The 121,829-nt window shown below is 44.9% G+C and overlaps 6 protein-coding genes across 9 annotated transcripts; 2 read left to right on the top strand and 4 right to left on the bottom strand.

Moving 5' to 3' along the window:
- Nucleotides 1-2,975: 2,975 nt before the first annotated feature.
- LOC139393221 (transmembrane and coiled-coil domain protein 3-like) lies at nucleotides 2,976-41,001 on the bottom strand. 2 transcript variants are annotated; one of them, XM_071141665.1, is made up of 6 exons: nucleotides 27,030-27,242; nucleotides 7,058-7,207; nucleotides 6,857-6,964; nucleotides 6,022-6,698; nucleotides 5,233-5,368; nucleotides 2,976-5,092 (listed from the first exon to the last, which is right to left on the bottom strand). In XM_071141665.1, the coding sequence occupies exons 1-6, from the start codon at nucleotides 27,099-27,101 to the stop codon at nucleotides 4,790-4,792; spliced, it is 1,446 nt and encodes a 481-aa protein (XP_070997766.1). In that variant the 5' UTR covers nucleotides 27,102-27,242; the 3' UTR covers nucleotides 2,976-4,789. The 2 variants fall into 2 exon arrangements, with proteins under 2 accessions (XP_070997766.1, XP_070997767.1); XM_071141666.1 differs by lacking the exon at nucleotides 27,030-27,242 and adding an exon at nucleotides 40,905-41,001 and having other exon boundaries at nucleotides 4,592-5,092.
- A 3,963-nt stretch (nucleotides 41,002-44,964) lies between these two features.
- LOC139393035 (NADH dehydrogenase [ubiquinone] 1 alpha subcomplex subunit 12-like) lies at nucleotides 44,965-46,372 on the bottom strand. Its single transcript, XM_071141358.1, has 4 exons — nucleotides 46,213-46,372; nucleotides 45,826-45,908; nucleotides 45,513-45,600; nucleotides 44,965-45,263 (listed from the first exon to the last, which is right to left on the bottom strand). Exons 1-4 carry the CDS (start codon nucleotides 46,299-46,301, stop codon nucleotides 45,089-45,091), a joined length of 435 nt encoding a protein of 144 aa, XP_070997459.1. The 5' UTR covers nucleotides 46,302-46,372; the 3' UTR covers nucleotides 44,965-45,088.
- A 2,441-nt stretch (nucleotides 46,373-48,813) lies between these two features.
- LOC139392610 (FYVE, RhoGEF and PH domain containing 6) lies at nucleotides 48,814-78,470 on the bottom strand. The gene is made up of 20 exons (XM_071140700.1): nucleotides 78,041-78,470; nucleotides 70,213-72,526; nucleotides 67,684-67,801; nucleotides 63,943-64,010; nucleotides 63,771-63,801; nucleotides 60,277-60,428; nucleotides 59,968-60,124; nucleotides 59,672-59,759; nucleotides 53,101-53,151; nucleotides 52,938-52,996; nucleotides 52,774-52,845; nucleotides 52,612-52,680; nucleotides 52,338-52,421; nucleotides 52,172-52,251; nucleotides 51,916-52,018; nucleotides 51,545-51,688; nucleotides 51,328-51,430; nucleotides 50,938-51,164; nucleotides 50,644-50,792; nucleotides 48,814-50,461 (listed from the first exon to the last, which is right to left on the bottom strand). The coding sequence occupies exons 1-20, from the start codon at nucleotides 78,048-78,050 to the stop codon at nucleotides 50,425-50,427; spliced, it is 4,116 nt and encodes a 1,371-aa protein (XP_070996801.1). The 5' UTR covers nucleotides 78,051-78,470; the 3' UTR covers nucleotides 48,814-50,424.
- Nucleotides 78,454-90,253, top strand: LOC139392611 (vezatin-like). Of its 3 annotated transcripts, XM_071140704.1 has the most exons (13): nucleotides 78,454-78,597; nucleotides 80,212-80,349; nucleotides 83,626-83,715; nucleotides 83,856-84,040; nucleotides 84,181-84,465; nucleotides 84,964-85,116; nucleotides 85,338-85,485; nucleotides 85,740-86,089; nucleotides 86,750-86,943; nucleotides 87,388-87,488; nucleotides 87,625-87,832; nucleotides 87,941-88,170; nucleotides 88,282-88,722. In XM_071140704.1, the coding sequence occupies exons 1-13, from the start codon at nucleotides 78,562-78,564 to the stop codon at nucleotides 88,489-88,491; spliced, it is 2,328 nt and encodes a 775-aa protein (XP_070996805.1). In that variant the 5' UTR covers nucleotides 78,454-78,561; the 3' UTR covers nucleotides 88,492-88,722. The 3 variants fall into 3 exon arrangements, with proteins under 3 accessions (XP_070996805.1, XP_070996804.1, XP_070996802.1); XM_071140703.1 differs by having other exon boundaries at nucleotides 84,976-85,116; nucleotides 87,941-90,253; XM_071140701.1 differs by having other exon boundaries at nucleotides 87,941-90,253.
- Nucleotides 90,254-91,481: 1,228 nt separating this feature from the next.
- Nucleotides 91,482-97,671, top strand: LOC139392511 (methionine aminopeptidase 2-like). The gene is made up of 11 exons (XM_071140525.1): nucleotides 91,482-91,770; nucleotides 92,840-92,941; nucleotides 93,264-93,326; nucleotides 93,647-93,749; nucleotides 94,694-94,855; nucleotides 95,049-95,230; nucleotides 95,360-95,454; nucleotides 95,555-95,651; nucleotides 95,771-95,874; nucleotides 96,317-96,432; nucleotides 96,514-97,671. Exons 1-11 carry the CDS (start codon nucleotides 91,482-91,484, stop codon nucleotides 96,764-96,766), a joined length of 1,566 nt encoding a protein of 521 aa, XP_070996626.1. The 3' UTR covers nucleotides 96,767-97,671.
- Nucleotides 97,672-98,127: 456 nt separating this feature from the next.
- On the bottom strand, nucleotides 98,128-118,201 carry LOC139392510 (ubiquitin carboxyl-terminal hydrolase 44-like). The gene is made up of 6 exons (XM_071140524.1): nucleotides 118,073-118,201; nucleotides 114,650-116,353; nucleotides 102,549-102,747; nucleotides 100,434-100,542; nucleotides 100,013-100,254; nucleotides 98,128-99,866 (listed from the first exon to the last, which is right to left on the bottom strand). The coding sequence occupies exons 2-6, from the start codon at nucleotides 116,216-116,218 to the stop codon at nucleotides 99,742-99,744; spliced, it is 2,244 nt and encodes a 747-aa protein (XP_070996625.1). The 5' UTR covers nucleotides 116,219-116,353; nucleotides 118,073-118,201; the 3' UTR covers nucleotides 98,128-99,741.
- Between the last annotated feature and the right edge of the window lie 3,628 nt (nucleotides 118,202-121,829).

Raw genomic sequence — 121,829 nt, 5'->3', positions numbered from 1 at the left:
GTTTTAATAAAACGTTAATCAAATACAACCACCTACTGTTTCCTCATTGCAATTGCTCTAAAAGGTCAACTCAGCATGTCCCTGTGCCAATTGAATCTCAATGAGGTTGCATTTGATTAACGTTGCATTAAAAAGTATGGAATTCAGCAAACAAAAAATAATGTACTTTAGCGACTGGAGGAGTCAGGTTCATTTGAAAAACTATAATCTGCGTCTGCGTCTACACCTGACTATGCTCACTAACAGGGTCGTAAACAAATTTGTGCACAAAACTTGAGAAATAAGCTTTTGGTGCGGTAAATACCTGGGATATTTTATTTTAGCTCATTAAACATGGTACCAACACTTTACATGTTGCCTTTATATTTTTGTTGAGTATAATTATGCAGGTCTGAGTTAAAGTGGGGAAAGGTACAGCTTGTGGATCCAGCGACGATCAAAGTGTTAACATCCCCCTAGGGTTGTGTTGTTGAATTGCACCATAATTCTGCTGCATTACTGTAGACTCACCACTAAGTGGTAGCACATACACACTGAGCCGCAGTGGCACAGCGCAGATGGTTTAAAGGGCCAATGCAGCTATATTTATCTCAATATCAAATCGTTTGTGTAACAACTACCTCACTGATTTTTATTTAAAACAATGGTCAAAAAGAAAGCTTCTTTGTAAAGAGACGTTTCTCAAGCAATAATTTTGCAAGGATTGTCTGGGAGTGGTCCGATTGGAGAGGTAAAAATGTCAAATTAGCTGTAATTGGCAGTGAGGTTTGGAACTATTTCTTATTGCTCTATTAACCAATTGTCAAAACTCCATCCCACCAAAACAGGCAGAAATGTCAGGCAGTCTTTTCAAACAGCTCTTACACTAAATGTGCATTATCATTGCAGTTTTATCCCAACCTCAGTGTAGAAATATTTAAAACACAGAAAAATCTCATTTGTGGCTGCACTGGGCCTTTAATGAAGCTCCCAGTTCCCAGACCTTGGGAGCTGCTGCCAGCTAGTTGATGGGAGTTGGCAGAAACAGGGTACTTCAAAACGCACTGGAGTACAAGCTAAATAATGAAGTTTGCCCAGGGGGAATTAGATAAAACATGAATGATGCCCAATATCGTTTGAACACCCTCACTGTATGCAAAACATGTTCACATTATTAATGTCACTAGATTTAAGCTAAACAAATGCCACTGGTCACTGCTTCTTCACAATAACATTCAGACTAGTGGTTTGTTGCAAAATGGTGTACAGTGCTATTTGGTTCATAAGATAGAGAGGAGTGCTGAGGGTAAGTATTCAGACCCCTTGACTTTCCACATTGTTACATTACTGCCTTATTCTAAAATTGATTAAATTGCCCCCCCCCCCCCCCCCAATCCACACACACACTACCCAATAATGACAAAGCAAAAACAGGTTTTTAGAAATGTTAGCAAATTTATAAAAAATAAACACTGATATATCACATTTATGTAAGTAGTCAGACCCTTTAAGTACTTTGCTGAAGGACCTTTGGCAGATTACAGCCATGTCTTATTGGGTATGACGCTACAAGCTTGGCACACCTCTATTTGGGGAGTTTTTTCCATTCTACTCTGCAGATCCTCTCAAGCTCGGTCAGGTTGGATAGGGAGCGTTGCTGCACAGCCATTGTAAGGTCTCTCCAGAGATGTTCGATCGGGTTCAAGTCCGGGCCACTCAAGGACATTCAGAGACTTATCCTGAAGCCACACCTGCGTTATCTTGGCTGTGTGCTTAGGGGCATTGTCCTGTTGGAAGGTGAACCGTCACCCCAGTCTGAGGTCCTAAGCAGGTTTTCATGAAGGATCTCTGTACTTTGCTCTGTTCATCTTTACCCTCAATCCTGACTAGTCTCCCAGTCCCTGCCTCTGAAAAACATCCCTACAGCATGATGCTGCCACCACCATGCTTCACCGTAGGGATGGCGCCAGGTTTCCTCCAGACGTGACGCTTGGTATTCAGGCCAGAGTTCAATCTTGGTTTCATCAGACCAGATAATCTTGTTTCTCATGGTCTGAGAGTCTTTAGGTGCTTTTTGGCAAACTCCAAGTGGGCTGTCATGTGCCGTTTACTGAGGAGTGGCTTCCATCTGGTCACTCTACCACAAAGTCCTGATTGGTGGAGTGCTGCAGAGATGGGAGAACCTTCCAGAAGGACAACCATCTTCACAGAGGAACTCTGGAGCTCTGTCAGAGTGACCATCAGGTTCTTGGTCACTTCCAAGACCAAGACACTTCTCCCCCGATTGCTTGATTTGATCTGACATGCACTGTCAACTGTGGGACCTTATATAGACAGGTGTGTGCCTTTCAAAATCATGTCCAATCATTTGAATTTACCACAGGTGGACTCCAATGAAGTTGAAGAAACATCTCAAGGATGATCAATGGAAACAGGATGCACCCGAGCTCAATTTCTAGTCTCATAGGAAAGGGTCTGTACACTTAAGTAAATAAGATTTTTTATTTTTATTTTGAATACATTTGAAAACCTATTTTCTCTTTGTCATTATGGGGTATTGTGTGTAGCTTGAGACAAATTTGACAATTTAATCTATTTTTAAAAAAGGCTGTAACGTAACAAAATGTGGGAAAAGTCAAAGGGTCTGAATACTTTGAATGCACTGTGTGTGTGTGTGTGTAATCTAAAATGTGTCATTTATTACTCCTGTCGACAGCACTGTACGAGCACAGAAAAATACTTCCCCACCCCTGTCGACAGCATCCCCAACCTAAAACATCTCCCCACAGCCATGAATCTACACAGAACATATTGACAAACAGATTAAAAGGTTAATAACGTCACCTTCTGTGCAGAGCCCTCACTCCTTGCATCATCATCTCTGGTAGATAAAGTATAATTGATGACCGGATCAAGAGATCAGTTCAGGGCAGAAATACTCTGATGAATCTTCAGAGGATACGATGAGAAGAGCTCTATGATAAAAGACTCAATGCTTCTAGAAAAAGAGGATTTATTTTTGTTCTCGTTTTTAAAAGTGTTTTGGAAAACCACAACCGGATTAAACCTAACAGCGTGCAATGCTACTCCGAGGGGATAACATAACGGATTCTAGACACTGGAATCATAGGCCCTGGGCTGTGAATCTGGGATATGGCTCTCTCTCCAGACACAGGGAATAGATTCAGGAATTGGGATAGAGCCAGAACTCTTGAGTAAACAATGGACAGTGTAAATATCAATGGTTCAGGACATGACATATTACACAAGGTGCCAGCCAGCCACATAGACCCAAATTTGGCTTTTTAAAGAGACAGAGACCAAAGCACAGAAAATATCAGGTTTAACACAGAAGCTGCATTGAAAAGGCATCAGGCCTGGCCACTATCATCATCATAATCATCACAGTGATAAGTAGCTTACAGAGTGGGTGGGGCCAGAGCTGCATCGCTCACTTCCCACCTACCCCTCCCATCTCTGTCCAATCAGACGATAGCATCAAAGGCATTTAGAATGTTCATTTTGTTCGGTTCGCATTGTAAAAAGGCAAAAAATATTAAACATTTCAGAGAAAACGCATAAAACGTAGTGTTCAAATCTTTCTGAAACATTTGGTATAAGTCAATTCCTTTGTTCAGCCCATTCTGAACAGCGCTTAATTCCTATTTCACAAAAATGACATTATCATCAATATTAAAGGATGAATCACAAATGAGGTCTGTGTGTATCACGTCTGAGGTTACTTCCCCCCAGGTCCATCAGACTGCCAGATGAGATCACTCGCAATTAGCATGTTAGCGGCTAAAGGGTCAGTCTATGTATTTCCTATGGGAGAGAGAACACATAACTCTTGGGGTGAATTCACCCCTTATAGACTAGACCCGTGGCAGTTCCACTGCATCTGTTAATAGACTATATAAAGTACATAAGACACCATTTATCCACAAACCCGTATACCAATACACATTCCTTTGTAAAAAAAAAAATTAACCACCCTTCACAGGCACACACACACACACACACGAGAGAACAATTAATAAAATATTACACTTAAAAAATAAAATTGTCCTGTCTTTTTTTCCCAATTATAAAACATTTCATCACTTGACAGTACAGGTACACACAGACAAAACGCTCTCACATGGAGAACACCCCCACCCCCTGTACATACACAGACACACAAGTCACATTCCTCTCAGTGTGTGTGTGGATGAATGTGTATCATGGGGGGTGGGAGTGAGAGTGTGTGTGGATCAGAACCAGAGGTCTTCTGGGAGAATTAGTTTTTAATACTGTCAGTGTGTTAGTGTAATAAAGGTGACGCAAGTATGACTCCGCAAAAGACGAGGAACCAATCGGCGGACCCCTTGTTTTTCTTAAAGGTTATACAAAAGCAAGACCTGCATAGTCCAGTTCAATGTCCTATTGAGATTGACAACCACACAAAGATCAGTGTCCGCAATAATACTGTATGTGCCTGGTCCTGCTTCCTCTGTAGCCACCATCTGATTGGTCAGTCCCAGATGTCTTGCTTTCCTGTAATTTGTACTTGTAGTGGCACACTGGCATCGTTTGGAAGCAATTTCCCTCAAGGAGTTCTGTCCAAACTCCAAAAGACAGAGAGGAGGAGAGACACGAGGGTGTTTGGGTGTAAGGCTACATTGTAAACACCGCCCCATTTAATCTATCTCTATGACAACATCACAGAGTTCCAAAGTTCCAAACTCAGTGTGGGAGGCGCCAAACCCACATTGTGAGGGGGACAAACTCAGACTGGGTGGAGCCTAGCTTAACATGGGAGGAGTCTAGCTCAGTGTGGGAGGAGCATGCGTTCCAGGGCACACTGCAGGTGCTCCCAGTTCTTCCAGATGACCACCAGTAGGGACAAACCCATGCAGGTGAAAGCCAGGTGCACGCGGCTCCGCAGGAGGGGCGCGGTGAACTTGGCCGCAGTGGAAACGCACACCAGGATCACCGTGACGATGGCCAGCATGATGTTGATGCATTTCCCCAGCAGCACCTTGGCGTCTGTGTTCTCCACCTGTACCGTCTGCTGCTGCTGCTGCTGGAGCTCCAGCTTAGAGACACGCGTCTGACACGACTCCAGAGCCTCCTGTAAACACAGAAAAACACATACATTCAGTTAACATTTGACACTCAGGCTTAAAGTTACTGACCATATCCAGCTTAGATAGATGTGTAAGGGGCATGTTTGTAGAGGGCATGTTTGTAGATGTGTGTGTGTGTACATACCTGGATGTCCCTAGCTCTCTCGTAGGCCTGGTAAGCCACCTTCTCCTCGATGCTGGCCAGCTCTTGCTTCAGGTTACTGGTCTCATGCTGGTGCAACTCTGTCAGGTCATTTAACTGGTCCTCTAACCGCTCAAACCTATTAGGTAGAGACAGAGAAGGGGAGAGAGAATGACGAGTCTTAATATTGAATGCACAGCTTCAATTCCAAAGCAAACCTGTGTGTCCATCTCTTCCTTCACCAATGTGTGTGTGTGTTCTCTGTTTGTGGTGTGTGAAGCATTTTCTACATAGGCGTGTTGATACATCAGCCCTAAGTTGACAGTATCAACAGCCAACAATATTAAAAACAAGATTATGGTTCAAGGTGGGAAATAGTGAAGCAGGTCTAGATTATCATAAAGTGAAACCGCTAGAACGATGGTGGAGGATGTTGTTGGTGCGTCTGCATGGAGGATGTTGTTGGTGCGTCTGCATGGAGGATGTTGTTGGTGCGTCTGCATGGAGGATGTTGTTGGTGCGTCTGCATGGAGGATGTTGTTGGTGCGTCTGCATGGAGGATGTTGTTGGTGCGTCTGCATGGAGGATGTTGTTGGTGCGTCTGCATGAGGATGTTGTTGGTGCGTCTGCATGGAGGATGTTGTTGGTGCGTCTGCAAGGATGTCTGAAAGATTAGGTTCTTTAGGTTCTTTTATACCCAGAAATGAGGGTGTGTTTTTGCTTGCTGTATTGATTTGTGCGTGTGTGTGCGTGTGTGTGTGTGTGTGTGTATGCCATTGTGTCTGCACCAACCTATATCTCTCCTCCTGCAGTGTCTGTGTGATGAAGCTGTAGTCGCTCTTGAACTGTCTTTTCAGTGACTCCATGTCCTCGGCCAGCTGTGCCTGGGCCTCCCTAATCTCCCTGACCTCCTCCAGCACCTCCCCCAGCCTCCCCTGAGAGTCTGACCTCCCCGGCCCACTCCCCGACCCCAACCCCGACCCCCCCGCCGGGTTCCCGTTGGAGTCTGCCGACACAGAGGTCCCTATGGAACATTCGTCGTCGCTGGGGTACTTGGCCTTGGCAATTGTGGTGGCACTGCCGCTCAGCGCCCGGGCCCCGCCTTCCGCCTGGAGCCCCGCCCCCGTCTCCATGGAGCTCTTCATGTGGGCGATGTTGTCGGCGCTGCCGAACTTGTTGCGGATGAGGTTGGCGAACTCCCGTGACTTGTTGAAGAAGAAGGGGGGCGAGAGGGAGACCCCGGGGCCGATGGTCTTGACCTTGTCCATTGCCGGGTTGCGCGCGCTGGCCGAGCTGACGTCCCGCAGGCTGCCGTCCTTTTGGACCTCCTTGCCCCCCTCCCCCCGGGCATCCCTGGGCGGGTGCTTGGCCCCGTTGGCCTCCTCCTTCATACGACGGTGGTACTGCTCCAGCTTCCTCTGCAGCTGGGCGATGCTGTGGGCAGACTTCTGGTTCTTCTTCTCAAACACCTGGCAGACCCACAGGAGAGGCAAAGGGTCAAATTAAAGATCCTGCTATAATTGCTGCATTTTCTTTAAAAAGAGGCTTGTAAACATTCAGCGCACTTGGCAGATGCAGTTATGTAGCATCATAAAAGGAGAAATCAGTGGGATGTAACTGGACTGACCTGGCGTATGCGTGCCACCTGCTGCTTGTCAGCGTTGTTGACCAGTTTGAGGTACTCTGCCACATTCTGGTCCCTGGCTGTCTGTTCCACCTTGATCTGCTCTGTCACCTTGGGGGAGGTCAACGAGTCAACACAGTGACTAACACACAGATGGGCCAATGCTCTCGCTCTCTCACACACACGCGCAACACACACACTCACCTTGAGTATCTTCTGCTGCAGGCTGTCGATGGCCAGACGGCCCTTAGTGAAGTCCAGGCCCACGCCAGACACCAGGTTGGACTCTGAGCCCCCCCGCCGCATCGGTACCGGGAGGCTGAGGATATTGTTCCCATCGCTGCCGCGCTCCGCCTGGACACACACAGAGAGAAACATGTAAGTAATTGAGAATGTCACTTCAAAGAGAATGTTTTCAATTAAATTTACACTACAGTAAATGACTCATGTACGTATGATAGGACAGTATGAGCTCAGCCAAGTTCATGGTGAATCTCATAGCAACGTATAGTTAGTAAGATAGATATTGATCATTTTATTGAGTGGTAATTGTTTTATCACACGGTAATACACTGTCATCATAATCTCATCCCTTGTAATGTAAACACAAGCTCCATTTCTAGGACTGTCTGTGTGTGTGTGTCTTCATGCGCACATTCTTGCGTAGCCGTGCGCCTGTGTGCACGTGTGAGTCTGTGCGCCCTCTAACCCATTCCGGCATTGAGAAAAATAACTGGATAGGAGGAGAGGACAAAAGACGCATGAAAGAGAGCTCCAAGTCTCCTCTCTCTGCAGACTTTAATGGCTCTACTGAGTGGCTAGGGCAGTTGGTAGCCTCTGGGTTTAGAGGCACAGCCTCTGATGCAGAAGCGGCTTTGACTGTTAACTACAGGGACAGAGGATGATTACGTAATAAACCAACCTGAGATGCCTGCAGTACAACTGGACTGTATGTAACCCGACTATATAACTACACGGTTACCTTGGCAGCCAGCAAACACACACACATATATAAGGCATAGCCAGCTTGTCCTCATCTATAATTTACAGGGCAGAGTCAGGGCCCCTTCTCATGTCCGACAGTAACTGATGAAATTAATAAAGCAGGCAACAGCAGCTTTAGCCTACTGGTTCACACATCACACATGTCGCACCACTCTCACACACACACACACACACACACACACACACACACACACACACACACACACACACACACAGCCTGTCTCCCTCTCTCTCCTCTCCATCCCCAGATTCCCCACCCCTCTCTCCTCTCCATCCTCAGATTCCCCACCCCTCTCTCCTCTCCTCTTCATCCTCAGATTTCCCTCTCCTCTCCATCCTCAGATTCCCCACTCCCTCTCTCTCCTCTCCATCCTCAGATTCCCCTCTCCTCTTCATCCTCAGATTCCCCACCCCTCCTTCTCTCTCCTCAGATTCCCCTCTCCCTCTCTCCTCTTCATCCTCAGATTCCCCACCCCTCCTTCTCTCTCCTCAGATTCCCCTCTCCCTCTCTCCTCAGATTCCCCTCTCCCTCTCTCCTCTTCATCCTCAGATTCCCCACCCCTCCTTCTCTCTCCTCAGATTCCCTTCTTCCTCGCTCCTCTCCATCCTCAGATTCCCCACCCCTCTCTCCTCTCCCTCCACAGATTCCCCTCTCCCTCTCTCCATCATCAGATTCCCCACCCCTCTCTCCTCTCCATCCTCAGATTCCCCACCCCTCTCTCCTCTCCATCCTCAGATTCCCCACCCCTCTCTCCTCTCCATCCTCAGATTCCCCACCCCTCTCTCCTCTCCATCATCAGATTCCCCACCCCTCTCTCCTCTCCATCCTCAGATTCCCCACCCCTCTCTCCTCTCCATCCTCAGATTCCCCACCCCTCCTTCTCTCTCTCTCTCCTCAGATTCCCCACCCCTCTCTCCTCTCCATCCTCAGATTCCCCTCTCCCTCTCTCCTCTTCATCCTCAGATTCCCCTCTCCCCTCTTCATCCTCAGATTCCCCTCTCCCTCTCTCCATCCTCAGATTCCCCACCCCTCTCTCCTCTCCATCCTCAGATTCCCCACCCCTCTCTCTCTCGTGGTGTAAGCTCAGCTCAATTCCCACTCTCTCTGAGTGCCAGTTAACTAGGTCTCCAACCCCAGACAAACACTATCCTGGACCACTCAGGCCCAGCACACAGATGGCCCCACCAGTCAGTAAACAGGCTATTCTGCCTGGGTCAGAACCTACACGCACAAACACATTATCGAGTCAGCATGGCCAGAGAATTAGCTGACCCTTACATGACCCCCAACAAGCCCGAGGGATGAGGAACAGCAAGCACTGACATGTTGTCTGTCCCATCTATCACACACAGACACAGTACACACCACATCCTGCCCACCTCATCTAATCTGGAAGATGGGGGGATTCAAGTATGGTAACTAACATTTTTTTGGAGTCTCATAGTCAGTATTCCAAACACATACAGTCTGAGAAAGAGAACAGACACAGACACCACATAACACAACCATATGCCACAAATGTACATATGGGATGTGTTGACTGTCCCCGGGTCAATGCTAAACTCAGGTCAGTATTTATCCTCTAAACCGGGCTGGTATTAAAGCCAGTCAGACTACAATTTCAAGTGATGAGGCAGGCAGACACAGTGCAACACAACAACCCATGATGAGGCAGACACACACACTGTAACACAACAACCCATGATGAGGCAGACACACTGCAACACAACAACCCATGATGAGGCAGACACACTGCAACACAACAACCCATGATGAGGCAGACACACTGTAACACAACAACCCATGATGAGGCAGACACACTGTAACAACAACCCATGATGAGGCAGACACACTGCAACAACAACCCATGATGGGGCAGACACACTGCAACAACAACCCATGATGGGGCAGACACACTGCAACACAACAACCCATGATGAGGCAGACACACTGTAACAACAACCCATGATGAGGCAGACACACTGTAACAACAACCCACGATGAGGCAAACACACTGTAACAACAACCCATGATGAGGCAGACACACTGTAACAACAACCTATGATGAGGCAGACACACTGCAACAACAACCCATGATGAGGCAGACACACTGCAACACAACAACCCATGATGAGGCAGACACACTACAACCCATGATGAGGCAGACACACTGCAACACAACAACCCATGATGAGGCAGACACACTGTAAGAACAACCCATGATGAGGCAGACACACTGTAACAACAACCCATGATGAGGCAGACACACTGCAACACAACAACCCATGATGAGGCAGACACACTGCAACACAACAACCCATGATGAGGCAGACACACTGCAACACAACAACCCATGATGAGGCAGACACACTGTAACAACAACCCATGATGAGGCAGACACACTGCAACACAACAACCCATGATGAGGCAGACACACTGCAACACAACAACCCATGATGAGGCAGACACACTGCAACACAACCCATGATGAGGCAGACACACTGTAACAACAACCCATGATGAGGCAGACACACTGTAACAACAACCCATGATGAGGCAGACACACTGTAACAACAACCCATGATGAGGCAGACACACTGCAACAACAACCCATGATGAGGCAGACACACTGCAACACAACAACCCATGATGAGGCAGACACACTGTAACAACAACCCATGATGAGGCAGACACACTGCCTGGGGAGAGATATTTGTTAGTTGTAGTGTTGTGTGTTCTATGTAGGCTAGAGCTGCTCAGCTCAGCGTGTTTCCCCACAGTCACACACACACACACCTGAACAACGTCTCAGTACAGGAAATCACAGTATGACCTCAGCTGAGCATCAATGTACTGGATTTTGTCATAAAAACGTACAAATCAGAACAGAAGAAAAGCCAGAAACAAAGTAATTGTCTGGAGATGAACAGTTCTAAAAGAGGCTTCAGTTGGTGTGAAATTCATGACCAAGAGGTGGTAATAGGACGTAGGCTGTCAAACCCATTTGATAAGCCCTAGCTAGCATGGATCTGTCCTATCAGTAGAAGGGCGATTCCACGCCAGCAGAGTATTTTGTGTAGGTCGTTGACAAACAAAATGACAATTAAATCTATTTTTATCTCAACTTGTAACACAACAAAATGTGTGTCTGAATGAGCTGATGATTGAATAAAAGTAGAGATGGATGGAGAGTTGCAAAGAAAGACAGGGTGAGAGTCAGTGGATGAGAGGAGGGGCCATCTTGACCTGTTTGTATTATGTGGGTTACAGCCTATAGCCTGTCTGATCTAACCCAGATAGGACTTTCAACATCAAATCATACATCAACCATTCTGCATTCAAATCTATTTTGTTCCCATAGAAATGAATATTCACACACCACTCTAAGATGAATAGGCTATCCATTCTGACCCACATCAGACTGGGCTACCCTACACTGTGTGTGTGTGTGTGTGTGTGTGTGTGTGTGAGAGAAATAAAGTCACAATGAGATTGGTGGGATTCAAATAAACAGATTTGGTAAAGATATGAGAAGTTAAAAACTACCCCCGAGCCGTCGCTCACAGGAACTGACCTCACAGTGGACCCGTCATGACCCCGCCAGCCATTCTACTACAGCATTACCCGACAGCCTAATCACTACGATCTACGACATCACAGGTACTCTGAGTTAAGTAACTGTCACGACTTCCGCCGGAGTCGGTCCCTCTCCTTGTTCGAGCGGTGTTCGGCGGTCGACGTCATCGGCCTTCTAGCCATCACCGATCCACTTTTCATTTTCCATTTGTTTTGTCTTTGTTTTTTTACAAACCTGGTTTCAATTCCCCCATTAAATGCTTATTATTCAACCCTCTGGTTTCCCCCATGTTTGTGTTTGTTTTATTGTAAGGCTGTATCTGACGGCTGGGATTATTACTGCCGGGTTTTGTTATTAAGCCCGTTTATTTCATGGTACCGGTATTTTTCCAGCACCATAGTATTGTGTTTATACTGGTGTTTTCTTGAATTTAATACCTTGTCCACGCATCTCAGCTCTCCTGCACCTGCCTCCTTTCACCAGTTACCCACAGCCTTGACAGTAACACTGTTGCGGTACCACACCTCTGGTTCATACACAACCAGCCCACCAGCCACCTACAGTATCCATACTTGAATCTGACACTGAGAAATCCACATAGCAGATCAGAGGGCAAGGTGGAGATATTACCATATTGCTTACTGTAGTGTATAGCAGAACTTCCCAACTCTTTCCAATCTACATGAAGTGCTAATGGACTACTATGGTTATAGGGGTTGTCTGTGGACTGCAGGGCCAGACAGGGTTTATACCCTCCACAGTGTTGAGCGTTTATAGCACAGCCTCCTAAAACACTGGAGAGGCCAGGCTCACTGCATCATTCTGTCAACCCATGGCCTTGCAAATCAAAGCACAGAATAAATGTGTTGCATACCTACTCACCCTGTATAACAATATATCAACCATTCAGCAGTTAAGTTCAGAACACTGCTCCCTCCATCTGCTACAGCGCTACCACAAAGACCTGAAAAATAGGACTTTTAAATGTTTTGATGTCCGAGACTGTCTGTCTGGTGATTGTTCTGGTTGGGTGTATATATAAATCATTGATTCCTGTCGTGTATTTATCCCCCTCTGGGCTACTAGTCTTCCTCTCCTCTGCTCCCACTTCCCACCCACGCCTGTTCTAACTCCACTGTCTACTAGCCTACTGTTTGTCTGGTGATTGTTTTGAACGGTTCTGCCTGCTGTGCTGCCTCTTAGCCTGGCTAGCATTGTGAATGAAAAGAGCGATGCTCGACTTGGACAGGAGCTCAGCGGAGCTAAGTACCGCTACTTTAAAATGTTTTACTGCTTGAGCTCGTGTTCCTCTTATAGAATATTAGTGAAAAAGTACTATGGAGCTCCTGCGCCTAAATATAAACAAAATTAGCATCGGAAGCTATTTCAGTCCAAGTCAAGCAATGCCACAGACTCGCTTGGTATGATTAAATAACAATTTAGGGACGGGAAATATTCAGTTGGTTGCTGGTCTGAGTTTGTAACCACGCCCCCGAGCGTCTATCTGAATAGAATAATCCAGTTTAGTGTGAAGTTGATGAGTTGATTTGAGCAGAACCGGTTTTGACCAGATCCCAGACCCAAACAAACTGATTCGCTCTGCGGTCTGCAAATCAGCACACACTTCAGGGAGAAACACTCTCTCTCTCTCTCGCTCACTCTATGTGTGTGTGTGTGTGTGTGTGTGTGTCCTGCACGGCACCATAGAAAACGCCCAGAGTCCTGCTCTTATCAGACTTCAGGCAAATGTCAAAGACAAAGGAATTCTGATTACATTCATGGTCCTGCAGCAACTTTACCTTTGGTTTTACACTCAACGAGCACTCACTCACACGTACTAGTAAATCAGGTCAACCCCTGGGCTGGGCTCCAGTAGTTAAACATACCTGGGTTACTGCTACATGCCCTGACCTGCAGTGTATACACTAAACACACATAGTGAATGCAGGTAACACAGGACAGGATATCCACAGACTGTACCATATGATGGAAGAGTGTTTATGGTATTTATGCTACACTGAGCTGCGCTTCTCTTGCCCACTTCCCTGTGTATGAGTGGAGAGAATCACCACTTGTATTTCCATATAACCGGCTAAACACTGACGTGACAGAGGGTTAGGACGTGTGTGTGACCGTGTGTCAGGGAGTCATCCCTCCTGGGAAGCACACTTTCTTTGACAATGTTCCAGCAGAAAGAATGAGGAAGAAAACAAGAAACAAAACAAAAAAGAGAACCAGAAAGAAAACAAGAAAAGAAACAAGACAACATGAAAAAAACTAAACATGAAAGAGAACGAGAGACCGTGAGAAATAGAGATCAAAGTATGAAAGCCAATTTCTAAGCTAGAGATAACAAACTCCTCCAGTTTCTCTGTCTTGTTAAGTGTACAGATAAATGATGAGCCTTTAGCAGGCCTGCAGTGGAGCACATCAGCCCCAGAGGTCTCAATAGCACCAACTTGGACGCATCCCGGAGAGGAGTGTGTGTCTCTAATTAATTTAGGGTGGTTTACCAGGCCCCAAGCAAGTAGAGCACAGCCCTCAATATCTCACTGCTAAGGGCCAAGTACATTAACACACACTCGTATAGAGACGTAAAGAGGGTAGAGTCCCCAAAGCCATGCCAAGGACTGTGTCAGCACTCAGATGGAGGGAGATGGAGAGAATGTCATGTAACAGAGAGAGAGAGAGTACGCGAGAGAGGAGGTGAAAAAAAGAGAGATCCATCCTAGAAAAATCAATAGACTGTTAAGGGCCCAGTGCGGTCAAAAACTAGATTTTCCTATTTTATATTTATTTCCAAACTATGAGGTTGGAATAATACTGTGAAAATGATAATTCCCTTTTAGTGTAAGAGCTGTTTAAAAATATATATTTCAACCTGTTTTGGTGGGATGGAGTTTTGGCCTGACTGGTGACATCACTAAGCTCTAATTAGTTAATAAACTAATAAGAAAGAGAATTCCAAACCTCTCTGCCAATAAAAGCTAGTTTTCCCCTCCCCACAAATTATTTGGGGGCAATTTTAATTGAAAACAATCACAGTAAGGTATTTAATTGTTACCCAGAAATGAGTTGATTGATATTGAGAAGGACCTTTAACATCAATTTACAAAATGGAGAGCTCTACTATGACTAGACAGTCACCCAGAGAACAATATACACACGCACTAATTAAAACTCTGGCGGATAAATAAGGCTACACAGTCCACAGACATCGGGGAGGGGGGGGGGGCAGGAACTCTTCACCAGAAAAGCCTGAAAAGATGTAATCCTCTCCTTTCTGTCATCTGACATTTAATCTCTTTTTTTTCCAGAACCAAGATTACCCAGCAGCCACCACCCTCAAAAAACACACTCTTTTAGATGGAGAGAGAAGAGGATAGAAAGAAAAAGATGAGCACATAGAGATGGAGAGGGAGGTGGGTGAGGATAAAGAGATGGAGAGAGGTGAGAGAGGGATGGCTATAAAAAGAGAAAGAAGTGAAGGGTGGATAGAGTAGGAGAAGAGTTGAACAAGTGTAACCATGTAATCGTATTGATTTAGGCCTAAAGAAAGAGAGAAGAGGGATAGATAGAAAGAGAGTAGGAGAAGAGTTGAAGTGTAACAGTGAATCCTGTTGTAATGTAGCTTCCTTAAATAGTACCCGCAAAACACCAGTCTCAACGTCAACAGTGAAGAGGCGACTCCGGGATGCTGGCCTTCTAGGCAGAGTTCCTCTGTGTCCAGTGTCTGTGTTCTTTTGCCCATCTAATCTTTTATTTTTATTGGCCAGTCTGAGATATGGCTTTTTCTTTGCAGCTCTGCCTAGAAGGCCAGCATCTTTCTTGACAATTTCTCACCTTCATTTCTCAGAACAAGAATAGAATGACGAGTTTCAGAAGAAAGGTCTTTGTTTCCGGCCATTTTGAGACTGCAATCGAACCCACAAATGTAATCGAACCCACAAATGCTGATGCTCCAGATACTCAACTAGTCTAAAGAAGGCCAGTTTTATTGCTTCTTTAATCAGGACAACAGTTTCAGCTGTGCTAACATAATTGCAAAAGGGTTTTCTAATGATCAATTAGCCTTTTAAAATGATAAACTTGGATTAGCTAACACAACGTGCCATTGGAACACAGGAGTGATGGTTGCTGATAATGGGCCTCTGTACGCCTGAAAGATTAGTGGAATCTGTGTGAGTAGCTGGACAGGTAGGATGACTGGCAGTGAAGGTGAACGGGTGGTCACGGGTCAGGTGACAGAGGAATGGACTGAGGCAGGAAATCCTTTAACCATAAAGTGGTATATTTACTGGGTAGTCTGTGGTGCATCACAAAGGAAATAAATAACATGTATCCAATCAAATTCATAATCAAATCATAACAATCATTCATTCATTATTAACATAATTAGTTGATTCAGCAATTCAGTTCATTAAGAGGTCAATAGGAATCATCCTTGAGTCATAATATTCATCATAATCATGTGAAGAATAATACAAATAATTAAATCAGTGATTGGTTATTCAATCTATTATCCCCATCAGTTTGATATCAGAATTGATCAGTTCAGCAAACAATGACGTTTCATATTTAACCCTTTCAAGTTTGTCTTCATATGTCCATGTAATTTCATTACATATTAACCGTATATCGATGGCATGATTGACCTGTGATGATCTGTAGGGCCGTGATCATTGACCATTTACATTACACAATAGGTCTGAAGCGTGCGCTCCAAACCGCGCGCTCTGCAGTAATAACTATAAACAATAACTGATGGCCCACTCTCCCGATCGCAACAGATAGTTCAGATGAAAAGGTCACAGATGAAAAGGTCACAGGTTCGGTGGATTTACGTGGATTCATGGACGCACTCACACAACACAGACTGTCCATCTTTGGATGACGAACACATCGTACTGCGCAGCACATGGCAGGCACAGGACACACACACACACACACACACACACACGTGTCAGAGCTCTTAGGAAAGCAGTTTACCGACTTGGCGTCCACATGTGCAAATGTGTCAGTGTAACCAATGGGCAGATAATTGATCTAGCTTGCTCTCGTTAACACACACACACACCACTCCCCTGTGTGTTACGTAATCTACACTGATCTAGTCAACTCAATCTGTGAGCTTTGCTGTGTGTATGTGTATGGTACAGTAACTGAATAGCACTGAATGTGTTTGTAGGTATAGTAGATTTCACACTAATCTAGTGGAAGTAGCTCGCTGATATGAACCAGCTGTATTCCTGTGAGTGTAAATCACAGGGGGGGATGGGGGGGGGGGCAGCTGAGGGGAGGACAGCTCCTAATAATGTCTGGAATGGAGTGTAATGGATGGAAACCATGTTTTTGATACCATTCCATTGACTCCATTCCAGCCATTATTAGGAGCCGTCCTCCCCTCAGCAGCCTCCACTGGTGTGAATAGGCTGTGTGCACGCACACGCATGCAGTCAGCAGACTAGAGTGTTTAATGCCTTATAACGTGACAGCTGGGCTGTATGGCCATTACTTGAGTCGATATTATGGCCGGCAACAATTTGCATCATCACATAAGCTTCTACAGGTAGAGATTGGTTTTATAATCACTGATTAAAAAGATCCAGTCAGCTCTGAGCCTGTGTTATAATATGTAAAGACAGTTCGGTGATACAGAAAATCCTTTTGATGAGTGAGTGCGTATGTGTGTGTTAATCCGAGGCTGTGTTACTCACTATACCCGGCATCTCTGTTGGTTTGTTAGTGCCTGTCTGTCCACTGTAGGCTTAGCTCACGCTCAATCACTAATCTAACAACACACACACATAGAGACCCACAGAGAAGGGAAGATAGAGGGATAGAGAGAAATACCTAAAAAGATTCTGCCAACCTGGTCCAGATATGTACAGCTTCAGCCAAGTCTAGCTAGTAGCTACTTTAGTGTATTAAATCAAACCCCTGTTGTTTGCTCTGACTAGATTCCCTCTTCATCTCTTCTTCCTCCAACACGCCACTCTGCCTGAGGACTCTCGCTCTCTCGTCGATGGCTATAACTCTGTCCTCATTCCCAGAGTTCCTAGCCCAAACACCATGGATAACCCATATCCTACCCACCAACTCACACAACTCAGGGCGAGTCCATGAATACGGTACACAGACAGACAGAGACAGACAGACAGACAGACAGACACAGACAGAACAGTTGATGTCACAGAGACAGGACAAAGAGAGAGGGAGAGAGAGAGAGACAGAACAATTGATCTTGCAGAGACAGGATAAAGAGAGAGGGAGAGAGGCAGAACAGTTGATCTTGCAGAGACAGGATAAAGAGAGAGGGAGAGAGACAGAACAGTTGATGTCACAGAGACAGGATAAAGAGAGAGGGAGAGAGACAGAACAGTTGATCTTGCAGAGACAGGATAAAGAGAGGGAGAGAGAAGCTTTAGAGCAACACCCCCAAAGTGAATAAATGCCTTTGAGCATCATTCATGCACAGAGACATCAGAGAGAGAGGAGAGAAGGGAAGAGGGAGAGAATGGGGAGCATAGAAAGAGATATCAGCGGCAAAGGGTGAGACTCCTGTGGTTGCCCTGACAACAGAAGGGAATGACAGCTGCTAGGCTACCCCTCACCATAATAGCCAATGGAGCATCTCAGAGACTAGGCACCCATAATTCAATACATTGAGGCCTTTCCTCACCCTCCCACCCTCTCTCTCTCTACCCCTCTCCCTCCTTCGCCCTTCCTTTCTCTCACAGAGGTAAGACCAAGCTAATTTCAGTGATGTGGTGATTGGTGATTGGACAGTAGTATGAGGTATGTGCGCTCTCTGATTGAGGTGGTCAGATAAGGCAGGCTCATTGTAGACATTAATACTGTATGCATCCAGACTGAAACAGTGTCTGTGTAGCATGATGCCCTGGGAAACAACTGCAACATTAAATGAGAACTCAAGCGCTTGTTCCCTTAAGGCTGGCTCATTTAATCACCTATTGTAGAACTATTGCCCTGATTGTTTTTTTATTTGGTCTGAGAGGACAGTTTTTTGTTTTTTTTAATCACATTTTATTTTTCTTTAAAACAACAATACTAACGTGGGCGTTCTGGTTAGTGGTTGCGCTCGCCCCCACCCGCCCTGAGATGCCGGCAAGGCCCCGCTCATAACCACCAGGAACAACACACACCTCTCACAGCATGAAACCAAAACACAAAACATAAATAGTGAAACACAAAACATCCAATAATCCCATCCCCACCCCTGATTGGAAGACCTTTTATACTGTACATTTGTGTATAAAAATTATTCCAATCAATTCCACCTTCAGACAGCCACAGATCAACCCATCTCTCCCAGTAAATCACCATTCTACCATTTCCTCTTCTAATGCATCCCTCCATTCTCCCATGGTGTCTCACTAGGAACCTCCCCATCATTCTCCCATGTTGTCTCACTAGGAACCTCTCCATCATTCTCCCATGGTCTCTCACTAGGAACCTCTCCATCATTCTCCCATGTTGTCTCACTAGGAACCTCTCCATCATTCTCCCATGGTCTCTCACTAGGAACCTCTCCATCATTCTCCCATGTTGTCTCACTAGGAACCTCTCCATCATTCTCCCATGGTCTCTCACTAGGAACCTCTCCATCATTCTCCCATGGTGTCTCACTAGGAACCTCTCCATCATTCTCCCATGTTGTCTCACTAGGAACCTCCCCATCATTCTCCCATGGTGTCTCACTAGGAACCTCCCCATCATTCTCCCATGGTGTCTCACTAGGAACCTCCCCATCATTCTCCCATGGTGTCTCACTAGGAACCTCCCCATCATTCTCCCATGTTGTCTCACTAGGAACCTCCCCATCATTCTCCCATGGTGTCTCACTAGGGACTTGAACCTCCCCATCATTCTCCCATGTTGTCTCACTAGGAACCTCCCCATCATTCTCCCACTGTCTCTCACTAGAAACCTCCCCATCATTCTACCATGGTGACTGACTAGGAACCTCCCCATCATTCTCCCATGGTGTCTCACTTGGAACCTCCCCATCATTCTCCCATGGTGTCTCACTGGGAACCTCCCCATCATTCTCCCATGGTGTCTCACTAGGAACCTCCCCATCATTCTCCCATGGTGTCTCACTAGGAACCTCCCCATCATTCTCCCATGGTGTCTCACTAGGAACCTCCCCATCATTCTACCATGGTGTCTCACTAGGAACCTCCCCATCGTTCTCCCATGTTGTCTCACTAGGAACCTCCCCATCGTTCTCCCATGTTGTCTCACTAGGAACCTCCCCATCATTCTACCATGTTGTCTCACCAGGGACCTCCCCATCATTCTCCCATGTTGTCTCACTAGGAACCTCCCCATCATTCTCCCATGGTGTCTCACTAGGAACCTCCCCATCATTCTCCCATGTTGTCTCACTAGGAACCTCCCCATCATTCTCCCATGGTGTCTCACTAGGGACTTGAACCTCCCCATCATTCTCCCATGTTGTCTCACTAGGAACCTCCCCATCATTCTCCCACTGTCTCTCACTAGAAACCTCCCCATCATTCTACCATGGTGACTGACTAGGAACCTCCCCATCATTCTCCCATGGTGTCTCACTTGGAACCTCCCCTCATCATTCTCCCATGGTGTCCCCATCATTCTGGGAACCTCCCCATCATTCTCCCATGGTGTCTCACTAGGAACCTCCCCATCATTCTCCCATGGTGTCTCACTAGGAACCTCCCCATCATTCTCCCATGGTGTCTCACTAGGAACCTCCCCATCATTCTCCCATGGTGTCTCACTAGGAACCTCCCCATCGTTCTCCCCTCCCCATGTTGTCTCACTAGGAACCTCCCCATCGTTCTCCCATGTTGTCTCACTAGGAACCTCCCCATCATTCTACCATGTTGTCTCACCAGGGACCTCCCCATCATTCTCCCATGTTGTCTCACTAGGAACCTGCCCATCATTCTCCCATGTTGTCTCACTAGGAACCTGCCCATCATTCTCCCATGTTGTCTCACCAGGGACCTCCCCATCATTCTCCCATGGTGTCTCACTAGGAACCTCCCCATCATTCTCCCATGTTGTCTCACTAGGAATCTCCCCATCATTCTACCATGGTGTCTCACTAGGAATCTCCCCATCATTCTCCCATGGTGTCTCACTAGGAACCTCCCCATCATTCTCCCATGTTGTGTCACTAGGAATCTCCCCATCATTCTACCATGGTGTCTCACTAGGAATCTCCCCATCATTCTACCCTGGTGTCTCACTAGGAACCTCCCCATCATTCTACCATGGTGTCTCACTAGGAACCTCCCCATCATTCTACCATGGTGTCTCACTAGGAACCTCCCCATCATTATCCCATGGTGTCTCACTAGGAACCTCCCCATCATTCTCCCATGTTGTCTCACTAGGAACCTCCCCATCATTCTCCCATGTTGTCTCACTAGGAATCTCCCCATCATTCTACCATGGTGTCTCACTAGGAATCTCCCCATCATTCTCCCATGTTGTCTCACTAGGAACCTCCCCATCATTCTCCCATGTTGTCTCACTAGGAACCTCCCCATCATTCTACCATGGTGTCTCACTAGGAACCTCCCCATCATTCTACCATGGTGTCTCACTAGGAACCTCCCCATCATTCTACCATGGTGTCTCACTAGGAATCTCTCCATCATTCTACCATGGTGTCTCACTAGGAATCTCCCCATCATTATCCCATGTTGTCTCACTAGGAATCTCCCCATCATTCTCCCATGTTGTCTCACTAGGAATCTCCCCATCATTCTCCCATGTTGTCTCACTAGGAATCTCCCCATCATTCTACCATGGTGTCTCACTAGGAATCTCCCCATCATTCTACCATGGTGTCTCACTAGGAATCTCCCCATCATTCTCCCATGTTGTCTCACTAGGAACCTCCCCATCATTCTACCATGGTGTCTCACTAGGAACCTCCCCATCATTCTCCCATGGTGTCTCACTAGGAACCTCCCCATCATTATCACATGGTGTCTCACTAGGAACCTCCCCATCATTATCCCATGGTGTCTCACTAGGGACTTGAATCTCTCCATCATTCTCCCATGATGTCTCACTAGAGACTTGAACCTCCCCACCTGCAACCTTTCTGCTGAAATTGCCCCATAAATGTACATTTTACCACATTTTACATTTGACAGCAGCACCCTGACATTATGGCATAACAACTATTCCTGGACCCGACTACAAAAACAAGCCAACGATGGACAGTACCAAGAGAGATGCTCTACTAATTCTGTTTCCGCATGGCAGATTCTGCACCGGTCTGACTGTTGAATACCCCATATACTGAGCATTCTGTTTGTAGCGAGAATTTAATATAATAGCTTAAACTGAAAAGAACTATCAGTTCATAATCCCGATGCCATGGTATTGGGACATCGGAAATCTGTTCCCAACTATCTTGAATTTTATGCGGCATAGTTGTCAAACCTCTTGACTGTGAAACTGATACATTTCACGATATATATTAGTATTCTTAAGCCATTTAGGATTTTTTTTATTAGTGGCAGACAAATTATACTGAACAAAAATATGAACGTAACATGTAAAGTGTTGGTCCCATGTTTCATGAGTAGAAGTTAAAGATCCCAGAAAATGGCCATACGCACAAAAAGCTAATTTCTTTCAAATGTTGTGCACAAATTTGTTTACATCCCTGTTAGTGTGCATTTCTCCACAACACAATGCCACAGATGTCTCAAGTTGAGGGAGAATGCAATTGGCATGCTGACTGTAGGAATGTCCATCAGAGCTGTTGCCAGAGAATTGAATGTTAATTTCTCTAACATAAGCCGCCTCCCAATGGCATTTTAGAGAAATTGGCAGTACGTCCAACCGGCCTCACAACAGCAGACCACGTGTAACCACACCAGCCCAGGACCTCCACATCCAGCTTCTTCACCTGCGGGATCGTCTGAGACCAGCCACCTCGACAGCTGATGAAACTGAGGAGTATTTCTGTCTGTAAAAAAAAAAAATTGTGGGGAAAAACTCATTATGATTGGCTGGGCCTGGCTCCCTGGTGGGTGGGCCTGGCTCCCAAGTGGATGGGCCTATCTTCCCTGGCCCACTCATGGCTGCACCCCTGCCCAGTCATGTAAAATCCATACATTTGGGCCAAATTTGTTTATTTAAATTGACTTATTTCCTTATATGAACTGTAACTCAGTAAAAATTGTAGAAATTGTTGGATTTATATTTGTGTTCAGTATAATTCATTCCTTTCTCTTTTAAGTAATTTCCTCTTCCATTTTGTGTGGCAGAGCTGTGATGAGTTGGTTATAATTTGGTATTGAGCAGACATCTCCATTCACCCGGATTCATTTGTTGTATGACATAATTCGACCGTCGTTGTTCACAATGTCATTCATAAACAGGGTACCTTCCTTAAACATTCTCTCCAAGAAAATTGGTTCATCCTCCATCAGTACATTGGAGTTTAGCCATATTATTTGCTGTAATATATATTCTGCCTCTTCTGGAGGATAAAATTAGAATTGTAGCCAACTCTGTATAACTTCATTTAAAAATAAAAGATACTTTAAACACGGTTCCATTGTCAATCCATCGGAAATTGAGTTTTAATCTGTATAACAGCACAGAGACCCCTTTTAAACATTGGATGTGCCTCTTTTAGCAGCTTACTGGAAAACCCTGTTTGGATTTAGATATTGTTTCCGTATAATAAAATCTTTAAGAGAGAAGTTTAATGCCTTGATATTTAATCATTGTAGCCATCCAAACTCATATTCATTATATAAATATACCGGTTTAACCTTAACTTGTTTTTCCATTCTAAATTAAATGAAATGTTTTTCTCATATAACTTGAAAAAGCATTATCCTGGAGTTGGTAGAGCCATGAATAGCTATATCAACTGTGATATCACTAGAGAATTAATCAGTGTAATTTCCCATAGACTGACAGGTGTTTCCCTTTCCATGGTTTCAAGGTCCTATCTGTTTTCTATCAAAATTGACAGTTGCAAGATCATTAAACTTTCCTGTAATGTATACCCCAAGCACATCAACAGCACCATCAAGTAATTGGGAGACCACATCGCAATTTAAAGTTTGTGACTTTTAGAGACCCAATCCGTAATATAGTACACTTAGTAGTTGGGTTTTAAATCAGATAAACTGGATACATTATCCAGGTCCTCAATAAGACTGTTCAGGGTTGAAGATTGTGGACTCAAAAAAAAAAAAAAAAAAAACTTGAATCATCAGCATATATTGATACCTTTGTTTCTAATCCATTAATTTTTAACCCCTTACTTTTATCATTGGATCTGATTTTTATCATTAACAATTCAATGGCCATAGCAAACAAGTATGGTGAAAGAGGGCAACCCTGTTTTACACCTCCTGACAACAAAAACATTTTCAGAGAAATAACCATTTGTTATAATGTTACATAAAGGAATGTTATACATTACTTTTACCCATTTTACAAGAGATTCTCTAAAGTTGAAATAATCCAGGCTCTTATAAATAAATTCAAGCCGTACTTTTATTGAAGGCTTTCTCAAAATCTGCTATAAAGATTATGCCTGGTTTCCCTGCATTCTGATAGTTTAAGTATTTCTAATAGCTGGCTGTTATCTCCAATATATCCTCAATCCATCCTTTTCTCACTTTTGGCACCATAGAAAAGGATACCAGAAAGTAGTCAATCCGACTAGCTTGATATTCCCTCTTTTCTGATGACCAAGCGGCCATTAACGCCTTTGGAATGTGCCATCAGCCACTTCTCTCTCCGATGCACTGGCCCCGGGGCCACAGTAAATTGCGCTCACAACACACTATTTAATGGCCTGTTACTACACTGCCAAAAACAGCTCAGCAACACACACACACAAACAAACACGCAAACTCGCACATACACTCGCTCACTCACACACATACATGCATACCACACACACACAACCCATCCGTACATTATTTTTATTCCTGTGTCTCGTTGGAATAAGACCTCAGGCAGTAAAAGTCCAGTCTGTACTTGAGTAGAGCAGGCTGGGAAAAACACAGCCTTAAGAAACTTACTCTGCCCAAGGGCAGACTTCCAGGGAGTTGTGAAAGGAAAAGACAACCCATCCCTTCTTTGCTCTTTCTACGAGTCTCCCTCTCTTTCTCAGCAAGGCAGGAAAACCTTCTCTAGTTAAACAGAGGAGAAAGGACAGAAACAGCATATTCTCCCCATAAACTTGATAGATTAGGCACACATGCGGCACTATACTACATATACATATATATATACATATACATACATACATACATATATATATATATATATATATATATATATATATATATATATATATATATATATATATATATATATATATATATATATATATATATATATATATATATATATATATATATATATATATATACACACACACACACACACACATATATATATATATATATATATATACTACATACATATACACACACACACTATGCAACACTTCACCATACACACACACTATGCAACACTTCACCATACACACACACTATGCGACACTACACCACACACACACACACTATGCGACACTACACCACACACACACACACTATGCGACACTACACCATACACACACACACACACACACACACACAGGGTGGAGCTGACCTTTGTGTATTCAGTACTTAAGATGGAAAGACTAGCAAGGCACTAATGAATAAATAGCGAGGCACTAATGAATAAATAACATTCAACCTTAATAACACCCTCCATCGATCACAATGTCTGCATGTCTGTCTCTCTGTCCGTCTGCCTGTTTGTCAGATTACAATTCTAGCATCTCTGTTGATGTAAAGGGTTTGAAAGCTTTCGCTCTCTGAAATCAATTTTTATTCAGTGAAATGTGCCAGCTTCAGTCAGTGTGTGTAGTTAAATATAAATGAGTGGGGATGGTGGCAGGGCAGAGAGGAGAGGGGCACCGTTTTTATATGACAGATGCCAAATGGACACACACTGACGAGTGATGCTGGCTACAGCGTGTGTGTGTGTGTGTGTCATCAGCACCAGTGATAACAACAACATATGGATTTGTCTTCCATAATGTAAATGCTAGATGCGGATGTTAAATCTAGGCCACTTTCCTTCAAACTGCAAAACAACTATCCTGTAATGAAAATATGGGGCATGTGTAGTAGAAAAGAGTATGTTCTGTCTCTCAGCATCTCCTCTCCCTGCTCCGTAGTCTGTTCCAGCCAGGGTTATCCCGTCCCGGTTGACTCACGGACAAGCCGCCACTCTCCAGCCACGCAAATTAACGTATGGATGGCTGGCGAGAGCCCCCAAACGCTCCTTTCCACTCCAGTGACCGTTACCGACCAAGGGTTTCCATAGAATATGTGGAATATGCCAGTGCCATCCCCCTGCCTTCCCCTTGACTCTCCATCACAAAAGCTGCACCCTTTCCCCTATGCCTACCCTCTATAAGGGATATATAGCTGAATACCAGCTAGACCCCTGACTACATATACTTCTTTACATTTTCACACATTAATTGGGGGGTGGTTTGTCGTATACTAGGATAAATAGCTCGATTTAGTTTTGCATAGCCTATCCCCTAAATGGGTCATGGTATGGGGATCAGCTATCAGTGTTCTTTGTTCTATAAGTATAACTCGTCACTGTATCTCACCCACGACATTACAGTTAAGAATGAACACAAACACCAGGGACAAAACAACTATACCGTGGCAAACTACAGAGTGGGAATGACCGTATAAAGCAATGCGTTTAGGGGCCACGTCCACCACAAACATCTGGCTGCACATTTGCTCCAGACAAAACCGTTAAGGTAAAGGAACCGAATGAAGAGAATCTACTTCGTAAATTTGTTCAACAGTTGTGTTTCATGGACGAGCACTTGACAGAGGTCGCACGCAAAGTTGTGTTTTGTGAAAAGAGCTGCTGTTGCCGTCAATGAAACACCTGCCCAGCAGTACAAATCCTTGACTAACCGGTTTATACCTGGCTGTCAAAACAACAGATACAAACACTGAGTGTATAAATAACAAATTCAGTTAGACATGTGTTGGCTAGATACAAAAAAAATCTAAAGCAATAAATGACCACAATTTACAAAAAGCCTGTCTAACTATGGAATGATCTGAAATTATTCCTAAAGTAGATTCCTAAACATGTCCTGTTGCAATTAACTACAACGTCTCACATGATGTAATGGATACGGTGCACATAATTTCCAAATCAAGTCGCCCCAACACTTGGGACTGCGCTGCACGATGGAACGGTTCCGAACTCGACTCACGGATAAACTATAGCCCAAATACTTTGTTAGCTACGGTTAGTTGGGATAATTCGCATAGAGACAACTGGTTGTTGCTACTCTCGCTAACAACATAGATGATACATATTACCGATATTGTACACTACAACCGCCACGAAGAAGTGCTAGTATACTACCGAATATCAAACGTGACAAATGTTGGCTAGCTCTACAGACGCAGTCAGATACGTTACAGCAAGTCACTGTCATTCCGCAGACGATGTGACCAGGAAGGCATATTTACCATTTCGCCGCAGATGTTATATCTCTCTACTTCTGATAAACTTTTATCCACAACGGTATCGGCACTGGGCATAGTCCCGTAGTTTGGTCCGTGAATGTGGACTTGACGTTCCCCTACAAAAGCAAAGTTACAAACTGTCCATCGTGCTCACGTCGTCCCCGTCCGAGAGCTGTCAATCACAACGGTTGTCGGGTGACCAGTGTCTCCGGAGGTAATCTGCTTCCGAAGCACAGGACAGAGTGCGAAGCCACTAGACTCCTCCCACTACTCCAGGGGGGGTAAATTCATTTATATATTTAACCGACAAAAATTATGATTAGCCAGAGTTGAGCTAGGTGAGAGTGTGTTGCCTATGTTGAAATGAACAACCATCCATGATTAGAAATATGAATATATAGTAAATAGCCTAGAAATGGAGAGAAGGCATCAAATGTCAGTCTCCCCATACATATGTTGCTGCCCATGGGACGACATAACATTTTACTAATGGCAAGTCGAATGAATATAGCACTAGATACGATGAAGTTCGGGGTCATTTTCCACCGAGTGCGAAATGTCTATTTAGCACAGTCCAAGACACCGTGGCCGCGCCTCATGACCTCCTTGATAACTGATATCGTCAGCGCGCTGCACCTGGCTGTGACTGGCACATCTTTGTTTTTAGAGTATTGGTTCCGAAGTAATATCCTATTGGCGAGCCAACTGGTAAATGCAGAGGGTATTTTTTCTTAGTTTTAAGGAATTCTTATCACTTTACAAGGTCCCTGTAACACCTAAAGATTTTGAAATTGTTTTAGATGCCATTTATTATTCATTATTATTCAGGAACGCGTCAAGACCTGACCCTCAGAACCTACCTCCCATTAACCCTGTTGACCTGTTGACTTTGTTTCTCTTCTGGTCCATTCAGCAACAGAGCGATACGAACCTTGTTTCAGCAGGATGTTGTATTATGTCATGCCTTATTGGAACGGTTTTATTGATAATATCTGTGGGGGAAAAGGTTGGATGTTGCCACACACATACCTACTTGTTAACAAAATTAAGGACAATTATTCATAAATATTATCCTGCCAACTACTATATGAAGAAGTTTAAGGAAAACATCAACTCAAATTGTACCTTTTGTAATGACCACCCAGAAACGGTGTTGCAGCTTTTTTTGGCAATGTATTCAGGTAAGTCATGTAAAACTGTGGCAAGACATCAGTAGATGTATAATTAAACATATTTATGAAGATTTTATACTATTGTGGATAGATGTACTGCTTGGATTCTTTACCTACGATAGAAATAAGTTGAACAATTTTATGTAATTAATTTAATTATTCTTTTTGCCAAATTTCATAGTCACAAATGTAAATTTACAAACAAAACACCACATTTCTTACCTTGAAAAATTAATTGAACTGTATTTTATGACAATGAAATACTCTACTAACAAAAAAGCTGTTAGAATTATAAGTGTATGTATGTTTCTTAAGGTCCTTGTGTAATGTGATATTGTACCCCCTAGCCCCACCCCCTAGCCCAAATGTCCTTTGTATATTATTTATATATACTTGTGTTCCGCCATGTAAAAAAATGTAAATAACAAGACTGCCACATCTTTCCACAGAAGCCTCAACAGCGCCCCATGTAGGTGCTTCACTGCATGCATGTGTGCTACGGAGATCGGCTTGGTAAAACAGCTAATAAAAATAGAGCACTTCTACAGCGAGGTAGCCTTGGACTAAGCATGTCACCCTTTGGAAGAGGTAGTGGATATCCCACCCTTGTCTCCAAGGATAAAGGTCCACATAAATAATTCAATAAGGATATCTCTTTTATTGTGTCATCCATTTTTAAAGACACAGTTGGCAGCCCACAGTACTGCTGGCTAGCAGATGAGTCCAGTAGCTGTGTCACGTGACCCAGGCCCAGGAGGTTGTTGTTATTTTACTGTCCATAAACGGAACAGGACATTTAATCCTCAGCTTATTCATATGCAGTCTCCCACCTTTCAGACCCCCACGTCGCCTTCACAAGGTAAACCAGCTATAACATACCTGATCAGTAAACAAACACACACATACAGTTGAAGTCGGAAGTTTACATACACTTTCGCCAAATACATTTAAACTCAGTTTTTCACAATTCCTAATCATAGTAAAAATTCCCTGTCTTAGGTAAGTTAGGATCACCACTTTATTTTAAGAATGTGAAATGTCAGAATAATAGTAGAGAGAATTATTTGTTTCAGCTTTTATTTCTTTCATCACATTCCCAGAGTCAGAAGTTTACATACACTCAATTAGTATTTGCTAACATTGCCTTTAAATTGTTTAAGTTTAGTCAAACGTTTCGGGTAGCCTTCCACAAGCTTCCCACAATAAGTTGGGTTAATTTTGGCCCATTTCTCCTGACATAGCTGGTGTAACTGAGTCAGGTTTGTGTGCCTCCTTGCTAGCACATGCTTTTTCAGTTCTACCCACACATTTTCTATAGGATTGAGGTCAGGGCTTTGTGATGGCCACTCCAATACCTTGACTTTGTTGTCCTTAAGCTATTTTTCCACAACTTTGGAAGTATGCTTGGGGTCATTGTCCATTTGGAAGACCCATTTGCAACCAAGCTTTAACTTCCTGACTGATGTCTTGAGATGTTGCTTCACTATATCCACATCATTTTCCTTCCTCGTGATGCCATCTATTTTGTGAAGTGCACCAGTCCCTTCTGCAGCAAAGCTCCTCTGGTGGCCAATAGAAAGAGAGAGTCACACAGCCGTTAATGGCCATAACGACCGGGCCGGTGACAGGTAGACGTTCCAAGACTGAATGAATCAGCTTGGAGGGAGAGAACATCACCTGGCGCAGAGGGCACGGAGAGCGGCACAGAGGGCACGGTGGGCGGCACAGAGGGCACGGTGGGCGGCACAGAGGGCACGGTGGGCGGCACAGAGGGCACGGTGGGCGGCACAGAGGGCACCGTGAGCGGCACAGAGAGGGTTGGCATGAGTGTCAAGATGGAATCAGATTGAATCTGGCTCTGGAGTAATTCATCCATTAGATACGGAGTCAATTGGAGAAGGGAGAATATGTTGATACATTTGGTGGGGGTGAATCATTAATAAGTTATTTACATGTTGCGTGTCAGAAATACTGCAGCCAGAGACAGTACAATTCCATCAGGAGAGAAGTCATCATGTCTTCTTTACCTTCTCACTCTCAACACAGGCTGAAAACAGCTCCTAGCCTGGCCCCACCTAGCCCCTTCACTGTTGGCAGATCTGAAGAAACCAGGTAAGCAACAAGTCCTCAAATGGGTTTATGGGAGCTTCAACCATATTGCTTCCATCTTTTTCCGTACTATAAACACAAAATAGACTTCTTGAGGCGGCAGGTATCCTAGCGACTAGTTAGAATCCGAGAGCCGACGAGGTAAAAAATCTGTCGATGTGTCCTTGAGCAAGGCACTTAACCCTAATTGCTCCAGGGTCACTAGCAGACCCTGGCCATGACCCCACTCTCCGAGGGTTTCCCAGGGGGAGTTAGGATATGCAAAAAACACATTTCCAATTCACACACACGTATAATAAACACTTGTACATGAAATAGGACAAATATAAGCCCCCACCAAATTATTATTATTAGTAGTATTATAAATCAGGTCAGAGAGGTAGAGGGTACAGGGATTGGGGACAGATCTCGCTGCTTTGCTCAGACCATTTAACTAATCCACTTCTAGTCCATTATCACCTATGTAGGCCTGTTGATTAGTTCAAATGTGTTTGATTTATAATGAGGAATGGAATGTTCATTTGGTCTAAATTGGTGTTTGGCTGCATTGATTTGGCTTGGAGCACCATGTGTGCCCAGGGGAAATAGCTTTAGAACAAACACGGATGCACGCATGCACCGATGCATGCTGCATGCTGCACACACACACACACGCACGCAAACACACACAGTCTGCTCATATAACTCACAATGATCAGAGCACTAATCAGAAGTTCTCCAGACATGGAACTCTAATACAGCTTTTACACTGGTCTCAACTGCAAAACCAAGTCACCGTTTAGTTCCTTGCGCCGCTCTCTCTCTCCCGCTCCTTTTCTGCTGCTTTCTTAATTAATCAGACAGACGTCTCATCCCTCTGAGAGCTGAACTACCTGCAGTGTGTTCGCTCTTTATAAATACACACTCTCTCCTTTGCCGCAACATCTTATCTAAATGGCACTAGTGGTCTCGCTTGATAGTCCATTTCTTTTGAGTTGATAATCCAATTACTCTGAAAGATAAGATTGTCCAGTTTGTTAATATTGACTTTGCATAGAGAGACCGTGGGCTATAGTTCATCTGGTGTGTGCGCGTACGAGAGGTGTTTATCGCAAAGACTGCCATTGTTCCATTTCCCTCTGACGTTGTGTTCGTTCTACACTTCCTGTGCCACTTCCTGTCTCTGTCCCAGACGTCACCCCAATCTGACCTCTACCTTCCCACATGGTTCCGGAACAGAAAATGTAGGTAGAGTTATGGAATGTTGATGTAGAGATCTGGAATGTTTTAATGGGATCCTAATGAAGCCTCTACAAGAGTCATACTGGCTCGTAACTGACCTCAAAGCTGCCCTCTGTGTTTGTGCGTGGGTGATTGTGTGATAATCGTACGAAGAACAAGGAAATCGAAACGAACAGACGATTCCCCCTGGTAAGGCATTGGAACAGACTGCTCTGAGGAACTCTGGCCCTTCTCCTTCCTGTGTGACTCAGAGAGACGCCAGGGCCAGATTAGGTCACACACTGTCTGGGTCTCTGTTACACACACATTGCCTGGGTCTCAGTCACACACACACACACCACACACAGTGCATTGCTGCTCCTCTAGCAGTGTTAAGGCCTATCTGTCCAGACTGGTGATGTGCTGAGCGTAATCGGATTAGGAGAACAGATGCACATATGGGAACACAAATTGTGAATCTGTATTCTCTGTTTCAGTCCTGTTTTTACCCGTGTGTGTATGGAGCATGTGTGACAGACAGTCTGTGTGACATCTTCCCTAATCTCGACGCAGCAACGCGGGTACTCTGAAAAGATTCAGTATACTGAGACAGAGTGAACACACACACACGCTCAGGCACACGCACACACACACACACACACACACACACACACACACACACACACACACACACACACACACACGGTCCTTGTCTCTATGTAATTGGGATAGTGTGGTTGAACTAGTTTGTGGTGACCAAATCCTACACCCTACTAGTTCTGTCCAGAAGAAAAACAACCTCATCTCTCTCAAACCATTATGCGTCATTCTGCATACCCCTTAAATCACTCTCTTCTCCCTCCAAAGCTCGCTCTCCCTCTCCTCTCTCTCTCTCTCTCTCTCTCTCTCTCTCTCTCTCTCTCTCTCTCTCTCTCTCTCTCTCTCTCTCTCTCTCTCTCTCTCTCTCTCTCTCTCTCTCTCTCTCTCTCTCTCTCTCTCTCTCTCTCTCTCTCTCTCTCTCTCTCTCTCTCTCTCTCTCTCTCTCTCTCTGGAAGTGAAGCTGTGTGTCAGTGAATGTAGTCATCACATCACATCTCCTTCTCTCTCTATCTTTTAAAGGCTGACAATCTCCCACCCAGTCCTTTTCAGCTAATGGCCTTTACACAGTCTCTCTCTCTCCCCCGCTCTCTCTCGCGCTCTCTCTCTCTCTGTCTCTCTCTCACATTCTCAATTCAATTCAATTTAATTTAACGGCTATATCGGCATGGGAAACATATGTTTATGTTTAGATAATAAACAAAAGTGAAATAAACAATACAAAAATGAACTGTAAACATTACACTCTGTCTCTCTCTTTCATACTGCTTCCTTTCCACTGCTATCTGATACGACCTGCTGATTTTAGACTACTTTCTGACTGCCAGACATTATTAAACGCACTCAGAGGGCAGGCTGGGAACGAATCAACACTGGGTTGCTAAAATGACATAAGTCATAACAGAACTGTACTAAACTTGAATGGCAGGCGGGGACCAGCATGGAGAGGCTGTAGAGAGGAGAAGGCAGGGAGTGGAATAGACAGCAACTACCTCCTCTCTCTCCTTCTTACCCTTCTCTTGTCCTCTCTCTCTCTCTCTCCCTCCTTTCCCCTTGGACCCCCTCCCCCAAACAGCTTTCCTTTTCAGCCAGACTTCACACTATTGAGAAAGACTTACTGCCCCCCTCTTGCCCCCAACAAAACACCCCTCCTTGCCCCCTGTCCTCCTCCTCCCCTCCTCCTACTATTCTGTTCTATTCAGACCAAGAGTGAAATGGTGGACCAAGAGACCTATCCACAAGCCACTAATCCCTCCCACCTCCACGGTCTCTTTTGTCCCAGCACAGCTGGCAGAAAATGGGGCATATGAATACAGGGCTGGGGGGAGTGACTGGTAGAGGTGGGTGGTGGTAGGAGGGGGACGGTAATATTCAACCTCAGCTGTAAATCTGACTGGACTGTGTGGCAGAATATCATTAAAGAGAGAAAAAGGGTCTTACCAGCGTATATACAGTGCCTTGCGAAAGTATTCGGCCCCCTTGAACTTTGCGCCTTTTTGCCACATTTCAGGCTTCAAACATAAAGATATAAAACTGTATTTTTTTGTGAAGAATCAACAACAAGTGGGACACAATCATGAAGTGGAACGACATTTATTGGATATTTCAAACTTTTTTAACAAATCAAAAACTGAAAAATTGGGCGTGCAAAATTATTCAGCCCCTTTACTTTCAGTGCAGCAAACTCTCTCCAGAAGTTCAGTGAGGATCTCTGAATGATCCAATGTTGACCTAAATGACTAATGATGATAAATACAATCCACCTGTGTGTAATCAAGTCTCCGTATAAATGCACCTGCACTGTGATAGTCTCAGAGGTCCCTTAAAAGCGCAGAGAGCATCATGAAGAACAAGGAACACACCAGGCAGGTCCGAGATACTGTTGTGAAGAAGTTTAAAGCCGGATTTGGATACAAAAAGATTTCCCAAGCTTTAAACATCCCAAGGAGCACTGTGCAAGCGATAATATTGAAATGGAAGGAGTATCAGACCACTGCAAATCTACCAAGACCTGGCCGTCCCTCTAAACTTTCAGCTCATACAAGGAGAAGACTGATCAGAGATGCAGCCAAGAGGCCCATGATCACTCTGGATGAACTGCAGAGATCTACAGCTGAGGTGGGAGACTCTGTCCATAGGACAACAATCAGTCGTATATTGCACAAATCTGGCCTTTATGGAAGAGTGGCAAGAAGAAAGCCATTTCTTAAAGATATCCATAAAAAGTGTAGTTTAAAGTTTGCCACAAGCCACCTGGGAGACACACCAAACATGTGGAAGAAGGTGCTCTGGTCAGATGAAACCAAAATTAAACTTTTTGGCAACAATGCAAAACGTTATGTTTGGCGTAAAAGCAACACAGCTCATCACACTGAACACACCATCCCCACTGTCAAACATGGTGGTGGCAGCATCATGGTTTGGGCCTGCTTTTCTTCAGCAGGGACAGGGAAGATGGTTAAAATTGATGGGAAGATGGATGGAGCCAAATACAGGACCATTCTGGAAGAAAACCTGATGGAGTCTGCAAAAGACCTGAGACTGGGACAGAGATTTGTCTTCCAACAAGACAATGATCCAAAACATAAAGCAAAATCTACAATGGAATGGTTCAAAAATAAACATATCCAGGTGTTAGAATGGCCAAGTCAAAGTCCAGACCTGAATCCAATCGAGAATCTGTGGAAAGAACTGAAAACTGCTGTTCACAAATGCTCTCCATCCAACCTCACTGAGCTCGAGCTGTTTTGCAAGGAGGAATGGGAAAAAATGTCAGTCTCTCGATGTGCAAAACTGATAGAGACATACCCCAAGCGACTTACAGCTGTAATCGCAGCAAAAGGTGGCGCTACAAAGTATTAACTTAAGGGGGCTGAATAATTTTACACGCCCAATTTTTCAGTTTTTGATTTGTTAAAAAAGTTTGAAATATCCAATAAATGTCGTTCCACTTCATGATTGTGTCCCACTTGTTGTTGATTCATCACAAAAAAATAAAGTTTTATATCTTTATGTTTGAAGCCTGAAATGTGGCAAAAGGTCGCAAAGTTCAAGGGGGCCGAATACTTTCGCAAGGCACTGTACTTGATTATACACAGATACAACCGCCAGATAAAGAGAGAGAATAATACCAATTGTTTGTATATTTATTTAACTTTTATTTAACTAGGCGAGTCAGTTAAGAACAATCATGGCCGGTTGTGATACAGCCTGGAATCGAACCAGGGTGTCTGCAGTGATGCCTCTAGCACTGAGATGCAGTGCCTTAGACTGCTACAGATACAAGGCAGAGAGAGAGAGGAGAGTAAGGAGAGAGAGGGGGAGAGACAGAGACAGAGATAAAGAGAGAGACATAGAGAGAGAGAGACAGAAAGAGAGAAAGAAAGGGGGAGAGAGACACAGAGAGAGAAACAGAGAGAGACAGAGAGAGACAGACACAGAGAGAGACAGAGAGAGAGAGGGGGGAGACAGAGAGGGGGGGAGACAGAGAGAGAGGAAGAGAGAGCGAGGGGGAGAGAGGAAGAGAGAGCGGGGAGAGAGAGAGAGAGAGAGAGAGAGAGAGAGAGAGAGAGAGAGAGAGGGGGGGAGACAGAGAGAGAGAGAAGAGAGAGAGACAGAGACAGAGAGAGAAAGAGCCGTTAATTTCTACAACCACCTAAAAGGAAGTGATTCACAAACCTTCCATAACAAAGCCATCACCTACAGAGAGATGAACCTGGAGAAGAGTCCCCTAAGCAAGCTGGTCCTGGGGCTCTGTTCACAAACACAAACACACCCTACAGAGCCCCAGGACAACAGCACAATTAGACCCAACCAAATCATGAGAAAACAAAAAGATAATTACTTGACACATTGGAAAGAATTAACAAAAAAACAGAGCAAACTAGAATGCTATTTGGCCCTAAACAGAGAGTACACAGCGGCAGAATACCTGACCACTGTGACTGACCCAAAATTAAGGAAAGCTTTGACTATGTACAGACTCAGTGAGCATAGCCTTGCTATTGAGAAAGGCCGCCGTAGGCAGACATGGCTCTCAAGAGAAGACAGGCTATGTGCTCACTGCCCACAAAATGAGGTGGAAACTGAGCTGCACTTCCTAACCTCCTGCCCAATGTATGACCATATTAGAGAGACATATTTCCCTCAGATTACACAGATCCACAAAGAATTCGAAAACAAATCCAAATTTGAAAAACTCCCATATCTACTGGGTGAAATTCCACAGTGTGCCATCACAGCAGCAAGATTTGTGACCTGTTGCCACGAGAAAAGGGCAACCAGTGAAGAACAAACACCATTGTAAATACAACCCATATTTATGCTTATTTATTTTATCTTGTGTCCTTTAACCATTTGTACATTGTTAAAACACTGTGTATATATATATAATATGACATTTGTAATGTCTTTACTGTTTTGAAACCTCTGTATGTGTAATGTTTACTGTTAATTTTTGTTGTTTTTCACTTTATATATTAACTTTGTATGTTGTCTACCTCACTTGCTTTGGCAATGTTAACACATGTTTCCCATGACAATAAAGCCCTTGAATTGAATTGAATTGAATTGAGAGAGAGACAGAGACAGAGAGGGGGGAGAGACAGAGAGAGGAAGAGAGAGAGGGGGGAGAGAGGAAGAGAGAGGGGGGAGAGAGAGAGAGCGAGACAGAGAGAGAGACAGAGAGAGAGAGACAGAGAGAGGAAGAGAGAGAGGGGGGGAGAGAGGAAAAGAGAGAGGTGAGAGAGAGAGAGTGAGGAAGAGACAACAGAGACAGAGACAGAGAGAGAGAGAGAGGGGGGGATAGAGAGAGAGAGACAGAGAGAGAGAGACAGAGAGAGAGAGACAGAGAGAGAGACAGAGAGAGAGGAAGAGAGAGAGGAAGAGAGAGAGGTGAGAGAGAGGAAGAGAGAGAGGTGAGAGAGAGAGAGAGAGAGAGAGAGAGAGAGAGAGAGAGAGAGAGACAGAGATAGCGAGGAAGAGACAACAGAGACAGAGAGAGACAGAGAGAGAGGGGGGGATAGAGACAGCGAGGAAGAGAGAGGATAAGAGTGAAAACAACATAGTAGAGTTCATAGAAAGACAGGGCAATTGACCGTTACCATTAAGAACGCAAACACTCAACCTAATTGTGTTAACTATGGTGACCTCTGATCTATGGTTTCCTATAGGCCACTGAGGCTCCAGCAGCTTCTAGGAAGAGATTTGATATGTCATTCCCTTAGTGGGGGTCCAAAGTGATGCAGGGCACACCCTTTCATGTATACCTATGAGTAGAAAACACACACACGCTCTAACACACACACACATATAACTCTCCCACACACTCACGTCTAAACCCAAATATCAAGCCGGTGGCATTCTGACCTAACTAGTCTTTTTTAGTGTTAGAAGGTCTATTCTGAGTGTGTTTATTGACCGATGGGGAACTGTGAGAGGATAAAGAGTTGGCAGACAGGGCTGTGGTGTTAGAGAGAGCGAGAGAGAGAGAGGAGAGAGAGAGGAGAGAGAGAGAGGAGAGAGAGAGCGAGAGAGGAGATAGAGTGATAGAGAGAGAGAGATAGAGGGGCAGGAGAGAGAGAAAAAGAGAGATAGAGAGAGAGTTGAGAAAGAGAGAGAGGGAGAGAGAGAGAGAGAGAGAGAGAGCAGAGCCACTGTCAGATGGAGATGGATTGATAATAACAGACTGATGCATCCTGCCTGTCAGCGAGCGAAAGCACCCAGCTGTGAATAACACGCGGAATCACACCAGATAAAAGAGAGAGAGGGAGAGATTAAGGGCGAGGGAAAGAAAGGATGCACTTTTTTAGTTTCATTTTCACTCCATTCACACAAATGATGAGTCTGTTCTTCTCTCTCTCTCTCTCTTCCCCTCTCTCTCTTCCCCTCTCTCTCTCTCTCTCTCTCTCTCTCCTCTCTCTCTCTCTCTCTCTCTCTCCTCTCTCTCTCTCTCTCTCTCCCCTCTCTCTCTCTCTCTCTCCTCTCTCTCTCTTCCCCTCTCTCTCTCTCCTCTCTCTCTCTCTCTCTCTCTCTCTCTCTCTCTCTCTCTCTCTCTCTCTCTCTCTCTCTCTCTCTCTCTCTCTCTCTCTCTCTCTCTCTCTCCTCCTCTCTCTCTCTCCTCTCTCTCTCTCTTCCCCTCTCTCTCTCTCTCTCCTCTCTCTCTCTGTCTCTTACACCACAGCCCTGTCTGCCAACTCTTTATCCTGGTTATTAGAGTCTTCTTTGATTTGGCACTAAAACAGACCTCCCGCAGGAATATGAGAGGTTGTTCCAAATACAACTCTCTTTTCTGTTGACATAATGGGAGGAGGAGGGGGATTAATGGGTGGAAAGTATCACCCTGAGACAATTAAATGAAAGTAGCTAATGTTGTTGCCTATTTGCAGTGTTTGTTTTGTACTTTGAATTGCAAGATTAGAGGAGGTTTATTGGGATGAAGTGTTTTCATTCAGTTTCACGTAATTAGTTTCATAAATTTGTAAATTCGCTTTATACACTCACCACACACAGCCAATTTCAACACAATTAGGCTGTCAGCCAGCATGCCTCCACATGCACGCACGCACACACACCCGAGTGTGTACTGTGATGAGACTGTCTGTCTGTCTGTCTGTCTGTCTGTCTGTCTGTCAGCCCACCTGATGGCCAAATTGCTGTGAAATCAAAGTATGTTTACTGGAAGAAGAAGAAAAAAAGTGTTCCCATGGCAACACATCCTGACGGACAGGTCAGAGAGTGTTTTCATCAACTGAGCATTAGGGGGTGTGGGGGTGATGACTGATGTGTATGACGGGGATGGGCTGAGATAGTGCGGTGAGAGATAATTATCACTAATGTACTGGTTTTGAAGTCTTGTGGTTGTTTTCTAATGAGGAGCACAACCAGAGAGGGTGACTGGTATTCTCCCCAGATGAACCTCACACAGCATCGGTCCAGAAGTGAGGATCAGCTGCTGGTGGGGGGGGGTTACAGCAGACTGGCTGGGTTGTGTAATGGAGTACCCCCCCCCCCCAGTGTGTGTGTGAGTGTGAGCCCTGGGTGGAACGAGCACTAAATGTTTACACAACACCTTCATTCACACAAACTCACACAATCGCACGCACACACACACACACACACACACACACACCACTAACAAGCTAAAACAATAAGACCATGTTGACACTACATCAGAGATGTGTCCCCGAGTCACCCACCACCTACTATGTGATAAACAACATGAAAGAGATCAGCAAAACTGACCGAGGCCTCCAAGCTCCTCGTATCTAAGGCAACGAGTTACTAAGGCGTTACCATGGTATCTAATATTTATTAAGGTAAGAGTTTAAGGACTTCTATTATTAGAGTTTCTGTACAAACACTTAGACAGGTTGGGTATGGAAAGATTTAAACATTAGTCTAACACACACACACACGCACATGCATGCACACACACACACACACGCACGCGCACACACATGCATGCACACACACACACAAACACGCACGAGCACACACACTGGTTTTGGAGTCTTGTGGTTGTTTTCTAATGAGGAGCACAACCAGAGAGGTAACTCAATGCACACACGGTAACCCAATGCACACACAGTAACCCAATGCACACACGGTAACCCAATGCACACACAGTAACCCAATGCACACACGGTAACCCAATGCACACACAGTAACCCAATGCACACACGGTAACCCAATGCACACACAGTAACCCAATGCACACACAGTAACCCAATGCACACACAATAACCCAATGCAGCCCTAATGGTATAAAGATAATGGTATATCTCCATGGTACAGGGAGACAGCATCAAGATAGCCAGGGTCAGCATTACCAGAGAGCTACTGACAAACCTTATGCCTACATCTCCACCATACCTCTTCTTTCTCTCCCTCTCTGTCTCTTTTTTCTCATTAGTGGTCTGTGGCAAGACTGACTAGAAGAGAGTCATTATCCACACACACACACAAAAAAAAAAAAAAACCACACTCACGACTCAGCAAAATCACAACAACTACGACTACTATAGGCCAGTAAGGAGGCACTCACTGGTAAAGAGAAGAGAAAGAGGGGGGGGGCATTAAAGATAGGGAAGGGGTGATTAGAGAGAGATGGAGGGAGAGAGAGAGAGAGAGAGAGAGAGAGAGAGAGAGAGAGAGAGAAAGGTATTAAAGGTAGGGAAGGGGTGATGAGAGAGATGGAGAGAGAGAGAAAGAGAAAGGTAATAAAGGTAGGGAAGGGGTGATGAGAGAGAGAGAAACAGGTAGGGCAGAGAGAGAGATTAATGATGTGGTCTGGATAACTAAAATCAGATCAGCCATCTATGACTGACTGGTTTTAAAGACATCCCTCTGGCATTAGGCAAGCAGAATAGTTTAACTATACATGCACGTGGGCACACACACACACACACACACACACACACACACACACACACACACACGCACACACACACACACACACACACACACACACACACAGGGGCAGGACACAACACGTCTGACACAACATCAAACTGTCAAACACAACCTCTCCCTGCTTGGCTCTTTTTCTGTAACTCTACCATCCGTTTACCTGGTGTTTACATTTATCCAAATGCCCCCCCCCCCACACACACACACACACACACACACACACACACACAGCTCCTCACGTGGTGCTTGTCAAAGTCTGCCTATGAACTGCCGTCAGTATAAACGCACAGCTGACAGCATGTGACTACTGTTCTGACTACGTTTAGACTGGAAACAGCTTGAAGACTGTAGTACCTTGAGACATATAGTCTCAGCCACACACACACCCTACCTCTGTGACGTGGATGAGTGGGATGGTCGTGAAGTGCTTCTTCATCTCTCCTCGTCCTCAGGGTTAAGGGCCAGAGTGTGTGAAGTCAAAGTTCATTCCTACGAGTTCCAGAAGACGCTCAGTGATCATCAAAGAGCTGGCAGCCTTTTAGAGGAACAGCCACTGTGGGAGGAGTGTGTGTGTGTGTGTGTGTGTGTGGTTTCCCTCTGGCTCTGGTGAAAGCCCTTCCTTCCTGTCAGTGGAGATAAAGATGTGCCGTCACAAGGCCCGGCTCGGACTTCCCCAACCAACACCCTAAAAATACAAAGATACACTCCTACACACACACACACACTTCTACGCCCTTATAAGGCAGTAACCATCCCCCACCCCCCCGCCTGAGGTCTCTGATTCTTATCCACCTCCCTCCTTTGCCAGGCACACTTCAACACGGCTTTCATTTATTACCTCTGAGGCCAATCAGGAGTCAGCAGCCAGAACAACAGGCTGAGAGGTAGTAGGGATGTCTGACAGGTTAGGAGAGGGAGGGAATACAGGTCCTCCGTATACTGCTGTTGGGATAGAGCTGGTTAAGTTAGTGAAGTAGTCTCTCCCCCCTCCCTGTCTCAGTGGTGAATACATTCAGACAGAGCCATTAATCTGCACAGACAGACAGACAGGTTCTCAGAGACATATGGGCTTAGCCTTAGTGAATTATAGTTGGGGGGTATATTTGATTATTTGTGGGAGTGGGAGCAGAGCCCAGTTGCATTGAGACACTCTCACACACACACACACACACACACACACACACACACACACACACACACACACACACACACACACACACACACAGAGACAGACAGACAGACAGACAGACAGACAGACAGACAGACAGACAGTCTGTGTGCGTGTCTCTCAATGCAACTGTCTGTCTGTCTGTCTGTCTGTCTGTCTGTCTGTCTGTCTGTGAGTGTCTCAATGCAACTGGGCTCTGCTCCCACTCCCACAAATAATCAAATATATCCCCCAACTATAATTCACTAAGGCTAAGCCCATATGTCTCTGAGAACCATTCAGTGTGTCTTTTTCACTCTCTTTCTCTTTCTGTCTCTCTCAGAGCCCATTAAGAGCTGAGACACACAGGGGAGGTGAACAGAACATGGCCAGGGGTATTTTACAGCACTATGCTCAAGAGGAAGTGTAAAGGCATGAAAACCTTACAAATAAGATACTTGGCGCATCGCCCCCTCTGACCCATTAAACATCTACAGAGTCGGGAGGCTTGTCTTCCTATCCAGGAAATACTACAGACTCATCATATATCATCTCCAGAGGAATACAGAAATGAATACGATATGGACAGAAGGAAGAACAGAAGAGACAAAATGAGGAGTTGGGTAGGAAGGAGAGTATACGGGTAGCAGAAAGGAAAGAGAACGTAGCAGAAACAGGAAGAGGGAGGGAGGGAAAAGAAAATAGGGAGTTTGCTCAGAAAGTATATAATGGGGACAGACAGGTGGTGAGATGAGGGGAGAGGGTACCAGGGGGGAGAGGGATGAGTGTACCAGGGGGCAGAGGGGAGAAGGATGAGGGTACCAGGGGGCAGAGGGGAGAGGGATGCACCTGCTCTAAAATGAGTCCTTACATTCCCTCTGGTACCCAGCTGGCATCACCACCAACACAGCTGCCACCTCATTATATATACATTACATTATATACAAATGGAGAGGAATAGAGAGATGGGAAGAGAGAGAGAAGAGAGTTGCAGAGAGAAAATGGAGAGTGAGATGAGAGATGTGTTGAGTGTTCACTGACCTTATAATTAGCCACAAGGAAGTATCGCCATGGCAGTACAAGTCCTCTCACTTAAATCAGACGCCATTTTACTCCATTTACACAAATGACTCAGAGACAGTAGCTGAAACACCAGCGACACAGCTCTGATATCCTACACACACTAAACCTAACCAACTAAACATGGCAGACTTGTGTTCCTTTACAGCAGGTTCCGATAAACCCTAAGCCCTTTATGCTAATCCCTTAGACCTTAAGCACCAGGAGCTTCAACCCACTGAGAGACAGTGAAGTTGGAAACACATTTAAATGCTCCAGTTAGTTCAAGCACCTTCCAGTCAAGGCGATAAAGCTCAGCCGCAAGGCGCCAAAAGATTACTCAGGATCTTTATGAGATTGTCCCCCGGTCCCCGTCCTGGTGCCTATGTGACTGGCTTCCAAATGAAAGCCGGTCGCATTCTAGTCAGAGGTAGCTGGATATATTGCAACACCTGGAACTGCTGACTTGTGGCAATGTTATTCCACATCAACAAAGAGCTTCTCAATTTACATGCTCAAAAGCAAAGTGCTCATGAATTGTGTTTGATTTAATTATGATATAGCTGAGGTGTGAGTTGAATGCCGACTTTATCAGGGGACACAGTGACCCCAGGTGGATGGATCAGTCATTACAGGTCTTCCTGACAGACAGAAAGTGGAAAGGAGAAAATGATGTGGCCCCTTTCCAATAAATCTTTAAAGGCCCAGTGCAGTCAAAAACGTGACTTTTCTGTGTTTTATATACATTTCCACACCATGAGGTTGGAATAATACTGTGAAATTGTGAAAATGATTATAATTTTAGCTGTTTGAAAAGGCCACCTTAAATTTCAGCCTGCTTTGGTGGGATGCAGTTTTGGTCTGCCTGGTGACATCTCCAGTTGGTAAATTAGTTAATAGACCAATAAGAACGATAGTTCCAAACCTCTCTGCCAATAACAGCTAGTTTAAATTGTTCTCCTCCCAACTCAAACCACTCCTAGAGTGTCCAAGCAAAATTCTAATTTGAGAAATTGTTCTTTGCTAAGAAGCTATTTTTCATGTTTCTGGTCACTGGTTCAGGAATGGCTGAAAAATCACAACAGCAAAAAAAGAAGAAAAAAACAGTATACAACATATTTTTTTAAATCTAAGAAAATCAGCTATTTTGGTTTCTTTTTGAACATTTTAATTGAAAAGAATCACAGTATGGTACTTCATTGTTACCCAGAAATGATGTTATATTGAGATTTAAAAAGAAGGCTGCATTGGACCTTAAACATGCATCCTTCCTTCCTCTCTCCCTTGAAGTAACTACTATAGTAACACATTTGGGATGTAGGATATTTATGAGGGTTTCGCCTATCCAGCCATGTCATTTCATTTCAGTGAGGGGGCATTTCAAATTGATTCAAACAGCCATATAAAGGGATAGAGAGACTGACCTCATTCTCTGCCTCCTCACTGACCCCACGGCCAAATAGCGTTGACAGCGTAAACCTTCTCATCTAACAGCCAAGACCACTGGAAGCAAAGGCAGGGTTAGAATACCGGTAAACCCTGAGTAACCAAGCTGCTTCTGAAAATATGAATGTCCTTACTATGGTACAGACTACAGTAGAATAGCTATTATGATGCCTACAAGTAGATAAACTCTGCAATTTTTCCAGTGCATAAAAATATCTACTTCCAACGCCATATGAAAATATTCACTACGGACTAATACAGTATACAGTATTTATTTTCTGCACCACCAAAGAGTCAAACTATGGTCTTAACTAGACATTGACATCAGAAAATTGTCTGCCAACTCAGACTGGTACTGGAGTCAACTCACCTCTCATAGCACAGCAGTCCCCGAGAGGACAGAGGGACTGGAGCTGGGAGTGTGAGTGTCTGTCTGCCTGTGTGAATGTGACAACACCCTGCCCACAATATCACCCTGATATGATGGTCATCTGATCAGACATGCTCCTATTACCCCCATGTGAAATACTGCAGCCTTTTCTCAGCTCAGCAATATCCTGCTGTCTGCAACACACACACACAAATCAGACCATCTAACACCCTCAGAGAAACATTACCTCATCATCTGCCCCTCAACAATGGGCCAGTCTCAGTCAGTCTTAAAAAACATCTCAAACAAACTCATGTTGCTAACATTTTTATGTCATACTTGTGGAGAGCTGGTCATTAGTCAGCCAACAAGTCACTAGTGACATAACAGCCCACAGTTTCACACATAAGGACTGAGTCATCACCAGTGTCCATATAGATTAGATTTTATTTAGAAGCAAAGATGTGGTGGTGAACGCACACACAGGAAATCACACTCATCATTTACAGAACAAGGTCACGGGTCAGAGGTCGAAGGTCAGGTCTAAGCAGGGTCACTGAGCCTTTGGGGGCACCCACTCGTGGATCTTCTTGCGGGTGGTGGAGTAGGGCACGTACGCCTGGGCCGAACCACTCACGTTGAACTGGTGGACCTCCGCCAGGAACTTCTTGGGCGTAGGAGGGTGTGTGGTGGGGGGGTTGTCTGTCATACAGTGGAGCCAGCGATGCCTGAGGTGATTTAAGATTGGGAGTTAGCATCAGGTACTCATTTCATCAATAGAAGGTTCTTAGACGGTAAAAACACAATTAAGACACCAGTACATCAACTCAATGAGTACCACCCAGATCTATGACAATTCCATACTCAGAACTTTGTCAGCAATTTTACTATGAAGGCCAGTATCTCCAACATGGCAATGGCCCAGTCACTGAGATCAGGCAACTCCACCTGTGTCAAACCAAGTAAGATGTATTTACCATTCAGCGGGCACCATGCTGCCATCCACCTCCCACATGGTGTTCTTTCCATTCATCTCCGTCGTGTAGATCACCCAGCGGTGACGACCTGACAAGGAGAGGTGTTACTCTGAGTACACTACAGGTCTTTGAACAGCCCTCTCTACCACACCTCTACTACTTGATTTCCCCACACTCTGACCAATCAACTCCATATGGAAAATATTATATGTGCCGACTACATTCAGAGATAATATGATGATTGTCACTGCAGGACATAGCCGAAGGCCATCACTGGTAATGTGAGCTGAGGTTTCGGTCTGTTCAACCTTACCAAAAAAGTAGCGTGTGTCCTCAAAGTACTTGTTTCCATACTTGTCCACGCCAATCAGCGCTCCCGTTTTCACATCATTTGCCCTGTAACAAAATAACAGTCACTCCAAGTTAGATAAATTGCTGGCTAGTCCATTAGCACTATGTCTAATTTGTCAGACCGGATACAGGTCAGAGATCACACAATCAAGTAGCCTTAAAACAGATTTTTTTTAAAGCAGTGAATCCGTTTGTTTACCAATTCTAGCCAGCTACAGTAGTTAACGATAGCAAGTTAGCTAGCAGATTGCCTGTCGACCGGGGACACTTATTTATCTCGAGTAAATGCATTGAAAGTGACAACCACCTCTATAGATTACAAAGCACATTATATCGCTCTTCAACTGACCTGAATAACTGAACAAATAGGCCTTTCACACCACCGTGACCTCCTAACTGTCCCAAAGCCCTTCGAACGACATGTATATACTCCGCCATTTTTAGACGGGACTGATTTGGGTAACGGACACTGTTGTACTTTCCGTATGAAACGCTTCTCGGTCCACAACAGTTCCGTCCATTGTTTCAAGTCTAACAGTGGTTAGTCTACGAACAGCATTTCAAGCCGTTTCAAGCCCTGTTTCTCTTCTGTTCTGTGATGACAGTAAACGAGTAAAGTAAACCGTAGTAAGAAAATGCTACCACCTAACTGTCCATTTTGAAGTGTCTCAATACTAGAAACAATTTGATGACAATTTGATGGTAACCTATTGTAAAAATAATAATAATGTAACCATGCTAACAGTCTTGTCTCAAGTGTATCTTAACGTTACTTGGGAGCAAAATGTGTTGACTAATATAGAAGTATAATTTAGAAGCTAAATGTAATTAGTTATAATAAAATACATTTAAAAAATACTTTCATACAGTGTCTTCAGAAACTATTCACAACCCTCGACTTTTTCCACATTTGGTTGTTTTACAGATGTTGTGTCACTGGCCTACACGCAATACACCACAATGTCAATGTGGAATTCTGTTTTTAGACATTTTTACAAATTGAAATGTCTTGAGTCAATAAGTATTCAACCCCTTTGTTATGCCAAGCCTGAGTTCAGGAGTAAAATTGTGTTTAACAAGTCACATAATAAGATGCATGGACTCAATCTGTGTGCAATAATAGTGTTTAACATGATTTCTGAATGACTACCTCATCTCTGTACCCCACACATACAATTATCTGTAAGGTCCCTCAGTCTAGCAGTGCATTTCAAACACAAATTTAACCACAAAGACCAAGGAGGTTTTCCAATGCCTCGCAAAGAAGGGCACATATTGGTAGATGGGTAAAAAAAACAACAGACATTGAATATCCATTTGAACGTTACACTTTGGATGGTTTATCAATTCACCCAGTCACTAAAAAGATACAGGCGTCCTTACTAACTCAGTTGCCGGAGAGGAAGGATACTGCTCAGGGATTTCATCAAAAGGCCGATGGTGACTTTTAAACAGCTAAAGAGTTTAATGGATGTGATAGGAGAAAACTGAGCAAGGATCAACACCATCGTAGTTACTCCACAATACTAATCTAAATGAAAGAGTGAAAAGCAGGAAGCCTGTACAGAATAAAAATATTACAAAACCTGTTTGCAACAAGTCACTAAAGTAAAACTGCAAAAAATGTGGCAAATAAATTAACTTTATGTCCTGAATACGAAGCCTTATGCTTGGGGAAAATCCAACACAACACATCACTGAGTACCACTCTTCATAGTTTAAAGCATGATGGTGGCTAGAACATGTTATGAGTATACTTGTCATCGGCAAGGACTAGGAAGTTTTTTTTAGGATAAAAATAAATAGAATAGAGCTAAGCACATGCAAAATCCTAGAGGAAAACCTGGTTCAGTCTGTTTTCCAACAGAAACTGAGAAACAAATTCACCTTTCAGCAGGACAATAACCTAAAAGACAAGTTGCTTACCAATATGACATTGAATGTTCCTGGGTGGCTGAGTCACAGTTTTGACTTAAACCGTCTTGAAAATCTATGCCAAGACTTGAAAATGGCTGTGTTGCGATGACCAACTTGACAGAGCTTGTAGAATTTTTAAAAGAATAATGTGCAAATAATGTACAATCTAGGTGTGCAAAGCTCTTAAGAGACTTACCCAGAAAGACTCACAGCTGTAATTTCTGCCAAAGGTGATTCTAATATGTATTGACTCAGGGGTGTGAATCCACATGTAAATGAGATATTTCTGTATTTAATTTTCAATACCCTGCCCCCCCAAAAAATCTATTTAATCTATTTTGAATTCAGGCTGCAACACAACAAAATGTGGAATAAGTCAGGGGTATGAATACTCTCTGGAGGCACTGTACATATGCAGAGCAATCTTATTCAAAGGAAGAATAAGTGCAGAGTAAACCCACAGAGTGAGCGTTGGAGTAAATATGAGTCATATTTTGAAATACTCTTATCTTCCTCAACACAGCGCTTTGATCACTGGGCTCAAAGCAGAAATAAGACAGCCGAGGAAGACTTCTTTATCAGTGTCAAACTTAAACACATGCAAAGATCCACACCCACAAAGACATGCCTGCACCTACACATCAATCAGTAGTATGTAATAAAATAACTCAGTGACAGTAATCTAAGGTGGGAAGATTTACTAACTCCCTCATCCCTTGATGTCTCAAAGCATGAAATTGAGTCATGATGCAAAGTCACTTTCAGAGGTTTCATTAAAAAGTGGTGCCTGACAGTTCTGCAGAAATATTATTTACAGATGAGACACGATGGCTCTCTAGTGATTGTGTATAAGGGTGGAGGGACATTTAGTCTCTATAAAATATTATCTGTTTTGAATTATCCCTAATGTTTCTGTGTTATAAACTTCATTTCCCATAAGGCCACCTGCCACAATGGTGTAGTAGTGCAACCTGATTAGTACATTTGAAGTACTAAATGTAAACTCAAAAAAAAAATCAATTTAAATACATAATGGATATTTACACTGTTTAATGTCAGATGTGCCGGCCAAAGTAGTCACTGTGATAATAGAATATCCTAATTCAAATGAATAATTAACAATGCACCAGATAATTAAATACAGTTTTCTGTATCTATATCATTACAAAATAATTGCGCATATTTAAGGCACTGTCTGGATGTTGCTTTATTGCTAGTGAGCAATTCCTAAGGGATACATTTCATTCTCCATTCCATGTCTACCTCAAAAGACAAACATTATTTTCTAATCTGTTCACTTTAAATTATTCAATAAAAAAAAAATTATACAAATGAGGCCTGGATTAAAAGATTCCTCCTAATGAATCCAACAAGTCTGTTGTGGCAGTTTAAAACAAACTAGTGAGGCATTGTTACAACACGTGCTTTTACAACCATCATGGCATACAATACAAAAGGTAGCTACTACTTATTACAAAAGTGACAAAGATAGTATCCGTTATCAAATAAATCATATTTCTAAAATCACATAATTATGGACATTGAGAAATGTACAGTTCTATATAAATATTAGCTCTCGACTTTTACACACAAAAAAAGTACATTTTACTCTCCCAATTCTACATATTACCCAACCACCGCTTCTGAGTCTAACAAATACGCTTTAAAAATGCATTTGTTCTATAGGTTGTGTAGTAAAATATTGACACTTATGCCATTTCCAGTTTTATCCAGTATACTGCATTATACATGTGGTAGATGTACTGAGTTAAGCCTAACAGAGAATAACAATATAAACCGACCCCTGTAATTTTGCTATATGTCTAAGGAGCAAAATGCTCATCTCCTGTGTCTCTGTGGCACCCTGTTTTTTCACAGTTGAATCCAACCACTGGCAGTGCACTAGAGAAGCTTCCCTACTCAGAGAGAACGCACTGCGTCTCACCCTTCTTTGTAACTGGTATCCATCCCATCATGCAAGGTTCATACTCTAATCGCCATTCCAATTTCCATAATTCATCAATATTTGAGTTGATACTTTTCTTACAATATGTTACATTTCCCAAAGAAAAAAACAAAATCCTTTAACTTTTCAGGGATAATGTAAATCAATAGCAATTTACATCAAATCATTTTCAATGACTTTCAAGGCTTTTTGTGGACTGTGGGAACCCCTGTATAAGGTAGCAGGCTGTCCACAGACAACAATTCTGTTAACACTTCCACACGCACACGCTTCAGGACATGACCTTTGACCCACAGCTGTGACACCTAACGATTCCATCTAAGATCCAGAACAGATAGATATGCAGCCTATGAGGCTCAACACGCCCATAACCTCAGAACTCCACTGGAAGCATGGTGGTATGACCAAGGGCACATTTTCAACAGATCCCAACATTTACAATGAATGTAATATAGAGCTGACACAAAGTCCATATTTCCACCAGAAAGACAATGATGTCTGCTCTTCACACCACTGGGACTCTGGGGTCTCCTGGTGAGCAGCCAGACCGGTTCATCAGGGCTCGGGTGTGGGGAGTGCTTCCTGAGCTGCTGACCCCTGACGTGTCTAGAGGACAAGGATCAAAAGGTGTCCTTCAACTGGCTCCAGGGGAAGGACATGAGCTGACTGGTTTAGGTGTTAAAGAATCATGGCCTCCTGGAAAGCCTCTATCCACCTGAGAGAAAATTGAGAAACACAACAAACTTTATTATATTGGCACCTGGGAAAAAACAAACTCATCAATAAACATTATATTGATAAAATAACTATATGAATGCTTTCACCCTCCCACGCTCCGGAGTTATCTGTTACAGCGTGGTCCCCTCCTGATTGATGAATACTCTAATACTCCATTACCTCTGTGCAGTGGGGATGTCGTCAGCCTTGAAGATATAGAACAAGGTGTTTTTGTGGTACAGTTTAAACTGCAGCTTCTGGAAAGGGCCACACTTCTCCTCCCGCAGGAAGAAGCCTAGCAGAGGCTGGCTCTCTAGAGCAGCTACGTCCTGGAGAGAGGGAGAGAGGTACACATGTCACACACACACACACACACACACACACACACACACACACACACACACACACACACACACACACACACACACACAATGCACAAATATGTGTTTGTGACTAGAGTGGCGTAGGTGTTACCTCGCTGGCGGCGTAGGTGTACAGGACTTTGTTCTTGATGACGAACCATAGCCTCTTCCATTGCTTCTTGTTGCCCTTTGACCTCTGTAGGTAGCCACTCATGGAGGAGTTCTCTGTGTTTGCAGACACCTCTTTGAGAGCAGCTGGGATCTTCTTCTGTTTCCTGGAGAAAGAGAATCCCCCAGATCTGCCAGTAGGAGACAGTGCCCCAGAAGCAACACGGTCACCTAGGAAACACACGAACACAAAGCACCCTCTGACATACATACTGAATTCACAATAACAAACAACACAGGGTTTAAATCATGACTTCAATTCATTCCATTTTTAATATTTGAAATAGTCAAAACACTTTAATATTTCATATGTATTCATGTAAAAGACGCATACTGTTCTCCTGTAGCTTGACGAAGCAGTGGTCACACACACGAGCCGGCTGGTTCTTCAAGTACTCTAGATAGAACTTACTGGACGAGCACGTCTGACACACCACCTGCAATACACACAGTGAGTGAGAAAACCACTACACACACGCGCACACACAAACACACACATATGGAGTATAGTAGTGAAACATTGTAAACTAGGGCCCTTGTCCTAAACTTACCTTCCCGCAGGCTCGGCAGTGGTGGCGTCTCCAGGTGAGGGTGAACTCACAGGTACAGACCATACACATGGTGGCCCTCAAGTCTGGGATCCAGATAGGGGCCTTAGAACCCAGTGGGGCCCCACTGTCACACACGCCATCAGCCTACACAGAGAGAGACGGTTATAGCCATAACAAGTGGATTGTAGCAAAATTATACTGACGATGGTAACAGTGGGATCTGAGTGTTCCCATATTCAGTCAGTCGAATGAGCTGGAACTATACATGCTACAAGCACGTGCATGCTCACTCACGAAACACACACACACTGCCTCACCTCCTCCTGACACACACACTGCCTCACCTCCTCCTGACACACACACTGCCTCACCTCCTCCTGACTCCGGCTGGAGATGAAGGTGATCTTCTTCCTGGTGTGGTCGTCTATCGCCGTGGCGATGGCCGCCAGCCACTCATCTCTCTCTGTGGCCGAGCTGCCAGGCAGAAACAACAACAGAAACTTCTGTAACCAATCAAAAGCCATTGGAACTGTACCCACAACCAATTAGAAGGGTAACTAATCAGAATGTCCATAATGTTAGGCGCCACCTTCAGGTGTTCAGGTGTGTCAGTGAGCAGGTACTCACCTGGCAGACAGGATGAAGGAGCGCTCCACACTCTCAATGTTCAGTTCATTCTGATACGCCTCCTGACTGGGCTTACTCACCTGAACACAATAAACACATGTTTTCGATGAGGCTTTAGAAGATTTTTGTCAAGGGTAAATGTGTGTTCAGCCCTGCCTGTACTCACCTTCATGCCCGCCAGAGAGAGCATGCTGTTGAGTTTATACTGACCAGACTGAACTGGAGTGGTGTACAGAAGAGTGTCATTGAACTAGAGAGAGAGACAGATAGATACACACGCCACATCAACATACAGATACTTGGGGGGTAATGTTCTGGTCTACAGACAGTGCTGGAAGTGAACTAAGCCAGACTCTAAATAAACTGCAGAACTGTAACAGTAACGGGTCAGGTATCACAATGAGACCTCCACTACCCCGGAGGCATCAGTCAGTACTCACCAGGAAGAACATCCGTGGCTGCATGACCTTCCTGGACAGCTTCATCAGAGTGCCCTCCTTAAGAAACACCTGGGGACAAGAAGTGATCACAACAGATGAGATCACAGGTGTGTGTGTGTGTGTGTGTGTGTGTGTGCGCGTGTCATAGTGCTGGACACTCACCCTGCCTGGCTGAACAATCTCATGCTGTCCGTTCAGACTGTACTGAATGTGCATCAGCTTCTGAAAGTTATCCTGAAAGATAAAGACAGACCGGGGTCAGAGGAAATGCAATGGGATGCCTTTGGCCGAATTCTCATGAGGATGGACATGGTGTGACGTCTCACCCCTTGTTTCATGATGTCGTTGGCATGGTTGGCCACCTCCTTCACTATGCCCAGAGCAGCTGTAAGGTCAACATGATTAACTCTTAGTAAGAGTGTCTGTGAGAGAGAATGGCATCACACCGGACATTGTCACACACAGCCTGATCAACATTGTTCCACTCACCCTGCGTGTCTTTGTAGTCAGACGAGTCCTCAGGAAGGTTCTTCAGATAATCTGTAGAAGAGCAGGGAGTTACATCAGTCCCAGATCACACTAAATCATGCTATATACAGTATGTTTTACATAATCAGTTTATACATGTGGAGAACTGTGTCTGCTGTTACACTCTGTGTCCACTAGATGGCAGAGTGCTGTCGATGCACTAAATAGTGCAAGTAGTCCACTGTGTCCACTAGGTGGCAGAGTGCTGCCGATGCATTAAATAGTGCAAGTAGTGCACAGTGTCCATTAGGTGGCGATGCACTAAATAGTGCGGGCTCCATGGGATGCAACAGCACCATAGCCGCGGAAAGTGAGGGTGCTGCAACACCCCTGAAAATAAAATACAAATAAATACAAAAGTAGTGCACTGGGCCTCAACTAGTATTAGCGGACACATATAGACCTCTGTAGCACGTGCAAAAAAAACTCTGCTTTGGGAAAAACTTGTATAATTTGATTTGATTAAGAACAGTATATTGCAAGATTCAATAGTTGGAATTGCAAGAGTTGTTGCCCTGTCCCTTTCTCTGCTATAGTCATTCTAAGGGAATCCAGAAAGAACAAAACCCTGTCCCTTTCTCTGCTATAGTCATTCTAAAGGAATCCAGAAAGAACAAAACCCTGTCCCTTTCTCTGCGATAGTCATTCTAAGGGAATACAGAAAGAACAAAACCCTGTCCCTTTCTCTGCGATAGTCATTCTAAGGGAATTCAGAAATAACAAAACCCTGTCCCTTTCTCTGCGATAGTCATTCTAAGGGAATCAAGAAAGAACAAAACCCTGTCCCTTTCTCTGCGATAGTCATTCTAAGGGAATCCAGAAAGAACAAAACCCTGTCCCTTTCTCTGCTATAGTCATTCTAAAGGAATCCAGAAAGAACAAAACCTTGTCCCTTTCTCTGCTATAGTCATTCTAAGGGAATCCAGAAAGAACAAAACCCTGTCCCTTTCTCTGCTATAGTCATTCTAAAGGAATCCAGAAAGAACAAAACCCTGTCCCTTTCTCTGCTATAGTCATTCTAAGGGAATCCAGAAAGAACAAAACCCTGTCCCTTTCTCTGCGATAGTCATTCTAAGGGAATCCAGAAAGAACAAAACCCTGTCCCTTTCTCTGCTATAGTCATTCTAAGGAAATCCAGAAAGAACAAAACCCTGTCCTCAAACACTTCCATCTAAAGGTGCAAAGTCATGAGTAAAGACACAAAACCTCCACATCAAATCAAATGTTATTTGTCACATACACATGGTTAGCAGATGTTAATGCAAGTGTAGCGTAATGCTTGTGCTCCTAGTTCCGACCATGCAGTAATATCTAACAAGTAATCTAACCTAACAATTTCACAACTACCTTATACACACACAAGTGTAAAGGAATGAATAAGAATATGTACATAAAAATATATGAAAGAGCGACGGCTGAACGGCATAGGCAAGATGCAGTAGATGGTACAGAGTACAGTATATACATATGAGATGAGTAATGTAGGGTATGTAAACATTATATAAAGTAGCATTGTTTAAAGTGGCTAGTGATACATTAATTACATACATTTTTTCATTATTACAGTGGCTAGAGATGATTCTGTATGTTGGCAGCAGCTACTCAATGTTAGTGATGGCTGTTTAACAGTCTGATGGCCTTGAGATAGAAGCTGTTTTTCAGTCTCTCGGTCCCCGCTTTGATGAACCTGTACTGACCTTGCCTTCTGGATGATAGCGGGGCGGACAGGCAGTGGCTCGGGTGGTTGTTGTCCTTGATGATCTTTATGGCCTTCCTGTGACATCGGGTGGTGTAGGTGTCCTGGTGGGCAGGTAGTTTGCCCCCGGTGATGCGTTGTGCAGACCTCACTACCCTGTGGAGAGCCTTACGGTTATGGGTGGAGCAGTTGCCATACCAGGCGGTGATACAGCCCGACGGGATGCTCTCGATTGTGCATCTGTAAAAGTTTGTGAGTGTTTTAGGTAACAAGCTGAATTTCTTCAGCCTCCTGAGGTTGAAGAGGCGCTGCTGCGCCTTCTTCACCACGCTGTCTGTGTGGGTGGACCATTTCAGTTTGTCCGTGATACGTACGCCGAGGAACTTAAAACTTTCCACCTTCTCCACTACTGTCCCGTTGATGTGGATAGGGGGCTGCTGCCTCTGCTGTTCCCTGAAGTCCACGATCATCTCCTTTGTTTTGTTGACATTGACTGTGAGGTTATTGTCCTGACATCACACTCCGAGGTCCCTCACCTCCTCCCTGTAGGCCGTCTCGTCGTTGTTGGTAATCAAGCCTACCACTGTAGTGTCGTCTGCAAACTTGATGATTGAGTTTGAGGCGTGCATGGCCACACAGTCATGGGTGAAGAGGGAGTACAGGAGAGGGCTGAGAACGCACCCTTGTGGGGCCCCAGTGTTGAGGATCAGCAGGGTGGAGATGTTACCTACCCTCAACACCTGGGGGTGGCCCGTCAGGAAGTCCAGGACCCAGTTGCACAGGGTGGGGTCGAGACCCAGGGTCTGAGTTTGGAGGGTACTATGGAGTTAAATGCTGAGCTGTAGTCGATGAACAGCATTCTTACATAGGTATTCCACTTGTCCAGATGGGTTAGGGCAGTGTGTAGTGTGGTTGCAATTGCGTTGTCTGTGGACCTATTGGGGCGGTAAGCAAATTGGAGTGGGTCTAGGGTGTCAGTTAGGGTGGAGGTGATATGGTCCTTGACTAGTCTCTCAAAGCACTTCATGATGACGGAAGTGAGTGCTACGGGGCGATAATCATTTAGCTCAGTTACCTTCGCTTTCTTGGGAACAGGAACAATGGTGGCCCTCTTGAAGCATGTGGGAACAGCAGACTGGGATAAGGATTGATTAAATATGTCCGTAAACACACCAGCCAGCTGGTCTTCGCCTGCTCTGAGGACGCAGCCGGGTATGCCGTCTGGGCCGGCAGCCGTGCGAGGGTTAACACGTTTAAACACGTTTAAATGTTTTACTCACGTTGGCTGCAGTGAAGGAGAGCCCGCAGGTTTTGGTAGCGGGCCATGTCAGTGGCAATGTGTTGTCGTCAAAGCGAGCCAAGAAATTGTTTTGTTTGCCTGGGAGAAAGACACCGTGGTCCGCGACGGGGCTGGTTTTCCTTTTGTAGTCTGTGATTGACTGTAGGCCCTTCCACATACCTCTCGTGTCTGAGCCGTTGAATTGCGACTCTACAGTCGTGGCCAAAAGTTTTGAGAATGACACAAATATAAATTTTCACAAAATCTGCTGCCACAGTTTGTATGATGGCAATTTGCATATACTCAAGAATGTTATGAAGAGTGATCAGATGAATTGCAGTTAATTGCAAAGTCCCTCCTTGCCATGCAAATGAACTGAATCCCCCCAAAAACATTTCCACTGAATTTCAGCCCTGCCACAAAAGGACCAGCTGGCAGCATGTCAGTGATTCTCTTGTTAACACAGGTGTGGGTGTTGACGAGGACAAGGTTGGAGATCACTCTGTCATGCTGATTGAGTTTGAATAACAGACTGGAAGCTTCAAAAGGAGGCTGGTGCTTGGAATAATTTTTCTTCCTCTGTCAACCATGGTTACCTGCAAGGAAACACGTGCCGTCATCATTGCTTTGCACAAAAAGGGCTTAACAGGCAAGGATATTGCTGCCAGTAAGATTGCACCTAAATAAACGATTTATCGGATCATCAAGAACTTCAAGGAGAGCGGTTCAATTGTTGTGAAGAAGGCTTCAGGGCGCCCAAGAAAGTCCACCAAGCGCAAGGACCATCTCCTTAAGTTGATTCAGCTGCGGGATCGGGGCACCACCAGTACAGAGCTTGCTCAGGAATGGCAGCAGGCAGGTGTGAGTGCATCTGCATGCACAGTGAGGCGAAGACTTTTGGAGGATGACCTGGTGTCAAGAAGTGCAGCAAAGAAGCCACTGAATAACATCAGGGACAGACTTATATTCTGCAAAATGTACAGGGATTGGACTGCTGAGGACTGGGGTAAAGTCATTTTCTCTGATGAATCCCCTTTCCGATTGTTTGGGGAACCCGGAAAAAAGCTTGTCCAGAGAAGACAAGGTGAGCGCTACCATCAGTCCTATGTCATGCCAACAGTAAAGCATCCTGAGATCATTCATGTGTGGGGTTGCTTCTCAGCCAAAGGAGTGGGCTCACTCACAATTTTGCCTAAGAACACAGCCATGAATAAAGAATGGCACCAACACATCCTCCGAGAGAGAATCCCCCAGATCTTCTCCCAACCATCCAGGAACAGTTTGGTGACGAACAATGCCTTTTCCAGCATGATGGAGCACCTTGCCATAAGGCAAAAGTGATAACTAAGTGGCTCGGGGAACAAAACATCGATATTTTGGGTCCATGGCCAGGAAACTCCCCAGACCTTAATCCCATTGAGAACTTGTGATCAATCCTCAAGAGGCGGGTGGACAAACAAAAACCCACAAATTCTGACAAACTCTATATTTTGGGTCCATGTCCAGGAAACTCCCCAAATATTGACTCTTTGCATCAACTTCATGTAATTGTCAATAAAAGCCTTTGACACTTATGAAATGCTTGCAATTATACTTCAGTATTCCACAGTAACATCTGACAAAACAATCTAAAGACACTGAGCAGCAAACTTTGTGGAAATTAATATTTGCGTCATTCTCGAAAGCTTTTGGCCACGACTGTACCTTGTCTCTATACTGACACTTAGCTTGTTTGATTGCCTTGCGGAGGGAATAGCTACATTGTTTGTATTCGGTCGTGTTTTCCGATCACCTTTCCCTGATTAAAAGCAGTGGTTAACACGTTCAGTTTTGCGCGAATGCTGCCATCAATCCAAGGTTTCTGGTTGGGGAATGTTTTAATAGTAGACGCTGTTGGTACAACATCACCAATGCACTTGCTAATAAACTCGCTCACCGAATCAGCTTATTCATCAATGTTATTGTCCAACGCTATGTGGAACATATCCCAGTCCACGTGATCGTAGCAATCTTGAAGCGTGGAATCCGTTTGGTCGGACCAGCGTTGAACAGACCTGAGACTTTCTGCTTTTGTTTCTGTCTATAGGCGGGGAGCAACAAAATGGAGTCGTGGTCAGATTTTCCGAAAAGAGTGCGGGGGAGGGCTTTATATGCGTCGCGGAAGTTAGAATAACAATGATCCAGGGTTTTACCAGCCCGGGTCGCACATTCAATATGCTGATAACATTTAGGGAGTCTTGTTTTCAGATTAGCCTTGTTAAAATCCCCAGCTACAATAAATGCAGCCTCAGGATATGTGGTTTCCAGTTTACATAGAGTCAAATTAAGTTCTTTCAGGGCCGTCGATGTGTCTGCCTGGGGTGGGATAAACACGACTGTGATTATGACCGAAGAGAATTCTCTTGGTAGATAATGCGGTCGGCATTTGATTGTGAGGAATTGTAGGTGAGGTGAACAAAAGGACTTCCGAGTTCCTGTATGTTGTTATGATCACACCACATCTCGTTAATCATAAGGCATACACCCCCGCCCTTCTTCTCCCCAGAGAGATGTTTGTTTCTGTCGGTGCGATGCGTGAAGAAGCCAGGTGGCTGTACCGACTCTGATAACGTATCCCGAGTGAGCCAAGTTTCAGTGAAACAAAGAACGTTACAATCTCTGATGTCTCCCTGGAAGGCAACCCTTGCTCGAATTTTGTCTACCTTGTTGTCAAGAGACTGGACATTGGCGAGTAGTATACTAGGGAGCGGTGCGCGATGTGCCCGTCTACCATTCTGCGGCGCCGTTGTTTTGGGTCGCCGGCTGGGATCCGATCCATTGTCCTGGGTGGTGGACCAAACAGAGGATCCGCTTCGGGAAAGTCGTATTCCTGGTCGTAATGTTGGTGAGTTGACGTTTTCTTGATCAAATAATATGGAAAACAACCACTTTCTATGCAGTATTAATTTACCATCCTTACAAACCACTTAATCTAAATGTACATGACTGTATTGTACATAGGCTGGTCATCTAGGTTTGTACCTATAGACTTTCTATCAGCATGAAGAAAAACAATGGACAATACAGTAATTGAGTACATTGAGACATCAAGTGGTTTGTGATGAGGTGATGATGTGGCTCAGTTTGTAGAGCAAGGCACTTACATTGCAAGGATTGCGTGTTCGATTGAAAATGTATGAGCTCACTACTGTAAGTTGCTCTGGATAAGAACGTCTACTAAAATAGAAAAGGAATGAATCGACCATTTCAGTTTTCACATAGAAATAAGTTGCATTTGCAAAGTATTTTAAAAAACTGGAAAACGTATATCAGGCAAGTATTTTTATATTCCAGAAGTATTATCATTATTATACTAACTGTTTTGTACAGATAATTATCAGACTCAAGTTACAAATGTTGGTAAACAGTCAAATACATAAAGTAAAAAAAATTAAATCACAGTGCACTGGGCCTTTCCTAGTCCTGTATTAGCAGACCGATATAGACTCTTCAGTACAGCACCCCCTCCCTGCATATCCAGTAAACCCCCCCCCCCATCTGTGTGTATGTGTGTGTACCTGTGAGCAGAAGCTGATACTGGGGGATTCTCTGTACAGGTTTCAGCAGGTAGTGTTTCAGAGCCAGGCTGGCACATCTAGGACTCATCTGGGACAGAGTACAGGAGAATTGTCACACACATATGCATACAGTATTAGCAGTATACATACTCAAATCTAGCTCCACGTCCTTGGCGCCAGTGTAGTCTTCAGACTATGTCTGGCTTGTTACATCTAAACACCCACGTATTTTACCACTCTATCATCAACTATGCGGATAGGATCTTCCTATGACACACACACACACAGCTGTTTACCTCAAACTCCCGGACCACAGCGGCGAAGCCAGGGTTTTTCCTACACTGTTCATCCAGCATAGCCACGTTGTTGTCAAACTGACGGATGTAGGTGGAGTACATCTTCAGGTACGGCCCCTTCTGAACAAAGATGTCTGCCAGCCTCTGGTGGTCCCCCCTACACAGCAGAGAGAGAGGTGAGAGGGGCAGGGAGAAGAGAGGCGGAGGGAGGGAGATGGTCATTGTGGTCTGAGTTCAGCAGTCCACAGCTTGGCATGGTCAGTTGAGGTTTGTATCTCTGGTGCTGATAATGATGGTGAGGGTGCGTACCAGTGGGCCACTCTCTCCTCTAGCTCCCGGAGCAGGTCTCGGTTGAGCTGGTATAGTTGAGGCAGGTAGTAGAGGATCTGGGTTAGAATACGCTCTTCAACCACCGGCTTGCCGTTCTGACGCGTCGCCTTGGCAACTGCGTCCCGGAAATCCTGCAGGGAGCGAGGGGGTTAATGTCGACAGACGAATGAAGGGAACTGACACAGCGACAACAGAGTGGTGGGAGACTAATTAACACAAACACACAGCTGCAGGGCAGAGAGACGTTACACAGTACAGCACAGGAACACCTGGTTATCACCTCATAAACATGCGTCCCTCTGCATCATACACACACACAACTGAGTCAGCACTCTCACACTGCCCAGTGAGCCAACACACACATCCAGGTGGAAGGAAGTGGTGAGACAACCAGGGCATGGTCCCAATGTCCTGGTGAACACTGTCACACAACCACAGCCCCACACCCACAATAAAACACACACAGCTGCAGTGTGAAGGACCGAAACATGTAGAGTTGAAGTCGGAAGTGTACATACAGTTAGGTTGGAGTCATTAAAACTTGTTTTTCAACCACACAACAAATTTCTTGTTAACAAATTATAGTTTTGTCAAGTCGGTTAGGACATCTACTTTGTGCATGACAAGTAATTTTTCCAACAATTGTTTACAGACAGATTATTTCACTTATAATTCACTGCATCACAATTCCAGTGGGTCAGAAGTTTACATACACTAAGTTGACTGTGCCTTTAAACAGCTTGGTTAATACCAGAAAATAATGTCATGGCTTTAGAAGATTCTGATAGGCTAATTGACATCATTTGAGTCAATTGGAGGTGTACCTGTGGATGTATTTCAAGGCCTACCTTCAAACTCAGTGCCTCTTTGCTTGACATCATGGGAAAATCAAAAGAAATCAGCCAAGACCTTAGAAAAAAATGTGTAAACCTCCACAAGTCTGGTTCATCCTTGGGAGCAATTTCCAAACGCCTGAAGGTACCACGTTCATCTGTACAAACACCAAGGGACTAAGCAGCCGTCATACCGCTCAGGAAGGAAACTAGTTCCATCTCCTAGAGATGAACGTACTTTGGTGCGAAAAGTGCAAATCAAACCCAGAACAACAGCAAAGGACCTTGTGAAGATTCTGGAGGAAACCGGTACAAAAGTATCTATATCCACAATACAACGAGTCCTATATTGACATAACCTGAAAGGCTGCTCAGCAAGTAAGAAGCCACTGCTCCAAAACGCCATAAAAAAGACGACTACGGTTTGCAACTGCACATGGGGACAAAGATCGTAATTTTGGGAGAAATGTCCTCTGGTCTGATGAAACAAAAATATAAATGTTTGGCCATACTGACCATCATTATGTTTGGAGGAAAAAGGGGAAGGCTTGCAAGCTGAAGAACCCCATCCCAACTGTGAAGCCCGGGGATGGCAGCATCATGTTGTGGGGGTGCTTTGCTGCTGGAGGGACTGGTGCACTTCATAAACTGGATGGCATCATGAGGTTGGAAAATGATGTGGTTACATTGAAGCAACATCTCAAGACTTCAGTCAGGAAGTTAAAGCTTGGTCGCAAATAGGTCTTCCAAATGGACAATGACCCCAAGCATACTTCCAAAGTTGTGGCAAAATGGCTTAAGGACAACAAAGTCAAAGTATCGGAGTGGCCATCACAAAGCCCTGACCTCAATCCTATAGAAAATTTGTGGGCGGAACTGGAAAAACGTGCAAGGAGGCCTACAAAACTGACTCAGTTACACCAGCTCTGTCAGGAGGAATGGGCCAAAATTCACCCAACTTATTGTGGGAAGCTTGTGGAAGGCTACCCGAAACGTTTGACTAAAGTTAAACAATTTAAAGGCAATGCTACCAAATACTAACTGAGTGTATGTAAACTTCTGACCCACTGGGAATGTGATGAAAGAAATAAAAGCTGAAACAAATCATTATCTCTACTATTATTCTGACATTTCACATTCTTAAAATAAAGTGGTGAGACTAACTGACCTAAGACAGGGAATTTTTACTAGGATTAAATGTCAGGAATTGTGAAAAACTGAGTTTAACTGTATTTGGCTAAGGTGTATGTAAACTTCCGACTTCAACTGTATCTCTAGAAAACATGTCAAAAGTCAAGTCAAAATATAATGCAACACATTATTGTACACAACATATCAAATGAGAACCATCCTATAGGGTATAAGGGAGGTCTTAAGTGTGAAACCAAAACACACACACACACACACACACACACACACACACACACACACAGGATTAGCCGAGGCATTTCTATGTCTGGGGGTCTTCCACCCACTCACTCACTGCAGGAAGCAGCTGTTCTGTGGCCAGGGGCAGCCATGGAGACTGAAGAATGTGATTTGACCTCTTTCTTTAAGTCTCCCTCTCCCCCTCTTTCATCTCTCTTTCCATCTCCGTCTCTCTCATGCCCCATATTCAAAATTAGTCCCATAGTGGGTCCTGTTTAAGGCAGTGTGTGTGTGTGTGTGTGTGTGTGTGTGTGTGTGTGTGTGTGTGTGTGTGTACCTGCAATTCCCCTTTCGGGCAGTCTGAAAGCCACTCCCAAGAGGAAATCTAATGTCGACCCTGTGGCCGTCTTAGACAAATTGTGGGTTTAGAGAGATTTTAGAGACAAGGCTATGCGAGACAAATGTTTATTTTTTTATTTGACCTTTATTTAACTAGGCAAGTCAGTTAAGGAACAAATGCTTATTTTCAATGACGGCCTAGGAACAGTGGGTTAACTGCCTTGTTCTGGATTAAAGCATTTAAAGCATTTTTCCTTTAAATAAATAAAATATTGAAATCCAACACACAGTCAATTCTCCGCTGCAAAATCAAATTCTTTTTAAGAGCCCAGGACAGTTTGACCTGGCTGGTACAGTTGACCACCTCAGCCTGACATAGCCCAGCCCTGCCCAGTAGACCAGACCAGTACAGTAATCACCACAACACTACCACCGTGAGTTAACAACACTCATCAGAGATCCCACACACACCTGTCACCTCCCCCTGAGACCAACATCAAAGCACCCAGCTCTGTCGTCACGGTTACATGCTCCACTTTTCACCCAAACAGGCACAGAGCATGGACGTTATTCCACCCACCAGGCAGGAGCAGTGAGCTAGCTAGCCGGTAGTTAAATATAATGAAACAACTCTAGCCTATGTTTCCACTCTATAAAGCCACCACTTGAAAGTTGAAACTAGCAACACATGCTTGACTCCTTAGCTTCCTTTATGATTTAGAAAATGTGAGTCTAAGTGTTTATCACTGATCCTGCTAAGTGTAACAGGAACAACAACAACAACAGTTCTACCAGAGACAACTGCCTCAGGGGCTGGGGAGAAAGGCAACACGGCTCAGCTAGTCGAAGGCTTGCTGAGTAACACCATTGAACACACAGATAACATGCAGATATGGTGCTCATCAAAAGCCCAGAGGCTTAAGTGATACTTACTATGTGAAGAAGCTTCAGGACGTCCACAAACCTGAAGGGAGAGGAGATGGGTGTAAAACATTATATATGACAAAAAAAGACAGCCAGCGCAAAAAAAAAGGAAAGATTCTGTGGTATATTCTCATGATAAAGTCATTGATTGCGTGTGTGTGTGTGTGTCTCGGGTACTCACACTTTCTCAGAGCTCATGATCTCCTGGGCGATATGCACCACCTTTTTCCTCTTCACCTCATCCTCCTGCTGGAACGACAGACAGAAAGACAGACAGACAGACAGACAGAGAAAAGCACAGCATTCAGTCCATGTAGTGTAAAAAGCTAGCTAACCATATTCTAAACGGAACAGACATACGTTCACTTACAAGGTCACTGCAGCCCACCATCTGACTGTCCTGCTATAGTATGCATAGGCACAATAATCTGTCCACTCAACAAAGATTATGTCCGAAAGCAGAGGTGCCGTTTCACACGTCTCTTTCCCTCACTACTCTCTATCCACGTCAGCTTTCTTCTCTCCCCTCTGCACTCTCCCTCCCTCACTCTCTCTCCCCCTTTCAGTCTGATAGTGAGTGGCCTGGGCTGGAAATGGGGTGGTCTTAATTTGGACAGTGGCCTTGCCCTTGCGTGACTGAAGGGGCCTCCTGCTCCTAATTGTGTGTGTGTGTGTGTGTGTGTGTGTGTGTGTGTGTGTGTGTGCTCGTGTTTTTGTCTGTTACAAACACAGGATTTTAGAGCAGGGGTTCTTAAACTTTTTCAGCCTGGGACCCAGTGTTTTCCTGGGACCCAAGCTTAGGAAAATATGCAACTATACGTAAATATCGGTACATTTCATTGCCCTTATGCCAAAGAAAAATGCAATATAGACCATAACAAATAACAATACCCATAAATATTTTCATGTTTATTTTTCCCCATTAAAAACACTCTTACATATCTGTCTAGGTTGGAACTATTGTGGTTAAAATACAATAAATTATTGGATTCTGAACTGGAATAAACAGATTGATCACATCACACAGATGTATAACAGAACACACACACACAGGCTTTTTGATCGTGCAAACCTCCGCAACAGTACAGATTTTTTTTAAAATCAAGCCTACTGTACATCTTACTGTATAAATTATTGTTGATAGAGAGTCTAGGTTGAAACTGCTGCTGTTAAAAATGCATATATTTTTATTCTGAACTGGAATAAACTGATTGATCACATCACACAGATGTAGACCAGAAAATACACTCACACAGTCCTAATGAGAGGTGTGTGGCTGGTTGAAGTTTTCAACAAGCAGGTCTATTCTGGACTCTGCTTTAGACAGTGCAACACTGAAGTCATGCTCAGCATTAACACTGTGTCTGTACTTGAGAACCCTGACTTGCATAGGTATGTAGTGCCAAACTGGGTCTGAACATCTACTGCTTTCTCAGTCAGGCAGGAGACCGCTTCCTGCTGCAGATGAGCAACCCAGAACTGTGAGTGTTTGCCCCCCAAAAATAATCTTTCTTCAAACAGTTTATTCCAGTTCAGAATACAAAGTATTACTTGTAACAGCAACAGTTCCAACCTAGACTTGTTTTCAACAATCATTTCTACAGTAAAATGTACAGTAGGCCTGCATTTTTCATCTTCATCTGTACTGTTTCTTAGGGTTGCACTCTCAGTAGCTAGTTAGCAGGCTTTGGCTAACATTAGCTACTAGCTGGTTAACGTTACAAGGCCAGGGGATTGTTTGAAAGATAAATTCACATATACTACTATGAGAGATAGTACTCCCTTATTTCTGCTTATTATCACCTGTTATTAAATGACAACAATGCCTTGTTAGTTGACTTGCTTTTCCACTGTCGAAGCACTGTTTCCTGAAGCATTCTGCTCTGTTCTGAAAGAACTCCCTGGGTTTACCGTCATACTGTGGATGTTTGGTCAGGACGTGTCATTTGATTCATTTGTGAGTTTTGTGAGGCTCATTACTAAACACTTCCCCACACAAAACACAGTGTGCGTGCTCCTCGTTATTTCTTAAAGTTTGTATGAAAGAGACAAAGTCATCGCTGTATATGCGTTTCATGACGATTGAGCTCAGTCAGAACATGTGGCTAGCATGAGTCCATTTCATGACGATTGAGCTCAGTCAGAACATGTGGCTAGCATGAGTCCATTTCATGACGATTGAGCTCAGTCAGAACATGTGGCTAGCATGAGTCCAGTTCATGACGATTGAGCTCAGTCAGAACATGTGGCTAGCATGAGTCCATTTCATGACGATTGAGCTCAGTCAGAACATGTGGCTAGCATGAGTCCATTTCATGACGATTGAGCTCAGTCAGAACATGTGGCTAGCATGAGTCCATTTCATGACGATTGAGCTCAGTCAGAACATGTGGCTAGCATGAGTCCATTTCATGACGATTGAGCTCAGTCAGAACATGTGGCTAGCATGAGTCCATTTCAGGACGATTGAGCTCAGTCAGAACATGTGGCTAGCATGAGTCCATTTCATGACGATTGAGCTCAGTCAGAACATGTGGCTAGCATGAGTCCATTTCATGACGATTGAGCTCAGTCAGAACATGTGGCTAGCATGAGTCCATTTCATGACGATTGAGCTCAGTCAGAACATGTGGCTAGCATGAGTCCATTTCATGACGATTGAGCTCAGTCAGAACATGTGGCTAGCATGAGTCCAGTTCATGACGATTGAGCTCAGTCAGAACATGTGGCTAGCATGAGTCCATTTCATGACGATTGAGCTCAGTCAGAACATGTGGCTAGCATGAGTCCATTTCATGACGATTGAGCTCAGTCAGAACATGTGGCTAGCATGAGTCCAGTTCATGACGATTGAGCTCAGTCAGAACATGTGGCTAGCATGAGTCCATTTCATGACGATTGAGCTCAGTCAGAACATGTGGCTAGCATGAGTCCAGTTCATGACGATTGAGCTCAGTCAGAACATGTGGCTAGCATGAGTCCATTTCAGGACGATTGAGCTCAGTCAGAACATGTGGCTAGCATGAGTCCATTTCATGACGATTGAGCTCAGTCAGAACATGTGGCTAGCATGAGTCCATTTCATGACGATTGCGCTCAGTCAGAACATGTGGCTAGCATGAGTCCATTTCATGACGATTGAGCTCAGTCAGAACATGTGGCTAGCATGAGTCCATTTCATGACGATTGAGCTCAGTCAGAACATGTGGCTTCAAGAAAACTGCAGAAAAAAGATCCGGTAAACTGCAAAGTACACGGGCATCCCCCTCTACCTCTCCCACTCGCGCAGCTGCCAAACTGAGCAGAGAGCGCACTGAACCGAGAGAGCAGTTGAACATGGCCAAATCAATTCCAGTAATTAATGCAATAGGTCGCGACCCACAATTGACAGGTACGCGACCCCATACTTTAAGAAACGCTGCTTCAGAGTATCATGCATAGGGTCAGACAGGAGTTTCAGAGTTATTCCTGCCCGATAAACCCTCTATGTCTGACCCCCGAGACCCCAGTTCCATCACACGCAGGCAGTGTGATATCCCCGCCTGCCTTTCTTTCCTTCATAGAGCCCTGTGCCCAGCACCCATTTTGGCTCCATGACGCCTGTCCGATGGTGTCCTTATCACTCGTGTTATGCCTGCCAATATCCTTCCTGTTATACCACCTGTCATCACTGTCATTACTCTGGCTCAGTAAGATCCCCTCTGTTATCACTCACGCCTCACTGCATGGCCATAGGACCTACCAGAGCAAACACATCTAAAGAGCCCTACCGTAACCTTATTGACAAGGCCGCCACATCCACTGTCTATCTGGGTGTGTGTGCGTACCAGCGTGTCCTCCTGAGCCAGTGTTGCAGATTGTGTGACCATCCCCAGTTAATAACAACCCCATAAGGATGTGTGTGTGTATTAAAGATAGCTACCTGTCTGTCTTCTTCTGATAGCTCCAGGTGCTCCTTGCTGGAGGTGGAGCTGTTGTCATCCTCGTCAGAGCTGTGGACTTCCTCCTCAGAGTGAGCATCGTCCAATCCATGCCAGCCTCTGCAGGCAAAACAGGAAGGTCACCGTATTATCCTCATGGTTATCAGCCAGAGTGTGTGTGCACTTACACATACAGTATATCCATGCAAGCATACCACGTACACACACTTCTGAATGGCCTTTTGAACGTTTTATGGAAACAGTAATGGGCACAATGTCTCTATAGCCATGGGACTCAGATGATCACCAGCCTGAAACACGGATGTCAATACTTTGTCCACAGCTGTACTCAGGTAAACATAGTTTCCATGAAGACTCCACAGACAGCCTGTCTGCTGGCAGCAGGGCACCAGTCTGCTCTTCAGTCAGCTGATACAGGTCTGTCTGCTGAGTGGCACAAGTAGCAACATGTGTTTGTGCCACTAATGTTTTCATCTTGGCTTCACAGCCTTTCCAGGAGATATTATCACCGCTGGATTTCGAACCAAACAAACCCAAAGTACTATCTACTTTCTAATCTGGAGGACTCATAAGATACTGTCACTCTCTTTATTTTGACTACTTTATTTTGACTACTTCTTTCCCCCTCCTCTTGTCTCTCCTTTTTCCCTCTATACCCTGTTTCTCTTCCCTACCCCCCATCTTTCTCTCTTTTCTCCCATTCTTTCACTCTCTCTTTCTCTTCCTCTCTCCCTCCATAGACAGGACTTCCTGCACACTGGGTCAGGCACAGAGTGCTTCTTGTTTACTGCCTGAGGCTAGTTACATAAACGGAACAGGCTCAGATGCTTGGGAAACACTACAGATTCACGACACACATACACACATGCATGCAAGCACGCACGCACACACACACACACAAGCACGCACAAATGCAAGCATCTTTCAAACGATGAAACACATAAAATCACACAGTGAACGATAAACACTAATATTATCCAACTGGAGTACCAGATCTGGGCAGCTAGATATATGTGGAACTGTTGCATACTGCTCTTTACTGCTGAACTCTTTTGAGTCTAATATTTCCCTTCACCTGCCCGTCTTTCTACCTGTCCTGTAATCTGACTGACCGCCTTTATCTCATGGCCTCAGAGTGGCTTAGCAAAATACTGGTCTGAGCATGCACGTGCACTGCACACACACAACTGCACCCACACAACTGCCTTTTGATATATGAGGTAAACACACACACACACACACACACACACACACACACACACACACACACACACACACAAGAACACTTGAATGAGGATGTGATTACAGTGAGTTTCGGAGGCCTGACTCTTGTTAGCAAGGACCGTGTCCAGTCCATTCACCCATCCACACACGCAAATATTTTTGTGTCCAATACAGTAGCAAAATATTAAATTACGCTGAGTCAATCGAAAAGCGGTTTACTGGGAATAGGAGAGAGAGCGAGAAACTGAAAGAGAGATGGGAGAGAGATGGCAGAGACAGAGGGAACGGGAGAGATATGGGAGAGGAACAAGAAGAGATGAGAAAGCGAGAGCCAGAGAGTGGGAGGGAGGGAGAAGGAGAGAGAGAGGCTGGTGGTTGCTAGAAGTTTGTTTTCCCTGTTCAGAGTGCAGTGTGGCATTTCTGCGATTTTCAGACATTTCCTGCCCTGGCCACTGAAAATAACCCACAGGAAAACGGCCCAACCTGTTGCGCATCAATGCTCTATTCACAGCCTGGAGGGCTAACACTGAAGCTAACTCTCACACTCGTACAAGCACAGCCTGCTAATGCTAACTCTCACACAAACACAGCATGTTGGTCTACATTGTAAGTACTATGTAATAATGGGTATAGTACACACAATGTACCTGACATGGTCTTACCACCATTTAAATGCATAGTTTAGCACCAAAGTGGGACCAAGACTGCAAAGTGAAAACTAACTCTCACACACAAGCACAACCGGTGCTAAAAACACTGGCCTAAATACTAAAATACTTTCTGTCTCACTGTGACACAGTACACACACACACACACACACACACAATAGAAACCACTAAACACAGTACACACACCCATGGCATTGTTCTAGGCTCAAAATCAAAACATTTACTGTAAATTGCTCGAGTCTCTCTTTCCAGGATATCGAATTCATGAAGCATTAAAGCTCATTAAAAGTGACACATCTATGACTGTCGTGGTACATTAACACTACGGTAACAATAATTAGCATGGTGTAATAACCAAGTTATTTACTGTAGGCAACTAATGATCAAAGGATTACGATCAGCTCTGTAACTCTGGATTCGTTGAAACCTAAGTCGCCCATGACACACGAGAGGCACGATGCAATCAGACAACAAAATGACACACACTCTGTTGAAACCTGACCCAGACCCTTTGTGTGTGTAGACAGAGGAAGAAAGAATTCACACTCACACGCACAGTCGCACACACACACCACACACACGCGCACAAACACACACACTGTGACACACATGCTGTACCTCTCATAGTCAATGGAATGGGGTCGCTTAAAGTCGCAGTGGCTCTCGTATGGATCCTGCACCTCATAGACGTCTGAGTCACTGTGTCTGTGTGTGCTTGGGTCCAGACTGTGTGTGAGTGGCCAGCCCAGCCGTGCGCTGAGGAAAGGCAGGTTCATGTACTCCGGTATCTCCTCATACAGAGGAACGTTCTCATACTCTACCGACCCCTCTCCATCCCTGCCAGACACCCCCACGTTGCCGTCGGACTGGTCCACCGTCCCCGTCCCCCCGCCCGGCTCCACGCTGGTACAATCCAGAGACTGTCCGCTTCTGGCCAGTAACCGTGGCAACATCCTGACAGACAACCGCAGCTCCAGAAGCTTCCGGAAGGAAAGGCTCCTCTTGGTGCCGTCGGCGCGGGCCAGCAGGTCAGCCGAGGAGAAGGACTGTGCCCTCTGTTTTCCCCCCAGCAGAGCTGCTTTCCCCAGGGGGGGCCCTCGGCTGCTGCCGCCGCTGCTGTGTCTGGAAGAACTCTGCCTGCTGAAGAAGGGCCTTGGGAAGCGCCAAGCTGGTTTCTCCTGTGGGGTGGCAGGCAGCTCCCTCATGGGGGTGTTGGCGTGGTGCGGAGGGGGTGGAGGGGGGGTGATGGACGGGGGGGCACCCGCTGGCATGCTGTGTCTCTGGGGCTTCCTGGGTGGGGCCCTGGGTGACCCCCCCTCTTCCGCCGAGCTGGCCTTCATTGTCATGCCGACGGGGAGCGGGCGGCAGCTGAGCTTGATCTGTTTGGGCAGGCTCCGGGTGATGGGGTAGCGCTCAAAGTCTCCGTACCCGTCCTCAACTTCCTCTTCCTTCTTTTCCTCTTCATCCACTCCTCCTCTTCTCTCTGAGGTTAGTGTGTTAAGTTCAGGCTGAGAGAGCAAGTCCAGAGAGTGGGAGGTGTTTCGGTTGAGGGGACAGTGGATGGCTCTGTGGAGGCGGGGGGAGAGGGACTTCTGTCTAGGTGGAGGCACAGGGTGAGGCTCCTCTTCAACTTCAGGGTCCTGGGGGGGTGAGGGACTGTCATACACTCCCTGGGTGTGTTCTTCCTTCTCTGAGGTGAGACATCTACCCCCACTCCCCTCAGTCTCCCCCACCTCTCCCCCCTGTGAGCGGTTCTTTGTCTCTCCCTCCTGGGTGCTGGCCTCCAGGCCGTCCTGCCTTACCAGGGCTAGCTTACGGGGCTTGCGTGGCAGCGGCACGGGCAGGGGCTTACTGGGGGCAGCAGGGACTGAGAGGTCAGTGGGTAACCTGGGTATTCTGGAACACTGTGTACTGCTTTCTGCGTGGGAGGGGGTGCTGTCAGGCTCACTGTCCATCTGGGTGGGGGAGAGGGTGGTAGGTAAAACTTGTGGGGGGCTGCGGGTGGATGGAACAGTCTGAGAGGGGGTGCAGATGGGGGGGGTTGTCTGTGGGGGGGTGCGAATGGGGGAGACTTCTAGTGGGAGGATGAGGGGAGTGGGAATAGTGTTGCTCTCATTGCAGTCTACATTACAGCTGTCAGTGTATGTCTGTTCTGCATTACAAGCTTTAGTCTCAGTCTGTGTAAGTGTCTCTGCCACCTCAATAACATTACATGACTGGTCCCCTGACCCAGTCTGATACTGCTGACCCTCCTGTCCTTTCTGGTTCCTCTGTCTCTCCTCTTTGTTCCCCTGCAGCTTCTCCTCATCCCTGCTCCCCTCTCCAGCCCTCTGCCCCTCCTGTCTCTGAGGTTTGTCCTTGAGTCTGAGATGGAAGGTGTTGGTCACTCCTCCGCTCTTCTCACTGTCTCCGTTCTCTGTTTTACACGGCCGATTGGCTACCAAGGTTCCAGTGCTTTCCGTGGCATTCCCGTTTTGCCAGGAGCCGAGCGTATCGCTCCCGACCTCTGTAACGTTCCCATTCCCTAGTCGTTTGCATTGGGAGCAGTCCTGGAGTCCGCAGGAGCACGTAGGAATGATGTAGTCCGAGTCGCGCAGGATGGGCTGCGACAGGATCCCGTTTCTGGAGTTGAGGAAGGAGAGGCTGTGGTCCCCAGCCCCCCGGCACTCCTGGGAAGGGGTTTGGGGTACTCTGAGTCTGGGTGGTGGGGGAGAAGCCGGGGCTGCTGGGGTGGAGGGTTTGGAGAGGCATGGTTTGGGCGCCACAACAGGTTTGGCTCTCTTTAGCACGACAGGGGAGGGTTGGGTAAGAAGGGGGGAGGATTGGGAAGGCTGGGAGAGGAGAAGATCGGGTTTGGGGGCGATGGGAGGAGGCGAGAGCTTCACCAAGGGGGCGAGTTTGGGTTTGGGAGCCACTGGCGGCTTCTTCACACCTGTAGAGAATTAGAGGAGGAGGAAGAGTGAGGAGTAGACATTAGACAATGCTGGGGAGGGGGGCTGCTGAAAACACAACACACGTCACAGGAGGAAAATAAAGAATTGACCCTTTAACCTTTATGGCTGTTTAAAGGCACAAACTGGAGGCAAAAAGCAAAACAGAGCGCATTCCACTGCCCTGCTGTAATGCATGCACTGCCCTGGATATCCCTTGAACCCCCCACCACCTCATTGACACATACCAACCAGCCAGCAGCAGGACACAGACAGCTGGTGGGGGTAAGAGAGGGCAGGGCAAGGGTCAGAGAATCAACCCCTAGAGGTCAATGGGATTTTTAGCTCACTAAGTAAGGTTGGGCGCAAGTGGTCAGAAAGTGAGGAATGAAAGAACCAAATGATTTCTGTACTCATATATCCTATCATGAGCCTGACCAAAACAGTCAACTGTAGACTCTTCTGTCTGTAGAGAAAAGCTGAACAATAAAAAAAACTAACTATAACCTAAGCGACATCACATCTCCCTCAAATAAAACACTTTGGTGGTAATGCAATTACTGTGTGAATGTGTCCCTAAGCGGGCACCAGACACGCCCGTGGCAGGCTGAGCCTGCACTACATGGATAACTGGATTATGAATACAGACCTCTGCATTGAATATGAGACACTCAAAGTTTTATTGACATATACTTGCTATTTTTTTTTATCTTAAAACATAATAGATAGATAATTAATTGAAGACATGTTGTCCTCACCCAGGCCTCCTTTAAGAAGCCATAGTGTTTCATCTGTAGGTGCTACCAAGTAAAAGTTGGTGTCATATGAAGCTTTACCGCTTGCTCTGTGACATGAATAGTAATTTGATTTCAAGAACACATTTCTTACATACATTTATGAATATTGCAAAATATAAACATTCATATTGAAAATATAAAATGTTTGATTTGGCACATTTTTCAACATAATATTCTCTGCTAGTTTTATACTTATGGCCCATTTTATACAGAGAAATTGGCATAGTAGGCAATGTAATCAATTGCAGCCCTCCCTTTACTTGTATCATTGCACATCCAGTAAATCACAGAGGGTGACCATTTTGAATCCATTTTCACATTCACTCTATTGGTAATACTTACAAATTGGATCATAATTCTAAAAGTAGCAGAGGTCCTATTCTGGAACTTTGATATGCAGGTAGAGCATTTTATGTTCAACAATAAATTTAAAAATTAGCCAAATCAAAAAATACATTCATTTTTCTATATTTATAAATGTACAGTACCAGTAAAAAGTTTGGACACACCTTCTCAATCAAAGGTTGTTCTTTATTTTTACTATTTTATACAATGTAGAATAATAGTGAAGACATCAAAACTATGAAATAACACATATGGAATCACATAGTAACCAAAAAAGTGTTAAACAAATCTAAAAATATTTTATATTTGAGATTCTTTAAAGTAGCCACCCTTTGCCTTGATGACAGCTTTGCACACTCTTGGCATTCTCTCAACCAGCTTCATAAGGAACGCTTTTACAACAGTCTTGAAGGAGTTCCCACAGATGCTGAGCACTTGTTGGCTGCTTTATCTTCACTCTGCAGTCCAACTCATCCCAAACCATCTCAACAAATGATAGTCCCATTAAGCGCAAACCAGATGGGATGGCATATCGCTGCAGAATACTGTGGTAACCATGCTTGTTAAGTGTGCCTTGAATTCTAAATTAATCACTGACAGTGTCACCAACAAAGAACCCCAACACCATCAAACCTCCTCCTCCATGCTTCACGGTGGGAACCACACATGCGGAGATCATCCGTTCACCTACTCTGCGTCTCACAAAAACATGGCGGTTGGAACCAAAAATCTCAAATTTGGACCAAAGGACCAATTTCCACCGGTCTAATGTTCATTTGCACGTGTTTCTTTGCCCAAGCAAGTCTCTTCTTCTTATCGGTGTCCTTTAGTAGTGGTTTCTTTGCAGCAATTCGACCATGAAGGCCTGATTCACACAGTCTTCTCTGAACGGTTGATGTTGAGATGTGTCTGTTACTTGAACTCTGTGAAGCATTTATTTGGTCTGCAATCTGGGGTGCAGTTAACTCTTATGAACTTATCCTCTGCAGCAGAGGTAACTCTGCATCCTCATTTTCTGTGGCGGTCCTCATGAGAGGCAGTTTCATCATAGCGCTTGATAGTTTTAGCGACTGCACTTGAAGAAACTTTCAAAGTTCTTGAAATTTTCTGGATTGACCTGTCTTAAAGTAATGATGGACTGTTTTTTCTCTTTGCTTATTTGAGCTGTTATTGCCATAATATGGACTTGGTCTTTTATCAAATATCAAAAACTCCTTTGGAGTAGTGAACTAAACGCGCAAACAAAACGGAGGTATTTGGACATAAATATGGACATAATTGAACAAAACAAACCTTTCTTGTGGAAGTGGGAGTCCTAGGAGTGCATTCCGACGAAGATCAGCAAAGGTAAATGAAGATTTATAATGCTATTTATGACTTTTGTTGACTCCACAATTCAAAAATCAAATCAAAATCAAATCTATTTGTTACATACACATGGTTAGCAGATGTTAATGCGAGTGTAGCAAAATGCTTGTGCTTCTAGTTCCGACAATGCAGTAATAACCAACGAGTAATCTAACCTAACAATTCCAAAACTACTACCTTATACACACAAGTGTAAAGGGATAAAGAATATGACCATAAAGATATATGAATGAGTGATGGTACAGAACGGCATAGGCAAGATGCAGTAGATGGTATCGAGTACAGTATATATATATGAGATGAGTAATGTAGGGTATGTAAACATTATATTAAGTAGCATTGTTTAAAGTGGCTAGTGATATATTTTCCATCAATTCCCATTATTACAGTGGCTGGAGTTGAGTCAGTGTGTTGGCAGCTGCCACTCAATGTTAGTGGTGGCTGTTTAACAGTCTGATGGCCTTGAGATAGAAGCTGTTTTTCAGTCTCTCGGTCCCTGCTTTGATGCACCTGTACTGACCTCGCCTTTTGGATGATAGCGGGGTGAACAGGCAGTGGCTCGGGTGGTTGTTGTCCTTGATGATCTTTATGGCCTTCCTGTGACATCGGGTGGTGTAGGTGTCCTGGAGGGCAGGTAGTTTGCCCCCAGTGATGCGTTGTGCAGACCTCACTACCCTCTGGAGAGCCTTACGGTTGTGGGCGGAGCAGTTGCCGTACCAGGCGGTATTTGGCGGGTAACTGTATGGCTTGCATTTGTGGCTGAACGCTGTTCTCAGATGATTGAATATTGTGCTTTTGTCGTAAAGCTTTTTTGAAATCTGACACAGCGATTGCATTAAGAACAAGTTTATCTTTAATTCTATGTAAAACATTTATCTTTCATCAAAGTTTATGATGAGTATTTCTGTTATTTTATGTGGCTCTCTGCAATTTCTCCGGATGTTTTGGAGGCATTTCTGAACATGGCGCCAATGTAAACTGAGGTTTTTGGATATAAATATGAACTTGATTGAACAAAACATACATGTATTGTGTAACATTGAGTCCTGGGAGTGTCATCTGATGAAGATCGTCAAAGGTTAATGATTAATTTTATCTATATTTCTGCTTTTTGTGACACCTCTCTTTGGTTGGAAAATGGCTGAATGCTTTCTGTGACTAACATAATGATATGTTCTGCTTTCGCCGAAAAGCCTTTCTGAAATCGGACACTGTGGTTGGATTAACGAGAAGTGTATCTTTAAAATGGTGGAAAATACTTGTATGGTTGAGGAATTGTAATTATGAGATTTCTGTTGTTTTGAATTTGGCACCCTAAAATTTCACTGGCTGTTGGCGAGGTGGGACGCTAGCATCCTCCCGAACGATCCCAGAGAGGTTAAGAAGGATAGAAATTCCACAAATTAACTTTTAACAAGGCACACCTGTTAATTAAAATGCACTCCAGATACCTCATGAAGCTGGCTGAGAGAATGTGAGAGAATGCCAAGAGTGTGCAAAGCAGTCATCAAGGCAAAGGGTAGCTACTTTGAAGAATCTCAAATATAAAATATATTTAGATTTGTTTAACACTTTTTTGGTTACTACATGATTCCATATGTGTTATTTCATAGTTTTGATGTCTTCACTATTATTCTTACAATGTAGAAAATAGTTAAAATGAAGAAAGACCCTGGAATGAGTAGGTGTGTCCAGACTTTTGATTGGTACTGTATGTAAGGAAGGTGTAATTGAAATGAAAAGACTACTAATATTACAGAGAAAGCCGTAAAGCTTCAAATGACACCAACTTTTGCTAAGTTGCACCTACAGTCTTAAAGAATAAGGTTGAAAAAATATTTTGGGTAAGGATAAAAAGTCACAAATATTCCAACTTCAATCCATTTTTTCTCAATTATGCTTTAAGATACAAATGTCAAATATATGTCAACAATTATATGGATTACATTTCGTGAATTGTGAGAGAACCATTGTGATGACTGGAGTTTTCTGGCTTGTTTATTTTTGGTGGAGTGCTCTCAGATTCAATGGCACCAACCCAAGTAGAATCCCGTGTCACCTTGCTGCATGCGTCCTCCTCGTCCTAGTCTGTTCACTCTGGTTTAAAAAAAATCTAATCATTTGCTGAGTATGACCTGAACGATTTCATGGCACTGACTGGTTTTGAAGTTGTTGTGAAAGATGTGCGCTCTATATACTATCCATAATGAGATGCCCAAAAGGATATGGCCTCGTTTTCTGCTCGACTGGGCTGGATCAGGACTACTGACTGGCCGGGCGAGTGCGATACCAAGAGAAGCGAATTCACCGAGCGGATGTGGATGAAGCCTGAATGACCCTCTAGCTAACTTACTCATGGAAAAAATCTGTAAACTTCAGTGCCAAATCCCCTTTGCCTCAACGGATTGAAAATTCGTCGGTTAAGTGGTTGACAATCGCTGCTTTAGGTTATATAACCATGTTTGAAAGTAACAACAACAAAAAATCCATTGCGCATCTGACTGCATCAAAACAGGAGGGCAGATGTTACACAAAGGAGCTGAATGTATCTGCCCTCTCATACACGCTCTCTTTCTCTCTTCGCATTTGGCTGATGCATCAATTGTGTTGCATGTACTCTTGTTGGAGTATTCTAACTAGAATGACTGTTCTCCCTAAATCATGAGCTGGTGAAAACTGCCCATCTTTGCCACTACTACGCATTCGGAGCGGTAACGTTATCATTATGAAAAACAGTCATTACAATGTAATAACCTCGGGAACCTAAATCATGAGCGGGTGGAAACTGCTCATCTTTGCCACAACGCCTTCAGAGAGGTAACGTTATCATTGTGAAAAACAGTCATTACAATGTAATAACCTGGAAAAAGCTGAGCTATGTTTCTGCAAAAGTAACATACGTTTTTGCTTTTATGGATTTGCTTTGTAAAACTCTTAACTGCAAACGCATTCAAATAAACTGCTTTGTCGACTAAATGTAACTACTTAGCCATCCAGGAAACAAACCTGCGCTCATGACTCCCGACTTGCTCCTTTCTTTACTCCATGAGTGAACTTGCTTTCAATGGGATGGTACGGAATTTAGTGGATTTTCTTTTTCGGGCGCCATTGTCAGTCAGTCTCAAAGAACACCAGGTAAACAACATAAAAAAAGAAACAAAATGTCGCTTATATCACCGACTGAAACGTGAATAAACTGTTTCCTCTAGTCCCCCTTTTTCCAGTTTTCTGGAGTTTCGTGTTTCGTCCACGGCGCTGTTTCCTTCCCTTGCTCCCGGCTGAGGACGATGCATTGCCCGGCGTGACCACTGGAGGATCCTGTCTCTGCTGCTCGAACACCGAGGTTCTCGGGGAAGCGTTGGGCGATTTGGATTGTGGGAAATGCTGTTTTGCCGAGGAGTTTGTTTTTGCGCAGCTAACAGGGACTAGCAAATTGCTAGTAACTGCTTCAAATTTTCACTTCTTGACGTTTACAAACGACTACAATCCCATAATGCGTAACGGTTGGATATCGATGGCGGAGAGCAATGACTGAGGAGTTTGATGAAGATGTGGTATTTGAGGTTTGTGTTTTGTGTTTTTATTCGGGCGCATATGTTCCGTTAACAAGTAGTGCAGTGTGTCAAGCCCGAGTTTGTATAGGTTTTCTGATTCATTCTGCGTGATGAAATTGGCGTGGTTGACCAGACTGTCAGAGTAGCTGGCTCGCTAACGTTAGCTAGCCTATTAGCATGGCCATGAGAAACGTTTACCCATTGGCGTTTACACACCCCTGTAATGCGTAGCTGAGACATAAATCCGAGTTAAATTGGCCGTGTAGCCTAGCCAATCCTGCCTGACTGCTAAGTAGCTTTTCTTATCATGGGGCAGTGTGCTGTTTCATCATCATAGCTGGCGTGGAGAGTGTGTGGTGCTTTATGCGACGTAGTAAGGGAATAACGTTAGTTGTTCGAAACGTCTGACAGCCTGATGTGTCAACATGTACGTCGCCGATACCGTCCGATCATGCAAGTGAGTAACTTTAGCCCACCATGTCATGCTTGGATCGGGGTGTGTAATCATGATAACGTATTGATAGGTGGATCTATCAAGGTATGCAAATGGCTTGCTCTCCAGATGTAGAAGCACGGAGATGTTTTGTTTTCTCTCGTCCTTCGGGTGAGGAGCGTCGGCAGCTGGTTGGAAATTGGCTCATAATGTTGGTTATTTTTTTCTTAATTGTGGGCAAATTGTTGTTATGCCAGTGCCAAGTGCCAGTACGTTGTCCTAGGGGCAAACGGAGGAGAGGTAGAGATCAAAAGGCCCACTTTGCTGATGTGAGGTGGGAGTCTGACCTGTGATGCATCCCTGCTGGCAACACACACACACACACACACTTCCAGTCCCACTTTAAGATGAGCTTTAACACTTAATCATGTAGAGCACTCTTTTATGCAAGGATTTTAGATTATTATGTTTGTGCTTAATTCCATCGCTGGATTGGAGTAATGGACTTTCGAGCAGTTTAGGTCTAAGAAAAGGGTATTGAAAGAGGCAAGATGCTTAGGGCCAGGGGGAGGTTTAGGGATGGGTAGTCCACATGCATAGGGTGTTCTCTACTAGGCTTTTAACATTAACATATCTTTGTTCAGCATAAGTTTAGCCCTTAGCTAACTCGTCCCATGTTTCCCAAAACCCTAGCTAATCAATAAAAAACAAGCAGCTGCACACAGTAATACAATTAGTTGCCCATGGCGACCACGACTTGAGCAGAGATAATATATTATTTCCTTTTCTAGCTTGTCATCTGAGTGGCTGTTGTGCCCGCAGCATCAAGGTCTCTGTGTTTATGTATGGAAGTCAAGTGTGAAAGAGCGTGACTGAAATCTGCATGGAATGGCAAGTTGAATAGGAGAAAAGGTGGAGAATGAGCGTATGATTCCAGACGGTAATTGGAATGTAATGCTACTGCGGATCAGGGATGCTTTTCCTGCCACTTGGAGTGCCAGCTGGGTTGTGACACTTCTAAGAATAGCTTCCTGTGTATTGGGAAATCTGTAACAGAGAATTGGAACAGGAACAAAAAGCGGATATTTGTCTAAATCTCTCCTCCCCATCCTCCTTCTGCCCTTTCACCCTCTTTTTTTCTCTTCCCCCTCTCTATCTCTCTACACACTCTCCCCTCTCTCTTTTTCCAGAACTCTCCGCTCTTCCACTACCTGCATGATCTAGGACACACAGACTTTGAGTCATGTCCCACAGTGTCTCAGGAGGACGAATGTGGAGGAGGAGAGGTGACTACGACCTCCCTCCAGGACAGCTTGTCCAAACCCACAGTGAGTGACCCCCCCCCCCCCCCCCCACAAACAGACACACACACACACTCAAACAACCCTCACTGCTACCACATAATGAACCCCCACTATGATTCCATAGCCTTGGGGTGTTTTCAGTGTGTGCTTGACCAACTCACTGTACATTCATGCAGGCAGACAGAAAGTAATTACATCTGCAATTGATTCCAAACAATGAAACATATTACACACACTAACTCATTCACATTCATACACGGCTGGCAGACAGACAAGACAGGGATCATGGAGGAAAGAGAGCAACAGATTCAGAGCAAGGTATTTGTCTGTTCCACACACACACACACACACACACTATTGTCCCCTATTCCAGGGATAGGGTCTGTCTATTTGGTCAAGTTTCTCTATTAGTGCTGAGGGGAATTCCTAGTCCTGTTTAGGAAACTCTGTAAAAGGAAGAGTCTCTCGCTCTCTCATATATATTTTCATTCCCATTCATTGGGGCTTAATTAGATTACTGATACCTGGAGTGCATTGTGTATGTGGGGTGGCAGGGTAGCCTAGTGGTTAGAGCGTTGGGCTAGTAACTGAAAGGTTGCAAGTTCAAATCCCCAAGCTGACTAGGTACAAATCTGTCGTTCTGCCCCTGAACAAGGCAGTTAGGCCGTCATTGAAAATAAGAATTTGTTCTTAAATGACTCGCCTAGTTAAATAAAGATCAAATAAAACTTTGTGGTGTGAGTGGCTTGATATGTACTGTAATATGCTCTTTGCTAATAATATTCTGCTGTATGCATTCATGTTTCAGGGTTCTGGTCACATGACTGAGTGCATTCCTTTTCCTGTTTCTGTATTTATTCCCGTGAGGGACAGGAAATTATGTCACATTAGCCTCCTCCAAGAACTTTCCGTCCGTCCGCGTCATGCTTCCTCTCTGAGAGCCTGTTATTCGGAGGAGCGTTTGGGAATTATTCTCATAGAGGACTCATCATGGATATAACCCGTTTAAACATGGACGTTGTTATTGGGCATTGCCATCATCCAACCATTTTCAAGGATGGGGATTCCTATGGGTTAATGGCAAAGATATGGTTATTCCTTGTCCATCTTCCTATAGCCCAGATAGAGGTGTGTGTGTGTGTGTGCGCGCCTGTTAACATGGACGATTGCCTGGTGTATATTTGATTTCCAGACAGTCCGAGGCCAACACTGGTTATCTGCTCCTTTTTATCACACACTGGGCCTGTTTAGCACACACTGGGCCTGAAAATCATCCACATTTGTGAATGAAATAGGATTTCCCAAATGTTTGATGGCACGTGGGGCCACATTGATGCTATTTTACAGAAATAAATGTCACACTAGACCAGAGCATTGTATGACATCAAATTAGGTTATTAAGGCAAGAGGATGAGAAATATGGGAAACTGTCAGTGTGTGCCATCTGAATAAAGGTTCTTTGTGCCACAATTTCCTTCTGACTCTACCAATGGGAATATATATATTGCCTTTTTGCATGTGTCATGTCACATAAGTCACGACGAGACCGCTAACTGAAGAGAGAGAAGGCAGGACGAGGTTAGTTGAAGTTTATTGGCAATAAAAAAACTTCACTGCCAGCCTGCCTAGTCTCCTCCTTCAAATCCTGGAGTCATAAGAGAGTGAGATGGAGAGAAGATCAAGCGTTGAGGATTGTTTTATGGCAATATGGCTTCAAGATTTAGAACACATACATAATGTCACAGTCTCTCTTCCTCTTTCACTCCCCCTACCCTTTCTCTCTCTCTCTCTCTCTCTCTCTCTCTCTGAGTTTCTCTCACACGTCTTTGCAGAGTATTTTTTTTCCATTCTCTCACACGGCAGACGGGGAGCACAAAGACTCGGGAATGTTCCTCTGGATGACGCCAGCGGAATACTAAAGAGAAGGAGCAAGACAGGACCAGAAAATGAACTGTACTTCCTAGTGATGTTTTGGTTGTTTGTGTCACTGTGTTTGCATTCTGCTGTCTGTGTGTGTGCTTTTTCTGTGTGGCCCGTCTCTGTCTCCTGCTTTAATGTTTGGATGGGGGATATTAGATTAAGATGAGTAAGTAGTAGAGAATGAAAACGCCTACATGGGCCTCCCCCTTCACGACTAACACACACTACCCTCTCTCTGGGGGGTGGTTTAGATGCCACGTTCTATTCCTGCTGTGGTTGGTCAGTGTGGCGTGAACACCCGGTCCTGCAGCTCAGACTCAGACCCATAATCAATAGCCCTGCAGCCTGCTGACCAATAACGCACTCCGTCCCAAACTCCCAATAACAGAAAGTCAGGGTAGAAAAGACACCCAGGCCAGTCTGGATCAATAGTAAGGGTGAAGTTGCCCGTAGATGCTGATCTTGGTTAAGTTTAGCATTTTCCACACTAATGGTTAAGGTTAGGATTGGGAGAGGGTGAGCTGATCCTAGACCTTTACCGAGTGGAAACTTATTCATGAGCAACTGTAGCCTGGCTGGAACACTGAATCCCTACAGGCCTGGGTCAAAAATAGCGCACTATATATAGGGAATAGGCTGCCATTTGGGACTGAAATATGCCTCCTTAGTGGTGATGTTGTCTGATACTGATAGTACCAATGACTATGGGATAGTACTGCTACTTTCCCCAAGGATAGAAAATACTGTGAGGAAAATAAGCTATTCTGACTCGCTGTAGGCATTTTAATTCACTCACTCTTCACACTATATTATGGCTAAATGAAGGGGATCAGGATTTCTAATTGAGACATTTTTGAGAATTATTTGGTTAATAGCAGCATATCGAATTGTACAATTTAGTTGGAATGCTTATTAATACTCTGTTAGTTTGCTAGTGATTAGAATATAATTCTGTTTACTTTGTTTGTTTACAGTGAATCTCCTATTGTTGCCTGGCAGACTATCAACTAGGGGGAATGGAGGGTGTTTGTGTGTATAGGAGTGTGTTAAGGGGGGGAAGTCGACACACACACACACAATCAGTCACCCATTGTTGGTGTCTTAAAGAGCCTGTTTCCTGGGATATGCCCTGGAATGAAGAAAATGTTTCTTAGGAATGTGACCTCTGTGTGTGTCTGTTATGAGCATTATTTGTGGTTGATGGCCAGAGCCCATTCCCCAGTTTGCTCTCACAGGTGTAGTAGGCTGTGTCGTCTGCTGTTCGTATGAAGGATGTGCGACTTATTCATTTGCAGAATTATGCCTGGTTGCCTACTCTGTCCCCCTTATTAGCTCCAGTCTCTTCCCCGCCTGACCCATCCTCCTCTGTGTTATTGGCAGGGAGGACGTCTACGGAGATTGGCTGATGCCTTGTGGAGGCGGAGCCCGTTCCACCAGGCTGCCTCGGCCCATATGCTGGAGCAGCAGCTGGTAAGGGTCACCATGGAAATCATGGGACTAACCATAGAACTTTAAGTGACTTCATCTCAAAGACACATGTTCTTATATTCTTTCTCTCTGTGTCCTCTTCCTCTCCCTCCCGCCATCTCTCTCTCTCTCCCTCCCTATAGGACTGTGTGTTTGGCCAATATGCGGTGCGGTGTATCCTGGACCAGGATGTGTTGCTCCAGGAGGATGTGGAGCTGATCGAGCTGTTAGACCCCAGCCTGCTCACCCTGGGCGCCTCGCCCTCCGGCTCACCCAGACGAGACAACTCCCTGCCCTGCCCGCGCCTCCTCGCCTCACCCTCGCAGTGGTACGCCCCAAACACAGATCCTAACATAGTCACAAACACACATAAATATCTACATGTACACACAGCAGACGCTAACATTCCATCTCCTTCTATCTTGTTTTTTTCTTTCTTTCTCTTTCTCCTCTTCTCTTCTCTCTCAGGGACATAGCAGTGCTGGTGGGCCTGGCTGCAGTGTTACTAGGCCTGTCCTCTCTCTCTGCCGGGGCCTGGTCTCTGGCTGTGATCCCATGGTGTGCTGCAGTCATGGGCTGGGTGGGTCTGCGAGGGGCGGGGCTGTGGAGACAGGGGAGGATGCAGAGAGCAGCACACACCCAGGCCTCCGAGCTGCAGACCATGGCGCTGAACAGTAAGGCTCTGACCAGCCTGGCCCGCAAGTCCCTGAGACTACTACAGGAGACAGAGGTCATCTCTCGAGGGTTCACCCTGTAAGTGGACCATTTGATCTATCTATCTACTTCATCCATAGTGGGAGTGTGCATCCTCACCTTCCTACTCATATTGTAAGTGTACATGCTAACCCTGCTGTGAGTTACATACTCTGTCCTTAACGTTGCTGTCCACTTTCACCCACTAGCACTTTCATCTCCCCAACTATAAGATTAGCACTTAGGCTAGTATCTATTATTATCTTAGTTTATCATTACCTGAAGGGCCCACTTTTTACCTATCTCTGCCCTGCCCTCTGTTTCACTGTTCAGTGTCTGTAGTATTGTCGGTAGGACAGTATTGTCACGTTATATGTCTTCATCATTTATCATCTTTGTTTTGTGATAGCATTTTGTCATAACCGTGTCATATGTTGTTAGCCTGTCCTGTTGTCTGTCATAAACGTGTTATTAGCATGTTGTTAGCATGTCGTGTTGCGTGTGCTTCCCTGCCTCTCTGGGACGTCTGCACAGTTGTATCACATTTCACTTGTCAAGTCTGCTCGACAGGGTGAGTGCGGCCAGCTCCTTTAGTAGGGCGGGGCTGGGGCCACGGGGGCAGCAGCTGATTGGCCTGCGGAAGGCGGTGTACCGGGCGCTCCGCTCGGCCTTCAGAGCCTCCCGCCGAGCCACCTGCCACATGCTCAAAGCATATCCTTCACACACACACTCAGAGACAGGGGGTATTGCCAGACTCAACTTATGCAGGAATTAAACAGTGCAAGCACTAAAGGTTGATTTCTACCAGTAACCCTTTGGTGTTACACTTGAGTGAATGTGTGTTAGAGGATATATTCTGTTTGACCAATTGGCACGTCATTTAATATATGAGTGTCAATCTGTGAGCTGATGGCTCCTTAACTAGTACCCACGTACCCCCTGAACTCTGAGATCGACAATGTGACCAACTACGTGTCTGCGGTGCCTCTGAAGGAGCTGGGGATGGGCCTGGGGACAGAGCACCTGACTGACGAGGAGGCACAGGAGCTCACCGATGACTACAGCCTCCCTGCCCTCAAGGTAAGACCCACCTACCTGAACCACGAGAGGGAAGGAGAGAGATGGAAGGAAGGAAAGAAGATGAGATTGGGTTAGATTTGGGATGGAGAACTTGCTTTTATATAGATAGTAAAAGAAAGAGTAGAATAGAAACATGATGAGAAAGATAGAAGGAAGAGATCATTTAGAATCAGGTCAATAGGTGAAATGAGGGTCATTGTCAGAGTGAGGGTGTTAGCTACTCTGTTTGTCCCTGTGGATTTTCCGTCCTGCAGGTGCTGTTCCAGTTGTGGGTGGGGCAGAGCTCAGAATGTTTCCGCCGATTGGCCCTGCTGCTGTCACCACGACGACTGGAGGAGCCCAGGGAAGATTGGGTCAAAGGTGGAACCCCTCCTCCGCCCATACACCGCTCTGTTGCCACGGTGACACAGCCTCTCCACGGTGCCCTGGCCGGTTGCCTGGGCGACATGCAGCGTAGCTACGAGTTCCACCGGTACTTTGAGACGCAGCGCCGGACGCAGGGCTCGGACAGGGTGGGGCGCGCTCAGCAGAAATGCAGAGAGCTCAACACACTGCACACGTCTGTACGCAGCCTGCAGCTGCATCTCAGGGCCCTGCTCAACGAGTGAGTCAAACCTAACCCCTTACTCAACCCTCGCCCTCCTAACCCTAACACCTGTTACTCCATACCCTCCTCAGCCCTCTACAGGCGTCAGTATTCTTCAGTTCGGCTGGTGCATAGCCGAACTCGGCTCGGTGAAATGAACGAGAGTGCTTGCATACTCCCTTAAAGGACCTTCTCTTGAAAAACGTGAAAAAAAGCGGCAATAGTATTGTTTGTCCATTTTGAGATGCCGTAGCCAGTACACACTTCCTCAAATAGTCTACATGAATGTAAGATAGCTCAAGAAATCTGTCATTAATTTTGTCGTTTTTGCAGAGGAGATCTTAGTCACACAATTTTACATCTAACTAAGATATTTGGTGCAGTATTTCTCAATGAAAAAATGTCCATGAATGAATGTCTCGTTGAATGACAACAGAAACTGTATCGAAGAATCCCTATTGTTGACCAATCTCTTACGAAGGGGCGTAGACTTCGGCTACTGACTTCGGCTTGCCTTGAGAAAAAATGTTGTGTGCTGACGTCCGAAATGAACTAAAGCGTCACAAAATGTGGTCGCTGTTTCGTCTGGGAAGCATGCGGACGCCTTTAGCCCCCTTTCCTTACCCCACTCGCCCCATCCCCCCCTCCCCTCATCTCACCACCTCTTCCCCCCACTAGGATTATTATCCTGGAGGATGACCTGGAGAAGCTGATGGTGACGAAGGAGGCGGTGGAGGTGACTGTGGAGGGCTACCAGGACCTCCAGGAGCGTCTCGGCCACCTGCAGCCCCACATGCAGGCCAGCGCCGGATGCTGGGAGGACACTGTTGGCCAAGTGGAGCGCATGCTGAGGAGAGCTAACACCTGCCCAGGTGAAGAACACACACACACACTACCTTTTTTAGGCTTAGGCAGTTAACGCAGCTGACCGGTTGAGAGGTGACAGGCCCTGATATTGGGCCTGAATACTGGACGCCCCCCCCCCCCCCCCCCCGGTTTCCATGGTTACAGTGGAAGGGTTATTTTTAGTCAGTACTCCCCCCTGCACAGCCCAGAGACTATTCAGAGTCAGTGAGGAAGTGGCTGCTTCAAATATAGGATAAGAACCAGACCTCGCAGGGATGGGAGGGAGGGAACAATGGCCTAGTTTCACCACAGACTGTTTCAGCACGTTTTAGAGGTCTACTCTTTGTGAGCAGGTTGACTGACTCAGGAGATCTGATACACAGTTTAAGCAAACAGATAATTGCCTAGAGTGGTGTGTCTCCATTTGAGTGTGTGTGTGTAATACATTATATCCATCCTTTCTCTTTCAGGAACTCCTGATGGTCCAAAGCAGTGTCTCCCTCCTGTGCCATGCACCCCTGCCCCAACCTACACCCTCATCCTGGACAGGGACCCCGTGCCTGAGGAGCAGGTACTGAACCTCACCACTCACTATGGATCTACACACACACACACACACACACACACACACACACACACACTCAACTAGGTGCCTGTAGTGTGTGTCTTTATGTGTAATGGGTCTTTCCTGCCCTCTGATTGGCCAGGAGCTGGAAGCGTACGTGTCGGACTCTGAGGATGAGAATGGGTGGGCGGGGTCGGTAGTTGACATGCTGTCTCCCGAGGAACGAGAGCGCCACCGGCGGGAGAGGGAGGAGTCTCGGCGCGTCCTATCGGAGCTCAAAGCTGTGCTGGGCCAGCGGGCATCCGAGGGCGAGAGGAGGAAGTGGAAACAGCTGCTCTTCAACGACCAAGGTCTCGCTCCGCCTACCCACAATGCACCTCTCTGCCTCTGCCGCTCCTTTAGTTCTCTGTCTCTCATTTCATGTGGTCATTGAATGATGTGTTTATTTTGTCTCCTAGCGGCGGTGATGCCTATAGTTTCCGCGGAAACTTCTATAGCATCTCAGACACCCTCCGACTCATTGGACACTCTGACACTTGTGGGTGTGGCCAAACCAGGTGTTGTTGAGGGAAACAACCTATCGGAAAGGCTGAACGACGAGGAGGAGGAAGACTGGGTCGGGGACGAGCGCCCCCTCACAGAGGCAGAGGAAAAAGCACTTACAGAGTTCTGCTGTGGTGAGGCGGAGGTAAAGGGGGAGGAGGGTGAAGGTTCAGTCCCGGGCGGGACGCAACTCTACCAATATGACGGGCTGCCGGACCAGGGGGCAGGACTAAACGGACCCGACCTTCTATTGCAGCCCCGGATCCCCGCCATCACGGTGATGGACAGGCTGACGGAACTACACGGCTCGGCGGCGCTCAGCTTTAATTCCGCCCTCGCCGCCCAGGTGGCGGCACGTTCGCACACTTTCGCCAACATGGAGGAGCAGACGTTTGGAGACAGCGGAGAAGAGGATGAGGGAGAGAAGCGTTCCCTGCATGATGGACAGTCATGTGAGAAGAACTAGAGTCTAAACCCTCCTGCTTTACGGCGCTTTGAACAGAACAGTTATGGACAGACAGCCAGGGTTCCTGTATTTATGTCTGAACCCACTCCTGGGTTATTTACTGCGGCTGTCCGTTTCCTTGGATCCATGGCTCTCTGTCATGTCTTCATCTGTGTGTGTGTGCGTGCATGATTGGGTGAGAGAGCATTGTGTGAATGTGACGTCTGAGTGAGTTTTAAGAAGAGCACTACACTACACCACTTTCTGTTACACTCCTCCATCCATGTATCCATACTTTACCCACAATCCCCTGTGGCCACTCTCCTGTGCTACTCAGGTACAAGAACCACAAAACAAACTCTGACCTCACCGTCACAAGGTCTTCAGTTTAACCCTAAGGATCCCCTGTAGCTATTGGAGGCAGAGAGACTTGGTTATAGCATCAATTACATTGTCTCTAACTATTGACCAGTACCTTTCCGTGGTATGTCAACATTGGCTAACAGTTTAGCATATTGATGTCTGAGTCAAAAAGCCTAATTAGCTAAATTATTATTATACATTTTACCACATCACTCCCTATATGACTCCTGTCACACACCACACTGTAAAAGGGGAAGGAGAGGTACATTTCAAAGACAGCAGAGCAAAGCTATTTTATTGACCATTGTTTTTTTTCTGGTCTGTCTCTCTGATTCTGCACTTCTACACACTCCCCGCCTCACTAGGAATGGCCCTATAACTGCAAAGATGTGTTGGCTAAAACATCTGTCACTCAACCCACAGCAACCAATGAGCAGACGGAGACGTCGGAGAGAAGGGTGGACATAGTTGACCTTGTAAAATGGACTAGCCTACCAGATTTGGAAATATTTTTTACATATTGTGTGTTTTTATTTGAGAGATGAATATGGTCAGGCAGTGGATTGCTGTGAAATGAAATTCATCCCCATCCACTAATGAACCAAACACATTCACAGTGCTTATTTCCCCAATGGTCTCGTCAAGTGCTCATCTGATGCAGGATACAGGATCAATGATGCCCCAATGAAGAGGCCATGAGGGGACGACAACTGGGTGAATATTGAGGGAAAGTGTTGTACTACCTCATGCCACCCCTACTGCACCCTCTATGAAATCTGTTTGGCGTGTGTCTAACTCCCCATCTACTACATGTATCTCAGATCTGAATGGTCTGCTGTGTCAGAATGTTTTGGTTCTGTCTTGTGTACATCTGAAAATGTTTCCATGGAGTTTGTACCACTGTATCTGGGGTAGCAGGTAACCTAGTGGTTAGAGCGTTGGGTTACTGGATCGAATCCCTGAGCTGACGAGGTAAGAAATCTGTCGTTCTGCCCCTGAAGAAGGCAGTTAAACCACTGTTCCCCGGTAAGCAGTCATTGTAAATAAGAATTTGTTGTTAACTGACTTGCCTAGTTAAAGGTTACATTTAAAAAAATACAAATAAATTCTCTATCCCGGTCTCAGCATCTGTGTTTCCATAATACTGACTAGAATGTGATCCAACTCTATTGGTTTGGGACAGTTTTACGGAGTGTCCTGGAATGCTACTATCATTGATTACAATTAATTAGAGTGATGATCGAAGGACAGCATGTGCTTATTGACTGCACAGATGATTCCACTTGTGTTTGTCCGAGGGTGTCTGCCCCCTCACCGTGTCTGCCTTGTCTTGCCTTCCAGCCCTCCCCCATATGTCCACTTCCTGAAGTGAGTTCTGTCCCTCCTGCATTTCATTTGTAAAATAAAATGCTATTCTGGAGCTGACTGTGTCTCTCTTTTTATATCGGTCTCTTTCTTTCTCCCTGTCTCTCTCAGCTGCCTGAGACTGACCCTAACCCCAGGGGGAAGGGGGTTAAAGTCAGGGTAGTGTGAGGTTTACCTGACCTTTTGTGGAGTCACAAATATGTCGGACCTAGAACAGCTGGTGATCCCTGTACCACATGTAGACCCAGGGCGTAGACACACACACACACACACACGTCTCTCACACATTTAAAAACATTTAGCTGTTGTGAATAGTCCCAGGTTAACTTCCTATACAATTTGTGTGTGTTTGTGAAACTGAAACCTCATTGGTCTGTCTGAGGTAGACCAAACAGCCCCTCTAGCTTTCTTCTGTGTCCCTGTGTGAGTGTGTGCCCCAGTATCAGCCACCCGGTGAAACACAAACCCAATCAGTCCATGCTAGACAGGCTGCTGGAGAACAGAAAGAGAGAGGGCTGTCTGACATACTTAATGAGGATGGTTTCCCCTGGTGTGGAAGTACAGAAGGAGGTATTATTAGGGGCAGAGCAAAAAATGTCCATATTCAGACTGCAAAAGCCACATTGAGACCAAACAGAGCAGTAGTGTGTGTCTCCAACAACCCAGCTGTCCAATCATTTTAAAATGATGTACTTCCATCCCTCTCTGCCCAAAGAATCATGGAGCAGGCAGGCATAGCTTCCTGTCTTCATTGAATTAGCCTTAGCATCCTTAAACAACCAGCAGGCACCATGTCAATACGCTGAGCTGGCTTCCTCTCCTAATGTCCGAAGACTTCAGATTAAAGGTGAAACTGACCTGAATGGTGGAAGCCTACTACTGGGGATTTGCTGCTTCCTCACCTGGCTTTCCCAGATCATTGGAAGGAGCCTAGGGCAGGGAGCGTGGAGTCGGCTATTCTTGAGAGAATTTGGAAGCTGGTTGCAATAGAGTTATTGTTGTGTGGTGACTGATGATTATTAAATTGCTCCTGCTGCTGGAATAAGTGTATGGAAATATATGGGCCCTTCTCCAAATCCTTTGTTACCTAGTATTAATACATGTTGCCATCTAGCGGCCAATATTTTTCTCATTCGTAATAATACAAAGTAAAGGTTATTAAGATGTAGAGTACAACATACATTCACATATGGTTATAACACATTAACCAGGTTTGTTGAATCAGGGCTGTTCACTGTGTATGATATTTTGTCTCTGGGGATACATATTTTAGGATAATTGTGATGGTGATCCATGAATTAAGTCCTACAGCAACTTTGCATTCAGCAAGCACAGCACGCGCTCAGCTGATTCGGCAAGTTTCTCACTCACCTTACCCACAAACCACCGCGCTTCCTTTTCCACTAACGCCTGCAATCATGGCGGATGTCGTCCAGGCGAAGGTAACCGAGCAGAAGCTCGAAGAAGAGACGGTCCTGAATGGAGATGCAGATGAGAAAGAGGAGGTAGACCCTTCCGAGGAGACAGCCAAGAAGAAGAAGAAAAAGAAGAAGAAGAAGTCGGCAGGCCCCGGTAAGAGTTACAGACAGGCCAGTTACCGCTGAGCCGTGCGTGCCTAGAGAAAAGTGTGCCTTGTGAATCGTGCGCCAGGCCTTATGAAACACCCCTCGCTCTCATAACACACCCGTAGCTCGATAGCTAAACATGGGGCGATACTTCTGTCAATCCGAACACAATGTCGAAATGTCAGTTAACAGACGGAAATAGTCATACAAGCAAACTTAGTTGTTAGTTAGCTGGCTAGATATCTTGCTAGCTTAGCCGCAGTTCGTAGTCCTTTGCTGGCATGTTCCACAAGTCGCTAGCAAGTTCAAAGCCAAGTTTTGATGTTTCATAATGTGTGGTGGAATGCTGTTATGTTAAAGTTAACTTTCTTACATAACGTAAACGCCAGAATACAGTTTGATTCCATATACTTCGATGATTGAGGTTGTAACTGTGTTTCATGATAACTTATATATTTAACACTAACTAGTTACGCATGATTGATCACAATGATTGTCCCGCTGCCTGCTAGCTAGCTATGAAATGTCAAGATGCTGTTTTGATTCAGACAGCATGCTCACTGAACACTGCACACTTACTGCTGACATAACGTCATCCTTAGCATGTGCTATTTCGAGCAACCCATCTTCTTGTAACAAGCTCAACTAGCTACAGCTCGCATGCATTTTTCTAATGGATGTCAGACAGTTGCCCTTTAAATTGACATACACAACATTTAGCTTGTAATGTGTGTGTTTACATCAGTAAAGCAGGCTTAGCTGCGTGGGCGTGTGCTGGCCCCCAAGGTTATACACAGATGTTAATACTCTCCCCTCTCCTGCCAAGTCCCTAACCTCAGGGATACACTTTGCGGAATGGGATCATTGTCCACAGTCCAAAAGGATCACTTCCCCACTGGACAGTACCTTCCCTTGCACGCACATAACACATCTCTCATCCTCCCCTCCCTCGGGTCTCCTGGATGCTCTCTGTTGTGATGGAGCTGTGGTCACCACGGCTGCCATGTCGTGCTTAGTAAGATGTATAGGATGAGCTCGCCCATGTGTATCTGTCTCTGTGCAATTTATGACTGCAGCAGCCGGCACCGAGGCTGAGGGCAATGGAGTGGCTGACGTGACACAACAGCTGGAGAAGCAGGCTCTGGAGGACAAAGAGAAAGAAGAAGACGGGGAGGATGGTAAGAGACCGTAACAGTAACCTTAGCCTAGTACTAGGCAGACCCAGAACCACATGGGCCGAGATCCAACCATGGCTCCTCACACCCTGCCACGGAGCAGCTGATCTGGGTCCAGTCCTGTTGTTGCGCCCCATGACCCAAATCCTAACCACCCTCAACCATCCACATGTTTGGCCCATCTCTGGCTGTGGACACAGCGCAGAGATGACCTCACACATAACTACATACACATCTACCAATACATGGCTTGCTGGGAGCTGATAAACTCTTGTGACCTTTGAATATGACTAAATTACTTCAAATTCCTCCCCTTTTCTCTCAGATGGAGACGAGGGGGAGAACTCGGCAGGCAAAAAGAAGAAGAAGAAGAAAAAGAAGAAAGGACGTCAGTTGGTCTTATTTCATTTGACACTTGAGAATTATGGCTTTCACTTTGTCTGGTCATGTATAGGATGCAATGGGAGAGTAGACTATGAGCTAGTGATGGATATGACTGGCTGGCTCTCTGCCTTACTGCTGCACTCTGGAGCATAACCATAACCCTGCAGCCATCTGGGTGCCTCCCCCCTCAGGCTAATGGGCATGTTTGGCTTTTGCCTGAATATTGCTCTGTCACCTCTGGAATTCCAACTCAAACCTTCTAGATAGTTTATTAACTAGTAATGAACGGTTATGTGACTGTTTGTTTCTTCCGGTCTTTCACAGCCAAAGTTCAGACTGACCCTCCGTCTGTGCCCATCTGTGACTTGTATCCAAGTGGCGTCTTCCCCATCGGTCAGGAATGTGAATACCCCTCATTACAGGATGGGTAAGATTCATACACACAATCTCACAAACACCTACTCTTGGCTTGGTGTGTGGTTTGTACTTGGCTAGTGTGGAAGCGGGGCCCAGACTCTTATTTCCCCAACACTGTGTTATACTAGAGTGGCAACTCCTCTGATCATCATGCTATACCTGTCCAACCTTCAACACAAACTGGGGAGGGAGGTTTGAGTTTGTTCTGAAATAAACAGTGCTGCCTGGCATACTTGCATCAGTCATTGTGGTTATCAGACAGAAGTGACAGGGTGATTCTTCACCTTGGATCTCTTCACTGATGTGAAACTCATTGACATAAAGGGCTCTTAAAGATGCGCTATGCAGAAATCACTCTGCCATTTCCTGGTTGCTAAAATTCTAATAGTTTGCCTAATTTCAGTTTGTGACAAAACCAAGTATAGTGTAGAGAATCATTGTACAATCTTAACCGCTGTAAAATATATTTTCATACCCCAAAATATTGTCTTTTCAGCTGTTTGAAGCTGGTTTACAAAACTGAAAGTAAAAAATGAAACTTAACAGGAAGCATAGAAATATCGCACATAGAACAGATCTACCGCTTCTTAGTCTTGCGGTCAATGAGAACAACAGATCTATAACACACTTTTCTATGTGAATTTGGTCAGGTCGCTGAAAAAGTTACATATTGCAGCTTTAGCAACACCCAAAACACTGTTGTCGTCCTCAGTATAATTTGTTTGGTTTATCCTCTAGCCATGCTTGCATTGATTCCCCCTCAGTCACTGTGCTGGGTGGGGAAGTAAGATGTATGCGTGGGCACTAACCTTGTTGTTGATCCTCCAGGTAGTCGTGCAATGACAATGTTTTTTAACTTCATTGCTGATTCCCCTTGTGAATTTCATGCACAGTGATGGGAACAAGTGTGTGTGTGCTGACCGCTAACCTTGTTGCTGATTCCCCTTGGTGCAGGCGTAGCGCGGCATGGAGGACCACCAATGAAGAGAAGCGGGTTCTGGACAAGGCCAACGAGGAAATGTGGAGCGACTTCAGACAGGCTGCTGAGGCCCATAGACAGGTCCGCCAGCATGTCCGCAGCTTCATCAAACCTGGCATGACCATGATCGACATCTGGTGAGCCTTCATCATCATCACAGCTGAGATGTTGCTTCCTATTCTTTCTATATGTCAGTCTTTTTCCCTTGCATTCCATCTCTTTTGCATTTCATATTTTGCATACGTCCGTTCTTGCGCTTTCATCCCTTTATCAATTTATATTATCTCTTTCTGTATAACTCATTTCTCTGTGCGTGTGTCTGTGTTTAAGTGAGCGGTTGGAAAACTGTTCCAGGAAGTTGATCAAGGAGAATGGTCTGAATGCAGGCCTGGCCTTCCCCACCGGCTGCTCTCTGAACAACTGTGCGGCTCACTACACCCCTAACGCCGGAGACCCCACCGTACTGCAGTACGACGACGTCTGCAAGATCGACTTCGGAACACACATCAACGGTACACCCTTGCCACAGTACACACACGGTTCAGCTGACACACACATCAAAACATACTTGCCACATAAACAGACATAACTAACCACTCAGACCATGTAGGATGCTGTGCTCACTCCCACTGTGTTTTCAGGTCGGATCATTGACTGTGCCTTCACCGTCACGTTCAACCCAAAGTATGACAAACTGCTGGAGGCCGTGAGAGACGCCACCAATACTGGAATCAAGGTCCGGCATCCATTCACACGCCATCCATTCCTGAGGCCACTTGATATAATTTGAAGTAAGTGTAGTTCAGATGTTCAGTCTCTCAATCATGCTTCATCAGTGTGCTGGAATCGACGTGCGTCTGTGTGACGTTGGAGAGAGAATTCAGGAAGTGATGGAGTCGTACGAGGTGGAGATTGACGGCAAAACATACCAAGGTACTGAGCTACTGAATATATATATATATATATATATATATATATATATATATCTCACACACACTGAATTTGTTGTAATTTATGATCAAATATAATTCCTCACAAATGTTAATTTCCAGTGAAGCCAATCAGAAACCTGAACGGCCACTCAATTGGCCAGTACAGGATACATGCCGGCAAGACTGTCCCCATTGTCAAAGGAGGAGAAGCTACCAGGATGGAGGTGTGTATCTGTCTTACTGAGCATTTGAAGAGCAAGGAGGGAGATAGGGGGGTGAGGTTAGAAAGGGCTGATGAGTTAATGGTGTGCTGTGGGAGGTTGACCGAGTAATGATGCTTAGTTAATGGTGTGCTGTGGGAGGGCGACTGAGTAATGCTGCTGAGTTAATGGTGTGCTGTGGGAGGGCGACTGAGTAATGCTGCTGAGTTAATGGTGTGCTGTGGGAGGGCGACTGAGTAATGCTGCTGAGTTAATGGTGTGCTTAGGAACCGAGCCAGATCCAATTAGCCATTAACATAATACCTGCATGCCTGAATTGGTGTCGTCGATGAAGGAATTTCTATCACAGGATTGCCTGCCCCCATGTATTTGGTTGACTGCAGCAGTGTCCTCCTACCCCAATAAGTGTCCTTTTTCTGACTGATTCCCTCTTTTGCGCCACCAGGAGGGAGAGGTGTACGCCATCGAGACATTTGGCAGCACGGGGAAGGGCGTGGTCCATGATGACATGGAGTGTTCTCATTACATGAAAAACTTTGATGTGGGACACGTCCCAATCAGGTAAGTTGGTTGCCTGTGTGAACACTGGACTGTGTATTCCACCCTCTCTCTACCCCTCTCTCTCCCCCTTCCTCCCCCCAGACTCCCCCGGGCGAAGCACCTGTTGAACGTTATCAACGAGAACTTTGGCACACTGGCGTTCTGCCGGCGCTGGCTAGACCGGCTGGGGGAGAGCAAGTACCTGATGGCCCTGAAGAACCTGTGCGACCTGGGCATCGTGGACCCCTACCCCCCGCTCTGCGACACCAAGGGCTCCTACACCGCCCAGTTCGAGCACACCATCCTGCTCAGGCCCACCTGCAAGGAGGTGGTGAGCCGAGGGGACGACTATTGAATACGGAACCCAACCTCATTCAAACCCCTCCACCCCAATACAGAGAATAGACACACTGAACCGTCTGCCTGCACTTCCAACAGAAAAACAGCATCTAAATACAGGACTTTCCTTTGGTCTCTTCCCATTTCTCCACCTTGGCAGAGAGCAGCCAGTAAGGGCTATGAAAAACGCTGCTGTAAGGTACCCCCACAATGCATTTTTACCGCTACTTAAGAGCGAGCATGTAGGGACAAGCTTATGTAGCAGCGGCTGAATCTTTTTTCCCCTCTTTTATTTTGGTAACCACAAAGCTTAGTCGTCATTTTCCCCCTTGCTAGAGGGATCTGTGGACACAGTGGTGTCTCAGCAATCTTCTGAAGCCGGAACTGCCATAGAATCTCAAACTGTTACAGTTCAACTGCTTAGAACACCCATTATTTAGACCCAGTAAGAATGTGAAGAAACAAACCTTTCCTTACCAAAATAAGTACCTTCTCCCTCGAAGTATGCATAGGGAAGGGAGTGTTTCCTAATCATGTGACCTGATCAGGAAAAACTCCTGGCCCTTACTGCTATACAGTTCCTGGTTCAGACTGCGGTCTTTCAGCCTGACCCTACAGTGTTCTGGTCATCGGGTCCTGACAGTTACTAGTCACTCGATTGCACAACTCTTCCCCTTTCGAGTTCCTGGTGGGAACGATGATGACTAGACAACCATGCATCTACAGCTGTATGTTTGGCTTCATGATACAGGGAGGGGACTCTGCACTCATCTTAAGAAACAAATACTGGAGAAGCGATTTGTAAAATATCTTTGAAATGGCTGCTGCCACTATATGTACTCAAATGTAGTGCTTCATTTTGAGTTCCCTGGAAATGTTTTTGTAAGAAAACTATTGAAATAAAAAAAATTCTCTGTATTCCTTCACTGGGAAGATATCCTTGATTGGCGATATTTAATTTGTTTAACTAGGCAAGTCAGTTAAGAACAAATATGATATGCTGGGCCAATTGTGCGCCGCCCAATCACGGCCTGATTCGAACCAGGCTGTAGTGACGCCTCTAGCACTGAAATGCAGTATCTTATGCCACTCGGGAGCCCACTGTCCTTGCAGGCCTCCAGTAGATTCGATCAGAGAGGAAAAGGCAAAGATTTCACTCTGTCCAAAGCATTTCTATGGGCTTATTTTGGACGACTCCCATTGTTAGGGGGGAGACATGAGCGTCTCGTCATTACATACAAATCTTGAGTCTAGTAGGCAGCCACCATTATGTATACCCTATTTAGAAATAGTCAAGTGAAAGGGGATTGTGTGAGGGCTACAGCAACCTTAACTGAATTAAGTGGTGCGGATTTTAAAAAAGTACACAAATTAGTGTTTTCTTAGAAAAATGAAAATATATTCTCATGAGGTAATTCTCTAAAAATTGAGGTAAGAATTTGCATAGTATCACTTCCATAAATGTGTACACACCCGAGGCAGTATGAGCACAATGCCAACATACATCGGGTGGAAATGTGCTTTAAATTCTCCCCAAAAGGTGAATCTAGAGATGAACAGCATTTAGGTTGAGAGCAGTTAAGCTAGTACCAGCATGGAGATCTCTCACACACAGTTTCAAACACACAGCAAGGATCTACTTGCACCAGTCTGGCTATTTTATACAGAGCCAACTATATTGTGTGAACACATGCTGGTATACACACACACACACACACACACAGGTCAGACCTGCTGGTGATTCCAAACAACTAGAGGGGGAAGGAATCAATTACAAAAGCTCTAACAGTCAGTGGCCCTGCTTTTTTTTAAACATAACTTTTGTGAAACATCCTCGATGTCAGAGTATACAAAAATACAATCAATATTCTAAATGCTGGCCTGGGTAGGACTGCTACAAAGAACTGATACCAAATGCACTTCTGGCAAAGGAACTACAAAAATAGATATGTTCTGATAACGAAGGGCACTTTTTTATGACAATTATGACTGCTGCCGGGATACCAACCAAAAGTTAGGCGGCAACAGGCCTAAAAACACCAGCACCACTGAAGACAGAGGGCAGTATTCAGCTGTAAACTGGTTATAAAATAGATTTTCCAAAACCAATCAAAGAATATATCTTGCAAATGTTCTGTAATTGTTTTTGGGGAAGCTGAGATGCTTTGGCGTGAGGTCAGTAGTCAATTATGAACCATTTCCTGACCGACCGGACTTACTACAGAGAGCGATACCAAAGATGGTGGATAAATTAAGATGTCCCACTCAGGCTGTTTATCTTTTCTTTTTTTAAATATCACCGTTCCGGTCCACTTAAGTGGTGGCTCTCCCATAGGCACCAATGCATTAGCAGCTGGGTATGGTCTGCTTAGTTCATTGACTATATGAATCAGAAAATAGGAGCGAGGGAGGTATCTCGCTTCCCCTGGCGAAACTAAAGGGGTTAAACTCTAAAGACTACTTATGGAGGGAATTATCTGTTTCAGTCTACATTCCAGTTGAGAATTTGACTGACTGTGACATCCCTTAGTCAACTGCCTAAAGGGGCTGTGAGAAACGTAGTTGATTCAAATCGTTTGAGAAAAAGAAAAACATACAGAGCACAGAAGAGCAGAAGGTTGACACCTGAATAAATCTGAACTACAGATTACACAGTCACACCTGGCCAAAGTCTGGCTCTACTCCTGTAAAGGCGTGTCTATAATACAACGCACAACTTGGCTGATACTCTTGATAAAATAAACCTGTACACTATCAAACATGTTTTCCTTTTCTTTTAAAACCCATATAAACAACATGTACAAGAGATTCACAAAGACAAAAATAAATTTTAAAAAGACTGTCCTTTGTGTCTTTTAGAAAAATAAATGATAAAATGATCATTCCTCCCCCCCAGAGGAGATAAAATGAACACAAAGGATGATGTCACATCACTGGACTGCTGAGGTACAAAGGAGGAGGGTTTGGGGCGGGGCTCAGTGGGTCCTGGTCCTATAGCGGCCTGTCTTTGTCCTGAGTGAAGTGCTGCGTGTAGAAGAGTATGTAGGCCTGGGCACCACACACCTCCTCCACAGAACACACATTCAGCTTAGAGTCATTACAGTGGACCCAGAACCCTGACAGAGGGAAAAGGAGAAGAGAGAAAGGGTATTAGATGTAGGTCTATTCCAAGAAAATGTATCAAGAGAAGGTTGTGTATCACCTTTGTATATGTAATCTTTTACATAAAAATGTATTTTGCGTGTGCGTGAGATGTTCTTACTTCCTTCTTTGTTGTAGCAGTAGGCAGTGTAGTGGCCAGAGCCAAAGCCCTTCCCATGATGCATCACCACAGCGGACAGTTCGTACAGGAAGTGTTTGGGGGTCGGGGAGCCGGCGGGGGCCGGACTGGAGTATGGCGAGCCCTTGGGGGAGGGGTCTCTGCAGCAGTATGGCTCCATGTTGAGGAGCTGGTCAAAGCTGACGTGGACCCCGATCTTCTCCCTGTGGTTTCTCCCAGACCACCTGACGACCAATCACAAGCACATCAACAGACCAAATCACCAAATAAGACAGCTAGGGTGTTTCAAATGCATGGTTGTGTTATGGTTCTTGAGCAATTGCTATGTGCTCAATGGTTACCTGCAGTGTTTGAGGTGCATGGGTGTGTTGTAGTCATTGTGTGGTCATAATGCGGTCAGTACCTAAAGCGTTTGAGGTGCAGGCGCAGGACCTGAGGCAGTTTGTGAACCATCAGCTGTTTCTGAGCTTCAGTCAGGATGACAGGCTTGGAGGAGAACCTCCGCCGCTTACCTAGAGACAAGAGTGAGCATTAGACAGGACCAGAGTAGTGAGGAGTTGAGCGTGTTGAAATCCCGCTCATCGCTCATGGGGCAGTGCTTACCTCCTTGAAAGAGAATATGCCAGGCCTATTGAGCCGAAACCAATGATTGTATAGATAATAGAACAGAAATGAACTAAACATTTAACCCAGAGTCTTAGCCCTGTCTAAGCCAGGTGAGGTTCGGGTGGTTTTACTACGGTAACCCCGGGCGTCACAGGAGCATTTAGCTATTTGATTTGGAATTTTAAGACCCATTGGACTATAACAAAAATATATAATTTGATTAAAAAAAATTTTGGGGTGGGGGCCTTCATTCTATTAGCCCATACAAATGCATTATGGAACAGATAGTTCCCTAAAAATATCTAAATTAAATTAGTTCTGAAGTGTCTGTCCTATATTTGAGAGATATAAGATCAGGAAACATTTGTTATTATTATATATTTTTTTTATACGTGTATTTAACCCATTATTTTTGGCTCTAAACACGGTCTATGCCGGGGGGGGGGGGGGGGTTCTACTAAGCTATATGGAACTGTTTTAAGTGACATACCAAGGATCATTTTGCTATTTGATTTGGAATTTTAAGACCCCTTGAAGTATCAAAACAATTTATACATCTTTCTAATGAATGTTTTGGCCTTACTGCTATTAGCCCATACAAACGCATTGAATAACAGATTCACTACATGGAACAAATAGTCCTCCCCCCAAAAAAAATCTAAAGGAAGTTTGTTTTGAAGTGTCTGTCCTATATCTGAGAGATATAAGAAAGATCAGCAAACATTTGTTTATTTTGTACATGTATTTAACACCTTATTTTTGGCACTAAACAGTCTCCGTATATACTTCCACTCATTATTTCATCTGGTACCAGGGGACCTTTAGACGAGTCGTGAGAACTGTGGGTGTCCTAGAGCAAAACAACCAACCTGTTCGTGAGAGTCTCACCTTCGCACAGAAGGGTCATATTAGTGTGTAGGCAAAACTGTTTGGATGCTACAGACAGAATTTGGCAGATACCGACTTCAGACGAGTCCCAAGCCGTTTGTGGGGGTCGTAGAGCAAAACGGAGAACAACATCATGTTCGTGAGAGGGGTCAACTGTCCATAGAGGGGTCGTAATAGTTTGAGCGCCAAACCGTTCACACGCTCAGCCGATTTTGTGTGAAGACCAATTTTCGGGATATCTCATGGTGAGAAACACCGCTTTTAGCTCTGTCACCTCTCACCGCAGATGCGGAAATGAGACAGGCAGATGCAGTGGATGGAGACGCATCCAATGCAAAAAAAACATCTAGCTTAAACTGAGATTTTTATGGGAACTTTTGTATTATGCTAATAAGATAGGGTTTAAGAGATCAACATTTTTTTAAATACTTTGCTACAATGACATAGCTAGCTACCAAACTCGTTATTTTCTGTTAGCGAGTGCACTAAGTACACCTTCATGCTTTCGGGATCCCTGTCTTTTCAGATTCCACAGTGATTCTTTAGTTGTCGACACAATATCCCTGCACTCCCTCTCTTGCTCCTCATCTTTGTAACGCACCTTGATTTTTCACCTGTGTGTTTTATCAGTTCCTTTCTGAAAATATTTAGCATACTAGATAACAGTAACTAAAGCAAGGGGATAAAGCAGCACACAAGTAGACTACAAATGCATGCTGGTCCGGGCATGCCCTGAGCTTGTGAAGTGAGCGCTACTGGAGAGAAATTGGAGTGGGCGAGAAGGCCGACGCTCCAGCCTTTGGGAAACTCGCTACAGTCAAATTTAGCATGCTCCGCTCCATCTAAGGCCACATGCTCTGGACAGGGCTATGTGAATACTCACTTAGTCTAACTATAGCACTGGATGGTAGTTTGACATGCAGACAGAAATATCGAGAAAACGAACTGCTTTGGCAAAATTACTGTACCTCTAACAAACTTACCATTGAATTAATGTGTGTTTGTGTGTGCCTCTGTCACTCACTGTTGCACTGGTCGCAGGCGTAGATGTTGCCCTCCAGGGCTTCGGTCTCCGTGAACTTGGCCAGCATCTCCGTCAGCTGGCACGAGATCTGCGCTGCGCTCTCTCGGCTGTTGCTGTGGTAACGCTCGGGGAACTCCAGCGATAGGTCCCAGAAGGGTTCCACCGTGTTGGAGCGGTGGTCACATGCTAGACACGTCACCTGATGGAGGGGGAAGAGAAGAGAGAGAAAGAGGTGGGGGAGAGAGGGAGAAAGTGAGAGTTGGAAGGTGAAAGAGTGAGAGGAGGGAGAAAGTGAGGATGAAAGAGAGTTGTGTGAAGGCAAGCCAAGGGCAGCTGAGCTAACTAACGCAGTAGCACACACAGGAACTGGATTGTCTGAGATACACAGCTTTAGAAACATTGCTCCCCCCCCCCCACTCACACACACACTCACCCCCTTGTTAGGAAAGAGCAGGTGTGGGTATGCTCAGAGAACTCAAGACACTCCTCTCTTTCACACACCGAAGCAGAAAGTGCACACGTTCAGTCACACTCACTCTATTACGGGTAAATCGATTTGAATTCAATCACTTTAGACAGCATCCCTTTTCATACATGTTTGGTCATGGAAGAAGTGGTCTGAAATGGACTTTTGAACCTGAAAACATTCAGGAGATAAAAGGTGTTCAAAGTTTTGCATACCCCACCCTACAGGGTGAGACATCCATGTCTTTATCACTGGAAAAGATAAATGGTTGAGTTTGATATCATTTAAAATGCTTACAAACAGGGTTGTGAAACTATTTGATAATTTCTTAAAAAATATACACTACCGTTCAAAAGTTTGGGGCCACGTAGAAATTCCCTTGTTTTTCAAAGAAAAACACATTTTGTCCATGTTAGGGATAGGGGGCAGCATTTTCACTTTGGATGAATTGCGTGCCCATAGTGAACTGCATGCTACTCTGTCCTAGATGCTAATACACTGCTCAAAAAAATAAAGGGAACACTAAAATAACACATCCTAGATCTGAATGAATGAAATATTCTTATTAAATACTTTTTTCTTGACATAGTTTAATGTGCTGACAACAAAATCACACCAAAATTATCAATGAAAATCAAATTTATCAACCCATGGAGGTCTGGATTTGGAGTCACACTCAAAATTAAAGTGGAAAACCACACTACAGGCTGATCCAACTTTGATGTAATGTCCTTAAAACAAGTCAAAATGAGGCTCAGTAGTGTGTGGCCTCCACGTGCCTGTATCAAATCACATTTTTATTTGTCACATACACATGGTTAGCAGATGTTGATGCGAGTGTAGCGAAATGCTTGTGCTTCTAGTTCCGACAATGCAGTAATAACCAACAAGTAATCTAACTAACAATTCCAAAACTACTGTCTTGTACACAGTGTAAGGGGATAAAGAATATGTACATAAGGATATATGAATGAGTGATGGTACAGAGCAGCATAGGCAAGATGAGTATGAGTATGTAAACAAAGTGGCATAGTTAAAGTGGCTAGTGATACATGTATTACATGGATACAGTCGATGATATAGAGTACAGTATATACGTATGCATATGAGATGAATAATGTAGGGTAAGTAACATTATATAAGGTAGCATTGTTTAAAGTGGCTAGAGATATATTTACATCATTTCCCATCAATTCCCATTATTAAAGTGGCTGGAGTTGAGTCAGTGTCAGTGTGTTGGCAGCAGCCACTCAATGTTAGTGGTGGCTGTTTAACAGTCTGATGGCCTTGAGATAGAAGCTGTTTTTCAGTCTCTCGGTCCCAGCTTTGATGCACCTGTACTGACCTCGCCTTCTGGATGATAGCGGGGTGAACAGACAGTGGCTCGGGTGGTTGATGTCCTTGATGATCTTTATGGCCTTGGCCATACAGGAGTACAGGATAGGGCTCAGAACGCACCCTTGTGGGGCCCCAGTGTTGAAGATCAGCGGGGAGGAGATGTTGTTGCCTACCCTCACCACCTGGGGGCGGCCCGTCAGGAAGTCCAGTACCCAGTTGCACAGGGCGGGGTCGAGACCCAGGGTCTCGAGCTTGATGACGAGCTTGGAGGGTACTTGGTGTTGAATGCCGAGCTGTAGTCAATGAACAGCATTCTCACATAGGTATTCCTCTTGTCCAGATGGGTTAGGGCGGTGTGCAGTGTGGTTGAGATTGCATCGTCTGTGGACCTATTTGGGCGGTAAGCAAATTGGAGTGGGTCTAGGGTGTCAGGTAGGGTGGAGGTGATATGGTCCTTGACTAGTCTCTCAAAGCACTTCATGATGACGGAAGTGAGTGCTACGGGGCGGTAGTCGTTTAGCTCAGTTACCTTAGCTTTCTTGGGAACAGGAACAATGGTGGCCCTCTTGAAGCATGTGGGAACAGCAGACTGGTATAGGGATTGATTGAATATGTCCGTAAACACACCGGCCAGCTGGTCTGCGCATGCTCTGAGGGCGCGGCTGGGGATGCCGTCTGGGCCTGCAGCCTTGCGAGGGTTAACACGTTTAAATGTCTTACTCACCTCGGCTGCAGTGAAGGAGAGACCGCATGTTTTCGTTGCAGGCCGTGTCAGTGGCACTGTATTGTCCTCAAAGCGGGCAAAAAAGTTATTTAGTCTGCCTGGGAGCAGGACATCCTGGTCCGTGACTGGGCTGGATTTCTTCCTGTAGTCCGTGATTGACTGTAGACCCTGCCACATGCCTCTTGTGTCTGAGCCGTTGAATTGAGATTCTACTTTGTCTCTGTACTGACGCTTAGCTTGTTTGATAGCCTTGCGGAGGGAATAGCTGCACTGTTTGTATTCGGTCATGTTACCAGACACCTTGCCCTGATTAAAAGCAGTGGTTCGCGCTTTCAGTTTCACGCAAATGCTGCCATCAATCCACAGTTTCTGGTTAGGGAATGTTTTAATCGTTGCTATGGGAACAACATCTTCAACGCACGTTCTAATGAACTCGCACACCGAATCAGCGTATTCGTCAATGTTGTTGTCTGATGCAATACGAAACATGTCCCAGTCCACGTGGTGGAAGCAGTCTTGGAGTGTGGAGTCAGCTTGGTCGGACCAGCGTTGGACAGACCTCAGCGTGGGAGCCTCTTGTTTTAGTTTCTGTCTGTAGGCAGGGAGGCCCCGGTGTGACCTCCCTACAACGCCTGGGCATGCTCCCGATGAGGTGGCGGATTGTCTCCTGAGGGATCTCCTCCCAGACCTGGACTAAAGCATCCGCCAACTCCTGGAAAGTCTGTGGTGCAACGTGGCGTTGGTGGATGGAGCGAGACATGATGTCCCAGATGTGCTCAATTGGATTCAGGTCTGGGGAACGGGCGGACCAGTCCATAGCATCAATGCCTTCCTCTTGCAGGAACTGCTGACACACTCCAGCCACATGAGGTCTAGCATTGTCTTGCATTAGGAGGAACCCAGGGTCAACCGCACCAGTATATGGTCTCACAAGGGGTCTGAGGATCTCATCTCGGTACCTAATGGCAGTCAGGCTACCTCTGGCGAGCACATGGAGGGCTGTGCGGCCCCCCAAAGAAATGCCACCCCATACCATGACTGACCCATTGCCAAACCGGTCATGCTGGAGGATGTTGCAGGCAGCAGAATGTTCTCCACGGCGTCTCCAGACTCTGTCACGTCTGTCACATGTGCTCAGTGTGAACCTGCTTTCATCTGTGAAGAGCACAGGGCGCCAGTGGCGAATTTGCCAATCTTGGTGTTCTCTGGCAAATGCCAAACGTCCTGCCGTTGGGCTGTAAGCACCTGTGGACGTCGGGCCCTCATACCACCCTCATGGAGTCTGTTTCTGACCGTTTGAGCAGACACATGCACATTTGTGGCCTGCTGGAGGTCATTTTGCAGGGCTCTGGCAGTGCTCCTCCTTGCACAAAGGCGGAGGTAGCGGTCCTGCTGCTGGGTTGTTGCCCTCCTACGGCCTCCTCCACGTCTCCTGATGTACTTGCCTGTCTCCTGGTAGCGCCTCCATGCTCTGGACACTACGCTGACAGACACAGCAAACCTTCTTGCCACAGCTCGCATTGTTGTGCCATCCTGGATGAGCTGCACTACCTGAGCCACTTGTGTGGGTTGTAGACTCCGTTTCATGCTACCACTAGAGTGAAAGCACCGCCAGCATTCAAAAGTGACATCAGCCAGGAAGCATAGGAACTAAGAAGTGGTCTGTGGTCACCACCTGCAGAACCACTCCTTTATTGGGGGTGTCTTGCTAATTGCCTATAATTTCCACCTGTTGTCTATTCCATTTGCACAACAGCATGTGAAATGTATTGTCAATCAGTGTTGCTTCAATTTGGACAATTTGATTTCAGAAATGGTTCCATTAGCGGAACGTGTGTGTCCTAGACAGGTTAAAATAACATCAAACTGATCAGAAACACAGTGTAGACATTGTTAATGTTGTAAATGACCTTGAGGGCCAGCATCCCAGATGCTTCTCCACTGTTGATGTTGAGTGGTGTTGTGCGGGTACTATTAAATAAAGCTGCCAGTTGAGGACTTGTCTGTTTCTCCAACTAGACACTCCATGTACTTGTCCTCTTGCTCAGTTGTGCACCGGGGCCTCCCACTCTTCTTTCTATTCTGGTTAAAGCCAGTTTGCGCTGTTCTGTGACGGAAGTAGTACACAGCATTGTACGAGATCTCCAGTTTCTTGGCAATTTCTCACATGGAATAGCCTTCATTTCTCAGAACAAGAACAGACTGACGAGTTTCAGAAGAAAGTCTTTGTTTCTGGCCATTTTGAGCCTGTAATCGAACCAACAAATGCTGATGCTCCAGATACTCAACTAGTCTAAAGAAGAACAGTTTTATTGCTTCTTTAATCAGAACAACAGTTTTCAGCTGTGCTAACATAATTGCAAACCGGTTTTCTAATAAATTAGCATTTTAAAATGATAAACTTGGATTAGCTAACACAACGTGCCATTGGAACACAGGAGTGATGGTTGCTGATAATGGGCCACTGTATGCCTATGTAGATATTCCATTAAAAATCAGGCGTTTCCAGCTACAATAGTCATTTACAACATTAAATCAATTTGATGTTATTTTAATTGACAAAAAAATTGCTTTTCGTTCAAAAACAAGGACATTTCTAAGTGACCCCAAACTTTTGAAATAGTACCCGCAAAACACCAATCAACGTCAGCAGCAAAGAGGCGATTCTGGGATGCTGGCCTTCTAGGCAGAATTGCAAAGAAAAAGCCATATCTTAGGCTGGCCAATAAAAATAAAAGATTAAGATGGGCAAAAGAACACAGACACTGGACAGAGGAAGATTGTAAAAAAGTGTTATGGACAGACGAATCTAGGTTTGATGTGTTCGGATCACAAAGAACATTCGTGAGACGTAGAAAAAATGAAAAGATGCTGAGGAGTGCTTGACGCCATCTGCCAAGCGTGGTGGAGGCAATGTGATGGTCTGGGGGTGCTTTGGTGGTGGTAAAGTGGGAGATTTGTACAATGCCATGCCATACCCTGTGGACGGCGCTTAATTGGAGCCAATTTCCTCCTACAACAAGACAATGACCCAAAGCACAGCTTCAAACTATGCAATAACTATTTAGGGAAGAAGCAGAAAGCTGGTATTCTGTCAATAATGGTGTGGTTGCACAGTCACCAGTTCTCAACCCGTTTGAGCTGTTGTGAGAGCAGCTTGACCGTATGGTACGTAAGAAGTGCCCATCAAGCCAATCCAACTTGTGGGAGGTGTTTCAGGAAGCATGGGGTGAAATCTCTTCAGATTACCTCAACGCATTGACAACTAGAATGCCAAAGGTCTGCAAGGCTGTATTAAAAAATATATATATTTAACCATGAAAAAGCCCATTGAGACACAAGAGTCTATTTTTCAAAGGAGACCTAGCCAAGAAGGCAGCAACAATCAATACATTACATAATTAAAACATACAACATAAAAAAAAGCATTTACACTCAACAGAGTCTCCCATCAATATTTTAAATTCATTCAGTGGGACTAACATATCTAGATGAAGCATGGATTGTAGACTATTCCATATGTCTGGTGCACAAGAAGAGAAGGCAGTCTTGCCTAATACTGTGAATGTCCTGGGGACTTTAAGTAGCAACCACCTAGCAGACCGGGTATGGTAACTATTGGTGGTGAAGGAGACCATACTACAGAGGTAAAGAGGGAGTTTACCCAAAAGGGCTTTGTAGATGAACACATACAGTGGGGCAAAAAAGTATTTAGTCAGCCACCAATTGTGCAAGTTATCCAACTTGAGAGAAGGCCTGTAATTTTCATCATAGGTACACTTCAACTATGACAGACACAATGAGAAAAAAAATCCAGAAAAATCACATTGTAGGATTTTTAATGAATTTGTTTGCAAATTATGGTGGAAAATAAGTATTTGGTCCCCTACAAACAAGCAAGATTTCTGGCTCTCACAGACCTGTAACTTCTTCTTTAGGAGGCTCCTCTGTCCTCCACTCGTTACCTGTATTAATGGCACCTGTTTGAACTTGTTATCAGTATAAAAGACACCTGTCCACAACCTCAAACAGTCACACTCCAAACTCCACTATGGCCAGGACCAAAGAGCTGTCAAAGGACACCAGAAACAAAATTGTAGACCTGCACCAGGCTGGGAAGACTGAATTTGCAATAGGTAAGCAGCTTGGTTTGAAGAAATCAACTGTGGGAGCAATTATTAGGAAATAGAAGACATACAAAACCACTGATAATCTCCCTCGATCTGGGGCTCCACACAAGATCTCACCCCGTGGGGTCAAAATGATCACAAGAACGGTGAGCAAAAATCCCAGAACCACACAGGGGGACCTAGTGAATGACCTGCAGAGAGCTGGGACCAAAGTAACAAAGCCTACCATCAGTAACACACTACACCACCAGGGACTCAAATCCTGCAGTGCCATACGTGTCTCCCTGCTTAAGCCAGTACATGTCCAGGCCCGTCTGAAGTTTGTGAGAGAGCATTTGGATGATCCAGAAGAAGATTGGGAGAATGTCATATGGTCAGATGAAACCAAAATATTACTTTTTGGTAAAAACTCAACTCGTCGTGTTTGGAGGACAAAGAATGCTGAGTTGCATCCAAAGAACACCACACCTACTGTGAAGCATGGGGGTGGAAACATCATGCTTTGGGGCTGTTTTTCTGCAAAGGGACCAGGATGACTGATCTATGTAAAGGAAAGAATGAATGGGGCCATGTATCATGAGATTTTGAGCGAAAACCTCCTTCCATCAGCAAGGGCATTGAAGATGAAACGTGACTGAGTCTTTCAGCATGACAATGATCCCAAACACACCGCCTGGGCAATGAAGGAGTGGCGTCGTAAGAAGCATTTCAAGGTCCTGGAGTGGCCTAGCCAGTCGCCAGATCTCAACCCCATAGAAAATCTTTGCAACAGTGTGTGAAAACCTTGTGAAGACTTACAGAAAACGTTTGACCTCTGTCATTGCCAATAAAGGGTATATAACAAAGTATTGAGAAACTTTTGTTATTGACCAAATACTTATTTTCCACCATAATTTGCTAATAAATTCATAAAAAATCCTACAATGTGATTTTCTGGATTTTTTTTCTCTCATTTTGTCTGTCATAGTTGAAGTGTACCTATGATGAAAATTACAGGCCTCTCTTTTTAAGTGGGAGAACTTGCACAATTGGTGGCTGACTAAATACTTTTTTGCCCCACTGTACAACTGTATCTTTCTGCCAATATAAAGTGAGGTCCAACCTACCACGTGGTACAATGTGCAATGGTAGTAGGTGAGTGACTTGGGATTTGTAATAAAGCGCAAGGACGCATGATATACAGAGTCCAGTCTCGGTAAGACAGATGAGGTTGCATGCATATACAACAAGTCACCATAATCAATTACAGAGAGAAAAGTGGCCTGAACAAGTTTTTTTCTAGGCATAAGTGGGAAGCAAGCCTGATTACAAAAATAAAAAAACAATTTCAAGTTAAGCTTTGTCACAAGATTATCCACATGAACTTTAAAAGGACAACTTGTCATCCAACCAAATACCTAGGTATTTGTAAGATGACACTTTTTTTATGGATAAGTCACCAGATGTGACCATGCTAACCTTCTCTGACTGTCATCTGCATAAGTAACTTTGTTGGTTGCATCCCATTTCCCAAATCATTAATAAAAATTGAGAACAACACAGGAGCTAAAATGGAACCCTGGGGCACAGCTCTACTAATATCAAGAAAGCTAGACTTGTGATTGTCAGTATATACACATTGTGTTCTGTCAAAGATAGTTCCTAAACCAATTTACTGCCCCTTCACTGAGACCAATGTTTCTGAGTTTAGCTAGCAACAATTCATGGTCAACTGAATCAAAGGCCTTTGATAAATCCACAAACAGAGCAGCACAATGTTGCTTTTTATCAAGTGCATTTATGATGTCATTTACCACTGCCATAGCTGCAGTTGTGGTACTGTGCCCCGATCTAAAGCCAGACTGAACCTCGCTCAGTATGTTATTTTCAATGAAGACGTCTATGAATCCCTGGTTCACTAGGGATTCATAGACTTTGGCTAGGATAGGGAGTTTGGAGATAGGACGATAGTTATTAGCATCTGAGGGATCTCCACCCTTCAGCAGTGGGAGGACATAAGCTGATTTCCAAATGCTGGGTATGGAATTGGTCAAGAGACTCAAGTTGAAAATGTGAGCAACAGGTTCAGTGATAATACCAGCTTCTATCTTTAAGAGGTAGGGGTCCAGGTTGTCTGTATAAGAAACAGGCTCAAAGTTAAAATGGTTCACATAGCTATTATGCTGCAAGGATTCTCTTAGAATGGCGGGGATCTATGTATTTCAGAACTACACTGTACGTTACATGTGTGGAACCTAACTTCTTGGTTTAAACTGAGCTTTTTTGTTTAATTTCTGTTTGTAAGTTTGTTAAAAAATGTATGTATTGAGAGACGCAATGATGGGGATGGGGTGAGAGAAGCACTGAGCGGGAAGAGGAAAATGGTGTACGCATGTATGTATATATATATATATATATATACACACACACGTAGGTATGTGTAAGTGAGTGCTGTTTTCTTTTTGTTGCTTTGTCTCTGTTGTTGTATCTCTTAATATGGGTGAAAATTGTGAAATTCCAATAAAAAAATACTGTTGCAAAAAAAAGAATGGTTCACATGAGGGCCTATATCATAGTTGACAGTAACAGAGCTTACATTAGAGGCCTGGGCCCCACCATTATCAAAAACTGAACCAGCAGATATGAAGTGATTGTTAAAAACCCCTACAAAGTCAGCTTTGTCCTTCACTTCATTGGAATCCATCATTAAATGGTCAGGAAGGCCAGAGGATACATTACAACACGACACTGATTTGATTCGCTTCCAGAACTTGGCAGGGTTGTTTAGGTTCTCTGTGACAGCATTTAAATAGTAATCTGATTTGGACTTCCTGATCAATCCTGTGCATTTGTTTCTTAGCGCTCTGAAGGAGGTACAGTCAACAGGAGCATTTGTATGTCTAGCTTGAGCCCAAGAGATATTTATCTTTCTAATGAATTCTGCCAAGTTATCTGAAAACCAGGGATTGTCCCCTCCACTGATTCAAAATTTCTTCACTGAGGAATGCTTACCCCACATCGACACAAATGTCATATAAAAATAGTCCCAGGCAGTGTCAACATTGGGAATCAGACTTACTCTGTCAATATTATGGTACAGATCATGTAAGAATGCTTGCTCATCAAACTGTCTAAAATGTCTTCAAAAATATAACGGGGTTTGGCTTGGGTCATTTTTGTATTTCTAACACAAGCAATTGCAGTGATCACTGACATCATTAAAGAATATCCCAGTTGATGTGTATTTGTGAGGGGTATTCATTAGCATAATGTCCAATAGCTTGGATTTGTTAGGTGCTCTTGGATTCGGTCTTGTTGGCACATTAATTAATTGAGCGAGATTCAGAGTCACACAGTTGTTTAAAAGAGTCCGATACAGATCTAAGCATGTCCCAGTTCAAATCTCCCAAAATAATGAATTGAGTCATTTAACTTGTGCAGGACATCAGAAAGAGAGTTAAGTGCGTCTCCCGATGCTGGTCTGTAGCAGCAGACTACAGTGATGTGGGAGTCCTCATATATGTTTACTTTAACCGCAAGCATTTAAAAATGTTTGGCTTTGGTAATTTCAGAGGTGTTAAACTCGGATATCATATAAATTCTAACCCCTTTACTCACCCGAGACATTCTAAAAAACTGTGTACCCATCAATAGAAATTGAGTTATTTGACACAGATTACATTAGCCAAGTTTCTGATAAAACCATTACGTCTGCATATTCTAATCATGTCTATTTCTGGAAATAGACCTCTGACATTAAACATGCAAGAGGCCAAAACCTGCTCTATTTTCAAAATCATAGGGTGATTGCATGGTATCTACCGGCCCAGGGTTTGGTCACACATTACCAGAAATCAACAATAAAAGCATAACAATATATCTCAATTGCCCAATGAGTGAGGACTTGGTGGAGCCAGCACCATTGTGAATAAAACAAACACAGGAAAAAAAGTAATTCAATAGTTTTTGATTTTGGAAGAATGCCATCAAGTATAGGTCCAGTTGCGTGGTACAAATGTAATTGCAGAGAGAGACCAAGTTCCTGGTGGTATTGGCATGGTCTCGTCGGAGTGTTTGCAAATTGTAGGGCATAAGGCGAAGATAATTCACTCACCCATTGATCATTCAGCCTATTTAATCCAGGATGGCATTGACTAAAGAGCAGGCCCAGTAACAGATACATAATACGGTTTTTAGAGGTCTTTCAGCACAGGTGCGCAATGACCTGTAGACCTAGATTTTCCCCACAGCGCATCAGGTTTTCCAATCCGATAACCACTTCTCCGCTCCTAGCCTTCAGTGCACACTTGCGCTTGCGTAGCAGGCCTGCGCGCAGACAGACACTCCTGACTCGGCGAGCTCCAACTCCAGAAAGGTATAGAAAAAAATAATGGCATTCTCAATCTTAAATCTTTGTACAAGTAAATTTCGTAAAAATAGAGACTGAGATCTAAAAAATAATAGTTGTTATATACAGCACCCACTTTCACATAAAAAGTATTTGCTTCTGTAAACAGGATCAGGGTCATTAAATCTCTGATCTCAAGGATCACACAAACGGATAGACTGATTGGCTAACATCTTGGAGAATTGCCACAAATGGAGGATTCTTTGATGAAAGCAAAGTTTGAAGGACAATTATTATTTAAATAAAAAATCATTATTTTGAACCTCGTCAACATCTTGACTATATTTCCTATTCATTTTGCAACTCATTTCACGTATGTTTTCATGGAAAACAAAATACATTTCTAGGTGACCCCAAACTTTTGAACGGTAGAGGTTAAAAAATGTCAATAACAAAACAAAAATCAAATAATTATAAAGTAGTTTGACAACGCTTTTTGTAAACTTTAAAATTCAAAAATGTAAAATCTCAACCATTTATCTTTTCCATTGATGAAGACATGGATGTCTCTTGGTATGGTATGCAAAAGGGGTAAACTTCGAGCACTTTTATCTCGAGTGTTTTGGCATTCGGGTCCAAAAAGTCACTTTCTGAGCCGTTCTACAATGGGCAAGTATGGAAGGTTTAGTTCAAATCAAAAGGGGTTCCGTCGAAAAGTTTATGAATTCAAATGGATTTACCCTTCCATTAACTATTAAAATGATGGAGGTTCAGAATGTGTTGATCTGCCATTGAAATGTCCCCATTTCTTGATTGGAGCCAAGCACATTTAGACTGTATCATTTTGGCATATTGTATTTTATATATATTTATTTTATATTACTATCAAGACAAAAATGTGGTAACAGTCACACACATTGTGCAGTATAAGCTCCCATCCAAATCCTCCAGTAAGATCACTACTAATAAATGTAAAGGCCCTTTAATCCCTTTTCAATCCATTTTAAACCATGTCCAGACTGGTGAATAGCAGAAGTGTGTGTGTTTATCAGTATAAAAATGTGTATCAGTCTGTGTATATCTGTGTTTGGGAGAGTGTGTGCCTCTCTCTCTTACCTGGCTGAGGAGCTGACCGTGGAAGATGGTGTTGACTATGCTGAGCACCTGCTTGATGAGATGTCTCTGTCCGGTTGACACACCAGCGGGCGGCGTGTGAGTCCCTGTGCTCTCCAGCTCGTGCTGCACCTTGTCAAGCAGCTCACACAGGAACTCCTGGGCATCCTGCTGGGCATAGCCCCGGAAGGCTGGGATCAGCTGCCACACTGAGTGCAGCATGGCAAAGGGCGACACCAGCGCCCACTTGCCCGACCACATCACCTGGAAGAGTGTGTGCAGCTCGTGGCACAGGGAGATGTGCTTGGAGCTGGGCTCCTTGGGCTGAATCAGCTCCATGCTCCGGGCCCTGGAGGCACCCCCGCTTAGCCCAGCACCCACCTGGGGGCCTCTCCTCTGAGCCAGCGGGAAGGACGACACAGGGCCCCCGGGGCTGGGAACCACCAGCTGGCCGTGAACGGCCGAAGCCAGCAGCTCCAGGGCCTGCGTCAGGTCCAGCCGGAGGAAACACTCCCTGAAGATGTGAAGGTGGCTCAGCACCTGCAGGATGGAGTTCATGTAGCACGTGTTGCCTAGGTTACGCAGACCCGTGACACCCGGAGTGACAGTGGGCCGCCGTTTGAGGGGCGAGTCGCCCTGTTTGGGGGGGGCACGGCGGGGGGCCGGGTAAGGGGCAGTCCGGGCTTGGGCAGAGGCGGCTCTGGGTTTGCCTTTGGTGGAAGAAGAGGGGGTTGAGTAGCGAGAGGGTTTGGGCGCAGGGGTTTTAGAGGGGCGGCCCATTCTCTTGGGGGTGTGAGTGGCGGGGCTCTGGGTTCTTGGTTGTGGGGCGAGGGGGGTCTGGGGTGTGTAAGTGGTGCTGTGGGTGCGTGTTCGTGTGGAGCAGGGGGTGACAGCAGCGGCAGCAGCAGCTCTCTGGCTGGCTCTCCTCAGGCGGTGACTCTTCCTGGGTGGGGCACTCTCCAACGCTTCCTGTAGCTGCCTCTTCAACGTCTTCCTCCTCTCTCTCAACTCCTTCCTCCTCCTCTCCTCCTCCTCTCTCTGCCTCTCCTCCTCCTCCCTCCTCTTCCCCCCTTCTGTCAGGCTGAACCAGGTGTGGAACACTCGACCCATCAGTGCCCGGCGGCGGTGCCAGAGCGCCGTGAACATGCGGTCCTCGTCCCTCAGCTGCAGTTCGCTGGAGCCGCAGGGCTGGGGGGCGTCGGGCGGTGCGCTAGCCGATCTCAAGATGCGTCCTGAGCGGGTGGTGACCTCGTAGCGCTGGCTCTGGATGGCGCTGAGCGTGGAGCGCAGCAGCTTGAGGTCTCCCGTCGCGTTGTCGTTGAGCACGTAGTCGTCACATAGGTAGCAGAAGACATAGAGCTCGTTGACCTCTATGGCCAACGGGTGGTGATGCTGCAGGAAGTGCTGCAGGGCGTGCTCCTCGATGTAGCGGCCGCACGCAACATGGGCACAGCCCAGGCAGGCCCACACCGACTCTGTGGTGTTGCAGTCCACGCAGTGCCACTTCTGGGGGTTGAGGATGGAGTGGTCTGGGGCCAGCCTGAGCCGCCCCACGTGCTTACACCTGTCCATCGCACACACTTGCTGGGGGGCTCAGTCCGTGTGTGTGTCTGTGGGTAGGCGAGTGTGGATGTGACACGTCCACACTGGGGCTTCAGATCACCATGGCGAGCTCAGAAACTGGGCGGTCCCACGGCATGGCTTTATCTGGGGAGGAAGAGAAGAGAGAGACTGAGTGAGTAAGGCAGTTGTACAAAACTCTTTAAACTTCTCTAATCTCCTCTCAGTAAAGGCCTTACCCAAATCGTATAAAGAGATCCTTTGTTTTACAAGATGCCTGTTAGTGAAAACAATTGTATTAAAACCTTTTTAACCCACATCCCATTCTGGTCTTTATAATAACTTGTGGTCATGCATTTTACCAGTTAGCTCTCTAACATGGGTACTTATTGTAAAAACATTTTTTTTTAAAACAGGACAATATCCTGAATGTTGACTATGGTGATCAGATGTGGCTTTCTGCCATTACAGATTTCCTTCCTCTAATGTACCCTTTAAAACAGTTTGCATAACCCTGGGGGGTTAGGCACTTCTGTAGCACCGTTTGAAAACTACTGGGGTTGGGGATTTCTGTTTTAGAGTCTCAGCTCCATCATCATCACCCCCCAATGGGGCCAAAGTGAGACTTAAGTCTGGAAAACAAAGGGGGGCTGAGCTGGGAGGGTAGAGCACCCTTTGTATGTGTACAGGCAGCCTTACAAAGAGAAAGAGGCAAGAGAAGAGATGGATATAGAAAGGGAAAGGAGAAAGAGGTGGATAGGAAGATCAAAAGGGAAACTAAACTCGAGGATCAGAGGATGCCAGTCCCAGCTACTGTTACCCTTCTCCATGAACCAATCTATAGTATATTTAGGAGGAGAAACAGGACAAGGCCGACCCTGACTACACAGGTCCAAGTTCTAACGGGTGTTTGTTTACCATGCAAGACTCCCTGTGTATGATTTAAATAAGTAGCTGTTACCACTGAAGGAGTTTCTGGCTGGCACACTGAGTGTCTGTCTGTCAACATTGTACCCCTTTGACTCCCACTGTTTTTATATAACATTTAATCAATGCAATTGTTTTTTTATGACCATCGACATTCGTGATGGCAATGCAATTGTGGTTTTATAACCATCGACAATCGTGATACATTGTTTAGTTTAAAAAAAATCCACAATAGATATGGTGGGCAGTTACTAGCAAGGACATTCCTTTGCTTCTGCTTCATTTTACCCAGTCAACACTGATAACATAAAGCGAGAGATGTGTGTTTTCAAACCTGCTAACTTAGCTAGCAAGCTTTCCCAGACGTGTTTACCACTTCACTAACGTTAACTCACCCGACATTGGTAAATTGTCCCCGCAAGACAACTTTGAAAACTAGCTCTAGCTAACAAATGTCACCCAAATACTGGTAACTAACCGCTCCTTCTTCTATCCTGATGTCACTAACTATCTATAGTTATAACACCGCTAACGTTACTGCTGACAAGAACCCTACTCGTAAACTTATCGAGGAGGATATCAAAGGCTCGTGCGCGCACCTAAGGTGCCCTTGTGCTTTCTCTCTCCATCGGGCGGTATGTATCTTCTAAATAAACACAAATCGAATATCTAACGTAAGATAGCTAAAAAATCGCTAGTAAAATAATAAAGTATCCAGCTAGTTTGTTGGCTAACGTGGTGAGTAACAGAGCTAGCTACATGGTTAGCAGCAACCAAGCTAATATTGTCAAACCAAGTCTAAATAGGTTAGGGGTCAATGCGTCAGGGTTTGAATTGTTTATCAAACATGGTAGTTCGTTTTCAGAGGAATGTGTACACCATTACAACTGACAGGAATTGTAAAGAAAGCCGAAAATTTAAAAAAAAAAAGTACCATACCTATCCTTCACGGCACTTATTCCTCTGGTACTAAAACGGTCGCCATCTTGTATCTACTCTTGTCGCGTGGTGTTGGCTCGAGCACGTCCTCGGTAGGGTAGCGTCAAGTGTCGTTGCCTGGCTCAAGGTAGAGGCTCTCCTAACATCAGATCTAGGATCAGATTATTCTACCCAAACTCTAAACGTTATCATTGAGGTGATTAGAAAACATCTGACTTTGTATCAGTGGTTAGGGGCAACCTCTAACCTACTCAGCACAGATGGCACACTTTTGTGACATAATCTCAGGATATTGTCATGTCAAATTCATGAAGCCAGGCCTACACAACACAATCAGAGGAAATATTTGAAATAAAATCGAAGTGGCCCTTCACATTCTATTAAGCACATTCTGCTGTTGAGTATGACATACATACTGTTTGACACTGCACTGCAAATGGCCTATTTAGCCTTTTCTACACCAGGCTACTAATAAAGCAACCCCAAAACACGTTTTTTTCTGTCACCGCTTCTGGAAAAACAATTACATTCAAAACGTATCAATGCCACAAGATGGCAGTGATGTATCAATCAATGTTCAAGTTGTGCAGGTGTTTTTTCATTTTACCAGAGAATACGTTGCAAACATTGCATGTGAGAGTATTAGGTGTGTGTATATGTGTGTTGGGGGGATGCAGGTGTAGGGCTCCATGCTGGTTAATGAGGGCATTGGGGGCTGAAGGCACACACTATAGAGATGGTATCAGACTGGGTGTCTAACATTAAACTCCAGAACTCCTGAGACATAAGTCTTAGACATGCTAACCACAACCGGAGCCTAAGACTGACTCACACAAATATACCCAATGTTCCCAAACTTTGTCAGCAGCTCTGGCCTCATGTGGAAAATGTCCTGACACAGTGAATGTGAGAATGAGGGGATACAGTCAAGAGACATTACCAACCGTCACTCTGCATCAAAGGGGTACTGAGAGAGAGGATTGTTGATCACTAAACAGAAAAATGAAAAAATATGCACATGTTACCGGTGACTGGGTTCACACACAGGAATACAGTGTGACCCCTGGGTGACCTCTAGGATGACAGGGTGTGTTACAGAGAGACAGATGTCAATCAGTGTTGTGGAGCAGGAGGAAAGCCAATAATAACACACTGTATACGCACACGCACGCACACGCAAGCACACACGCACACACACACACACACACACACACACACACACACACACACACACGTGTATGGTCACTGTCTCTCTCACTGATCCCCTCTGATATGGAGAAGGGCTTAGCTTTCAGCAGTACCACAGGTGTGTGTGTGTGAGTGAGTGAGTGAGTGAGTGAGTGAGTGAGTGAGTGAGTGAGTGAATGAATGAGTGAGTGAGTGAAAGGTGAGTCTGTGTGTGTGGACGTGTTTAACTATACTTGTGGGGACCAGAAGTATAGTAAACAAATTAAAATTGGACCAACTGGGGACATGTTGTTAGTCCCCTCAAGGTCAAATGCTATTTCTAGGGGGTTTAGGGTTAAGGTTAGAATTTGTGTTAGGGTTAGAATTAGTTTTAGGGTTAGGAGCTAGGGTTAGTTTTAGGGTTAGGAGCTAGGTTTAGTTTTTGGGGTTAGGGTTAAGGTTTGGGGTAAGGGTTGGGTTTAGAGGTTAGGAAAAATAGGATTTTGAATGGGACTGAATTTTGTGTCCCCACAAAGTTAGTTATACAAGACTGTGTGTGTGTGCGTGTGTGTGTGCGTGTGTGAGAAAGAGGTACATGTATGTGTGTGTAGATCTGTCCTCCGATTCCTGTTGAATCACTGTTTTTCTCCTTCTATATCCCGCGGCCTTAACTGAGTCTTCATGTCCACACATGTTCCCTCCCTCCCCCCTCTCGCTCCCTCTTTCTCTCTCCTCTCCATCGCTCCTTCTCTCACCCACACTCTACATACTCCACAAACCAAACATAAACACACACACACCCCCTGTCTGTATTGAAAAAGGTGGATACTATAGCTCTGTGAAAGTTCTAGATAGTGGCGGTTTGTGGCAAGTGAAAACACAGGTGCTGATGGGTGAGGGGAAATGGTTTACAACCAGTGAATAAATACATTCCCCATAATTATGGTTTATGTTTGTAGCATTTATGTGTTCATTGGTACGTCTTAATGGTTTATGTCTGTCTGCCTACCCACCCGTCTGTCTGTCTGTCTGTCTGTCTTGTCAGCACCTTTCTCTTGCGTGTCACTCACTGTGTCACTCACTCTGTGTACATGTGGGCGTAATAGGTGGATGACATCAGGGGCTCATTTTCTTGGAAGTATCATAATCACAAGTTGTGTCTCAATCACCCTGCTATGTCAACAAGAGCAAGGCCCAGTTCTGGCTTCTTTTGATGTAGGCCACTTTTGATTAAGAAGTGTTCCTGCATGTGTGTGTGAATGGTTTGATGGATACATAGGACAGAATAGCTGTGGTATTTTTAGGATCAGTGATTGAGTGTCTGAGTTGATAGTTCCAGTCAGGTTTCCCTTCTCTTCATTTCCTCTCTAACTGAATTGGGAGCAGATAGGATAAGACCACATAATGCTCATTCACTCTCAGTAGGGCATATCTCTCTATATATACAGTGCCTTGCGAAAGTATTCGGCCCCCTTGAACTTTGCGACCTTTTGCCACATTTCAGGCTTCAAACATAAAGATATAAAACTGTATTTTTTTGTGAAGAATCAACAACAAGTGGGACACAATCATGAAGTGGAACGACATTTATTGGATATTTCAAACTTTTTTAACAAACAAAAACTGAAAAATTGGGCGTGCAAAATTATTCAGCCCCCTTAAGTTAATACTTTGTAGCGCCACCTTTTGCTGCGATTACAGCTGTAAGTCGCTTGGGGTATGTCTCTATCAGTTTTGCACATCGAGAGACTGACATTTTTTCCCATTCCTCCTTGCAAAACAGCTCGAGCTCAGTGAGGTTGGATGGAGAGCATTTGTGAACAGCAGTTTTCAGTTCTTTCCACAGATTCTCGATTGGATTCAGGTCTGGACTTTGACTTGGCCATTCTAACACCTGGATATGTTTATTTTTGAACCATTCCATTGTAAATTTTGCTTTATGTTTTGGATCATTGTCTTGTTGGAAGACAAATCTCCGTCCCAGTCTCAGGTCTTTTGCAGACTCCATCAGGTTTTCTTCCAGAATGGTCCTGTATTTGGCTCCATCCATCTTCCCATCAATTTTAACCATCTTCCCTGTCCCTGCTGAAGAAAAGCAGGCCCAAACCATGATGCTGCCACCACCATGTTTGACAGTGGGTATGGTGTGTTCAGGGTGATGAGCTGTGTTGCTTTTACGCCAAACATAACGTTTTGCATTGTTGCCAAAAAGTTCAATTTTGGTTTCATCTGACCAGAGCACCTTCTTCCACAAGTTTGGTGTGTCTCCCAGGTGGCTTGTGGCAAACTTTAACCGACACTTTTTATGGATATCTTTAAGAAATGGCTTTCTTCTTGCCACTCTTCCATAAAGGCCAGATTTGTGCAATATACGACTGATTGTTGTCCTATGGACAGAGTCTCCCACCTCAGCTGTAGATCTCTGCAGTTCATCCAGAGTGATCATGGGCCTCTTGGCTGCATCTCTGATCAGTCTTCTCCTTGTATGAGCTGAAAGTTTAGAGGGACGGCCAGGTCTTGGTAGATTTGCAGTGGTCTGATACTCCTTCCATTTCAATATTATCGCTTGCACAGTGCTCCTTGGGATGTT

This window comes from Oncorhynchus clarkii, chromosome 33 (assembly GCF_045791955.1).
Source record: "Oncorhynchus clarkii lewisi isolate Uvic-CL-2024 chromosome 33, UVic_Ocla_1.0, whole genome shotgun sequence".
NCBI classification, from domain to species: domain Eukaryota; kingdom Metazoa; phylum Chordata; class Actinopteri; order Salmoniformes; family Salmonidae; genus Oncorhynchus; species Oncorhynchus clarkii.
The sequence above is the reverse complement of the archived record's forward strand: the minus strand, read 5'-3'. Positions and strand labels throughout refer to the sequence as shown.

Bases quoted from the DNA above. Each gene is read 5' to 3' on its own strand.
- LOC139393035 (XM_071141358.1), bottom strand. From the start codon at position 46,301: ATGGCGGAGTATATACATGTCGTTCGAAGGGCTTTGGGACAGTTAGGA. The intron at 45,909-46,212 runs GTCAGTTGAAGA...ATTTTGTTACAG, and splicing joins CTATTTGTTCAGTTATTCAG to GGCAAATGATGTGAAAACGG. The intron at 45,264-45,512 runs GTAAATACATCT...AAATCACCTCAG, and splicing joins AGCATGGTGCCCGCTGAATG to GCATCGCTGGCTCCACTGTA.
- LOC139392510 (XM_071140524.1), bottom strand. From the start codon at position 116,218: ATGGACAGGTGTAAGCACGTGGGGCGGCTCAGGCTGGCCCCAGACCAC. The intron at 100,543-102,548 runs GTGAGTGACAGA...TCTTGTCTCTAG, and splicing joins CGCCTGCGACCAGTGCAACA to GTAAGCGGCGGAGGTTCTCC. The intron at 100,255-100,433 runs GTACTGACCGCA...ATTGGTCGTCAG, and splicing joins CTGCACCTCAAACGCTTTAG to GTGGTCTGGGAGAAACCACA.
- LOC139393221 (XM_071141665.1), bottom strand. From the start codon at position 27,101: ATGCCCAGTGCCGATACCGTTGTGGATAAAAGTTTATCAGAAGTAGAG. The intron at 6,699-6,856 runs GTCAGTCCAGTT...TGGGTCTGCCAG, and splicing joins AGGTGGCACGCATACGCCAG to GTGTTTGAGAAGAAGAACCA. The intron at 5,093-5,232 runs GTATGTACACAC...CTGTGTTTACAG, and splicing joins AGAGAGCTAGGGACATCCAG to GAGGCTCTGGAGTCGTGTCA.
- LOC139392611 (XM_071140701.1), top strand. From the start codon at position 78,562: ATGACTGAGGAGTTTGATGAAGATGTGGTATTTGAG. The intron at 80,350-83,625 runs GTGAGTGACCCC...TGTTATTGGCAG, and splicing joins ACAGCTTGTCCAAACCCACA to GGAGGACGTCTACGGAGATT. The intron at 83,716-83,855 runs GTAAGGGTCACC...CCCTCCCTATAG, and splicing joins ATATGCTGGAGCAGCAGCTG to GACTGTGTGTTTGGCCAATA.
- LOC139392511 (XM_071140525.1), top strand. From the start codon at position 91,482: ATGGTGATCCATGAATTAAGTCCTACAGCAACTTTGCATTCAGCAAGC. The intron at 93,327-93,646 runs GTCAGTTGGTCT...GGTCTTTCACAG, and splicing joins GAAGAAAAAGAAGAAAGGAC to CCAAAGTTCAGACTGACCCT. The intron at 95,875-96,316 runs GTGTGTATCTGT...TTGCGCCACCAG, and splicing joins GAGAAGCTACCAGGATGGAG to GAGGGAGAGGTGTACGCCAT.
- LOC139392610 (XM_071140700.1), bottom strand. The intron at 51,689-51,915 runs GTGAGGCAGTGT...CTCTCTGTGTAG, and splicing joins CCAGCCGGAGTCAGGAGGAG to GCTGATGGCGTGTGTGACAG. The intron at 51,431-51,544 runs GTAAGTTTAGGA...TGTGTATTGCAG, and splicing joins ACTGCCGAGCCTGCGGGAAG to GTGGTGTGTCAGACGTGCTC.